Below are 144179 nucleotides of genomic sequence, written 5' to 3' on the forward strand. Positions count from 1 at the left end.
TAGCAATGAGTAATTTTTGTCACATATAGTATAATTTGGAAAAAATTATTGAGAGCAAAGAGAACTAATATTCAACTTCATCAAGAGAGTAGTACAAAGTTTTCAGAAGTAAATGGAAAATATTTAGGCAAAACCTGCTAACCCAATAATTTCCCCTAATTTAGATGGAGATCTAGAAGCATAGCTGGGCTCTGAGAGACATGGAAACAGCGACATATATAGCCCTTTTCACTGCTGCAGATTAAAACAACCTGAGATTTAGCAGCAAAAGAAGTGGAAGAGAAAGTATGTGATTATTTTTTTATTTTTCTCTGACTCATCATCTTAAAAGTGGTAAGAGCATCTCTGAGCTGGGGAAGAAATTTACTAATCTATCCAAACACGATTTGGAGGTAGAGCAGATTAAGGGAGAGACTAGGGAAATCTACATGTATTTTCATAGGGGCAGAAAATAACAGCAAAGTTGGTTGTGCAGAAGAGGAAAAAATACATATCTTTACCAACATAAAACTAGAAGCCCTCTGGGATTTATTCTAAACCAAGAGCTTTCAAATCTGTTACTTAGAGATCTAGATTTCTCTAGAGGTGATTAAGGGACCACATCAGGTGTCAATGGGAATTCATTTTCAAGAATATGTGTATATGTATGTGTATATATATTCATATTCATTACAGCCTGTCCCTGTTTGATGTGATAGATATACTCTCATCTTTCTAAGGTTATTACATTTATTTTTATAACATTCATTTATTGTTATTTATGTTTCTTCTGTTGTTACTCCTTAGTTCTGAGGCTTATGTATTTTTATTTAAGAATCATTACATGTTAAGTGCTATTCTAAGTGTTTTATACATATTGACTAATAATCACAAGATATATGTAATATATATGTATGCATATATTTATTCCTCATAGCCACCTTAACAGGTAGTTATTATTATTAATCCCATTTTATAAATGGGGAAACTGGGACAAGGATGTTGTGAAATTTACACAAGGTCACACAGCAAGTTCCAGAGCCAGGATTCGAAGCCAGGTAGTCTGGCTCCCAGAGTTCTTGTTCTTAGCTACCATAGGATGCTGCCACTCTTTCCTGTTTCACTTTCACGGTGTCAGCTTTTCTGTAGTCTTTAGAGATTCTTGATGGTGTTCTCATTCTTTTTTATTTTTATTTTTGTATTCCCCCTTTGCTGCTTTGTGAAAGCTGTTCTTTTACTTTAGTGTCCATCTGGAACAGTGAGAAATGCATTTGGCTATGTAAGTACCAGCAACTAACATTTGGTGTGTGGTTCTTCAACATTCTTTGTGAGTGTCAACAGCTACCCATGACACTTGCCCTGCTTCCTTGGGCTGTATACTCTTGCTTTGTTCCCACATGGGGGCTAAATATCTTGACAACTCCTTATTTGGAAGAAAATGAGGTTGCAGTGGCTCAACTGACTCATCAAGAATTTGTCTTGACTACATAAAAAATTCACAATTCCTTTATAAAAATATATATATTATATTAACTAACAAATACAGCTAACCCTTGAACAACACAGGGGGTTAGGGGCACTGACCCCTGCACCATCAAAAATCTGCATATAACTTTATAGTCCACCCTCCGTATCTGTAGTTCCATATTTACAGTTCCCCATCTGCAGATACAACCAACTGTGGATTGTGTAGTACTTAGTACATATTAATTGAAAAAAATCCACATATAAGTGGACCTACTCAGTTCAAACCTATGCTGTTAAAGGGTCAACTGTAGTAAATTAGGAAAATACATTTGCAACATACACTTGTAGCTAAAATTTAGTAACCTCAATACAAAAATACCATAAAAACCCATAGAAAATGGCAAACACCAAAATACAAAAATGGTAAGGTTATAAAAAGGAAATGTGAAAGAGACAATATTCCTGAAAATATTTCTTATTTCCTATGAATGAAGTGTAATATAAAATAATATCATGTTTGCAAAGATAAAACAGTTAGCAGTGTCCAGTGTTGATTTGAGATGTAGGGAAATGGACACACTCAAACAATGTTTCTGGGCAGATAAATTGGTGCAACTTTTCGTGATTACCATCTGGTAATACGTACCTGAATCAGTTAGAATTAAGTTCAGTTCTAACAGAGATCCCAGAATAAGCAACACTTAAACATATTAGTTTTTGTTCACATAAGTATTGGCTTGGCCAAAAAGTTCCTTCGGTTACTGAATACGTTGTTCAATAAAGTTCTTGGTGAAAATGAAAAATATGTCTTTTATTTTTACTTAAAACCAAACAAACTTTTTGGCCAAGCCAACATTTTAAACAAAGATTAAATATGCAATTAAAAAGAGAACTTATTAAAAGTAATGTTATATCAGAGAGTGGTGTCAGCATCATGGCAGCATAAGTCATTCCTTTTTTGTCTCCCACCCTATTTTGGAGCAACTTATTAGACTTCCATAACTGAACAAAAGTGCATCTGCACCTTACTCCAAGGGACCTGGGAGGTTTCTAGCCCACCTGTGCATTAGAAAATAAACAAAAAAAAACCTTGGTGAGGGATGTGGATACTCAGGAGCTGATGAGCCTGCCTCACCCCCACTCATCAGAACGGAGGTTGGAGGAAACCTGTAAAGTGCAAAACTGGGCAGTTACCCATGGACAAGAGAGAATTTGTAGAGGTCCAGCCTACCTGAGGGGGGATTTCATCATGTAATCAGAGCAGGATAGAGATGAGTCTGGACACAAAGGAAAGGAAGGAATTCATCAGGGCTGTCCCCCTTCTCAGAGTGATACTGCAAGGAGCTAAGCTTTTGATGGCAGCAGCAAAAACTTCTCTGGCAGATGAGGTGAAAAGCAGTGACCTCTTCCATGGAGAAGGGGGAAAGCAAAAATGGTAACTGACCACCTGGCTATCTCAGTTATGTGGGTTGCAACTAGAGAAATGCATTTCTCCCCAGCACTATCTGTATTCTGAGGAAGGACTTCCATGACTGGAAGGAGGGAGATGAAAGAGAAGGAAGCAGGTAAGAATATCAAAGGGCATTCATAGAATGCATTTCTTGCTGTCTACTTCTGGACTTCATGAGGAAGTCCACCCATAAACCTCCGGAAGTACCCCACTGGAGGATTTGCCCACCAGGTCCATAGGCATCCCCAGAACTCCAAGTGTGAAACCCACACCTCCTCCCACACTGCTGCCAGCTACTTGTGCTTTCTCTGGAGTTCATCTGGGAGAGCCAGCTTAGGTAGATTCAGAGGGTACTTGGATAATAAGCCAAGGTCAGTGGGCAAGTGAGAAACCACAAACTTGAGCTATAGTGCCACCTTCTGGAAAGGTTTCTAATAGCCAGTCTATTGAATTTAAGAACCAAATAAGACATAAAAGCTTAAATAAAGAATATCTGCTACTTCAAATGTGAAAGCAGAAGTACATACCTACAAACACTATGAAAAATCAAGGAAATATGGTATCACATAAAAAAATGATCATTCCCCAATGACCTGCAAGAAAACTCAGAAACGCAATTAAACAAGATCAGGAATAAAATTAATGAACAGAGGAAGTTCTTTACAAAGAGGTTGAAATTATAAAAAAGAACCAAACAAAAATTCTGGAGCTGAAGAATTTAATGAATGAAACAAAGAATGAAATAGACAGCATCAGTAACTGGGCAAACAAGTTGGAAGAAATAATACATAACATGGAGGATAGGAATACAGAAATAATTCAGTTAGAAGACAAGAGAGAACTAAGATTTTAAAAGTGAAGAAACCATAGGAGAGCTATTGGAATCAATCATAAAGGAAAATATTGCAATAATTGGTATTCCAGAAGGAGAAGAGAGGGAGAAGGTGGCAGAGATTGTATTTAAAGAAATAATAGCTTAGATCTTCCCAAACTTGGGGAATGACTTAGACATACAACATACAAGTCCATGAACCTAATAGAACACTCTTATTATCTCAATGCAAAAGTCCTTCTCCAAGGCACATTATAATGAAACTGTCAAAAATTAATGATAAATAAAGAATCTTAAAGGCAGCCACAGGAGAAAAGAAAGTAACCTACAAAGGAACCTCCATTAGGCTATTAGTGGATTTCTCAGCAGTAACTCTACAGTCTTGGAGAGCAGGATGATATATAAAAAGTGTGGAAAGATAACAATTGCCAGGCAAGAATACTTTATGTGGTAAAGTTATCCTTCAGACAAACAAAAGCTGAGAGAGTTCACCACCACTGGATGTGTCTTACAAGAAATGCTGAAAGGAGTTCTTCAAGCGGAAATGAAAAGATGCTTATCAGCAACATGAAAACATGAAAGTACACAACACAGGTAAAGGTGAAAAATAAAGTCAGAATTTGAAAATTGTAGCTCTGTATTAGGAGGATGTGTTAACCACTTAACTATAGTATAAAGTTTAAAGAAAATGAGTATTAAAAATAAATATAGCTACTATAATTTTTAACAAATACACAGCATAAAAAAAAGTAAATTGTGATATCAAAAATATAAAAGGGGAGGAGTAAAAGGGTGGAGCCTTTGTAGGTGAACAAAGATGCTAGTAGCTTTGCTATTAGCATAAAATGCACTGTTTTATCTATGCTAATTATCACTACAATGGCAATCATAGTACAATATATGAACGTATCAAATTAACATGTACACATTAAATTTATACAGTATTATATGTCAAATATATTTCAATAAAAAGTAATGTATTATCCTTAGAGGGATGAGAATGTACTATCCCATGAAATGGGGATAAGCTGTTATGACAGTAAGAAAAAAAGAAAAAAAAAACAGATATCTGGTTTCTCTCAAAACATCAGAAGACCCGTTAATATTGAGCCAGCATTTCTGCATGGCATTAATATGTGGAATTGAGTAGCAACTACCACCTTTAGAATGAGATTATGCCCAATAATATTGTAATGATTAAATAATTCATGTTACATCCTTTTAATGGAAAAAATGAGGTGACTATCACTGTGTTAATATTTTTAAAAAGCCACATAAATTTAAAGTCATGTTAAGCAAAACTAGGTTATAGAAGAGAGTATACATAGTGCATGTGTGTATCTATTTATAAATATATCACATATATGTGAAAAACAACCTAAGATATATATACCTTTGATTGGTTTTCCCTTGAATTTGGGGGATTGTTTATTTTCATTTTATTATTTTCATTTCTATTTTGGGGTTATATTTTATTTTTATATTTATATGTATTATTACTTAATTTGTCATTTAATAGATACTCCTGAAGAGCTAGAGCACCTGTTGTGTGATAGGCAAAACAATTTGTATTAACGTTATGTTTTCACAAATAAATAAACAAAAATATTTCTGTTAATATAAAATGAAATATAGAAACTAGAATAAATAGTCCAGGTGAAGTTCTTCTGGGGAACTCCTTATGTGAAACAAAACCCAAGGAAAAGATCCAATATTAGCAAATATTATCCAAAAAGGACTACTACAATAAAGCATTAATATTCATTCTCCCATGTCTACTTTATAGCTAAGGAATATTTTATTCATTTTGTGTTGTTTAGTATTTTGGTTTATTTTGAGACAATAAAGAAATGGTAGTATCAGTTTCTGTGAAATCATATTTCATTTTAACGAAAATGAATGTATCCTGTTAAAATTGTTTCCATTTAACAACAATTTCTAAAATATGGTTTCCAGGAATTTGAATGAGTCTTTTGATGTGTCCATAAATCTTGACAAGGTAAAGTGGATGAATACAAGCATGTGACGGCTGTAGCAAGCCTAGTGATGACAAATTGTGAAGAAGCTGTGAGGGAACAGATTTTTCTAAGGCTAAATATGGAATGTACAGACACTAAAGTGAATATTACATGTTAACTGTTGTTTTCTCCAAATCATGAATGACTTTAGTGTCAAATACACTTCCACAGGAGAGATCTATTTTTATATATTTTCTTGTGTTTTGCTAAAACTGATATTCTTAAGTTTTCAGAAACTATTAAAAAATTGAGAATCCCCAACAAAAGTATGGATGATGTTTATGAATAATTATTTTTAACATAATAAGCATATATTATGAAATATGTACATACAAAGTAAAAGTAGGAAAGGGACAGAGAGAATGATTCCAATTATAACTTAATTTTCGAGTCTCTCTTTCATTTTCTTGCAGTTACAGAAGCATCTTTTTTTTTTAAATTAATTTATTTATTATTTATGGCTGTGTTGGGTCTTCGTTTCTGTGCCAGGGCTTTCTCTAGTTGCGGCAAGTGGGGGCCACTCTTCATCGTGGTGCGCGGGCCTCTCATTATCGCGGCCTCTCTTGTTGCGGAGCACAGGCTCCAGACGCGCAGGCTCAGTAATTGTGGCTCATGGGCCTAGTTGCTCCGCGGCATATGGGATCTTCCCAGACCAGGGCTCGAACCCGTGTCCCCTGCATTGGCAGGCAGATTCTCAACCACTGTGCCACCAGGGAAGCCCAGAAGCATCTTTTTTTTTCCTACATTTGCCCTTCTTACCAAGGGAGACTTTATTTAATCCTTTGAATTGTGAAGGTAGATAATAATGATGACAGTAGTAACACAATTAATGAACAATAACAGTTAACAAGTTCAGCATGGATCATGTGGTGGGCTCTGGGTAAGTGATTTCCATAATTATCTCTTAATCCTCAGCCCAGCCCTGTAAAGTGAATTTATCATTATAAAATGAGGTTAGGTGACTTGTTTAACGTCATATATATAGCTAGTGATAGGGTTGGGAGGAGAACCTATTCTCGTCTGACCTAAAGCCCCATGTTCTTAAGCACTTCTATTTCTAGTAAATAACTGTACTGAAAGAGTTATCAATAGGTATCAGTCACTGTGCTAACTTCTAGGTATACACTTTAGTAACAAGATAGACAAGGTCATTCCCTGTCCTCATGGAACTTACTTCTTCTCATACAGAGAAGTATTCAAGATGCAAGTAAATAAGTGCAAAGACAATAAAAAACAATCTAGACATTGTGATATTTATTTTGAAGGAAATTAACAAGGTGTTATGATTAAAGAAAAAAACAAGGGAGAGAAAAACATACATGATAGCGGCCCTGAAATCCCCTCTGAAGAGGTAGCATTTAAATTAAGGCCAAAATTTAAATACAAATCAGTCACATGAATAGAAGTTGTTGGAGAGTGAGAAGGGAGAATTGCAGGAAGAGGCAAAAGTATTGCCAGATGCAGTAAAATATGGAAGAATTGGAATACTTGAGGTATAAATAGAGGAAGATCATCTGGCTGGTGCACAGTAAGTGAGGGAAAAATGTTAAGACATAAAGTGAGAAAGATAATATGAGGCCTTGAAGACCATAGTGAAGAGTTCGGATATTATTCCACATGTAATGGGAAGTCATTTGACGGTTTTAAACAGAGAGATTTTAGTTATTCATTCAATACATATTTACTGAATGCCTACTATGTACAAGGAAATATTCTAAGCGCTACAGAAACAGCATTGAATGAAAAAGACAAAAAGTCACAGCCCTCAAGGAGCTTATATTCTACCTAGTGGGAAAGGTAGAAAAGAAACAAAACAAATAATAAAATATATATAGTACATTAGAACTGAATAACTGCTAAAGAAGAAAATAAAGGGAAAAAATGGAATCTGGAATTATATTAGTAATGGAGGTAACAATGGTAGTGATGGTGAAGTTAAAATTTAGACAGGGTAGGGCAGTTATATGGCAAAAATTGGACAACTTAGAAGAAATGGACAAATTTCTAGAAATATGCAACCTGCCAGAACTGAATCATGAAGAAACAGACAATCTGAATAGACCAATCACTAGCAGTGAAATTGAATTAGTAATAAAAAAAAAAACTCCCAGCAACCAAAAGTCCAGAACCAGACGGCTTCACAAGGGAATTCTAACAAGCATATAATGAAGAACTAATACCTGTCCTTCTCAAACTGTTCCAAAAAATTGAAGATGGATGGAACAATTCCAAATTCATTCTATGAGGCAACCATTACTCTGATACCAAAACCAAAGACACTACAAAAAAGAAAATTATAGGTCAATATCTTTGATGAACATAGATGCAAAAATCCTTAAAAAATATCAGCAAATGGAATCCAACAATATATAAAAAGTGTCATACACCATGATTGAGTTGGACTTATTCCAGCGACACAAGGATGGTTCAACATTCGCAAGTCAATTAGTGTGATACACTACATTAACCAAAGGAAGGATAATAACATGATCATCTCAGTAGATGCAGAAAAAGCATTTGACAAAATTCAACGTCTATTTATGACAAAAACTCTCATCAAAGTAGGTATAGAGGTAATACATCTCAACATAATAAAGGTCATTTATGACTAACCCACAACCAACATCATACTCAATAGTGAAAAGCTGACAGCCTTTCCTCTAAATTCAGGAACAAAAAAAGGATACCCACTTTCACCACTTTTATGTAACATAGTCCTAGCCACAGATATCAGAGAAGAAAAAGAAATAGAAGGCATCTAATTTGGAAGGGAGAAGTAAAACTGTCACTATTTGCAGATGACGTGATACTTTATATAGAAAACTCTAAAGTCTCCACCCAAAAACTATTAGAACTAATAAATGAATTCTGCCAAGTTGCAGGATACAAGGTTAATATACAGAAATTTGTTGTTTTTCTGTACACTAATAATGAACTATCAGAAAGAGATAGCAAAAACAAAAATCACTTTTAAAATTTCATCAAAATGAAAAGAATACCCAGGAATAAACTTAACCAAGGAGGTGAAAGCCCTATACTCTGAAAACTAAAAAACATTGATGAAAGGAATTGAAGATGACACAAACTGATTGAAAGATAGTTGTGCTCTTGTATTGGAATAATTAATATTGTTAAAATGTCCATACTACCCACACATTCTACAAATTTAATGCAAGCTCTATCAAAATACACATGACATATTTCACAGAACTAGAGCAAAGAATCCTACAATTCACTTGGAACAGCAAAAGACCCCAAATTGCCACAGCAATCTTGAGAAAAAAGAACAAAGCTGGAGGTATCACTCTCTCAGACTTCAGGCTATACTACAAAGCTTCAGTAATCAAAACAGTATGGTACTGGCACAAAAACAGATGCATAGATCAATGGAACAGAATAGAGAACTCAGAACTAAACCCACACAACTATGGGTAATTAATCTACAACAATGGAGGCAAGAATATACAATAGAGAAGAGAGTCTCTTCAACAAGTGGTGCTGGTAAAAGTGGACAGCTACATGTAAAACAATAGATTAGAACATTTCCTTACAGCATATACGAAAATAAACACAAAACGGATTAAAGACCTAAATGTAAAATCTAAAACCATAAAGCTCCTAGAAGAGAACATAGGCATAGCACTCTTTGACACAAATTGTAGCAATATTTTTTTTGGATCTGTTTCCTAAGGCAAAAGAAATATAAGCAAAAATAAAAAATGGGATCTAATTACACTTCAGCTTTTGCACAGCAAAGGAAACCATTGACAAAACAAAATTACAACCTATTGAATGGGAGAAAATATTTGCAAATGATGTGACTGACGTGGGTTAATATGCAAAATATATGAACAGCTCATACAACTCAATATAAAAAAACAATCAAAAATGGGTGGAAGACTTGAATAGACATTTTTCCGAAGAAGACATACAGATGACTAACAGGCACATGAAAAGATGCTCAACATCACTAATTATTAGAGAAGTGCAACTCAAAACAACAATGAGATATCACCTCACATCTGTCAGAATGGCTATCATAAAAGAGTCTACAGATAACAAAATTTGGCAAGGATGTAGAGAAATAGGAAGTCTTGTGCACTGTTGGTGGGAATGTAAATTGGTGCAGCCACTATGAAAACTCTATGGAGGTTCCTGAAAAAACCTAAAAATAGAACTACCATATGATCCTGCAATTCCACTCCAGGGTATATATCCGGAAAAGAATGAAAACAGTGATTCAAAAAGATACATGCATATATACAATGGAATGTTACTCAGCCATAGAAAAGAATGAAACAATGCCATTTGCAACAACATGGATGGACCTAGAGATTATCATATTAAGTGAAGTAAGAGAAAGAAAAATATTATGTGATATCTCTTATATGTGGAATCTTAAAAAAATGATACAAATGAACTTATTTACAAATCAGAAATAGACTCACAGACATAGAAAGCAAACTTATGGTTACCAAAGTGGATAGTGGGGAGGGGGGTGGATTAAGAGTTTGGGATTAACATATACACTCTACTATATATAAAATAGATAAACAACAAGGACTTACCGTATAGCACAGGGAACTATATTCAATATTTTGTAGTAACCTATAATGGAAAATAATCTGAAAAATATATATATATGTATAACTAAATCATTTTGCTGCACACCTGAAACTAATACAACATTGTAAATTAACTATATTTCAATTTAAAAAATGGTTAAAAAAGATACATGCACTTTAATGTTTATAGCAGCACTATTTACAATAGCTGAGATATGGAAGCAACCCAAGTGTCCACCAGCAGATGAACAGATAAAGAAGATGTGGTGCATATATATACATATATATATGTATATATATGTATAATGGAATATTACTCAGCTACAAAAAAGAATGAAATTCTGCCATTTGCAGCAACATGGATGGACTTAGAGAATATTATGCTTAGTGGAATAAGTCAGACAGAGAAAGACAAATACTGTATGATACCACTTATACGTGGAATCTAAAAAATAATACCAACAAATGTATATAGCAAAATAGAAACAGACTCACAGATATAGAAAAGAAATTAGTGGTTACCAGTGGGGAGAGGTAAAGACAGAGGGGCAGCAGAGGGGTAAGAGATACAATCTATTGTGTATAAAATAGATAAGCAACAAGCATATATTGTATAACACAGGGAATTATATCCATTTACTTATATAACTTCTAATGGAGTATTATCTGTAAAAATACTGAATCACTGTGCTGTACACCTTAAACTGATATAATATTACAAATCAACTACACTTCAATAAAAATATTCAGACAGGGTAACCCTACTTCAGAAAGTGACATTTGAGTAAGGTTTTAGAGGAGATGAGGTAGCAAACTTTGTAGATATAGAAGAGAAGATCATTCCAGGTAGAAAGAATAGTTAGTTAATGCAAAACCATGACATGGGATCCTGCAAAGTACTTTGTGGTGGTCAGGAAAATATGCTGCTTATACTTGTCTTATGGCTCCAGCTACTAACCCTCTATATCCACCAGGGTGTTTGTACCAAGCCCATGCTCTCACAGGTGTCAGATCTGCACCATGGTCTGATGGCTCTCCTGACTTCTTCTGCTCCTTCCTCCAATAAATGTCTTGTACCTCTACTCTTGTCTTGCCTAATTCTCACTGGACACAAATTAATGCCTAAGATTAACTAGGCTGTAGGAGAGTGAGTGGGGGGGAAGGATACCAAGAGGAAGTGGGGTATAGATGACATAGAGTCATGGCCTATGGCATGGTAAAGAAAAAATTTTTCTGATCGAGATTGGTAACATCAGAGGGCTTTGAACATTCGATTTGTTACATCATCTGCTTTATGTTAATAGGGTCACTCTGGCTGCTACATTGAAAACAGAAGCAGAAAAAGGAAGAAGCAGAGAGACTTTGTAGGATGCTTTTGCAATAATCAAAATGAGAGGTCTTAACGGTTTATTACATTCAGATATGGGGAGAAGTGGTCAGATCCTGGATATATATTTGAAGGTAGATCATGTAAATGTCAAAAAGATGTGGTGTGTGATGAAATGAGAGGATTTGGGATCAATATTTCAATTTAAAAAATTTGAGATATTTATTGGACATCTAAGTGAAAATGATGAATAAACAAATATCTGTCTGGAGTCCATATAATTGGTCCCGCTTTAAGAACTAAATATGGGGGTCATCAGCATGTAAATGGTAATTAAAACATAAGAATGGATGACATCACAAAGGGGATGAGGATAAATAGGAAGGAAAAGAAGTCCAAAGGATTAAGAAGTAATTTCTGTAAGGTGGCCAAATAATGTATCTACCAAACTAAGACACTTGTGTGAGTGAAAGGGCATTATACTGCACAGCAGGTATAAGCCAGAACTGTTCTGAGCAAACTGACACATATGGTCATGTATGAAGGGAAGAATTATTGGGGCAATTTCTTTGAGTAAGTGTGTCTTTTGGGTGCTCCAGTAAGCAGATATTGAAACGGATATAAGAACAGAAGCAGTTGGGGGTGAGGCTGTGATGTTTGTGAAAGTTAAAAAAGGGGGAAGGAGCAGGATTGGTCAGGGACTTCCTTCAGAATATGATGAAGAACTAACACTTATAAAAGTAAAGGAAGGAGGATGTGAGACTTGGAAGGGATTAGATTGCTGTGCTGATCTGATAAAGTCTTGCCCAATCAAATGGGAAAATCCATAGCAAATACTGAGTGCTAGATGAGTCCTCTGCATTGGGCAGAATTGGCCAACTGCTCTCTTGTACTCTAGCTCAGCCATTAGCTGTGGGCTTCCCAGGAAGACCATGGACTTGGTTTAAAGCCTGAGGTGAATCCTCAAGTAGTTAACACCTGGAGGCTGTCAGCTAACTGCACTTCTCACAGTTAAACATCATGTTCTTTCTTGAAGGGAGATTCAAGCAGCACACCTCCATGTCTGCTACAGTAGGTGAGAGAGCATGGGATCTAGTACACAAGTAGAAAAATTTACCTTAGCCATGAGTTCAGGGGGTAACACAAAATAATAGGAAATACAGTACAATAGGAAAGAACAGATACAGATAGTGTTTAGCTTTAGCTGGGAGCTTGTGACAGTTCTCTTCTAATTGCTTCCATTTTCTCAGCAAAATAGGAAATGAAGTCATCCACAGAGAGTAATGATGAGAAAATAGGTATTTTAGGTCAAGGAAATATGAGAGTATAAGAAAAACTCATCTGAGAAACAGGGATAATTAATAGTTTAGGGAAATATGAGTCCTACATGGCATTTTGGACCATAGTTTAATGATCTCCAACTTAAAATGAGACCAATTCAAGAGGTACAAATTTCCAGTCATAAAATAAATGTCATGGGGATGTAATGTATAGGCATGGTGATTACAGTCGATAATATTATATTGCACATTTTGTAACTTTATATGATGATAGAGGATAACTAGACTTATTGTGGTGATTATTTTGCAGTGTATACAAATACCAAATCATTGTGTTGTACAGCTGAAACTAATATAACGTTATATGCCAATTACATCTCAATAAAAATTAAAAAATAAAATGAGACCAAGCAACATGTCTTTGTGCTTTTCTACAGCCATATTCAGTTATATGGTTGCAAGCACCAGGTAGATAGAGCTGGATGTTAGGAGTCTGGTTTAGCTACATGAGAATACAGAAACAAAGGAGGAGCAAGATAGTTAAGGAGAATACAAAGAACGTAGTAGTAAATATAGTGACTGATCTTTGGTTTAAAAAGGGTATGGAAGAAAGTGAAGATAAAAAGGGGGTGGATTAGTGAATTATAATTCCTAGAGAGATGAAGGGATTGCTGAATTTGGAATTCTTCCATAAGGGAACTGAAAAGATCGGAGGTGTTGGTCAGACATAGGGATGCTTGAAATTGAGACCGTGGGAGTGAGTGACCGAAGTAGGGTAGACTATAAAATCATTGATGAAGAGGAATTCAAGGAACTGATATGTCAGGATACTGAAAGAAGCACTGGCAAAGCTATTGCTTAAAGTTTTTAAAAGCTAACTTTTTCTAGGTATATTATTGATACATAAAGAAACTTTCACAAGTGTACAATTATGTTTAGCTAAACACTGTTTGGAAGAGGCAAAAATTGGAAATGACACATATTGATCAGTAGGGAATTGCATCATCTGAATATGATAGATTCTTAAAATATAATAATATAATAATTCACATAGCAGTAAAAATTGAATTAATTATCTCAACCTTGATTGGTACAAAAATAAATTATGGGTGAAAAAAGCAGGTTGCATAACAATTAGAAAAGTTTGATACAGTTATTTATAGTAAGTTAGTAATCATTCATTAAAAACACATTCTTTTAAATTCCTGCTATGTGCCAAGCACAAGGAGAGAAATTTAGTTTGATGTAAATGTAAGTAAAACATAACCCTTGCCTTTGAGGAGAACATAGAATACACAAGGAGACAGACATACAAATGAATGATAACAAAATAACAGGATAACTGGATAAATGCCATAATGGAAGTGTTCATAGTGAGTATTAGAACTCTGGGGTTCATCTACTCTGCCTAGGGTGGTTAGGAAAAGCTTCATGATAAAGCGTGCCCTTTCTTGGGTAGTACTCTGCTTTTTAGGCTGACTCTTCAAAGGTCACCTCATTTAACCTGTCTTTGCTTTTTGCAAATGTTATTCCTTTCTTCATTTTTTCACCAATGGAAGATGGAACTGTGAGGATATAGAAAGAGTATTTACATGATTTAAGTTTTGTAAGAGCCACTCACACCTACTAGACTGCAACACAATCTGAATTTAAGAACCAACAAAAGAAAATATTAAATGGTATCCAGATCTATGTTCTTTCACAGAAAGGAACACATGTTCAGGATATAGTATCTAGGTTAGAAGTTGGTGATAAGACAATGATGGGTAGGATTTCATGCATCATAATCACATCTACTTGGGTTGTGTTTCTGGACTGCTAACATATAATCTTAGAGTCACATTAGAGTGTATTCTTCTGAAAATTAAAAAAGTAATTGTAGGGCTTCCCTGGTGGTGCAGTGGTTGAGAGTCTGCCTGCTAATGCAGGGGACACGGGTTCGAGCCCTGGTCTGGGAAGATCCCACATGCCGCGGAGCAACTAGGCCCGTGAGCCACAACTACTGAGCCTGCGCGTCTGGAGCCTGTGCTCCGCAACAGGAGAGGCCGCGATGGTGAGAGGCCCGCGCACCGCGATGAAGAGTGGCCCCCACTCACCGCAACTAGAGAAAGCCCTCGCACAGAAACGAAGACCCAACACAGCCAAAAATAAATAAATAAATTAAAAAAAAAAAGTAATTGTATAGTATAGTGTATACTCTGGTCAACCTGAGTTACACTATAATTAGTGTGGATTATTTTATGTGTTCATTTCTGGAATGCATAAGAATCCCAGCAGTATTCATAGTTTTGTAGAGTAGTTTCTATAGGCACACAAAAAATTAAATTTGTGTATGTGTGTCTTTAAGTTCACAATTTAAACTGAATGATTCCTGCATCCATAGCAAATTAGCTCTAGGAAAGTCAATTGTGTTCTGACATTATAAGAGTTATCCAATAAACCAATGCTCCATTGTTAACCAAATGAAAACTTTCAGGTCTATTTCTCCTTGGTGTATTGCAAAAACATGACAAAGAGTGAAGTGGTCATTTGAATAAACAAAACTGGCATCCCACGTACCTGATAACTGTCATCAATGTTGAGATTCTTGTTTGCTCTCTTTTCTCTCTCTCCTCTCTTTTATTGCGTCCTTCCTGTCTCTTCCTTTCTATTCTTTCTTTCTACCTCAGATGCACACAATTAGAATCAAAATCCTTGGTTCATTACACATTCTCATCACTAGTTCATGGATTGTCTCCTTTTTTCATTTCTTCATTTGCTTTTAATAATGCAATAAGTACCAATGTACCCATCTACCAACACCAAAATCTAACACTTTGAGAAAACCCTTGTCTAAATACATGGTCCCAGAGCATCTTCCGAATTATTGTAAGGTAACCATAAGCCTGAAATCCATGTTTATCATTTCCTTGTTTTTCTTCTTATACAGTTTTATTGCATTTATATAATACCCCTTAATTTTAAATTTTATTTTATTTTAAGTTTTTAAAAACAGGTACTATTCAGTATAAAATCTTTGGGACTTATTTTTTTCACATACTCTTTTGAAGTTTTGTCCATATTGTGTGTGCTGTAAGATATCATTTATTTAAATTTTACAAAGACACACAAAACATTTATTATATTAATAAAACATATATAGGTACAGATATGTGCAGATAGTATAAATAGATATATTCAATACTGTTCATAGCTTTCCACACATACAGATATCTCTTTATCTTCAGATTTTTCACTATCAGATATTCACCATAACAACTTGTAATGTTTTCCCAAATTCACTATCTAAATTTAAAAAAATATTATATCATCTCGTGGGTACTGGTGAAAACATTTAAGTTGTACATGGGTACTGTTGAGAGTATACAATGTACGGCAGTTGTATTTCAGCTCTTCTACAGATAAGATTATGTCTGTGCTCACATGGTTTAAATGTGTTGTGTGTTATCACAGTTATCTTCCCCAAACTTTCCCTGATATTTTGGCCCTTTATGAACCCAAGTCTTCACTTTTTCCAAGATCTGTGGTCACTACAAACACAGTTTTAATTTAGAAACTATTTTTAGCCTTTCAACATGTTATATCATGTTTCTTGCAATGCAAAAGGACATATTATTGTTGATTAACTGCACACAAACATACTAAACAGTTGACTAAGCATTAAATAATTAGGTAATTTCTGTTGTGAATGCTTTATATTATGTAGATTTTTTTCCTGGATTGTTATACAGGCATTTAAATGTGTTTTAATGATGGCTGGGAAAACTGGTTAAGTTTTTAAGGAGTTGGGAAAACACTATTTTCCATTTAAAATAATAGAATATGTGTCTGCTATCACACACACACACTCACACACATGCACACCCACACTCCTATAGTAAAAGCATGAAGAATACACACAGAAATATATATACTATATAACCATGCATGCATTAGAATAATATGCACCATATTCAAGATAAATGGTTGGGGAAAGAAGGAAGTGAGAGGGATGGGCATATGGGACTCTAGATGTATTACGATGGTTTGTTTCCATGAATCTCAAAGAAATCTAAAGCAAATATGGAAAAATGCTAATATATATTTTAAAGTAATTGCAGAGGTATAGGTGTTTGTTATGTTATCTTTTGTAATTTTCCCTATGGTTGAACAATTTCATAAACAAAATTAAAGGTAAAGAATGTTGGGCATGATGTCTCTGATCAGAAATAATATAACATGATTTCTTTGCAGTTGTCACTGATTTGACAGTAGATTTGAAACTAACTTAGGCTTACTGGCTCTTGTAAAATCTAAGAAAAAAAATTCTATAAGGCAATACAGTCTTTTTTTGCAGTCTTTCTATTAATCTTTTAAAATATAATTCAATTATGAATGACTTACATCTTGATAATGCTCGTTTTGTGGCACTAATTAAAATTAACATTAGTATGTTATTTTTAAATGACTCATAATATTTATGTAATTGCTCTGGAAAAAAGAAAAGAATCAGATGATGCAGTGTTTCCTCACATATTTCAAAACTTGTACCTTGGAATCAATAAATAGTGTAAACAGTTAGTAGAATCATGACATGAATGTTTAGCTTTCATTCAGGCTAGTCATACTTTGCTAGCAATACAGATGATTCAATTATGCAGTAATGGTCTGTAAAAGTAGGGATTGCTACAGTATCACCAAGTTACAATATTGCTTTGGACCATTACTACAGAATGCAATAATAGTTTTTCATAAGTAACATTGTGGTAAAGATGAAACATCAGCAGTCAAGATAAGTTTTCAACATCATATATAAACAACAAAGGACATTCAAGACTTTTACACTTACTTTAAAAATATGACACATTATTAAGATCTTTTATATAATTCATATGGAATTTTGAGTTTTGTTTCATTGAAAATTCTGTAATCTATTTTTTCACCTATGTCCTTTATAGCTACAACTTTCCTAAAAGGACCCACATTGGAAATAAAGCTATAACCTTGTAGAACTGTCTCATTCTTCTTTTTTGTAAGAGTCATGATTATTGCTGACAATCTTATTTTTAAAAATATATCTTTAATATTGTAGGATAATCAAAAGCTAAACTTGGGTCTGGAACAACTGCATCTCAAATAAAATCTCACAGTTCCACTTTTAGCATCTCCTAAAGTCAAAAAAATAGGTCTAAACACAGCCACAGAAAGTAAGCCTGAAGAAGAACCTGGTATAGTAGAATATAATGGTTGAAAGGAAGATAAGAAAGCTCATATGTTTTGTAATGGGTCTTAAAACATCTAAGTTTTACAAATCAGGAAAAAAGGTTACAACTTTTCCTGCATGTGAACCACATGTTTATTCTTTTATTCTGTGACAGAGGGTTTGAGAACATATCCTGTATTTATAACTAGAGAGCATTCAATTCTGGAACGGTGTGTTAGGGGAAAACAACCCTCATCATATAAAATATTGGTGCAGGACCTATATATATTGTTAATGAGAAAGCAGATGAGATATTTCAAAAAGCAAAAGGTAGTTTGATTTCATGCAAGAATCTTCTAAATAGCATTGGAAGAGTGTGACTAGAGAGGATTAACATTTAGTGAGCAATTCCATCGTGGTAAGTCCTGGCTAAATACTTTGATTATTTTAAATTATTTAATTTTCAAAATAACTTTATTAGGTATTATTCTAATTTTGTCTGAGGTTCAGGCTAAATTCCTTGTCTAGTGATACAAAGCTTGATAAAAAGTAGATCTGAATTCAGAATGAATTCTGTTAATTCCCAGCTAGCCTCATTTTGGCGAGGTGATGAAATTAACTTTGCGATGGCAGCTGATTCAGTAGGAAGTTAGAAAATATGGTAACAAGAGGTCTACAAGTTTCTAGGTTATGAACTACTTCTGGTTATAGCCATAAAATAATTAAAAAACTAAATAGGGTGAAGCAAACATAATCATTTTTCTGATAGAAACACGCATGGAAAGTCAAAATATGCAAATGTTCTCCCACCTCAGTGAATAGCCATAAACTTATTTTAATAGCAAAAATTATTAGAGAAATATCGCCTTGTTAGGTTGGAGAGACCTAAAGTAATAAAGCAACAATGACAGCTCTTCATTTAAGCTGAGAGAATGACTGTGGTGCAAGGCCTAAAATTAAGGCTCAATATGTGCTCCCCCCACTCTCCTCCCACAGATAAGATCTCTTAGTCAAACAACACTCCTTATCAAAAGGACTAAGTGCAGTTCCTGTTTATCCCTGAGTAGTGGGTTTCAGGCCCTTGCCAGCCTGTGGAATTCAACAAGCCAGTCACATCTTCTAGGGGGACCAGGGGATACCTCATCATTTTGATACTATGAACCCTACCTATGACAAACCTTGATGATTTACTCTGATCCTGAGTGCAACCACCATTTGGACTGTAAATATATGTAACTAATAAACTGCTGCCAGTACATTTGTCCAGGTTCTGGTGTCATGTGTCTGGTCATCCCCATAACTCTAGGGCAGAAATCCTTTCCTCAACAATGAGGTGAATAGGAAGCAGTTAAGATAATAACAGCAAAGAAGTCTCATTTTGTGATGAAGAAATAGAGATTTTTAAATGATGAGAAATGCCAAATGAATATAATCATTTATTATGTATATATGTATTTATTAAAAATATTCATTGAGTGACCAATATTTTTCAGGCATTGCGCTACTACTGGGAGATCGTGGAAAAAAAGAAAGTTACAATCCTTGACTCTTAGGGAGTTAATAGTTGTCAATACCATAAAGTTTAGTAATTTCTTGTTCTCTAATCAAGTCACATGATTTAGTTTTTGTACTCCAGTTAGATTTTAGTTTTCATTAGAGCTTTCTTTAATCACTTACTCTATCCATTGTAAAGTTTGTACTCAATACACCTAGCTGATTGATTCATGTGTGCTATACATGCATATGGATAAAATATGGCCAGTGACCTCATAAAGGAATACCATGGACTTTGCTACTATAAGGAATTAAATTGTGGGGTTGAACTGGATTTCAATTTTCCTCACTATTAAGATATATTCAATTAACTTTAATAAATAATGAGAATAAGAGTTATGGCCTGAATAACAACATATATTTTAATATATTTTAGGTGATGACATATTTAAGATCATTAAAAAATTAAAATGAAGTAATAATGTTTCAGGCATCTAAAATGGAGCTGAGTGGTCATTGTGGATATGGTTTCAGACACATCTCTGCATCACTGAGAACTTGAACTCTCTGACCTGTATCAAACTCAAGGTCAACACCACCCATGTTTTCAAAACAATATTTGCTAGCAGCTGCTAGCTACAACCTTGTAGTTTCAAAGTCCCCCTCCCTTTACAACTATGTAATCACTTTGAACCCCAACCAATACTTGCTTAACAAGCACGCTTATTTCTTGCCAGCTCCAATCCTAATTGTTGACAATTTATGTAACCTTGCAGTTTTTGCCTTTATAAGCTTCCCCCATTTTGTAGTCCAGTGGAACACAGCTGAAGTGCTTTCTTGGATTTGTTCTTCCAGTCTGCAGTCCTAACAAACCTCAAATAAAAGCATTTTGCTTTGCCTCAACCAGGTTTCTATTCTTAGAATTCTTGATTAATATAGATAAGCTTGAGTGCTAAACCCCTTTCATTTCTTCCTCTCTATTTTCAAATCATTATATCTTAGAGGTATTGGAAATATTCCAAATAATGTAATGCAATATTAATCATATGAGAAAATTATAAGCATTCCTACTGTCAGCCTGCCAATACTAATTAATTCTACTGTGTGACTATGGATAAATATAAAAGAGATGAACAGCCCAATCCCTGACATGGAGGAGTTTATAGATGCTGAAATTATCTCAAGTCTGTGCCAACAGAGCTTGGAACAGTTAGTTTCGCAAAAGCAATGAATCAACTTGAGTACTACCTGTTTCCTTAGAATTAGGTCACATTCAACCCTCAGAACGGGAGAAAATATTTGCAAATGAAGCAACTGACAAAGGATTAACCTCCAAAATTTACAAGCAGCTCATGCAGCTCAATATCAAAAAAACAAACAACCCAATACAAAAATGGGCAGAAGACCTAAATAGACATTTCTCCAAAGAAGATAGACAGATTGCCAACAAACACATGAAAGGATGCTCAACATCACTAATCATTAGAGAAATGCAAATCAAAACTACAATGAGGTATCACCTCACACCAGTCAGAATGGCCATCATCAAAAAATCTACAAACAATAAATGCTGGAGAGGGTGTGGAGAAAAGGGAACCCTCTTGCACTGTTGGTGGGAATGTAAGCTGATACAGCCACTATGGAGAACAGTATAGAGGTTCCTTAAAAAACTAAAAATAGAACTACCATACGACCCAGCAATCCCACTACTGGGCATATACCCTGAGAAAACCATAATTCACAAAGAGTCATGTACCACAATGCTCATTGTAGTTCTATTTACAATAGCCAGGACATGGAAGCAACCTAAGTGTCCAACAAGAGATGAATGGATAAAGAAAATGTGGCACATATATACGGTGGAATATTACTCAGCCATAAAAAGAAATGAAATTGAATTATTTGTAGTGAGGCGGATGGACGTAGAGTCCGTCATACAGAGTGAAGTAAATCAGAAAGAGAAAAACAAATACCGTATGCTAACATATATATATGGAATCTAAAAAAAAAAAAAAAAAAAAAAGGTTCTAACGAACCTAGGGGCAGGACAGGAAAAAAAGACGCAGATGTAGAGAATGGACTTGAGGACACGGGGAGGGGGAAGGGGAAGCTGGGATGAAGTGAGAGAGTGGCATGGACATATATACACTACCAAATATAAAATAGATAGCTAGTGGGAAGCAGCCGCATAGCACAGGGAGATCAGCTCAGTGCTCTGTGATCACCTAGAGCAGGGGGATAGGGAGGGTGGGAGGGAGATGCAAGAGGGAGGAGATATGGGGATATATGTATATGTATAGCTGATTCACTTTGTTATTAAGCAGAAACTAACACACCATTGTAAAGAAATTATACTCCAATAGAGATGTTAAAAAAGAAAAAGAGAATTAAGTCAAATTAACATTGCAACTCAGCCTGTTTCTTCCATCAGTTTCACAGTAATTCAACTGGGACCAATTTTTCTGCATCTTAGTTCCTCAAAATATCTTTCTATGGTTTCTCGTAGCCTTGATGTGAATTTTACTGACTCACATTACTTCTCAAACTCTAAATAGAAAGAGTAAAAACACATATCACCAAGAGAATCATAAAGCATCTGCTTCTCTTAAATGATTTCCCATTTAGGATCTAGTCTAGATATCCCCTGCCAAATATCTAAAACATAATCACCTTGGCAATATTCCCTGAAATTCAGAATTTAGGAAATGTATCACTTCTCCTTTCTTTACTTAGGTTATAAACAACATAATCTTTTGAAATTGAAGTAGATGATATTACTTTACTGTAATTGCTAATTACAGAAATTACCCAAAAAGAATGAATTGCCAGTTCTATCTCAAGTTGCTCATCTTTAATTCAGGCTTTAACTTGAATTTGAATGACTATTGGCCTAGAGACATGAAACCACAGCCAGACTTATGTTTAATAGAGTTTCAGAAACTTTATTCCACACCCTCCCTGGCTCAAGGCAATATATCTGTCTTAACTGAAAGTCTAATACTAATTTATTTTCAGTATAAAATATGTTTCATATCTTTAAGTGCCTTTCCCATTAGAGTGGAATTGGTAATGAGAAAGGAGAAAAAAATCTATTTGTTTCCCATAAATGTTCAACCACTTACTATTTAATAAAGTGGAATATTGGACTTATTTTTTAATAATGGCAACTTAGTGAAGTCAATCCTCAATCTATCTATCTATTTATTTATTTATTTATTTTTGGCTACTTTGGGTCTTCACTGCTGCCTGCAGGCTTTCTCTAGTTGCGGCAAGCGGGGGCTATTCTTTGTTGCAGTGTGCAGGCTTCTCTTATTGTGGTATGCGGGCTTCAGTGGTTGTGACACGTGGGCTCAGTAGTTGTGGCACACAGGCTCAGTAGTTGTGGTTCATGGGCTCTAGAGTGCAGGCTCAGTAATTGTGGCACACGGGCTTAGTTGCTCCGCGGCATGTGGGACCTTCCCGGACCAGGGCTCAAACCCACGTCTCCTGCATTGGCAGGCGGACTCCCAACCACTGTGCCATCAGGGAAGCCCTGGACTTATTTTTATGATTCAAATTGTGTAAAGGAAATGTTGTTGAGTAATCCAAGTGTGTCATTCAGTGGCTCGTATAAATGCCAATGTAATTATTCTAGAAGTCTCGTTTACACCATTCTAGCAATTTAATTTCAAATATTCTACATTTCCACTGCGCAGCAGTTTAAGAATGAATAAAAGCCATTATGCAATCATCAGAATGTTCTTTCACAATAAATATTAGGAACATCCACAAAATTCTAAATTGTTTTTATAACATCCTTCCAGACTAGAACGTACATGGTATTTCACTTTAGTATAACAAGAATCCTATTATTTCATCAGAATATAGTTATCTCCTGTACATCTTCCACTTCACCTTGGATTTTTGAAAATATTCTTCTAAAATTTTTCTAACTCTCTCTTTTGATAGTCCTTATTGTAAAAAATTCATTCTATATTGGATGGATAGTGTATTTAATGCATAGATGTATATTATATTCAAATGAACAATATCTATTGCTAAGTGATAGTTCATGGTTAAATATTGATCATTTAAGATGTAGACTTAATGAAACCAATGTGTCAAAAATCACTGCATTTTGAAGAGGAGATCAGGGTGACAGAGCAGGAGGACGCTGAGCTCACCTCCTTCCACAAACACATCAAAAATATATCTACACTTGGAGCAATTATCACTGAAAATAAACTGGAGACTGGCAGAAAACTCTTCTACAATCAAGACTGTAAGGAAAGATCCACAAGGAGTCGGGTAGGAAAGAAAGAGAAGTGATCAGGTCAGAACCTGAGCTCCTAGGAGAGGGCACAGAAGAGGAGGGGGATATCATGGGCTTCGAAATCTTCCTTGTGGAGTGAGCAGTTCAAATAACATATTGGACACCCCAGTCCTGGGATTCCTACACCTGGAAGATGAGTCCCCTTAGCTGGCTTGAACACCAGTGGAACTTAGGCGAGGGCTGTAAGAAACCTAGACTCCGCTTGTGAAGAGTGCACACACACTTGCTTACTCCCAGAATCATGACAGAGGAAGCAGATTGAAACTGCCCAGGGCTCTTGCCAGTTTCCCTGCGGGGGCCCCAGTGTACGCCCTGGCACCAATAGCTCCAGCGCAGCTCCCCACCAGACAAAAGCTTCCATTGCTGTGGCCATGGAAAATAAGTACTTTGGGGAAATGGAGATTGCTCCAACCTGGCACCGTATCTGAATGGGGTGAGGGTGACCTTGACTGGTGCTCATGGAGGTGGTGGATTAGGAGCTGTCTAGAGCTCTGATGGGTGTGCCAGGACCATCACAGCATGCACCCCAGCCTGTACTGGGCACTCACTCCAGCTCTTCTGGCTTCAGCACTGCTCACCTCTGGGGCAAAGGTAACATTGCTGTGAGTGGGAAGAGTGCACACTCAGAAGGAATGGAACCAGCTCACACATGAACTTCAGGGTTTCTGCTCCAGCACCTTGGGAACTGCCCATGCCCCTGGCCATGATAGGATGGTGATGACCACTGAACAGAGAAGACGCTCTGGCATACCCTTGTTCTGGCTCTAGCCTCTCTATCACCAGCCCCACCTCACTCCAAGGTGATAGCTGCCAGCACACCCTGGGGGAAGGTGTGACCCTTGCACACTTCTGTTCCAGTTCTCACACCAAAGCCACGGGGCACATGCAGACTGTATAGGGACACTGCCACACAAGGAGACCACTTCAACACTGGGATAGGTAACTGTTTCACCTAGTTCATAGAAACAGAAAAGTTAAACAAAAGGAGAAGACAGAGGGATTTGATTCAAATGAAAGAACAAGGGAAAAAACCCTGAAAAAACAACTAATAAAAGAGATAAATAATTTACCAGAAAAAGAGCTCAAAGAATTAGTAATAAGAATGCTAGCTGAACTTGGCAAAAGAATAGATGAACACAGTAAGAACTTTAACAAGGAACTAGAAAATATATAATGAAACTCTAAGAGCTGAAGAATACAATAACTGAAATAAAAAACACCTTAGAAGGAAATAAAAGCAGACTAGGTGATATAGAAGAATGCATAAGTGATCTGGAAGATAGAATAATGGAAAACACAAAATCAGAAAAACAAATAAAATAATGAGAACAGTTTAAGGGACCTCTGAGACAATATCAAATGTACTAACCTTCTCATTATGGGGTTCCCAGAGGGAAGAGAGAGAGAGCAGCATAGCACAGGGAGATCAGCTCGGTGCTTTGCGATGACCTAGAGGGGTGGAATAGGGAGGATGCGAGGGAGGCTCAAGAGGGAAGGGATATGGGGACATGTGTATGCATATGGCTGATTCACTTTGTTGTGCAACAGAAACTAACACAGTATTGTGAAGCAATTATACTCCAATAAAGATTTATTTAAAAAAAATGAAAATATATTTCACAAAATTATGGCTGAAAACTTCCTGAACCTGAAAAAGGAAACAGACATCCACTTACAGGATGCACGGAGAGTCCCAAATACATGAGTCCAAGGAATCCACAGTAGACATATAATAATTAAAATATAAAACCTAAAGAGAGAATTTTAAAAGTAAAAAGAGCAAAACAAAGAATCACACACAAGGGAACCTCCATAAAGATATTAGCTATTTTTTTTTTTTTACAAAATCTTTGCAGGCCAGAAGGGAGTGGCATGATATATTGAATATTTAAAATGATGAAAGGGAAAAACCTACAAAATAGGATACTCTACTTAATAAGATTTCCATTCAGATTTGAAGGAGAGGTAAAGAACTTCCCAGACAAGCAAAAACTAAGAGTTCATGAACACTAAACTGACCATAAAAGAAGTGTTAAAGGGTCTGTCTAAACAAGAAAGAAAAGGCTACAACAAAAAGTAAGAACGTATAGGAAAATGAACAACAAACAGCAAGACATGTTTGTTGCATCTTTGGAACACCAAGAAGCAATTTTGTGTCGTAGTTGACTGCAGGGAAAAATGATAAGAACCTAAGTCCAACAGGTAGCCAGAGGATGGGTAAGCCCTGATAGGCTGTTGAAAGGGTTTTGGATTTATTTTAGTAAGCTAGTGGAGGATTGTGAGATAATTGAAGAGATTAAGTTTTTATTAAGATAAATTTGGCTATTTTGTTGTGAATAGACTATATGAGGTAAAAGTTTAGGCTGGAATCTCAATTAGGAGGCTATAATTTGAATATACAACCAAGAGTATTTGCTGATAGATTAGATGTGAGTAGTGAGAAAGAAAGAGAATTAAAGATTTACTCTAAATCTTTTGCATGAATTACTGGAGTGACAATGGTGCTGTCACTGGAAGAGAAACAGTTTGGATGTACATAGGAAATAAAAGTTTTTTTAGCCATGTTGTTTGATCATGCTTGATAGATATTCAAATAATCTGTTCTATATAAAATAGAAGTTTAATTGCAAAGTCTAAGGCTAGGAATACGAATTTGGCATTCATCAACATATAACTGTATTTCAAACCCAAGGGACACGGGTTTGAGCCCTGGTCCGGGAAGATCCCACATGCCGCAGAGCAACTAAGCCCGTGCGCCACAACTACTGAAGCCCGCATGCCTAGAGCCCGTGCTCCGCAACAAGAGAAGCCACTGCAATGAGAAGCCCTCGCACTGCAACGAAGAGTAGCCCCCGCTCGCCACAACTAGGGAAAGCCTGCACGCAGCAACAAAGATACCAACGCAGCTAAAAATAAATAAATAAAATAAATAAATTTAAAAAAAAAGAAAGATGAGGTTGAGTATCAAGTGACACACGAAGGAAAGCAGTGCATAGTACCTAGAGTCAAGAGAAGAAAGGCTTTCAAGAAGTAAGGGATATCTTAGTCTTAGTCCGTTCAAGCTGCTATGCCAAAATTCCTTAGACTGGGGGTCTTATAAAGTATGGAAATTTATTTCTCACAGTTCAGGTGGCTAGAAGTCCAAGATCAGGATGCTAGAATGGTTGAATTCTGGTGAATGCCCTCTTCTGAGACTATCAACTTCTTGCTGTGTCCTCATGTGGTGAAAGGGATTAGACATTCTGTGGAGTCTCTTATAAAGGACACGAATCTCATCCAGGATGTCTCTACCCTCATGACCTAAGAACCTCTCAAAGGCTCCACCTCCCAATACTGTCATATTGGGCATTAGATTTCAACATATGAATTTTGGGGAGACACAAATATGTAATCTACAGCAGGGAGTGATAACTGTGTCCAATGCTCTTTGAAGGTCAAATAATGGGAAGATGGAGATGTGACTATTGGATTTTGCAATGTGAAGGCCACTAGTGGTCTTGAAATCGACAGTTCTGTTTCACTGGAGTGATATGGAGAAAAGTCAAATCATAATGTGTTCAAAGGAGAGTAGGAGAACCAGAATTGCAGAAGGTGAGGATATACTACTTTCTTTGAGGGATTCTTATGAAAAGGGAACATAGATTTGAGCAGTAGTTCAGGAGACTTGGGGGAAAATTAGGGATTTTAAAAATATGGTTGTAGGCTGATGAAAGTGAACCACTGAGAAGAAAAAAAACTAATGTTGCAAGAGAGAGGAGATGACTTCAAAAGCACAGTCATTGAATAGATGGGAGTGGGGTGGGGATGGAATCCAGTGCATGTGAGAAAGGGTTGGTTTGGGGTGAACAGACAGTTCATCCATTGTAATAGAAAGATAAATAAGGTTATATGAGTTTGGTAGAAGATCTGGTAGTGCAAGAATATAGAATTTCTCTGATGGTTCTTATTTTTCTCAGTGAGCTAATAAGCATAATTATCGAGTGCATATGGGGGAGTGACAGTAATGTTGGAATTTGGAAAGAAATGAGAAACTGTAAAATACGTGACTGATAAATTAAGAGAGTGAATTAAATAAGCACAGAAATGTAACAGAATTTCTGAGCATCACTGATGGCCATTTAACATTGTGGTCTTAACTTTATAATCAGGGAGTATAATCAACATAGTTGTGTGTTTTTCCCTACCCAGCTTTGATGTAGATGTGGAGTCAGTGCAAAGTTGGATTTAATTATAGTTGGGGTATTTTCAAATAGGATGAGGGAAAGAGAGCAAGATATGTGAGTATATATTCAAGAGAGTGATTATAATCAGATACTATACTAACAAACCTGGGTAATAAAGAAAGCAAGGATGTGTGGTGATGTTAGGCAGCAAAGTTGATTGGATCAAGAAATTGATGGTCATAATGGGGTGGAAAAATTGTGGTGGTTCTTCTAGAAGACATGAGCAGGAAAGTCAGAAGCTTGTGTTCAGAGGGAAGGATGATTGAAACTGAGAATTTGGAGAGGACACATTACTGGTAATGACTAGACTAGCATATAACCATGGGAATGGATGGTTTAAGTGGTATAAAAGAAAAAAAATTAAAAAGGAAGTGAACCAAGAGACTGGAGTGTTGTATGGATCATCTGAATTGATATTAAAGTCACCGAATATTTTGGTAAACGTAATGTAAGAGACAATACTAATGAGCCATAAGCTAAAATCTCCAATGAATAAAAGTGAGAGACCTCAAATTCTAAAAATGACAGAATCATGCAAGTGCAGTGAGTAATACAGCATAATGACACATGCATAAAAGGGAGTGGAGATGGTAAGATATTTCCATGTACTGGACATAATGTAAAGTAAAAAAAAAATTGCAAAAGTCGTAGCTGAAAAACATGGTTTACAAAAAAAGATTATGGTAAAAGACTAGAGATGCTTGAATTCGTGATCCTGTAGGTAGAATGTTTTTGGTGATGACAAAATCAGAGAGTGATCATAGGAGAGGTTGGCTCATATAGGGTGAAGCAGAAGGTAATTATTGACTAGAAGTAAGAGAACAGTGAGGCAAAGATGTTGAATGGTATGTGTACATAGACATTGAATTGATCCTCAGTGATGCTAAGAAGTAAGATAGTGAGGAAGACAGCATAGTGACAAAGCTTTTAATAAAAGAAGATAAGTGAATTGTCTGTAGATGATAGCGACAAGGAAGAGAAGAGCTTGGTGTACTGAAAAGGCATGCCCCTTAAAGAAGCAGGGAGATTATATATATACACATTATATAATATAGTATATAGTATATAATATTAATAAATAACATTAATATATCATATGTATACTTTTTTCTCAGAAGAGATAGAAACTAATACACTGGAAAAGAAAGGGCAATGGAGAATAAGGAGATAATATGCACATAATTTTTCCCCCTGATTCTGAGAAATATTGATTGTAGGGAAATAAACAGTCATATCTTAAAAAAGGCTATGCAGGAGAGGGGGCACTCTCAGAAATGATGTCAAAGATATAGCAAAGTTATATTAAGGTTATTAGGCAATATCAGAGGCTCAATGGAAGACACTTTCTTGTTCATTTTTTTAAAAAAAGTTAAGTTAGACTAAATGATGGTAACAATGCCAAATATCTTGAGGTAAAAATATGACATGCCTCAATGGAGGTGATTTCTCTTTCATGACAAAATTTTATTTCATTTTAAACAGTCTCCTCAATCGTCACTGACAAATACCTTAACCAAATTTCTTATAGTTTTCAACAAATTTTAAAACTGAATAAAATCTATTCCCCACAGTTTAAATAGGAAAATAGTACTCAAAATACGAGGAAATGCACCTTCTTAAGTAAAAGGACCATGAATACAGTGAAGAGTATCAGTGATCTATTCATCCTGAAAGCTTGTCAGAAAAACTTTCCTAGCTTAAAAGAATGTCTTCTAAGAATGGTATTCCTTACCTCTTTTCATAACCATACTGGTGCAAGATTCTCCATCAAACTTTTTATATCAGGGTAAGCTTGAAATATGCTCTAATGTGAATGCATATTTTATCAATGAAAAATCTCATTCTCGCTACCCTTTGCAGGGTATAATGTGACAGTGGCATTTTAAAAATAATTTGCAGATTCATCAAGGCTGCTGTATAGTTAGTTGATCTTTTCACACCGAGTTGGCTGAAATTGCAATTGCTACTTTGGACACAGGCAGAAAACATAGCAAACAACCCCAAACTGCCTTTTATCCAGTTTGATGATTGTCTGATGATGTTGAATGCAAGCAATTAAGAAGGGACTACCTGGCACTGAAAGATAAGCTTTCAGTAAATAAAAAGCCAATCAGTTTCTGTAGAAAGGGCATTAGACAATACAAAAGTCAAAAGATTTCATGTTCTATCTCCTCAATGAACAGTTTGGAACAGTTAATCTTAAATGCTTAAGTTCCAGACTAGCATTTTCTATGGTACTTTCTCAATTACAGTCCTGCAGTAATATTTACTATTAGTTCTGACCAAAACATTCTTGAATAGTATTTTGAGACTGTCCTAACTTATATAAGAGTGTAAAATAAGACCAAAAAGTAGATTTGGAAATAAAATATCTGTTGATTGATAAGGTGTCAACCAGGGGCTCAAAAAGCCTGACTCAGTATCTCTTCATGTGTGTGAAATTCTTACTTCTCTTGTACCTCATCATTCTATGGTCATTCTCAGCTCTCATGTTGTGGTACTAAGATTACAATGTTAAAAGTCACTTTCTGACTGAGTCTTTTAATTTTGTTCCATCTTTCGACTCCCACACAGAGCACAAATCAGAGATTTGGCATGAGGCATTCTCTGTATATGCCAAAAAGCAGTGACAGATGGGGAATTTTATCTACAGATTGTCTATCTTAACAATAGTAATATTTTCACAAGGAAATATATAAAGCATAGATTAATAGAAAGAGCAGAGTCTTAGTAGTTTGTTAGATAAGTGTTCAAATCTGCTATATTAACTGTGAGGGATTTTTGTGTTTGTTCTTCTTTGTTTTTAACTTGGACAAGAGATTTATCCACTTTAAATGTCTCTATCTGTAAAATAGCAATAACAATTTTTACCTTTCAAGGTTATAATTAAGATTATATGTATGGTGATATGTATGGTGATATAAAAGAATATAGAATGAGAGTGGAAATGGGGTAAATAAAAAATAATTTTAAAATGCAAGGAGAGGCTGAATCAGAGAGACATTTAAGAATTCATTATGAATGCAATTTAGAAGCATTCACTATTTCAAGCATGAGGGTTGTTTGATGACGTGTTTCAGAAACGTAAGAACAGTAGCACTGTATCTGAATTGATATGGGGGAGAAATTAGAGACAGAGTGGGCAATGAGGCTGTTGATATAGTTTATCAGCACCCCACACTGAACATATGTGGATTGGGCCACTGGGCATGATAAAAGCTCTACCTTGGGTCAGAGAGGCAAGGCTATTTTGCAGTGATGAGTTTCATAGTCAAACTGACAAGATTCTGGAAAAGGAAGTGAAATTAGAATATGGATTAAGGAGCCTAATGAAGATGAGGGAAAAGCTAGATCTTTATGGAAATACAGTATCTAGCTCCTACTTCGAGCAGACTAACTACTGACTTTTGGGCATCAAGATTAATTTTAGATTCTTCCCACCAGAGCAGAAGAGGTTTCTGATATTTATAGGATAACCACCTTATTTCTTATCAAAATTGAGACACTTTTCAGAGTGAAGGAGTACTGTTGATAATTAAATAAAGGAAACAGGTAAAAATCAAGACTTATCCTGGGAAAACAGAACTTATGTTCACCTTGCTGTTTGACCACATTTAGCTCAAAAACTGAGCAAAATGAACTTGAGGTTTTAAAATCTGTTACGTTTATTTTGGGGGAAGTTGGGGCAGTTCCTTGGGAAAACAAATAAATCTTCATTCCATTCATTTATAAAATACATTTTTGGAGGGAGGGATAAATCAGGAGATTGGGATTGATATATACACACTACTATATATAAAATAGATTACTAATAAGTACCTACTGTATAGCACAGGAAACTCTACTCAATATTCTGTAATGACCTATATGGGAAAAGAATCTAAAAAAGAGTGGATATATGTATATGTATAACTGATTCACTTTGCTGTACAGCAGAAACTAACACAACATTATAAGTCAACTATACTCCAATAAAAATTAAGTAAAAAATAAAATAAAATACATTTTTATAAATAATTTTTTATTTATGAATACATAAAAGACTAGACTACTACACATCTAGTAAATAAAATGGAGTGAAATATATTGCTTTGGAGATGTGAGCTCTAGTTCTAACTCCAAGTTACTGTGTGTGACCCTGGAAAAATCAGATCAGGTAATACTTACCACCAAGTCTCTAAAGCTTTCTTATATCATGTGTAAGAGTAGAAATAATATAGCCTTCCTGCCTTTATAGAGCTTTTTATGGATCAAATAATAGAATCAAAAATAGTTTTGAGACTGTGGGAGTGACTTCAGCATCATGGTGGCATAAGACGTTCCTCTTTTTTGTCCCCCCTTTTCAACAAAGAATTAGACATTCATCCACTAACAAAAGCACCTTTATGGGAGCTATGGGATCCAACACCATATGCCAAGGGGCCCAGGAGTAGTCTCATCTACCTGTGAGTCCAGTAATAGGCAGGCAGACCTCATTATGGGGCCGAGCCGAGCAATGAACCTACTCCAACCTCTCTTGCCATGGCTGGAAAAAAACCTGGAGAGTGCTGAGTTGAGCAGATACCAAAGAAATGGTATGCAGAAATAAGTCTTCCTGTGGGGAGATTTTAAAGTTTGGATGCAACAGAGATGAGTATAAGAAGAACATTACCAGTACCATCCCCCACCAACCAAGGTGAAACTGCATGGATCTGAACAATCAGGTGGCATCTATCTTTCCTGCTGAGGAAAAGGAGAGCAGTGAGTGAGTGTCTGGCTACCTCAGTGATGTGGGACACAGCAGGAGGAAACCCATTTCTTTCCAGCACCACCCAGAGTACTAAGGTGAGACCTCTATGACTGGGCAGAGGCAGGAGATCAGGAAAGAGGTGAATAAGAATATCAAAGGGCATTGAAGGGACGCAGTTCCTGATAACTGCTCAGCAGGAAGTCTAATCATGACCCTCTGGTAATACTACACATAGGGATTTCCCTTTCAGGTCCCTGGGCACCCCCAGAGTCCCAAGCTCTAAACCCACTCCTCTCCCCAATCTGTGGTTGGCTCTTTGTGCACACTCCCAATTGTGGCAGCAAGAGCAAGAACAAGCAGATAGGAAGTACACAGGCCAGGGTGTGTGGGCAAGTGAGAAACCACAAACTTGACCTATAGAGCCACCTCAGGAAAACAAAAGAGAGGTTTCCAGTAGCCACTATGGTGAGCTGTAAGAACCAGAGAAGACATAAAAGCTTAAGAATTCTGCCATTGGCCTGGGAAGTTGTCCACCCAACTGCTGAGGTGCCCACAACTCTGGCCTCCTGTCCCTACTCACAGAGGTGGAGCCCACAAACCTTATAACACTGGACATGGCAGAGGCACCTGTGCAATTCCCCTTCCCCCTACAGGGGTAGAGCTTGTGACAGGGATCTCAGTTGCAGAAGAAGAGCCCACCACCCCTGTGCACCAGGTGGTGATGCCAGAGACACTGACAGAAACAAGGCACCACTGATCCCAGTGGCCTTCCCATGTAGCTATAACAAGGGCATAGGGTCACACATTTGACAGAGGAAATGGAAGGGTGGAAAGTACAAATTCTCAAATATAACTAGAGACAGACCAGGTTAAAAAGAAACCAAAAACTTGTGCTCTAGCACCACCTACTGAAAAACAAAAGAAAGGCCTATAATTTCTAGTCTGTTGAATCATTAGAATCAAACAAAAAGTTGTTTGCTACTTCAAATGCACCAGCAAAGGAACAAGTCATCAAGAACCATGAAGAAACACAGTAACACTGTACCACAAAAAGAAAATGACAATTCTCCAGAAACCAAATTTAAAGTTATGGAATATTGTTATTTAACTGATAGAGAATTCAAAATAGCTGTCATGAAGAAACTCAATGAGCTACAAGAAAACTCAAAAAGGCAGTTCAATGAGCTCAGGAATAAAATTAGTGAACAGAAGGAATAATTTACCAAAGAGATTGAAACTCCAAAAAACCACCAAACAGAAATTCTTAAGTATTAGAAGTCATACAGCAATCAGACAGGAAAAAAAGGCAACCAAATTAAAAAGGAAGAAGTAAAACTGTCAGTTTGCAGATGATATGATACTATATATCGAAAATCCTGAATACACCACCAAAAAACTGTTAAAACTCATCAATGAATTCAGTAAAGTTTCAAGATACAAAATTAATATACAGAAATCTGTTGCTTCTATACAGTAAAAATGAACTATCAGAGAGAGAAATTAAGAAAACAATCTCATTTACAATTGTATGAAAAAGAATAAAATACCTAGGAATAAATTTAACCAAAGGAGGGTAAAGACTTCTACTAAGAAAGCTATAAGACACTGATGAAAGAAATTGAAGATGACATAAACAAATTGAAAAATAAACTGTGCTCATAGATTGGAAGAATTAATATTGTTAAAATTACTATACTATCCAAGGCAATCTGCAGATTCAATGCAATTTCCTTCAAAATACCAATGGCATATCTCACAAAACTAGAACAAATATTTCTAAAGTTTATATGGAAAAACAAAAGATCTCGAATAGCCAAACAATCTTGAGAAAGAAAAACAAAGCTGAAATCATCACGTTCCCTGATTTCAAACTATACTACAAAGCTACAGTAATCAAAACAGTATGGTCTTGACACAAAAACAGATATATAGAGCAATGGGATAGCATAGAGAGCCCAGGAATGAACCCACAATTTTATGGTTAATTAACCTATGACTTAACTCAAACTGGATTAAAGACTTAACTGTAAGATTTGAAACCAAAACTCCTAGAAGAGAAAATAGGCAGTACACTCTTTGACACTGGCTTTAGCAATAGCTTTTTGGGTATGTTTTCTCAGGTGAGGGAAATAAAAGCAAAATAGACAAATGGGACTACATCAAACTAAAAAGCTTTTGTACAGCAAAGGAAACTACCAACAAAAATGAAAGGGCAACCTACTGAATGGGAGAAGATATTTGCAAACCGTATATCTAATGAGGAGTTAATAGCCAAAATATACAAAGATCTCATACAACTCAGTATCACACACACACACACAAAAAACCCAATTAAAATTGGGCAGAGTGCCTGAATAAATATTTTTCCAAAGAAGACATATAGGTAGCCAACAAGTCCATGTAAAGATGTTCAACATCACTAATCATCAAGGAAATGCAAATGAAAACCACAATAAGCTATTACCTCACACCTGTCAGAATGGCTATTATCAAAAAGACAACAAATAACAAGTGTTGGTGAGGATGTGGAGAAAAGGGAACCCTAGTTCACTGTTGTTGGGGATGTTAATTGGTAGAGCCACTAAGGAAAACTGTATGGTGTTTCCTCAAAAATTAAAAGTATAACTACCATATGATCCAGTAATTCTTTTTTTTATAATATACATGTTTTTATTTCAGTCATATTCCAAAAGCTATTACTGTTTTTTCTATTGTTGTTATTTTTCATGGTTTTATTTTTGTTAATTCTATTGCCACTTTTAATTTTATTCCATTATTTCATATTATAAATTATAATTGGCATTAATAACAGTAATACAACAACAGAAAACATTTTCTCTTTGTAGAATCCACTCAATTGTTTATTAAAATATGTAGCATTTAAACATTTTTTGAAAGATGAGATAATGTCTCTATACAAAATAGTATGTATTAGTTATTCTATAAAGGTTAGAAATTGAATTGATGAGTGATAGAAGTGATCTTTTGGTGAAAAATTCAATAAACATCATATGATCCAGTAATTCTACTTCTGAGTATTTTTCCAAAGAAAACAAAAAAACAATTTCAAAAATATATACGCAGATTTTTTGATGATGGCCATTCTGACTGGTGTGAGATGATATATCATTGTAGTTTTGATTTGCATTTCTCTAATGATTAATGATGTTGAGCATTCCTTCATGTGTTGTTGGCCATCTGTATATCTTCTTTGGAGAAATATCTATTTAGGTCTTCTGCCCATTTTTGGATTGGGTTGTTTGTTTTTTTGATATTGAGCTGCATGTGTTGCTTGTATGTTTTGGAGATTAATCCTTTCTCAGTTGCTGGAGAGGGTGTGGAGAAAAGGGAACCCTCTTGCACTGTTGGTGGGAATGTAAATCGATACAGCCACTATGGAGAACAGTACGGAGGTTCCTTAAAAAACTAAAAATAGAACTACCATATGACCCAGCAATCCCACCACTGGGCATATACCCTGAGAAAACCATAATTCAAAAAGAGTCATGTACCAAAATGTTCACTGCAGCTCTGTTTACAATAGCCAGGACATGGAAGCAACCTAAGTGTCCATCAACAGATGAATGGATAAAGAAGATGTGGCACATATATATAATGGAATATTACTCAGCCATGAAAAAGAACGAAACTGAGTTATTTGTAGTGAGGTGGATGGACCTAGAGACTGTCATACAGTGTGAAGTAAGTCAGAAAGAGAAAAACAAATACCGTATGCTAATACATATATATGGAATCTAAAAAAAAAAAAAAAGAAAAGAAAAAATAAATGGTCAGAAGAACCTAGGGGCAAGACGGGAATAAAGATGCAGACCTACTAGAGAATGGACTTGAGGATACGGGGAGGGGGAAGGGTAAGCTGGGACAAAGTGAGAGAGTGGCATGTACATATATACACTACCAAACGTAAAACAGATAGCTAGTGGGAAGCAGCTGCATAGAACAGGGAGATCAGCTCAGTGCTTTGTGACCACCTAGAGGGGTGGGATACGGAGGGTGGGAGGGAGGGAGATGCAAGAAGGAAGATATATGGGGACATACGTATATGTATAACTGATTCACTTTGTTATAAAGCAGAAACTAACACACCATTGTAAAGCAATTATACTCCAATAAAGATGTTAACAACAAACAAAAAAAAAACCAAAAATATATATGCACTCCTATGCCCATTGAAGCATTATTTACAATATATAAATGGATAAAGATGTGGTGTGTGTGTATATATATATATATGATAGAATATTATATATATGAAAGAATATTATATATATATATGATAGAATATTAGCCATAAAAATGAATGAAATCTTGCCATTTGTGACAACATGGATGGACTTTAAGAGTATTATACTAAGTGAAATAAGTCAGGCAGAGAAAAAAAATATGATATGATTTCACTTACATGTGGAATCTAAAACACAAAACAAAGGAACAAATATAACAAAACAGAACAGACTCATAGATATAGAGAACAAACAGGTGGTTACCGTAGGGGAGAGATGTTGGGGGATGAGCGAAAAAGGTGAGGGATATTAAGAAGTACAAACTTCCAGTTAAATAAATGAGTCATGGGGATGAAATGTACAGCATGAGGAATATCATCAATTATATTGTAATATATTTGCATGGTGACAGATAGTAACTAGTCATATTATAGTGATCATTTTGTAATCTATAGAAATATCAAATTACAATGCTGTGCATCTAGAACTAATATAGCGATTCAGGTCAATTACACATCAACTGAAAAAAAAAATTATGTAGACAGTGGGAGGAAATGCATCAAAATGCTACTGATGATTGGGTTGGGATTATGGGTGATTGTAAATTTCCTCTTTTTGTTTTTATGTATTTCTAGTTGTCTTCAATGAACATGTATGTTTTTTCAAGCCATGTTTAAAAATGATTGGCTAATTTTTTTTTTTTTAATGAAACTCTCTAGGAGTTAAGCCAGCATTTTATTTATTTATTTATTTTTGGCTGTGTTGGGTCTTCGTTTCTGTGCGAGGGCTTTCTCTAGTTGCGGCAAGCGGGGCCACTCTTCACCGCAGTGTGTGGGCCTTTCACCGTCGCAGCCTCTCTTGTTGCAGGGCACAGGCTCCAGACACGCAGGCTCAGTAGTTGTGGCTCACAGGCCCAGTTGCTCCGTGGCATATGGGATCCTCCCAGACCAGGGCGCAAACCCGCGTCCCCTGCATTGGCAGGCAGACTCTCAACCACTGCGCCACCAGGGAAGCCCAATTGGCCAATTTATTATGTACAAACACATGCAGTGCACTTTGGATTTAAGAAACTAATCCTTCATCTAAACTAATCCTTTAATTATTTTAGTGTCATACAAACCCTTAATAAAAAGGGATATTCATTTGAAATGGGATTGTGAAATAAGAAGTTAACAGTCTAGGAGCAAAATCTATTTTAAAAATGTTTTGTAGCACTGTTAAGTACAATGCATAATTTTATTCATATTGTAATGAAAAGAAATAAAATCAACAACCCCTTGATATTACTCCCTTTATTCTTTTTATCTTCGTTTTATTCATCCACATCAATGACATGAGCTGTGGGTTATCTTTGCCAAAGCAAATATATGCATGTAGGACTTGTCAGAATGAGATAGTAAGTACAATTCTGGCCCATTTTGAACATGACGTGACCTTTAAAAGTAAAGAAGTACTCCCAACTAACCATGAATTGTCATTTAGAAGGCAAAAGCTTGATTAAAGATTTATATCATTTGATATCAAACATATCTAGAAAATGCAATTTGAAAGGAAATATATTAAATTGAACATGTATCATCATCTCTGGATTGTTAAAGAAATAATCTGAAATTAAAGAAAGTTCCAATGAATCACCTTTATCTGTAAAGACTATATTTTTTAAATGAATGCTAATGTTGTAAGCATTCAAGATAGATAAGATTTCAGAGGCACTCTGACTTGTCTTTTGGGGAAAATGTTGAAAAGATGAAAGGAAGCTCAATGCCTTCTTTTAGGTAACAAAAGATGTTTATAAATCTTTAGTCAGGGCCACTTAATGACTGTTAAGAAGGCAACAATTAGAAAAGAAAAAGAATACTTTGTTGATGTAATAAGAAAAAATCTGAAAGTGTCTTATAAACCTTCATGTTAATATTATTCTCATTATCTTGTTTCAACTTTATTTCTCTGTTAATAGATTGCTAGTAGCTCTCTTTTCTCTTAATTTCCATTATGATTTTTTTCCCTTGAGGTGAGGGATGCTTTTTATACATTTGAGGTCTCTGAATACAGTGCTTTGTGAAAGGTGTAGATTTCTCATTTCAAACTGTGAAACTTACACAAGAGAGAACTCAGTGGGGGAGGTTTTATCTGGCCTCACAGCTACTGCTGAGTTGTCAGAACAGAATAAGAATTGTACCAGAAGATGGAAAATACCAAAAGTAAAATCTTTGCTCAATATGACATAGCTAACTAAATGTGAACTTTCTCAGAATATTAAATGTGTAGCTAAATTATTTGGATTCTAACATATGACACATATGGACAGTTTTAATTTGGACAAAAGTTTTACATAGTTTGACACAAGTAGTGGATAGACTTTCCCTGACTCTAGTGCAGGGGTTTGCAAACTACTGCCCTGGGCCAAATCCAGTCTACTGCCTTTTAAAAAAACTAACGTTTTATTAAAACGTAGCCAGAATTATTTATTTATGTATTGTCTATGGCTTCTTTGGGATTACACCAGCACAGGTGAATAGTTGCAACAGAAACTTTATGGCCTGAAAAACTGAAAATATTTACTATGTGTTCTTTTATAAGAAAGTTTGCTGATGCCTGCTCTAGTGTATTCTTCAATTGCAAAGTAATACAATTTTACAAGAAAAGACACAAGATTTGTTTATACTTCTACATATTTCACAAGGTATCTGGAACAAATTTCTAAGCAACTAAAACAGGTACAGGAACACTTCACAATGGGAGCAACATTGGCAAATATCACTGAGAATAACCTCTATTGACTAGTATGTCACTGTTGCATGCATGCACAATTTTGAGTGTGTTGTATGCTGCTAAGTTGGTACCCAAACACCCTTGAAGATTTTACAAATATTCATTCACTTATTCACCTGGGCAGTAAGTCAGTCTGTATTTGATTGCCCATTCTATAATTTTCAGACACTGAGTTCCAGTTAAGTTGTGTACCAGAATGTTAATATTAGTTGATGATAATTATACCTGGGGAAAATTATCCAATAAGTTGAAATAATAAGAAAACACTTCATTATTGTTGAAACACTGGTATGTTTTCTGATGCAATAAGTCAAAATCAAAATACCCTCAGGACCAAATTCTGACCTGGATTATTTGAAGAGGAAAGTTTGTGTAATTACCAGCAGGATATAATACTTAGTTCATAACAGACACCAACAATTTTACTTCTTTACAGGTGTCGACTAAAAATTGTCACTTGCCATCTGGTTCTACTAGAATGAAGTCATTAGCCACTGCAGTCGCTGACCTTCGACACATCCTGAAAAGAGTTCAGGGCGGAGATCAGGAATGAGGCACTCTGGGCTCTGGAAAAAACTGGCAGAACAGGGCTTCAGATAGATATTTTCAGGAGAAGATTTTTATGAGCTCAATTTCTTGCATCTTATATCTCAAAAAGCACTAAAATCATTAACAGAGACATCTGCTCCTCTTGACTAACAGCAACCTTCTTGTGACTAGCAGCAACCTTCTGCCAAAATGTGTGCTTAACTCCACGTATCCCCCCTTTGCTCAAATCACATATAATGTTGACCTCCCCCTCTACTTCTTCAGAGCAGTTCCTCAGAGCTATCTAAGGAGCTGTCTCTTGGGCTATAGTCCTCATTTCGCCCCAAATAAAACTTAACTCACAACTCTCACATTGTGCTTTTTTGTTGTTGTTGACACACAAAATGGGTTCATCATTGGTCAAATGAACACGTCATTGAATCAAAGAATATATATATATATATATATATATATATATATATATATATATATATAAATTCAACAAATTGAACTAAAGGTGATTGGACTAAGAATTAGATGGCTTTACTTCAAAATATAACTCAAAAACTTACTAATGGTATATACTTGTACAATTAATTTATCTTCCTTAAGCTTCAATGGCCTTGTCTAAGAAATATGGGTAATAACAATAGTGCTGTCAAGAAAATCAAAAGAGATAATGTGTCAAAGTGCACTTACAAATGTAAGATAGCAAATTGATAAATTATATATCCATATGTAACATTACCTATATTAACTCTACATGTTTATAATGCATCAGAAATGAAACCAGCATTAGTACTTACCTCCTGATGTTTTTCATAGTAAAAAAAGCACTAAATAAATGACTGACAATGGTATGTGCTCAAAAATACTTAGCAGTTAATAGTAACATGAATTATTATTATGGAAAGATTATTGGATTTGAATTAAGGATATCTGTATTTAAATACTTTATTTTCTTTGCAAAATCTGTAATCAATTAGTCTATTTTTTAGAGCCTTAGTTTTCTTAACTATAATAAAATATACCTCCCTCAAGTATTGTTGATAGGATTAAATGAGATAAAACATGTAATGCTAGCTTACTGGGTACTCAATAAATGTTATTTGAATCTAAATCTGAAATACATAAAGTAATTCTAAAGTAATATCCAATAATTAATATATTTAAAATTTTACCATATCCCTGATGATTCACGTTATGACTTCCATAGTCAGGAGTGAACTTCAATGCTTAAATAGATTTTTGCTGACTGATTTTACATTATATGTTGCCAGATTTTCCTCAGAATTTGGGTTCAGAGAATTATGATTTTAGGCTTCATACCATCAATTTACCCATTTTTGCATATTTAGTATAATTAGAAAAGAAGACATGCATTTCCAAATTTAATTACTCATTACATTGACTTACTATTAAAATTATTTCCATTTTTTGATAAAATATAGTCTGACAGTTTGAATGTGGGATTGGAAATCTAAAAAAATATTGAATTTTATTTAACACAAATTCTTATCCCCAAATATTCAACTTTTTGGCCTTTTTACTTTTTTGGATCTCAGTTGCAAGACAAGATCAACAATAGCTATTTTTCAGAATTATTATGTAGATTCATCTTTCAGTATTATGCAGATAACTAGCTAATATCAAAAAGTAGCTATGGAAAAGCAAAATGTAAGATAAACATATATAAATATAAATTATTATCATTTTAAAATAAACTTGCAAGTGCAATTTCTTATTCAACCACACATTTGCATTTTATGCAGTAACTTTCTCCATTTTTATTATGCAATGTTCAAAAATGTTCAATTATATTTTTGTACCTGATGTGGAGTAAGGTCAGGAACATATGTGTTTCTTCCTAGTATTAAACAAATCTAGTGGGATTTGTTGTTGTTCCTTTTCCTAATTGCATTCTGCATGATGAGTCCCTGTTTATGCAAAATCTGAAAGTGTGTTAAGAAATTACAAAGGTTCCTGCATTTATCCTAGGAAGGTAAGCAGAGATTCTGCTTTGGTGCATCTCAGGAAAAAATATCTGATTAGGAAAGAGAAACAAAAGAGGCTAAGGTTGCACTGGTAACAAGCTGTTTGCTTGTAATTTACGTTCTTAGCAAAATTTGCTATAGTCGTATAGCAAGATTTGCTTATAGTCAATGCTGATTTTGAAGGAAAGTGGAGATTGGGTAATGGTTGAGGAAGATCTATAGTCATGGTCATTATTAAAGACTATTGATCAACTTACAGAGGAAGCCATAGAGCTAAATTGAGCATGAATACATCTTACCCCTCCACAAAATGAAAGAAAAAAGAGAAGTCATTGAGAATCTTTCTGCTGTGAACACATAAACACTTTATGAGAAGTTTATGTCCTATTTTATCCATATTAACAGAAATAATGTAGATATAATTTCATACTTTATATCACTTTGAACAGTTATTTTTAAATACCTTTTAGGTCACTGACTCCTTTTAAAATGTTATGAAGGAAATAGATACCTCCCTCCAATTATTATATGTTTATATGTTATATAAACATATATGTGTATATATATATTATGTATAAAAATAATAATATGTATATATATATAATTTCTCATAAAATTTCTGGGACTCCACAGACCATCTTAAAGCCTATTTGAGACCACTGTTTATGTATTTCTGCTCTAGTATAGTTTTTAAAGGGAAGTTGCATAATATCACTTTTATTAATTTTTCACTCAAAAATAGTTTGCTTTTCAATTAAAAAAAAAACCAATAAGGACCTACTGTATAGCACAGGGAACTCTGTTCAATATTATGTAACAACCTAAATGGGAAAAAAATTTGAAAAAGAATCGATACATATGTATGTATAACTGAGTCAATTTGCTGTACACCTGAAACTATCACAACATTGTTAATCAACTATACTCCAATATACAATAAAAGGTTAAAAAAAAACTTCTTCAATCTCAGAGCTGTGTACTTTCCTACATAGAATGGACATCAGGCTCTCTACTTAGATTTTAGATACTTAAAGGTTTGCTTTGCTACATATAAAATCCTTGTCTTACCCTTTCTTTTTAAGCACTTTTTCATTTATTTTAAAATTCTTTTTCATAGACTCCAATTAAAGGTATGTATGTTAGATCGTTGCCTGTCTCTACAAGAATAAATTATCTTTGATTTTTTTCTTTTTTCCAGGCTGTTTTCATTCATTTATTTACTTTTTAAACATTTTCAGTTGAATTTCTTCTCCCTTGTGAGCCTATTATTTTAGTCTTCATTTCTGGGGTGACTTTTTGTTTCAATCATTTCATATTTCCTCAGTGTTTTTCCATTTACTTTCTAAGTTTTTGAATTTATTATTTGAATAATTTTTCATGAATTTAGATGCTTGTTTCAGGACATTTACTTCAGGTTGGGATAATATGGTAAGTTTCCTCTGCTTTATGTGTGTATGTTTTGAGAAGAGTTTTCAGCGTGTAAATTTTAATTCTCATATTCTATTTTCTTCTAATGATAGTTTTCTATGGTTTTAGGTCTACTATTTTCTGTTTATTCTGCTAATGTCTCAGTTCTTAAAGATCAGCAATAGGAGTTGGTTATGAGGTGTCTGTGTGACTTCTTGTTTCCTTAGTTCACCATACCAAGAGGTGTGGTGAAATGCAGTTTATTTTCATTAGGACATTTTCATCTTGTCAATGGGAAAGAGCTGACATGTCTTACAATTTTGTGATTCAACATTGTTTTTTAGACCTTGAATTTTCACTGCTTGTTTACTTTAATCTCTTCACTACCAATCCACCAACAAATGGGTCCTCCTTCCAAGGTATCCCATTCTTCCCTGAAAGGATAGTTTCCTGAGACTTTCCCACACCTTCTCGAGCTTTTTTTTTTTATTCCATTTCAGTTCTTTTCATGATCTTATCCACATGTATTACCTGAATTAGATATTTCCTTACTTTGGATGATCCCTTCTTTCTCTGGGGTTGATTTCTTCCAAGTTCTGTCACAAATAATACTTGAACTCTCCACTTTTATGTGCTTATTCTTCCTGAGTCAGTTCTGGCATGGATTCTGGAACTGACAGTAGTTTCAAAAAGTTTATTGCTTACTGAGTTAGCTTCCTAATGCTGTAACAAATTGCCCCAATCTGGGAGGCTGAAAACAACAGAAATTTATTATCATGAAGCTAGAAGTATGAATCAAGGTGGTGGCAGAGCCATAATCACTTCTGAAAACTCTAGGAAAGAATCTTCCCTTGCTTCTTCCTTGCTTCTGGTGGTTGTCAGCAATCCTTGGCATTCCTTGGCTTCTAGTTGCATCATTTCAATTTCTGCCTCTGTCTTCACATGGCCAACTTTCCTCTATGTATGTCTATATCTCTGTGTCTTCTTCTCCTCTTATAAGGACAGCAGTCATATTGAAATTAAGGCTCACCTTAATCCAGTATGGACTCATCTTGACTAAATATATATGCAAAGACTCTTTGTCCAAATAAAGTCACATCTTGAGTTTCAGGGTGAACATATAATTAGGGGAAGGCGTAGTAGATACTATTCAAACCAGTACACTTACATACATATAAATTGTGTTATAGGTATGGGTTATATTGGTTTTATTTTCTCTACTTTTATATCATACACTTTTTCGAAGATTGTGCAGAGAAATTCAGGTATAGGTAACTGTCATTATCCTATGGGAAATGGATCACCAAAACACTCTGAAGCTAAGAAAATAATCATCAAATTAATCAATGTTTAGTTAATGTTTATAAAATTTTCTCTTGATTCTGTTTACATTAATCAAAGGTGTTTTATCTCAGGAAAACTGATACAACATCTTATTGAGAATTAGCTTATTTGATGATACTTTTTCCCAGAGGAGAAAACTCAGAATGGTATAAGAACACATAACCCCTTAAAGAGAGGTTAAGGGCTAAAAATTAGGATGTGAATGTAAAAACAACAAAATATTTTCTGGGAAAAAAACTACTTAGTAATATTGTCCAAGGAAATTAGAAATCAGCCAAATTAATAGAACTGGGAGAGTATATTGATAAACACAATAAATTAAATTTTAACGTTTAGTTAACTTGATTTTTAAAAATTTCTTAAGCTATGTTTACATCTGATCTATAAGTTAGGTTCACCTTAAATTATTCCCCATCAACCCTTATTCTTCTGCACTCTGTGAAATTTTAAAAAATTATAAAAAGATAAGTTTTCTGATTTGAGTCCAAGATGGCAGAGTAGGAGGACACAGAGCTCTCCCTGCCCTCCGCCCCAAAACACATAATAACTACAACTACATGTGGAGCAATTTTCACTGAAAACTAACTGGAGAGTGGTAGAAAGACTCTTGTACAACTAAGGCTGTAAGAATAATTCATATGGAATCAGGTAGGAAGGGAAGATAAGCAATCAGGTCAGAACATGTACCCTTGGGAGAGGACACAGAAGAGGAGGGGATTACATGGGCAGAGATCCTCTCTGGGGTGTATGTGGTTCAAGTCACATATTGCACCCCCCACCCCCAGTCCTAGGATCTGACACCAGGAAGAGAAGTCCCCTTAGCTTGTTTGAAAACCAGTGGCACTAACAGAAAGGTTGAAAGAAATCTAGACTCTGGTGAAGAGTATGCACATACTTACTAACTCCTGAAATAAGACAGAAGAAACAGACTGAAACTGCATGGGACTCTAACCAGTTTCCCACAAACACCAAGCACGTGCGGCAGTCTGAGTCAAGCACCTGCTCTGGCCTGACTTGCTCTGCAATGCAGCTCCACACTAGGGCAATGGCTGCTGTGGTCAAGGGAAATGCTTAGTTGTGAGAGACAGAGATGCCTCAGACCCAGACCAGCATCTGAAAGGGGTGGGGGAAGCCATTACTGGCACCTAAGGAGGCAGTGGATCAGGAGCAGCCCAGAACTCTGACTGGGGTTGGGACTGCCACAGCCCATACTCTGACCCATGCCAAGTACCTGCTCCACGTCCTCTTGTTCCAGCATTGTTCCCTTCTGGCACAAGGTTACTGGTGCTGGAAAGGGGGAGAGTACACACTTAGAGGAAACAGAGCCAGCTTGGACCTGGACCTCAGGTCTTCTGCTCTAGCAACTTGGGACCCGCCACCACTCCCAATAGTGTAGGGTTGGCCACTGAGCAGAGGAGAATCTCCATATCACACCTAGCTCTGGCCCTCGCCCCTCCAACTCAAGCCTCACCTCCTACCGTGGTGATAACTGACAGCACACCCAGGGAAGATGTGAGTCATGCTCACGTCAGATCCAGCTCTCCCATCAAAGCCACTGGGCACATGCAGACTACATAGGGATGCTCCCACACAAGGATACCCCTTTAAGACTGAAATACAAAGCTATTTTACCTAATTTCACAGAGACAGAAATTTGAGCAAAATAAGAAGACAGAGGGATTTGTTTCAATTGAAAGAACAAGAGAAAATCTATGAATAAACAACTGATGAAACTCAAATAATTTACTAGATAAAGAGTTAAAAGCATTAGTCATAAGAATGCTAACTGAATTAGGGAAAGAGTAGATCAACACACTGAGAATTTTAACAAGGAACTGGAAAATATAAAAAATAACGAGTGAGAACTGAATAATAAAATAGCTGAAATGAAAAACACACTAGAAGGAATTAACAGCAGACTAGGTTATACACAAAAACACATTGGTGATATGGAAGATAGAATAATGGAAATCAACTTCAGAACAGCAGAAAGAAAAACAATTAAAAAAATGGAAACAGTTTAAGGAAATTCTGGGACAATATCAAGCTTATCCGCATTTACATTATAGGGGTCCCAGAAGGAGAAGAGAGAAAGAAAAAGATTGAAAATAGATTTGATAAAATTGTGGCTAAAAATCTCCTGAAACTGAAAAAGGAAACAGATATCCAGGGATAGGAAACACAGAGGATCCCAAACAAGGTAAACCTAGAAAGACTCACATAAAGACATATAATGATTAAAATGGCAAAAGTTAAAGACAGAGAATTCTAAAGGCAGCAAGAGAAAAATGAAGAGTCATATAAAAGAGAACCTCAATAAGACTATCATCTGATCTTTCTGCAGAAATCTGGCAGGCCGGGAAGGAGTAGAATGATATATTTAAAGTGCTAAAGGAAAAAACTTGCAACCTAGGATACTCTTCCCAGAAAGATTACCATTATGAATTGAAGGAGAGAAAAAGAACTTCTCAGATGAGCAAAAACTAAGAGTTCATCAACACTAAAATTAAATTAAAATAAATGTTAAAAGTTTTTAACTAATTGGAAAAGAAAAGGCTATAACAAGTAGTAAATATCTATAGGAAAAGAGAAAAATCTTACTAGTAAAGGCAAATATATAGTAAGAGCTGAGGATGAACCACTTTAAAATTTTAAAATCAACTACAGTTATAATAATAGTGAAGGGATAAACCCTAAGAAGTAAAATATAACATCAAAAGCACAAAATGTGGGGGAGGATAGAAAATCTGTAGTTCTTTTAGAATGTTTTTGAACTTAAATGACTACCAGTTTAAAACAAGTAGATATAGGTCAACATATATGAACCCCATGGTAACCAAAAACCTGCAGTAGATACACAAAAAGTAGAAATAAAGGAACACAAGCATACCACTAAAGAAAATCATCAAACCACAAGGGAAGGAACTAAAAGAAAAAGAAAATGTGAAAGAAGAACTACAAAAACAACCAAAAAGCAAGTAACAAAATGGCAATAAGTACATACCTATCAATAATCACTTTAAATGTCAATGGACTAAATGTTCGAAGCAAAAGACATAGGGTGGCTGATTGGTTAAAAAAAAAAGACAGGACCCATCTATATGCAGCCTATAGGAGACTCACTTCAGAGTTACAAACGCACAGACTGAAAGTGAGGGGATGGAAAAATATATTTCATACAAATGGAAATGACAAGAAATTGGAGGCAACAATACACATATCAGACACAATAGACTTCAAAACAAAGTCTGTAACAAGACAAATAAGGGCATTATATAGTGATAAATGGACCAATAAAAGAAGAGGATATAACAACTGTTAACATACATACACCCAATAGAGGAGCACCTAAATATATAAAGCAAATATTAACAGACATAAAGGGAGAAATTGACAATAATACAATAAAAGTAGGGGACTTTAACACCCGACTTACATCAATGGGCAGATCAAAAGACAGAAAATCAATAAGGAAACAGTGGTTTTAAATGACACATTTAGACAGGTGAGACTTAGTAGATAACTACAGGACATTCTATCCAAAAACAGAATAGACATTCTTTTCAAGTGAACATGGAATGTTCTCCAGGATAGATCACATGATAGGCCACAAAACAGATCTCAGCAAATTAAGAGGATAGAAATTATATTAAGCATTTTTACCAACCTCAATGGTATGAAATTAGAATTCAATAACAGATGAAAAATGAGAAAAGAGTCCCTTAGTACATTGTTGGTGGGAATGTGAATTGGTGAAGCCACTGTGGAAAACAGTATGGAGGTTCCTCAAGAAACTAAGAATAGAACTACCATATGATCCAGCAATTCCACTGCTGGGTATATATCTGAAGCAAATGAAATCACTAACTCCAAAAGATATAGGCACCACAATGTTCATAGAAGTATTATTTACAATAGCCAAGATTTAGAAGCAAGCAAAATGTCCATCAACAGATGAATGGATAAAGAAGATATGGTATATATATATAATGGAATACTACTCAGACATAAAAATGAATAAAATTTTACTATTTGCAGCAGCTTGGAAGGACTTGGATGGTATTATGCCAAGTGAAATAAGTCAGCCAGAGAAAGACAAATACTGCATGATATCACTTATAGGTGGAATCTAAGACCCAGAAACCCCACTACTGGGCACATATCCTGAGAAAACCATAATTCAAAAAGACACATGCACCCCAATGGTCATTGCTGCACTATTTACAATAGCCAGGACATGGAAGCAACCTAAATGTCCATCAACAGATGAATGGATAAAGAAGATGTGGTACATATATACAATGGAATATTACTCAGCCATAAAAAGGAATGAAATTGGGTCATTTGTAGAGACGTGCATGGACCTAGAGTCTGTCATACAGAGTGAACTGAAGTAAGTCAGAAAGAGAAAAACAAATATCGTATATTAATGAATGTATGTGGAATCTAGAAAAATGGTACAGATGAACCTATTTGCAGGGCAGAATAGAGATGCATACGTAGGGAACCGACGTGTGGACATGAGGTGGGGGGAGGGGGTGGGATGAATTGCGAGACTGGGATTGATGTACTTGCACTGCCATGTGTAAAACAGATAGCTAGTGGGAACTTGCTGCATAACTCAGGGAGCTCAGCTTGGTGCTCTGTGGTGACCTAGATGGATGGGATGGGGGGGTGGTGAGAGGGAGGTCCAAGAGGAAGGGGATATATGTATACATATAACTGATCCACTTCATTGTACAGCAGAAACTAACACAACATTGTTAAGCAACTGTACCCCAATTTAAAAAAATCAAAAACAGAAACAGACTCTTACCAGTGGGGAGAGGGAAGGGTGGAGGGACAAGATAGGGGTAGGGGATTAAGAGGTACAAATTACTTTGTATAAAGTAAATAAGCTATAAAGATGTATTGTACAGCACAGGATAATATAACCATTATTTTATAATAACTTTAAATGGAGTATAATCTATACAAATATTGAATATCTATGTTGTACATATGAAACCAATATAATATTATAAATCAACCATACTTCAGTAAAATAAAAGATAAATTTTCTGGATCATTTTTTCCATTCACTCAAAATGTTTCCTTATTTCCAAATTCCTGTGTGACGACCCTTAATTATCATAACATTCTTTCCAGCTGGCCTCAGGCAGGACTGTGAAGGTGCCAATTATCCTGGAGAACTTATATGGGATTCTCCATGAATAAGGAAATAAATTTGCTCATAACTCTTCCTGTTACTCTGTCAGGAATTTATAAAAATTATTACATGTTACTGAGTACTTAGAACTATACCAAAGAATGGTGGGAGGATAACAAGGAAGGGATGGTATGAGAGACAGTCCACAAAAAAAAAGTTTCACATTTACCAACTAACTGTATAAAAAACAAGAACGTGCAGAAAGTGATTCCAAGACTTTGATCTCTCTGACAGAGATAATAACTTTTCTGCTCTTCCCAAGCTGGTATTAAAGAGTTTCCAGTCATTTTGGGAATAACTTGAAACATCAGGCATTTTCATTCTTTCATGCATAATTTACATGTTTGAATTGTGTATGTTCTTATTTCAGGTATATTAAGAGGTAGTGAAGTTTGCACATGATTTCCTTCAATGGGTTATTTAGTTAAGAAACTTTTTTCAGCACCTGTGTGCAAAGTATGACATTGAGGATAAAATGACAGGTGATTCTTGATATGAACATGTTTTCAAAACTGGGATCAAAGACAGGGAAGATGAACCTAATATCTCTTTTTTTTGAGCTAAAATCTTGGTCTTTCAAGTAACGATTAATGTATAAATCCATCATTGAATTAATGGTGCAAGATATCCTTGTCCAACTGAAGTGGTAGTGTATACAAATAAGTGTGTGTATGTGTGTGTGTATAGTATCTATATCATACAAATATGTATGTTAAATATATCTATATCTATATTGCTCCACCTATATGCCTGTCAGACTAGAAAAACATGGAATAAAAGCTGAATTAGAATTGCTTTGTCTAGCAATCTTCTTTCTCAAAGTTTTAATACTTATTGTGTTTGTATGTGTGTGTGCATCTACGATATATATGTATATAATATAATATAATATAATATAATATAATATAATATAATATAATATATACCCATCCACCCATATGTCTGCCTGACTAGAATAACATGAACTAAAACATGAAATAAAAGCTGAATTAGAACTGCCTTGTCTAGCAATCTTTCTTAATGTTTATTCTCAGAAAGATTGCAGCCAAGCTCCCTCACTCTTTAATGTAATATGTAACTTGTATTCAATAAATCCACAACTGTCATGCATTTGTGGAGCTACTACCATGTGTCTTTGACTTCTTGGGTGCAGGAAGAGTAGCATGTCCTATATATTCCATATTCTGCCATGCTTATCTTCAACCTGCTTGTCCTTCCCCTGTTTTGTTCTATATAGAAGGAAGCTTGACCATTATAGACTGTTTCCCGGACTCCCCAGTGAGTCGGCTTCAGTCTAAGGGAAGTAAAGTTTAGAGACTGGAGGATAGAACAAACAGCAGTTTTTCCTCCATGGCTCCAGGCACTGTCAGTCCTGCCTTAGCTTAGCTTTCACTCAATGAAAGTATCACATCTCTTCAGCCCACTATTAATAGGAACTTCTTTCTACTGCTAATACTTTGGTTGCCTGACTGTCCCCTCTTTGGCTTTTCAGCTCCTCCATAATCTGTGCAAACAAACAAACAAACAAAAATCACCTGCATTAAAGCCCATCTGCTTTAAGGTCTCAGGTTTCTCTGTCCTGGTTTCATCTTGATTGATTTGATAAGACCAGAGTTTACACACAGACAATGAGGTATTCAGATGATAGGTTGGAGAATAAAGGAAGCTTGCAAAACAAACCACATATTTCAGAGTTTTTACTTTATTCTGAGTAAAGAGACTCCCCTCATGATCTTGCATTTTAAGAAAATATTAAAGAGTCATAGTCTTCTTGTATATTTTGGTAATAGCAACTAAATATTAGCATGAAAAAGTTCTCATCCTTCTTTTAGTTGTGTAGCTTCCTTTCTTCAAATGAGAGAAATCTTTCAATGTATTCATTGGGTGAGATTAACTGGTTTATTTCACAATAATGAATCAATCAATCACCACATATTTCTTGAATTTTTGCTGTGGGCAACGCATTGTTGTTGAATAAGGAGAAACAAAGACACACAAATGCATGTGCAAGGAAAAGGTTGAAGGTGAATAACTAAAATGTATCAATCACCATTGCTCTAAAATGTTTACTGATTTCCAAAGCAAAGCACTGGAATTTGAATTTAGAACATTTGCTTTGACAAATTTAGTTCTCACAGAGGGGTAAAAATGAATTAACTTATTTTTACAAGCATAGAGAACCCATTACTCACATTCTTAACTACAGCTCCTAAACCATTCCTTATCTTTTTCTTGACAGGTAGGCCGCTGACAGTTAGCTTCGAATGTCTTTCCTTCTACTCATTTTTTTTTTTGTATGAGAAAAAACTGAAGCAAAAGAATCAATTTTTAGAGAACTGTAATTTATATCCTGAATCAGAAAATATCATAGTTTCCTTGATCACAGTATTTTTTTAAATTCTGAGTTTGATTTAAATCTGTCTTAGCCAGCTTCCTGGTGCAGAGTACATGTAATTACCACACATCTAGATTATAGATTATATTTCATAAAAAGGACCACTATGATTATATACATGTAAGACTATTTTCTGACGTAAGGCTGCATTTAGCTCACTGAAACAGACAGTAAGTGTTATTTTCTGATCTGAAAGCGTTATACACTCTCAATGTAACATGAACTGACGAGACTTGTTTAATAGGATTTAATGTTTGATATTGGACTCTCACAGTTTCTAATTTTATTTCTAAAAGAACAAGCTTATGAAGTGATTTAAATGCAGTAATTACTAATCAAATGTGCTAGAGGAAAAATGTTACAGTTTACAATAGCTTGAAATTATTATTTTTCCCTCCATACACAACATTTGCATTTATAAATTTGAATAACTTTATAATCAAATTACTGTTTCTTCATTTGAAAATGCAATAATTCTGTAATAATTTTTAGATAAAAATTCATAATTTGCATACATATTTTAATGAAACCCACCTATCTCATTTTTGAAATGAAAATAGATAGATAAAATTATGTCAAGCAAAGGAAAGCCAAATGAAAAAGCAGGTGTTTTCTGGACAAAGGAATAAAAGTTTAACTTTATCCCTTGGTGGAAATGAAAAATTAATTTGGTGAAATAAAGCCCAAGAAATTTGGCAAAAGCTATTTTAATAAAGCACCCAAATCATAATTAAAGGATAATCCTTTATGAACACAAAGATATTTCTTAGATAAATTTTTTCCTCTAAATTAATCTAATAAAATGAGATGTTTCCTCAAAATGTGATTTCTATTCTACAATCCACTTCCCATGCTTTGATAACTGGGAAAGGTAGAACATTATGTTAACATTAATATAGATGAAAGTTGATTTTTATCACCACATTTGGGTTCAACTTTTTATTTTGCTATTTGTAATTAGTACAGGGGTTTGGAATAATTTTTATTTGAAATATGGGGTATAATCATAACCAACAGTGAAAAGAAAATTACAATATCAAAATAATAATTATCAAGACTGAGGTAGCATATGGTATTTGTTTTTCCCTTTCAGACTTACTTCACTCTGTATGACAGACGCTAGGTCCGTGTAAGGAATCTAAAAAAAAATGGTACTGATGAACCTAGCGGCAGGGCAGGAATAAAGATGCAGACATAGAAAACGGACTTGAGGACACGGGGCGGGGGAAGGGGAAGCTGGGGCGAAGTGAGAGTACCCTACCAAATGTAAAATAGATAGCTAGTGGGAAACAGCAGCATAGCACAGGGAGATCAGCTCCGTGCTTTGTGAACACCTAGAGGGGTGGGATAGGGAGGGTGGGAGGGAGGCTCAAGAGGGAGGGGATATGAGGATATATGTATGCATATGGCTGATTCACTTTGTTGTACAACAGAAACTAACACAGCATTGTGAAGCAATTATACTCCAATAAAGATGTATTAAAAAAAGAAAAAGACTGAGGTAGGTTCCAGTTTGTACTAAAAGGTTCTATATGAAATTTGAACTTTAATTTCACTTTTTCTCTTCTTTTTGTTCTCCAAAGTTTGGAGAATTTCTATGTTTTCTGTTGGAAATCATCTATCAGTTTAATGAACACATTCAAGGAAAGCTAACCATAGGGGAGGAGGAAAGGAAGATCTGATTCTTTTGGTGCACACATAGTAATACTACCCGTCTCTCAGTATATCTGACAGACTCCAAACATTAAATTAACTGAAATGAAAACCTCATTCTGAACAGTGATTTCTCATACATACCAAACAGCCTGTGAAACGCCTTAGCTTTTATGTCCAAATCCAATAAACACACTGCAGAGAAAAGTATAGCAAATGCATGGTTGAATATATGCTCATAGAAAGCTTCCTTACTTTGTTAACTTCATAGCTGAATTGATCCACAGGGTGCAAAGCAAGGCAGTGAGTGTACTAAATGGCCTGGCATAATCGGGAATGAAATTGCATTCTGTATGAAATCACAACATTAGGAAGAAGCTCAAAATCAGAATCATCTTCTATTCTGTGATCTTTCTACTGTTCATGTGAATTTAAGTATGTAGAAATGGAGCTTGTAAGTGATTGCTGCTCAAAGGCAATGCCAGCTGTTAGAGTGATTATGCTTTAGTAAAGACCTGTTTGATGGAAACCTTCTCAAGCATCCCTCCCTTGATTGTTTGTATATTTCTTACGGATCTTTAAGAGTTTCACTGGATCACTAACAGAAGTTATTAAACTCTTCAATTCTTTTGTTATTATCTTCGTACTTTCACAAGTTTCATTGGCATACAGAGAAGGATTTTCATTTTTTTTCTTTCTTGATAAAGGACCATATACAACTATCTGAAGCAGCAGGAAGTTAATGGCAGTGAACCAGAATAAAACTAAATGTCACCACATCTTACTTTTCTCTAAAACTTTCTAAGTAGATTAGACATGTGCAGAAAGCTGTAAAATGTGCCCTTTGCTTACAAGAAAAAGGTCACTTCTGCGCTAACAAATTGTAATAGGTTACTCATAAATGATCACATCAGTGACTGAAATACCGTGCCTTGCACACTTTAAATATTAGTACAATTACCTTGGCTCTAACCAGTGATTGTTTTTTTTTTGCCTGAAAAAAAGTACATTAAAGCTTTTGAGAGATTATAAAAGTTAATATAATTCACAAACTAAGTGAAATGAGTCTTAAAGTCAACAAAATAACATTAGTTTTGTCATCTGCACAGTTTATCTTTTGAGTCTACATTCTTAATTCTGCATGGCCATTAGAATTCTGCATGACCTTCCAATTATTATACTGAAGAGACATACAACAACATTTGGACTACAACAGACATAATGGACAGTTGAAAAGTATACATGGAAAGGTTACAAGGGCATGCTCTTTTGTAATATGTTCTTTTGCAAAAAAAATATTGTAAAGCAGTTGTCACAAAGGGCAGCTTAAAACTACATGCATATCGTCAGGTAACGTAAAATTTTCAATCTGAATGTTTTAAAACTACAATGGCAACAGTGGAGGAAGAAGCATGGCTAGGCCAATAGCATCAGTCTTACATTCTATATCATTAGTTTAGAGGGTTTTTTTTTTAACCTCATTGACTAATTATTTGAAAACTTTCAGAAACCATTTGTTAGAGACAATTCCTATTCTCATGGAAAATATCCAACTTGCTACTGTTAATAAAATGTCTCAAGATCACCTAAATGAGAAAAGGCAACTTATAATTGCCTACAGTAGCCATTAAGTTTGCAGCAAATATATTAGGCATCAGGTAATGGATATTGGATCCTTTCTTTAATGGTAGGCCAATGACAAGCATTCTTATCCAGAAGTCCCAGAACACTCATAAAGAAGTAGTATTTAAACCTAAAACATTTGTGCAATTGTGAAAGAGAAGTCTTGATTCTACTAAGTTGGTAGTGGCTAACCTGTACTACAGTTGTTAAAATGCAATGTCTGTCCATATTCCCAAAACCTCCTGTAAAAGAAAGAATCTGATACAGAATTGACACATGACAAGATTTCATGAGGTGAAAAAGTACAGCAACAAAGAGATCATCTGGTTATTAGGCAGCATATCTAAGATGCCAATTTTATGAGAAAATCACCTGTGTGAAAACAACACACTTTAGTTTGGAGAAATTTTTCTTACAATGTATGGAGATGACTTTTTAATTTTTATTTTACAATACTTTAAAAAAATTACAAAAGTTTGAGACTGACTCTTCTTTTTTTTTCCTCTCCATTATTACAAATAACTCAGGTTCTCATTCTGTTGCTTAGAAGTCATCAGTGATTTCTGATTACCTGTGGAATAAAATCCAATTTTCTTTGTTTTTCATCCATTGCTATTCATATTCTTGACCTAAAGAACTTTTCCAGAATAAACCTTTAACATGCATGACATTATTTTACAAAAATTGGCTAATTGCTTCTCCTCACACAAGTCATTCATCTTTGTCTCTGTGTCATTTTGCTCATGTTTTTCTTTCTGCCTGGAAAGTGTTTCCTCTCCCTTTTCTCCTGGAAATATACTCTCTATCTCATAAGACTCACCCAAATATCACTTCTTCTATAAAGCTTTCCTTGAATACTCCTTTAATCTTATTAATTTATTCAACAAACATTTATTGAGCACTTACCATATGACAGGCACTTGTTCACTGGGGATTCTCCATGAAAAGAAATACAAGGAGTATGTATATAAGATGAAATTAACCACTTCTTCCTTTTTATTCCCATAGGGTTTTGTTCATGTTAATAATGGATATAACCATCATTGGCGTTTTTTTTTCCTTAACTCGAGATATCTGGTTTTCTTTTTTTAAATTAATTTTTTATTGGAGTATAGTTGCTTTACAATGTTGTGTTAGATTCTGCTGTACAGCAAAGTAAATCAGTTATACATATACATATATCTACTCTTTTTTAGATTCATAACTGGTATTTGTTTCTATCTCCTCCACTAGTATGTGAGCCTCCTAGCCAAGTCAGAGAAAGGCATTATTCTTCTTCGGATTCCTACCACATTGGCTTCTGAAGTGCTACCATAATGGCATCTGTGTAAAGAACTATTAAATTAATGAATAATGATTGATGACAAATACATAAGAGAAACACATTAGCTTACTTTCTCATAAATTCAGTTAAGCTAATATAGTCTATAAAATCACATACTTCAGATGAAGTGAAAAAATTAAAACAATATCAATAAGATTATAGGGCCCCTAACTGATAAGTATTCTGTACTAATCTTCTATTCCATAATAGTGCCTGGAATGATTCTTAGCATATCTTAAGGGTTCAATAAAGATATGATTAACTGATGAGAATATTTATGTTCTTAGGAAAGAAACATATCAGGGAAGTAAACTTTTAAGTCAAAGTAAGGAACTTTCTGTAGACACCCCACTTTTTAAGACTCATCTCCTGTAATCCATTTTCCTTCAAAACATTAGGATATATTTATATCAATTTAACTTGAAAAAAATATAGCAAATGTGTGACAGGTTTCAGAAAATAGAAAAATGACTTAGACTCTTATGGTGCATTTCAAAAAATGAAAACATTAAGATTTCCAATAAAGCTACTAGTGAAGATTTAAAGAAAAAATGCTATAATTGTTGTAAAAAGAAGGGGGAAAAAAGGAGATGTGATATTTTATTCAATAACCAATCATGATTTTCTGGGTTTTAATAATGGTTTCTTGCAAGGCCTTGCTCAACTACCTTATAATTTTTATGGACACAAATATAGATTAAAAATAATAACTCCCCCTCTCCTCCAAAATAAGGCTAATGTACTGCCTATTGTCAGAATTGGAAGGGAATGTCCAGTCATAACAAGAGAAACAGAGGTGATATAAGTTCTACAATGTGCAAGACATAGAGCAATTGTGCCAGTCAGATAGATATTAAGGGTGTTATTATCCAAAAATCTGACCAGCCAGCCCTCATTGGCATGGATATTATTTTTGTGAAAGTGCCAGAGTATTACCTGCCTTTAGACTACTTTTCATTTACATTCAAGGACTATAAGCATCCCTCCTATACCTCCAAAAAGGAGTTGAAGCTTCTGTATCTGGGTGGATACAGAAGTATACTGCACAAAAAAAGTGCAGTTAAATAAATAAAACAAAAATAATTGTGTGTTGGTGTGCAGGTACTGGCCAATGGAATATCTGGAATGTATGCTGGGAATTAAGTTTTTCCAGGTAGTTTATAGGTTTAGAGTGTTATAGAATGTTTAAGTAGTTGTAGTAGATAAATAATTTTGACATAGTAAAAATTGGAATATGATCTGGATACATCAATCTTCTCTAACTGTTGTTTGGGTAAAAATGATGCAGTCCGTATCAGAGAGTAAGCTGTCTATATTTTTAACTGAACAGCCAAGTATTTAAGCATTGCATGTAGGAAAAAATGTATGTGGCATGAAAACATGTAAACAAATATTCCTTCTCAATGCAGAGGCTTATATCATATAAAAATGATGATTTTTCCATTTCTATTGAAATTATAAGACTTACTGGGGCTTATCCAAACCACATTCTGTCTCATAGCAAATATCATGTTTACATCTCTCTTACCATCTCAGCATGTTTAACCAGAATAAAAAAGTCTTACAGAAGCTATCTGAAATCTATTGTAGATCTAGGGAAATAAGACCTACTCCTGAAGGCTCAGAAAATATATCCTCCAAAAATTATTTCATACACAGAAGGAGACTGAATAAAAATAAATCTGATTGGCATTACCAGTGAGATGTTAGAAAACATGTTCTCCATGAAACAGCAACAGAAAGCCATAAAGGTAAGATTAACGTTCTTAACTGCAAAGAAATGAAAATGAAAAGAGTGAGCAATTTATATGGAGATCAGAAAGTGGATATTCAGTTTAAGAATTATAGGTATTTCTTAACAACAAATCATAACAATTGACAATAAATATTCAAAGTTAAACTGAAGAATTTTTCCCTTAAGTTGAAAACAATCATGTATGTGCAGATTGACAGTCTCCATATTAAAAAAAATGACATCTACATCTAGATATACACTGGAAATGTTTTCAGATTACAAATACAATTTCAAGTTTTTAGAAAATATAACTGATGAAAAATATATAAGCTAAACACATGGAATAGTTGAGCTGGCTTCATACTTCTGTACAGCATCAAAAAACATAAAACTAAAGAGAAACAGGCATATTTTTTCTACCTTTTTATCATTTATGTGCCTAAGGCACTCCCATTACTAACATCATTGCTTACATCAAGGGCTGTATAGTTGAAGTCACTTTTTCTCACTTTTAGAGGCGAGAATAACAAATATTGAAAGAGTGAAAACTAGAATGCAAATTTTAATTGTGTAATTTAATTTTGTAATTTTAATTGTGTAATACCAGATTGGTTTTGGACATGTCAGTATAAACTTTTACTGAGGGGACTTAGAATCTATGACTCCCCAGTAGGAATGAACAAAACCAACAATCAGATTTTCACTTATGTATACCATTCTCCACTAAAAGATTCCAGAAATCGTTGGAGGAATGGCCAATTCCAAGTCTGGATCAGGAAGAATACAAGATGATCATGGAATAGCTTTTTGTGCCAGAAAGATAGGAAATACTCAAACAGATGATGAGGACATGTCTAAGGGACACAAGAGGTAGTTTTAATGAATTCCAACTGGCCAAAATTGAGGCAACCTAAGATCAAATTAAATTATTATAATAATGGATAATAATCATTTGAATATTATAGAATCCATGAGTTTATACTGATATAAATGAATAAATAGTTAAATAAATATATGGGGAGAACGGAAAGCTCTTCTTTACATTTGAATGCTAACTAATAAATGTAGAAGGAATGACAGAGTTAGAAAATTATAAAAGAATGTTAAAAATAGTGGGTGGAAACATTCATGTGGAAAAGATATTTACATAGTCTCTAATTATCCCCCAAATATTACTTATTACTTACAAAAGGAAACATAGTATCTTTACAGTGGAGAAATCTGACAGGACCACTTAGCTAGGTGATCAAAGTTAACATCACCAGCATCCATAATACATGCATCTTGATAAAATGCACTAAAGAGAACACATCACTTCTGGGCCATTCTTGCCCTAAAACGAATAATCTGAATCCTACAATGAAAAAACATCAGACAACACCAAATTGAGGAATATTCTACAAAATGACTACACTCTGTATTTAATTTTGAGGTCAAGAAACACTAAAAAAGGCTAAATAACTATTCCAGATTGTAGAGTACAAAGCAGACATCACAATTAAACACGAGGTACGATTTTAGATTGGATCTCAGAATGAAAGAAAAACAGATGTAAAGGAGATTATTGCAAAAATTGATGACATTTGAATATGGGATGTGAATAGATAATATTATTATATAAAAATTAAATTCCTTGATATTTATAATTTTACTGTGACTATCTATATCTGTTTTCTTAAGATACTTACTGATTTACTTAAAGGTAAAGAAGCATGGTGATTACAACTTACTCTCAAATGGTTCTAAAAGAGAGAGAAGGAGGAGAGAGGAATAATAATGATAAAGAAAATGGGACAAAATATTTTAAAAGATCATGAATCTAGATAAAGTGCTCATGACAGTTTTTTGCATTATTGCAACTTTTCTGTAATTTGGAAATTATATCAATTTTTTTTTGAAAATAGGAAAATATGAACATGTGGATGATAATTGGAGCAGACTATCATTGTCAAATCTAAAAATACATATAAAAAGGAAAAGACAGTACAACAGTAGCACTAGAAATTAGGAACATTAACCAATGTTATGATAATAATTGAAATAATTTATTGTCTACCAAAGTTTAAGAAAGTCTAAAGTAGAGACTAGAATCATAGAGTGGAGTTAGTGATAGGATCACATGGGGGAAAAATAGTGCATGCCCATAAACACATTCCAACTGCATAACTATCTCAGAGACAGAGACATTTTCTTGGTAATAGGAGGGAAGACACTCTCCCATTACAAGAACCAAATTTATAAGGTGTTCAAGGCTATCATCATTCACCTTTCACTTTAGTTTACCTAGGGAAAGAGGAAAAGTAGGTTACACTTTATCCCTGGAGATGTGATTTTGACAGTAGTCAATAACTTAATCTTTAACAAGTATAGTAAAGATGCACTCTGACTGTTTTATCTGTTCATTTATGTCTTTTGATAGGATAAGAACTACAAAAGCCTTGATATTGTTTCTGAACAATTCTATTATTCATAATTACTTGAGTAGGAGAAAAGACTATGGGACTTTTTCTCACTAGAGCCCATTTATACTAAATAAAAGAGTGAAAACAAGGCAATATTTCATTTAAATATACTCTATGCCTCCAACTTAAGATTTGAAAAGTGAATTTGGCTCACTCAAGATAAATTAAACAGAAAATAGTCTATATAAGGCATGTACATAAATCGAGGAGCAAATTTTTAAAAGAGGAGAATATAGCATATTAGAGAGGGAGAGCATACTATTGAAACATTTTGATATAAATATAATTCATGACATATTTTCTGAGAGTTATAAAACATTTAGCTTGCATTCATTATGAATTTCAAGAAAGTATAGGAATATATACTGTAGGATATAATGGTAAGATAAAGCAATAGATTTTGATAAATAGTGAGCTAGCCAAGTAATAAGTGAGAGAATGATGGTAATGACATGAAGAAAGATGATCAGGAAAATAAAATTACATAGCAAAAATAAAAGCAACATTAGAAGAAGAAAAGAGCAGAAATAAACTGCCAAGAAAGGAAATATTAATGTGGAGAATAAACATGAACATTCTCTAAATTCGATTGAACACAAGAGCACAAATATCTAAAGAGAAGAAGATAGATATTCTGGAAGAGCATAAATCCAACATATGCAGAATTGGGAAGAACAGATCAGAAATAATATTGAAGTTATAATAAAATAAAATTTGTATGAGCTAAAAAAAGTCCTAGACTGTAGATTATCACAATTTATCATATCTTGGGTCTAAAAAATAAAGAGATCCATTATTAAGCATATACTGTAAGAATATTAGAATTTAAGTGAGAAAAATTTCTACTGCTGGAAAAGAGCAACTAAATAGGTCACATCAAAGATATCAAGTAATTAATATTGTAGGTAAAATGAATTAAGATAGATAGATTCAGATATATAAATTAATACCTCCCTTGTTATATATATATAATATACAATACCTCGTTAAATTTAAATGGGGAGAATAAAAAATAAATTAGTGAATGAACAAATTAGTTAAAACTACTTTTCAGCAATAACAAATTGCACATTTTAATTATAAGTGATGCAATTAATAATAACAATACAATGTGAATTGTTTCATGAGTATTTTAAGAAAGAATGTACATATCTTGTGCATAATAACAGCAATATATTTTTACTGAGGAACGTCAAAAAAGAGTTTAATAATTGGAGAGGTATACCACATTTATAGTTGCAAAGACCTGATATTGCAAAGATGACAAATTCTCCGAAAATAAATCTATAAATTTAGTATAATTCCAATAAGAACCTTGATAAGATTTTAGAACTCAAGAAAATGACTCTGAAGTCAGTCTGTAAGAATCACTCAGGACCAAAAATAAAATCGGAAAAAGAGAAGACAGAAGATATATAAGAAGGGTATCCCCATCCAACATTAAAATATAGTAACATGAAATGGATTGGAAAATACAGAAGCAGACCAACGTATGCCTGCTAATTTAAATATATGAAACCTGGCACTCAAAACTAATGGAGAAAGAATGTTTTCAACACAAAGCGTTAGGTTAGCTGGCTTAACCATTAAGAAAAATATACAATTAATTTCCTATTTCACCCTATACACCTAGGATTTACATTCAGCTGAAACAGCAGTCAGGGGCAGTTCTGATTGATCAGTTCCTATGCATTATTGTTTAATTGTTTTAATGTTTAATTATGCTTGCATTCACCAAATTAATTTCTGGAATGTTTAGTGATGTGAATTTAAAAAATAAATTGAACTCATAAAACACCTAGATGAACAATGAGGAACACAGGTCTATAATATTAGGGTAAAGGAAGGATATTTGGATCATTATACTATAGGCAAAACTATGATGGAAAAGGCAAACCATAGAGAAATTAAATGAAAAAAATAGCAAGGGGAAAATTAATAACATGTCAAAGAGATACTATTTATGATATATTTTAAAAATTAAACAGAAGTATGAATTCATCCCAAAATAAGTGGTTAAATTGTATTACTAGAAAATTAGTAAAAGAAAAAATTCAAATGACCCACAAATGTGCCTATATCATTCTGAAAATACACATTGAAAAGTGTAACTCAAAAACATGAAAATCACAGAAAATATAATATTTTTACTCTTCAAGTTGTGAAAAGTGTTTGTTTAACATTTTTTTGTTGCAAATTATATTACAGTTGTTGAGGATATAAGAAGGGTATTTCCAATACTTGTTGCAAGACTATTAATTGGAGCAGCCATTTAAAAAAAATACCTTCTTTTAGCTGGAATATGGATCTGGTACACCTTTGATATGGAGAAATATCTGTGTGTATTTTTTTTTCCAATTCTGTTGTGTGTGTGTGTGTGTGTGCGTGTGTGTGTGAGTGTGTATGTTAAAACATACATAACATAAAATTTACCATTTTAGTCATCTTATGTGTTCGGGGCAGTAGCATTAGTATATTCACATTTTTGTGCAAAAATTACCACCATCCAACTCCAGAACTTTTTCATCTTCCCAAATTGAAACTCTGTACCTTTTGGAAAATAACTCTCAATTCTCCTCTCTCCAGACTTTGACAACCACCACTCTAGTCTCTGTCTCTATGATTTGACTATTCTAGGTACCTCATATAAATGGAATCATAAAATATTGTTTTGTGTCTGCCTTATTTCACTTAGCATAGTGCCTTCAAGTTTCATCCATGTTGTAGCATATGTCAAAATTTATTTCTATTTTAAAGCTGAATAATATTCCATTGTATGCATGTACCACATTTTATTTATCTATTCATCCGTCAATGGACATTTGGGTGGTTTCAAGTTTTGTGCTATTGCAAATAATGCTGCTATGAACATGCATGTACACCTATCTCTTCAAGTCCCTGCTTTCAATTTTGGGGGGTGTATAACAGAAGTGAAAGGATTGGGTCATGTGGTAATTCTATGCTTAATTATTTGAGGAACTGCCATTAATATTTTCCACAGCATCTGTGCCATTTTATACTACAACTAACAATGCTCAAAGATTCTAATTTCTCCACATTCTCACCAATGCCTGTTATTTTCTGGGTTTTTTGTTTGTTTTTTCATATAATAGCCGTTCTAACTGGAATGAACTGGTATCTCATTGAGTTTTTGATTTCTATTTCCCTGATTTCTCTGATGATTAGTGATGTTGGGAATCTTTTCATGAGCTTATTATTTGTATATCTTCTTTGGAATGTCTATTCAAATTCTTTGTTCACTTTTTAATAAGGTTGTTTGATTTTTGTTGTTGAGGGTTTTTTTTTTTGGCCTTTTTTTTTAACATCTTTATTGGAGTATAATTGCTTTACAATGGTGTGTTAATTTCTGCTTTATAACAAAGTGAATCAGTTATACATATACATATGTCCCCATATCTCTTCCCTCTTGCATCTCCCTCCCTCCCACCTTCTCTATCCCACCCCTCTAGGTGGTCACAAAGCACCGAGCTGAGTTTTAAAAGTTCTTTTCTATATTCTGGTTATTAATCCTGTAGCAGATATATGATTTGCAAATATTTTTCTCATTCCATGGGCTTCCCTTTTATTCTGTTAATAGTGTTTCTTAAAGCACAAAAGTTTTAAATTTTGATCTATTTTTCTTTGATGCCTGTACTTTTTGTGTCATATCCAATAAATCATTGCCAAATCAATGTCAAGAAGCTTTTCCCCAATGTTTTCTTCTGAGTGTTATAGTTTTGGTCATATGTTTATGTCTTTGATCCATTTGAGTTAATCTTTTTATATGGTGTAAGGTAAGGGTCTGATGTCATTCTTTTGCTTGTGGATATCCATTTTTCCCAACACAATTTCTTAAAAACACTGCCATTTACCCATTGAGTGTTCATGGCACCATTGCCAAAAATCATTTGACCCTGTATCTGTGTTTATTTCTGGGCTTTCTATTCTACTCCATTGGTTTATAAGTGTATATTCATGCAAGTAAAACACTATGTTGATTACTGTGGCTTTGTAGTAAATTTTGATACCAGAAAGTGTGAGATGTCCAACTTTATTCCTCATTCTCAAACTTGTTTAGGCAGTTCAGAGTCCCTTGAGATTCCATATGAATTTTAGGATGAATTTTTCTATTTGTGTAAAACATATCATTGGTGTTTTGATAGGAATTGAATCTGTAGATTCCTATAGATTAATATCTGTAGGTATTAAATCTTCCATTCAGGAACATGGAATGTCTTTCTATTTGTGTCTTCTTTAATTTCTTTCAGCAATATTTTTTTTTAGTTTTCATTGTACAAGTTTCCCCTCTTTGGTTAAGTTTATTTCCAAATATATTATTCTTTTTGATGATATTAAATGGAATTGTTTTCTTCATTTCATTTTGAGTTGTTCATTGTTAGTATATAGAAATGCAACTGATCTTTTTGTGTTAAAGTTCTTGCAGTTTTACTTAGTTCCTCCATTATGTCTAACCATTTAATTTATGGAATCACTAGTGTTTTGTACATATAAATTCATGTCATCTCTGAATGGAAATACTTTTATTCCTTCCATCTCAATTTGGGGGAGTTTTATTTCTTTTTCTTGCCCAATTGTTCTTGGTACAAATTCCAACGTTATGTTGAATAGAAAAGGTAAAAACGTCATCCTTGTCTTGTTTTTAGAGGGAAAGCTTTCAGTCTTTTGCCATTGAGTACGATGTTAGCTGTGGGTTTTTAATCTTATTTTTGCTTAATTAATTAATTAATTAATTAATTTTTGGCTGTGTCGGGTCTTTGTTACTGCGTTCGGGCTTTCTCTAGTTGCAGCAAGTGGGGGCTACTCTTCATTGCACTGCACAGGCTTCTCACTGCGGTGGCTTCTCTTGTTGCGGAGCACGGGTTCTAGGTGAGCAGGCTTCAGTAGTTGTGGCTCACAGGCTCAACAGTTGTGGTGCACAGGCTTAGTTGCTCTGCGGCATGTGGGATCTTCCTGGGTCAGGGCTCGAACCCATGTCCCCTGCATTGGCAGGTGGATTCCCAACCACTGTGCCACCAGGGAAGCCTGCTGTGGGTTTTTTACATATGACTTTTTATTATGTTGATATAGTTACTTTCTATTCTTAGTTTGTTGAGTGTTTTTATCATGAAAGAGTGTTGAATTTTGTAAAAATATTTTTTCTGCTTCAATTGAGTTGATCATGTGGTTGTTTTCTTTCATTCTGTGAATGTGGTATATTACTTTGATTTTCATACGTTGAAACATTCTTGCCTTCTGGAACTAAATCCCATTTGATTATGGTATATAATCTTTTTAACATGCTTTGGAATTTGACTTGTATTTTGTTCAGGGTTTTTGCATCAATATTTATAAGGGATATTGAGCTGTTATTTTCTTTTCTTTCGTTTATTTGTCTGGATTTGGTATCAGGGTAATGCTGACTTAATAGAATGAGTTAGGAAGTGTTCTTTTTTCTCCTTTGATTTTTTGGATGACTATAAGAAATATGGTTGTTAATTCTTCTTTAAGTGTTTAGTAGAATTCAATAGTGAAGCCTTCTGTTCCTGAGTTTTTTGTTGTTGTTGAGAAATTTTTGAATACTTATTCAGAAAAAAAGACTCTCTCCTTGACCAAATTTTAGTTAGGTTCCTCTGAGCCCTTTTCTTTACTAAGCCTAAAACTTTGCCTATGAGTACTGCAAAACTCTTGGCAGAAACAGCTCCATCCAACCCTCATTCTCCCCCCCCACACACTGAAAGACTTGACCAAATTGTAAAATGGCTTCTATCAGCCCAAGCTCATGTCCCTAGCTTGACTCCAGGTCCCTTAAAAAGTCTGCCTGAGAGAGCTCAATGCTGCAAGAATAATTTACTGTTTGTCCAACTGGAACATGACTATAGGCCCCTGACTTCCCCTTTATTAAAGCACTTACTTTAGAAAACTTGCAATTGTAAATTCTTTCTCTGTCCCTTTAAGATATAAATCTACTATAATCCAGAAATGCTTTTTTTAAGGATATAGGAGCCATCCCTTTGAAATGGAATCGTTAAGAAAAATAGGGCTCCTATCTCGCAGTCTCTGTAGAGGGTAGGAGCCTCACTTCAATAAGTGCCAATTAGCAAACACAGAGGGCCTAATCACATTGACCAACATCCCCCTTTTCAACTCAAACCCCCTTCCATGTCCTTCAGTAGTTTTCCTTTGGTACATCTCAGCATTTAAAAAGCCTCATTTTTTTTTTCAGTGGAGTTGAATTCAGTTAATACTAATGTCTCTCTTCCATCCTACAGTAGCCTGAGTAAAATGTGTCTTGCCAACTTTAACAAATGCCTATCTTTCTCTTTGACAATTCAGTCTTTTCACTAAGTATAAGTATATTCAGATTTTTTTTATCTCTTTATGATTCAATCTTATGTTTTTCTAGGAAGTTGTCCATTCAAGTTATTTAATTTGTTGACTTACAATTGTTCACAACACTCTTGTATAATCCTATATATTTTTGCAAAATCAGTAGTCATATTTCCACTTTCATTTCTGATTTTTGGCTACTTGTGGCTTCTTTTTCTTAGTCAATTTAAGTAAAAGTGTGTAAATTTTGTTAATCATTTTGAAGAACCAATCTCGGTTTCATTGATTTTCTCTCTTACTTTTCTACTTGCTACTTTATTTATATCCACTCCAACCTTTATTATTTCTTTCCTTCTTTAAGCCTTGGGTTTAGTTTGTTCTTATTCCTTTTGTTAATGGAAACGTCACTTTTGTTGACAAGTTAGGGCCACAATAGACAGCTTCACAGAACAACAGAAATAAGACAGTCTCAAGAAAATGTAGTGTAAATTTGCAGCAGAAGGTTAATACTTTTCACCCTCTTCCTATTCCTCAGCACTATCCACTCCAACCTTCTCATAATCCTTCTCAAGTGCAACCATGTCCTCCTAGGCCTCAGAAAACTCTCTTTCCTCCATACCCTCACCAATATACCAGTGAACAAAGATGCACTTGGCATACATCAGGTCAAACTTGTTGTCTAGGCAAATCCAGGCCTCAGTAATGGCTATTGTGTTGCTCACAGCTCATGGTACTTTGGCCAGGTTTCCACTAGATACTGTAACGGGATGCTGGTAATTAGGGTCAACATTGAAGCCAGTGGGGCACCAATCCACAAACTGGATGGTGCACTTGGTCTTGATAGTGGCAATGGAAGCATTGACATCTTTGGAAACCACATCACCACAGTACAACAGGCAGCAAGCCATGTATATGCCACGGTGAAGGTTACATTTCACCATCTGGTTGGCTGGCTCAAGCCATGCATTGGTGGTCTCTGTTATAGTAAGATGTTTTTGGTAGGCTTTCTCAGCAGAGATGGTGGGGGCAAATGTAGCTAGAGTTAAGTACATGTGGAGATAGGGAACCAGGATGGTCTGGAATTCTGTCAGATCAACATTCAGTGCTCCATCAAATCTAAGGGAACCAGTGATGGAGGACACAATCGGGCTAATAAGGTTACGTATAGGATGGTTAAGGTTAGTATAGGTTGAGTGCTCAATATCAAGATTTCTACAACTGGTGTCATAGATGACCTCATTGTCTATCATCAAGGCACAATCATAGTGTTCCAGGGTGGTGAGAATGGAATTGTAGGGTTCAACTATAGCTGTGGAAATCTAGGGGGTGGATAAATGGAGAACTCCACCTTGGACATCATGCCATCATCAACAGAGAGACCATTCCATCAGGAGGAAGGTGAACCAAAAACCAGTTCTCCCACCAAAGCTGTGGAAAACCAAGAAGCCCTGAAGACTTAGGTACTGGTCAGCCACTTTCAAATTTGGTCCAAGACAAGGTCAGTGATCTCTTTGTCAATGGTGTAGTACCCATGTGCATAATTATTGTTAGAATCTTCTTTGCCCATGATGAGCTGCTCAGGATGGAAGAGCTGGTGGTAGATGCTAGTGTGAACTTCATAATGGCCATGAGTTCCAGGTCTAGAAACACTACCCTGAGCCCATGTTTGCCAGCATCCATCTCAATGAAGAGAGTGTTAAAAGAGTCATCTCCTCCCCTAATGATCTTGTCATGTGGCATCTGGTCATTGGGCTGGACACTATTTTTCAGGAGGTAGAGATCTCAGCAGTCATTGCCAAACTGGACTCCAGTCCAGCCAACTTGGATGGAGATGGATTCACACATGACTGGGATTTGTAGGGCTCTGCAGGGCTGGGTGATGCAAGGGGACAGCAACAAGGATCACCCACTGACAGACTACCAAGGAGTCTGGGGGAGAAGTAGTGAGAGGCTGTTTGGCTCCGAAGGAACCAATATACCCCTTCCTGGGCCACGTGTCTGGAGGGTGGGCATCAGATCCACGCTGCACCTCTTTTTGTTGTTGTTTTGCCTTTTTTAGAAAAAAGTCCCAGTTTGTTATTACTTTAAAAAAACAAATTTAATTTACATAATTGTTCAAGTAGACCTATATAGAGGTATTTTATTTTAAAATATATATGTATGCAATTTTTCTCCTACAATAATTCATTTCAAGAGAAATTTCACTATGTATCTTTTACAGAGCCCTAAAATGAGAGTCAACCATATTCAAATAAACTCCAAGGTATGGGACTGCTTCAGGCCCGTTCCTCATTAGAAACCTAAGCATGGGGGCTCCAGAGACCAAGGCAGAAGGTCTTCAAATAGAGCTGAATTGTTCAGTTAAGTGAATTATGGAAAGAAGACGCAGTAGGCTGGCTCTGGCAGGCTCACCCCTAGAGTAGAACAAAGAGAACAGACGGGGGAGTTCTGAGACTCACTGGAGCTATCTAAATGCAGAGAGATAGAACTGAGTGAGCTGCAGGGATAATACAATTTCAGTTACCAGCAAGGTGGTGAAATAAAGTAGTAACTTCATCTGCCTGACATGGAGGAAGTTTAGAGGTGTCCTTAGCATACTCATAGTGAAATATGTCACCCTTTCACTGTGTTGGCTGTTGGCAACTGGACCGTACTTCCTAGTGACAGCCAGTTCAAGTCCTGTTAGTCAGTGCCAGTGCACTACAGGTAATGAAGCATTTCCTGCAAGCCTGTCTCCCAGGGCTCTCTGAATCCTTTAAAAGATGGTCTCCTTTGTCTGAGTTCTTAAGATGTAAAGTTAGAGTGTTGATTTGATATCTTCTTTATTTTTAATAGTTGAAATTTATAGCTATAAAATTTCCTCTTAGCACTACTTTTTGCTGGAGCTCTGATCTTTCATGTATATACAGTCATCCCTCCTATCCATGTGGGATTGGTTCCAGGATCCCCTATGGATACCAAAATCTGTGGATGCTCAAGTCTCTCATACAAAATGGTGTAGTATTTGCACATAACTTACACACATTCTCCCATATACTTTAAATCATCTCTAGATTACTTATAATATCTAATAAAATGTAAATGCTATGTAAATAGTCTGGCATGCTGCCAATTCAAGTTTTATTTTTTACAACTTTCTGAAATTTTTATTTTTAAAATATTTTCTGTATATGGTTAGTTGAATCCACAGATGCAAAACCTGCAGATACGAAGGGCTGACTATATGTTTATAATTGCTATATATTGTTGGAAAGTTGACTCTTGTATCAATATATAAAGTTCTTCTTTGCCCCTTGTATCAATTTTCGACAAAGTCTAATTTGTCTGATATTAGTATAATCACTCCAGTTCTCTTTTGGTTAATATTTGCACAGAATCTCCTTTTTCCATACTTTTACTTTTAACCTATATGTGTTCTTAGATCTAAATTGGGTTCTGGTAGCCCATAGTTGGATCCTGTTTTATATCCATTCTACTAATTTTTACATTTTGATATGGGAATTTAATCCATTTACATTTAAAATAAGTACTGAAAGGGAAGGACTTACTTTTGCCATTTTGTTATTTTCTGTAGCTCTTACAGCATTTCCCCCTCATTTACTCCATCACTGCCTTCTTAATTTTTCAGCCATTTTTTGTAGTGACACCTTTTAATTCCCTTCTCATTTCCTTTTGAGTATACGCTATAGATATTCTCTTTGTGATTACCATGTGAATTTCATATAATATCCTAAAATTATAATAATCTGTTTTAAATTGATACCAACTTAACTTCAATAGCATATAAAGTTCTACTCCTTTATAGCTCATCACCCCCACTTTATAACATATTTATGTATTTTGTACACAGTAGCTAGATTTATAATTATTTTTCTGTACATGTCTTTTAAATCCTGTAGATAATTTTTAAAATGTAGTTGGCTAACCAATAATCATGCTTTTCATACTTGTCTATACATTTACCTTTACTGGGGATATTTATATTTTCAATGGCTATGAGTTACTGTCTTGTGTCCTTTCATTTCAGCTTGAACTATTCTGATTAACATTTCTAGTAGAATAAGTCTAGTGGTAATGTATACCTTCAGCTTGTGTTTTTCTGAGAATGATTTAATTTCTCCCTCATTTTTGAAGTATATTTTTGCCAGATATAGAATTTTTGATTGACAGTTTTCTTTTTTTCTTTCAGCATTTTAATATATGATCCCAATGCTTCTGGCTTACAAGGTTTCTGCTGAAGAATACTTTAATAATCTTACTAGAGATCCCTTGTACATGATAAGTCTCTTGCTATTTTCAGAATTCTGTCTGGTGTTAGAGTTTGACAGTTTGATAATAATGTTTCTGGTTGTGGGTCTCTTTGGGTGCTTCTTATGTGGAGTTTTTGTAGCAACTTGGATTTGTATGTCTTTTACTCAGATTTTTTAAATTTTTGGCCAATTATTTCTGCAAATAATCTCTCTGCACCTTTCCTTTCCTTTTTATTCTCAGGACATCCATAGTGTATATATCAATCCACTTGATGGTGGCCTATAAGCACTTAGGCTCTGCTTACTTTTCTTCATTTTTTTCTTTCTTTTCCTCAGACTTGAAAATTTCAAATGTCACATCTTTAAGTTAACTTAATCTGATTCTGCCTGCTCAAGTCAGAAAACACTGACTTTCTGAACCCTTCTAATGATTTTTTTAAATTCAGTTATTTAATTTTTATCTCCACAATTTATGTTTGATTCTTTTTATCATTCCTATCTCTTTGTAAACATTCTAATTTTGTTCATGTATAATTTCTCTATTTATTTTACTTTGGTTCTTTGTCTATGTTTTTCTTCAGCTCTTTGAATGTTTCTAAGATAGATGTTTTTAAGTCTTTGTGTAGTATGTCTGATGCCTTTGTTTCCTCGTGGATGCTTTCTGCCATTTTATTTTCTTCCTTTTAATTTACCATATTTTCCTTTGTCTTTGAATGTCTTGTGATGTTTTGTTGAAAATTGGGCATTTGAAAAAACAGCCACCTCGTCCTGTCTTTGCAGACTGGCTCCTTGCCATGAAATGCCTTAATTAAATATCAAGAAATATTATGAGACTTGGGATCAGCCCATGGTGAAGGCTTAAGGTATTCTCAGGTCTTTTATGGTCACATATCTTGTCTGTCTTTTCTGTGTGTATGTTCTCTTTTTCTTATACATGCCTGCTTTTGAATGTCTTAATTAACTGAAGAATATGACCTTAGCTATTTCTCAATGACTTAAACGTTCTATCGTATTCCTCTACATGTAATTTCTTGTCACAGGCGTCTGAAGCTCTGTATCCCCCCTCAACTTTTATGAGCAATCCCTTACTATTTCCAGCAGCTTTTTATAACTTAAGAACTGAGCTGTGTCACTTTTCCTATCTGAGCCCTGAATCAGGCAGAAACGAAAACAAAACAGTTCCTCAGGTAATCCCCAGACAGTTAAACATTACAAATAAGATTTGCTCATTACCCAGAGGTTCAAGGGAGGCCATTGGGAATTGGGCCATTGCTTCCTCCTGACCATGATGTATCATGGAAAGGAGGAGTTGGGGCAAGGGTAAATAAATACCCCATGAAATTTCCTACTGCTCTGAATGTGGCTTTTTGTTAATTGGGCATTCACTTGGTTTCTCTAGACCTTTGACTATTTTCCAGAGTGGCTATAAACTTATTTATAAGTTTATATGAGTGTGAAGTTTTGACCCAACATACACAGAGATGCTTGGCAAAGATCAGGAGATTTATTGTTCCTAGGAAGCTAAGAAAATTTCTGTCCAAATATTTGTTGACAATTAAGCTAAGAAAAGATTGCAGTGGTCACATATGAGAAAGAATACAGACATTACAGAATTAGTTCAGAAAAAAAATCACTAAACAGAGAATAACAACTACAACACAATAACAAATACTCAGAGGGGAGAAAATATGATTCCTGTGAAATACTCTACTTACCAAAAGCAGAATACACATTTTTCTCAAGTTCACATTGAATATTTTCAAGGTTAAATCATACAATACATCTCTAAAAAAAGATAGACAAATGGGCCATAAGCAAGTGAAAAGATGCTCAGTATCATTAGTCTTTAGGGGGATGCAAATAAAAACCACAATGATATAACACTTTATACCCACTAGGATGGCTATAATAGAAAAGAATGAAAGAAAAAACATCACATGACTGAAGTCAGTCCCAAAAGGCCACATATTTTATGATTTAATTTATATGCAATGCCAACAATAGGCAAATCAATACAGATTGAAGGTAAATTTGTGGCATCTAGGGCTTAAGCCTGACAGTATTGAAGAATTTGAGTATGGGGTTTCTAAAGCTCACAGAATTATATACTTGAAAGGGTTAAATTTATCATATGTCAATTATATATTGATAAAAGTGTGCAAATGCTTTTCATTCTTCTAATAAATCAAAAAAAATCAATAAACCATCTTAATAAAAGCAGAAAAGATATTTAATGTAACACTGTTAATGATAACACTGTCAGAAAAGAAAGTATAGAAAACACTTCTTATCATAACAGATTATTTAACAGAATTTAGTAAACAGTATTCTTAGTAATGAAATGGTGAAATATCCTTTTTAAAATCAGTAAAAAGACATGATATCTACTATACTACAGTTATTCAACATAGCCCTAAAAGTCCTAGTCAGTGTGGTAAGACTAGGAAAATATACTAAATGTAAAAGGATTTGAAAATAAAATAAATAATTAAAAAATGTATCAGTATGAAAGACTAGAAGATGAATATTAATATACAAGATTTTGTTGCACAAACTAGCAAGAGCTAGAAAATCTAATTTTAAATTATGAATCATTTAAAAAATGTAACAAAAATTTTGCTATGACTGATTCATACACACACACAGACACACACACACACACACATATCTATATATGTAATTAATAATTTTTTGGAAGGCACTAATACTACCTAAATAAATAAAGGCAGATGCCATTTTCATTGATAGGAAGATTCAATACTATAGATACTGAATCTCCCCAACTTGATTTGAAGTGTCAATGCAATTTCAATTAAAATGACTGTCCAAAAGGAGTGATATCAGAAAGATGGCACAGTACAGGGTCCCCAGTCCTGTTTCCCTCCCAGAACCACTGAATTAGCAACTATCCACAGATGAGAATGTCTTTGAGAGAGTAGACCACACACACACACAAAAAAGAAAACAAGAAAAAGTGCATTGGAAAGAATAAGAGGAATGGTTTCAGTTTATTCACATGCCAGTCTCCCAGGTTGTCTCAGTACCCTGCTGAGTGCAGTCCCCTTCACCTGTGATTTCTCCAGTGGATGAAAGAGAGACTCAGGTGAATATTCAAATTCTCCACTGTTCCAGGGTGCTGCCTGAGAGGCCTCTTTCTGTCTTCCCTCACAAAGAATATGGGGGGAATTGGTATGATTAGACCACCTGGAGATAAGGAACAAAGTAAAAGGGAGATCTCAGTCACTGATGCACAGATCTTGACATTAGGCCTATCACTCCATGCCCTCAGGAGCTGCCACTCCTGATCGAGACCTTAGCAATGACCTTACCCAACTAAGGAGTCCCCCCAAACATCCCACCTGGCTGCAGAACTCCTCCAATTAGTCCCACAAAACTGGGGAGTCCAATCAGCATCCCTTCCTCACCAAGGAGCCCAACTAATGGACCCATCTGACCAGAGAGCTTACTCAGGAGCCCCACCTGACCAGGGATCTCAGTCAGTAGGCTTACCTAACCAAGGAACATATCCAGGAGTCCTGTCCAACTCCAGAGATCAGCCAAAAGCATGACTTAACACAAGGCAAGAGACAGACCCTTCCCAAGCAGGGAACCTCATCAGTGGCCCCACTGACTGGTGAGTCTGGCCAGTAGCCCTGTCTGACCAGAAAGCTTAGTCAACAGTCCTGATCAACCAGTTAACCTTGCTAGCAGTCCCAACCAGCAGCAGAGCCTATGACCCTACTGGATCTTGAAGCCCAGCCAGTTGGCCCTACCCAGCTGTGGAGACCCCCAGCTGCCCCAACTGACTGCAGATATCATCCATCCAGCCCTACCAGAACGCAGAGCACAGCCAGCCAGAACTGACTGACAGAAGACCACTGGCATTGGGTTTTACCAACATGCAGATGCTACCAGCTGGCTTGCGCAGAACCCCAGATTGGGCTGACTGGTGAAGTTATTTCTTTACTGAAGACAATCTCTAGAGAATGGAAGAGGTGATATCTTCCTCAAATGTAGAGGCAAATGATACAAGGTTATGAAAATAATGAAGAATTGGGGAAACATGACAACATGAAAAGAAACTAATAAAGTTCCAGAAGTTGACTTTAAAGAAATAGAGATCTAAGAACTGGGTGACAAAAATTCATAATAATTGTATTAATGAAGCTCAATGAGCTACAAGAGAACATAGATTGACAGCTAAACAAAATCAGTAAACAATACATTAACAAAATAAGAAGTTCAACAAAGAAATAGAAAGCATTACAAGAAAAAAACAAAAACACAAAAACAGAAATACTTGAGCTTAAGAATGCAAGTAGACGAGGAGCTTCAAGATGGCAGAAGAGTAAGACGTGGAGATCACCTTCCTCCCTACAAATACATCAGAAATACATCTACATGAGGAACAACTCCTACAGAACACCTACTGAACGCTGGCAGAAGACCTCAGACTTCCCAAAAGGCAAGAAACTCCACACGTACCTGGGTAAGGCAAAAGAAAAAAGAAAAAACAGAGACGAAAGAATAGGGATGGGACCAGCACCAGTGGGAGGGAGCTGTGAAGGAGGAAAGGTTTCTACACACTAGGAAGCCCCTTCGCGGGCAAAGACTGCGGGTGGTGGAGGGGGAAACTTCGGAGCCATGAAGGAGAGCGCAGCAACAGGGTTGCAGAGGACAAAGCAGAGAGATTCCCACACAGAGGGTAGGCACCGACCAGCACTCACCAGCCTGAGAGGCTTGTCTGCTCACCTGCTGGGATGGGTGGGTGCTGGGAGCTGAGGCTCGGGTTTCGGAGGTCAGATCCCGGGAGAAGACTGGGGTTGGCTGCGTGAACACAGCCTGAAAGGGGTTAGTGTGCCACAGCTAGCCAGGAGGGAGTCCGGGAAAAAGTCAGGAGCTGCCGAAGAGGCAAGACACTTTTTCTTGCCTCTTTGTTTCCTGGTGTGAGAGGAGACGAGATTAAGAGCGCTGCTTAAAGGAGCTCCAGAGATGGGCACAAACCACGGCTATCAGCACAGACACCAGAGACGGGCATGAGACGCTACGGCTGCTGCTACAGCCATGAAGAAGCCTGTATGCAAGCACAGGTCACTATCCACACCTCCCGTCCTGGGAGCCTGTACAGCCCACCACTGCCAGGGTCCCATGATCCAGAGACAACTTCCCCAGGAGAACACACAGTGCACCTCAGGCTGGTGCAACGTCACGCCAGCCTCTGCCGCCACAGGCTCGCCCAGAACTCCATAACCTACCCTCCCCCCCGGCCTGTGTGAGCCAGAGCCCACAAATCAGCTGCTCCTTTAACCTCATCCTCTCTGAGCGAAGAACAGACGTCCTCAGGTGACATACACACAGAGGCGGGACCAAATCCAAAGCTTAACCCCAGGAGCTCTGTGACCAAAGAAGAGAAAGGGAAATCTCTCCCAGCAGCCACAGGAGCAGCGGATTAAATTACCACAATCAACTTGATGTACCCTGCATCTGTGGAATACCTGAATAGACAACATGTCATCCCAAAATGTTGAGGTGGATTTTGGGAGCAACGATATAAATATTTTTTTTTCCCTTTTTCTCTATTTGTGAGTGTGTATGTATATACTTCTGTGTGTGATTTTGTCTGTAGAGCTTTGCTTTTACCATTTGTCCTAGGGTTCTGTTTGTCCGTTTTTCTTTTTTGTTTTCTTTTTCTTTTTTCTTTTTAGTATAGTTTTTAGCACTTGTTATCATTGGTAGATTTGTTTTCTGGTTTGGTAGCTCTTTTCTTTCTTTCTTTCTTTTTTTTATTACTTTAATTTTTTTTAAAAAATAATTACTGCTTACTTTTTATTTTAATAATATTTTATTTTATTTTATCTTCTTTGTTTCTTTCTTTCATTTTCTCCCTTTTATTCTAAGCTGTGCGGATGACAAGCTCTTGGTGCTCCAGCCAGGCGTCAGGGCTGTGCCTCTGAGGTGGGAGAGCCAAGTTCAGAACATTGGTCCACCAGAGACCTCCCAGTTCCACGTAATATCAAACGGGGAAAATCTCCCAGAGATCTCCATCTCAACGCCAAGACCCAACCCCACTCAGACCAACAAGCTCCAGTGCTGGACACCCTATGGCAAACAACTAGCAAGACAGGAACACAACACCACCAATTGGCAGAGAGGCTGCCTAAAATCATAATAAGGCTACAAACACCCCAAAACACACCACCAGACGTGGACCTGCCTACCAGAAAGACAAGATCCACCCTCATCCACCAGAACACAGGCACTAGTCCCCTCCAGCAGGAAGCCTACACAACCCACTGAACCAACTTAGCCACTGGGGGCAGACACCAAAAACAATGGGAACTATGAAACTGCAGCCTGGGAAAAATAGACCCCAAACACACTAAGTTAGGTAAAATGAGAAGACAGAGAAACACACAGCAGATGAAGGAGCAAGGTAAAAACACACCAGACCTAACAAATGAAGAGGAAATAAGCAGTCTACCTGAAAAAGAATTCAGAATAATGATAGTAAAGATGATCCAAAATCTTGGAAATAGAATGGAGAAAATACAAGAAACATTTAACAGGGGCCTAGAAGAACTAAACAGCAAACAAACAGTAATGAACAACACAATAAATGAAATTAAAAATTCTCTAGCAGGGGTCAATAGCAGAATAACTGAGGCAGAAGAACGGGTAAGTGACCAGGAAGATAAAAGAGTGGAAATAACTACTGCAGAGCAGAATAAAGAAAAAAAAAAAAAAAGAAAAGATTCAGGGCAGTCTCAGAGACCTCTGGGACAACATTAAATGCACCAACATTCGAATTATAGGGGTCCCAGAAGAAGAAGAGAAAAAGAAAGGGACTGAGAAAATATTTGAAGAGACTATAGATGAAAATTTTCCTAATATGGGAAAGGACATAGTTAATCAAGTCAAGGAAACACAGAGAGTCCCATACAGGATAAATCCAAGGAGAAACACACCAAGACACATATTAATCAAACTATCAAAAATTAAACACAAAGAAAAAATATTAAAAGCAGCAAGGGAAAAAAAACAAATAACATACAACAGAATCCCCATAAGGTTAACAGCTGATCTTTCAGCAGAAACTCTGCAAGCCAGAAAGGAGCAGAGGACATATTTAAAGTGATGAAAGGGAAAAACCTACAACCAAGATTACTCTACCCAGCAAGGATCTCATTCAGATTTGATGGAGAAATTAAAAACTTTACACACAAACAAAAGCTAAGGGAATTCAGAACAACCAAACCAGCTTTACAACAAATGCTAAAGGAACTTTTCTAGGCAGGAAACACAAGAGAAGGAAAAGACCTACAATAACAAACCCAAAACAATTAAGAAAATGGTAATAGGAACATACATATCGATAATTACCTTAAATGTAAATGGCTTAAATGTTCCAACGAAAAGACATAGATTAGCTGAATGGATACAAAAACAAGACCTGTATATATGCTATCTACAAGAGACACACTTCAGACCTAGGGAAACACACAGACTGAAAGTGAGGGGATGGAAAAAGATATTCCATGAAAATGGAAATCAAAAGAAAGCTGGAGTAGCAATTCTCATATCAGACAAAATAGACTTTAAAATAAAGACTATTACAAAAGACAAAGTAGGACACTACATAACGATCAAGGGATCAATCCAAGAAGAAGATATAACAATTGTAAATATTTATGCACCCAACATAGCAGCACCTCAATACATAAGGCAAATACTAACAGCCATAAAAGGGGAAATCGACAGTAACACAATCATAGTAGGGGACTTTAACACCCCACTTTCACCAATGGACAGATCATCCAAAATGAAAATGAATAATGAAATACAAGCTTTAAATGATACATTAAACAAGATGGACTTAATTGATATTTATAGGACATTCTATCCAACACAACAGAATACACGTTCTTCTCAAGTGCTCCCGGAATATTCTCCAGAATAGATCATATCTTGGGTCACAAATCAAGCCTTGGTAAATTTAAGAAAATTGATCTTGCCAAGTATCTTTTCCGACCGCAGTGCTATGAGACTAGATATCAATTATAGGAAAAAATCTGTAAAAAATACCAACACATGGAGGCTAAGCAATACACTACTTAATACCCAAGAGATCACTGAAGAAATCAAAGAGGAAATTTAAAAAAACCTAGAAAAAAGTGACAATGAAAACACGATGACACAAAACCGATGGGATGCAGCAAAAGCAGTTCTACGAGGGAATTTAATGGTAGTACAATCCTATCTCAAGAAACAAGAAACATCTGAAATAAACAACCTAACCTTACACCTAAAGCAATTAGAGAAAGAAGAACAAAAAAACCCCAAAGTTATGGGGCTTCCCTGGTGGCGCAGTGGTTGAGAATCTGCCTGCCAATGCAGGGGACACAGGCTCGAGCCCTGGTCTGGGAAGATCCCACATGCCACGGAGCAACTAGGCCCGTGAGCCAAAATTACTGAGCCTGCACGTCTGGAGCCTGTGCTCCGCAACAAGAGAGGCCGCGATAGCGAGAGGCCTGTGCAGTGCGATGAAGAGTGGCCCCCAATTGCCGCAACTAGAGAAAGTCCTTGCACAGAAGCGAAGACCCAACACAACCATAAATAAATTAATTAATTTAAAAAAACCCCCCAAAGTTAGCAGAAGGAAAGAAATCATAAAATGAGATCAGAAAAAAATGAAAACGAAATGAAGGATACTATAGCAAAGATCAATAAAACTAAAAGCTGGTTCCTTGAGAAGATAAACAAAATTGACAAACCATTAGCCAGACTCATCAAGAAAAAAACGGAGAAGACTCAAATCAATAGAATTAGAAATGAAAAAGGAGAAGTAACAACTGACACTGCAGAAATACAAAGAATCATGAGAGATTACTACAAGCAACTATATGCCAATAAAATGCACATCTTGGAAGAAATAGACAAATTCTTAGAAATGCACAACCTTCTGAGACTGAACCAGGAAGAAATAGAAAATATAAACAGACCAATCACAAGCACTGAAATTGAAACTGTGATTAAAAATCTTCCAAAAAACAAAAGCCCAGGACCAGACAGCTTCACAGGTAAACTCTATCAAACATTTAGAGAAGAGCTAACACCTATCCTTCTCAGACACTTCCAAAATATAGCAGAGGGAGGAACACTCCCAAACTCATTCTACAAGGCCACCATCACCCTGATACCAAAACCAGACAAAGATGTCACAAAGAAAGAAAACTACAGGCCAATATCATTCATGAACATAAATGCAAAAATCCTAAACAAAATACTAGCAAACAGAATCCAACAGCACATTAAAAGCATCATACACTATGATCAAGTGGGCTTTATCCCAGGAATGCAAGGATTCTTCAATATACGCAAATCAATCAACGTGATACACCATAATAACAAATTGAAGGAAAAAAACCATATGATCATCTCAATAGATGCAGAGAAAGCTTTCGACAAAATTCAACACCCATTTATGATAAAAACCCTAAAGAAAGTAGGCGTAGCGGGAACTTTCCTCAACATAATAAAGGAAATATATGACAAACCCACAGCCAACATCGTCCTCAATGGTGAAAAACTGAAACCATTTCCACTAGGATCAGGAACAAGACAAGGTTGCCCACTCTCACCACTATTATTCAACATAGTTTTGGAAGTTTTAGCCACAGCAATCAGAGAAGAAAAAGAAATAAAAGGAATCCAAAACGGAAAAGTAGAAGTAAAGCTGTCACTGTTTGCAGATTACATGATACTATACCTAGAGAATCCTAAAGATGCTACCAGAAAACTACTAGAGTTATCAATGAGATTGGTAAAGTAGCAGGATACAAAATTAATGCACAGAAGTCTCTTGCATTCCTATACACTAATGATGAAAAATCTGAAAGTGAAATTATGAAAACACTCCCATTTACCATTGCAACAAAAAGAATAAAATATCTAGGAATAAACCTACCTAAGGAGACAAAAAACTGTATGCTGAAAATTATAAGACACTGATGAAAGGAATTAAAGATGATACAAATAGATGGAGAGATATACCATATTCTTGGATTGGAAGAATCAACATTGTGAAAATGACTCTACTAACCAAAACAATCAACAGATTCAATGCAATCCCTATCAAACTACCACTGGCATTTTTCACAGAACTAGAACAAAAAATTTCACAATTTGTATGGAAACACAAAAGACCCTGAATAGCCAAAGCAATCTCGAGAACGAAAAAAGGATCTGGAGGAATCAGGCTCCCTGACTTCAGACTATACTACAAAGCTACAGTAATCAAGAAAGTATGGTACTGGCAGAAAAACAGAAATATAGGTCAATGGAACAGGATAGAAAGCCCAGAGATAAACCCATGCACATATGGTCACCTTATCTTTGATAAAGGAGGCAAGAATATACAGTGGAGAAAAAACAGCCTCTTCAATAAGTGGTGTTGGGAAAACTGAACAGGTACATGTAAAAGTATGAAATTAGAACTCTACCTAACACCATACACAAAAATAAACTCAAAATGGATTAATGACCTAAATGTAAGGCCAGACACTATCAAACTCTTAGAGGAAAACATAGGCAGAACACTCAATGACATAAATCACAGCAAGATCCTTTTTGACCCACCTCTTAGAGAAATGGAAATAAAAACAAAAATAAACAAATGAGACCTAATGAAACTTAAAAGTTTTTGCACAGCAAAAGAAACCATAAACAAGACGAAAAGACAACCCTCAGAATGGGAGAAAATATTTGCAAATGAAGCCACTGACAAAGGATTAATCTCCAAAATTTACAAGCAGCTCATGCAGCTCAATAACAAAAAAACAAACAACCCAATCCAAAAATGGGCAGAAGACATAAATAGACATTTCTCCAAAGAAGATATACAGATTGCCAACAGACACATGAAAGAATGCTCAACATCATTAATCATTAGAGAAATGCAAATCAAAACTACAATGAGATATCATCCCACACAGGTCAGAACGGCCGTCATCAAAAAATCTAGAAACAATAAATGCTGGAGAGGGTGTGGAGAAAAGGGAACACTCTTGCACTGTTGGTGGGAATGTAAATTGATACAGCCACTATGGAGGACAGTATGGAGGTTCCTTAAAAAACTAAAAATAGAACTACCATACGACCCAGCAATCCCACTACTGGGCATATACCCTGAGAAAACCATAATTCAAAAAGAGCCATGTACCACAATGTTCATTGCAGCTCTATTTACAATAGCCAGGACATGGAAGCAACCTAAGTGTCCATCAACAGATGAATCGATAAAGAAGATGTGGCACATATATACAATGGAATATTACTCAGCCATAAAAAGAAACAAAATGGAGTTATTTGTAGTGAGGTGGATGGACATAGAGTCTGTCATACAGAGTGAAATAAGTCAGAAAGAGGTAAACAAATACCATATGCTAACACATATATATGGAATCCAAAAAAAATGGTCATGAAGAACCTACAGGCAAGACAGGAATAAAGACACAGGTCTACTAGAGAATGGACTTGAGGATACGGGGAAGGGGAAGGGTAAGCTGGGACAGTGAGAGAGTGGCATGGACATATATACACTACCAAACCTAAAATAGGTAGCTAGTGGGAAGCAGCCACGTAGCACAGAGCGATCAGCTCGGTGCTTTGTGACCACCTAGAGGGGTGGGATAGGGAGGGTGGGAGGGAGGGAGATGCAAGAGGGAAGAGATGTGGCGATATATGTATATGTATAACTAATTCACTTTGTTATAAAGCAGAAACTAACACACCATTGTAAAGCAATTATACTCCAATAAAGATGTCTAAAAAAAAAAAGGGACATAGTAAATGAAGAGGATTTTTTCCCCCTTAGGCAATTAGACTTGAGAATTTTTGTGTACAATGGAGGAAAAGTCACCAGAAGGAGAAGACAGAGATAAAATAAATAGGGAAATAATTAAAGAATTCCTTTGAGATGAAAATTATTTGGACCCAGAACATAAAAGGATTAATTTTCAACAAGAGGATGGAGTCTGATTCATATATATGGGAGGCAAGAATTTAGTGCATGAAGGTAGTTTGTTTGTGTCTGTAATAGGAATATGAGGTGATTCATTTCTATTTGTAAAATAGAAGGTGAGGTCATCTTCATGAGTAGTCAAAGTTTGCTCTCTTCTTTCCCTCATGATTATTTTCTTTTGTCTAACTCCTTCCAGAAACCAAGTAGTAAAGTAAATAACATGTATTTATATAAAAAAAAAGAATGCAATTAAATTAATAGTTTTTCAATAAAGAGCTTCAGCATCAGAATCAACCAAGCAGAAGAAAGAATTAATGAGCTCAAAGAAAGGTCATTTGAAATTTCCAGTCAGAGGAACACAGAGAAAAAGAATGAAGATGAATAAAGTAAGCCTATGGGACTTACGGGACAACATCAAAAGGAGCAATATATACATTATGGGAGTCCTAGAAGGAGAAAAGAGAGAGAGAGGCAGAAAACATATTTAAAGAAATGATAGTTGAGAAATCCCAAATTTGGGGAGGGAAATGTGCATCCAGATTCATGAAGCCCAACGGACCACAAATAGGTTGAAACAGAAGAGAGCTAAACTAAGATATATTACAATTAAATTGTCAAAATCAAAGGAAAAGAGAGAAGTTTGAATGAAGTAAGAGAAAAATAATTTGTTGCATACAAGGTAACTACAATAAGATTATGAGCAGATTTCTCAGCTAAAACCATGTAGGCTAGGAGAGAGTGAAGTGATGTATTCACAATACTGAAAACCAAAACCTGCCAACTGAGAACACTATTTCAGAAAAAAATTGTCCTTCCTAGGTAAAGGAGACCTGAAGACTCTCCAAAATAAACAAAAATTCTGGGAGTTTGTCATCACTTGATCTTCTTTAAAAGAAGTGCTAAAGGGAGTTCTTCAAGTTGAAATGAATAATATTAAGCAGCAACATGAAAACATATGAAAAACAAGTCTCACTAAGAAAAGTACAGTCATACCTCAGAGATATTACAGGTTTGGTTTCAGACCACTGCAATAAAGCAAGTATCACAAGAAAGCAAGTCACAAGAACTTTTGGTTCCCCAATGCATATAAAATTTCTGCTTACACAATACTGTAGTCTATTAAGTATGCAATAGCATTATGTCTATAAAACAATGCATACATATTGATTTTTTAAAGTTTATTGCTAGAAAATGCTAACCATCATTTGACAACACAAGGTTGCCAAAAGCCTTTATTTGTTAAAAATGCAGTATCTGCAAATCTCAATAAAGTGAGACACAATAAAACAAAGTATGCCTGTAAATATACAAACACAGAATATTATAATACTCTAATGGTGGCACATAAATCATTTTAACCCTAATATAAAAGTTAAAAGTGAAAAGTATTAAGAATAACTATTATCACAAAATACTTGATAATAGACAATGTAAAAATAAACTCAGAAATTAATAATATAAAGTGTGTGAAGGGGAGTAAATTACAGAGCTTTCACATGTGATTGAAGTTAAGTTCTTACCAGATTAAAATAGACTATTATAACAATAAGCATTTCAAAGGAAACATCATGGTAACTACAATGAAAAATCCTGCAATAGATACAAATAATTAATATAAGAACAGAAAGAAATGAAATAAAGAATAGAAATGAAACAAAGAATTTGAAAATGGGCAGAAGAACTGAATAGACATTTTTCCAAAAGGATATTCAGATGGTCAATAGGCACATAAAAAGATGCTCTACATCACTAATCATCAGGGAAATGTAAATCAAAACTACAATGAGATATCACCTCACACCGGTCAGAATGGCTATCATCAAAAAGAGCAAAAATAACAAATGTTGACACAGATGTGGAGAACAAGGAGCACTTGTACAATGTTGGTGGGAATGTAAATTGGTGCAAGCACTGTGGAAAACAGTATGGAGGTTTCTCAAAAAACTAAAAATAGAACTACAGTATGACCCAGCAATTCCACTCCTGGGTATATATCCAAAAAACCAAAGACACTAATTCGAAAATATACATGCCCCCCAATGTTCATATCAGCATTATTTACAGTTGTCAAGATATGGAAGCAACCTAAGTGTCTATCAACAGATGAATGGATATATATAATGGAATACTACCCAGCCATAAAAAAAGAAGGAAATTTTGCCATTTGCAGCAACATGAATTGATCTATTAAGTGAAATAAGTCAGAGAGAGAAAGACAAATACTGTCTGATATCACTTGTATGTGGACTCTAAAAAATACAACAAACTAGTGAATATAACAAAAAAGAAGCAGACTCTCAGATATAGAGAACAAACTATTGGTTACCAGTGGGAAGAGGGAAGGAGGGAGGGGCAATATAGGGGTGTGGGAGTGGGATGTACAAACAATTGGGTGTAAGATAGGCTATATGTATGTATTGTACAATATGGGGAATATAACCAGTATTTCGTAATAACTATAAATGGAGTATAATCTTTAAAATTGTGTAAAAAATTAAAAATGAATATAAAGTGATAGAAAAATACTGACAGAACTAAAGTTTTTTAAAAAAGATAGACAAAATTGACAAACCTTTAGCTAGACAAACCAAGAAAGAGAAAAGAGAATAAATAAATAAATAAATAAATAAATAAATAAATAAATAAATAAATAAAATCAGTAATGAAAGAGAAGACATTACAACCGCTGCCACAGAAATTAAAAAGACCATAAGAAACTATTATGAACAATTATACAGCAACAAATTCAAAACTTAGGAGAAATTAATAATTTTCTAGAAATATAAACCTACCAAGACTGAATCAAGAAGAAATGGAAAGTCTGAACAGATGAATAACAAGGATATTTAATCATTAATCAAAAACCTCCCAACTACAGCCAAGGAACAGAAGGCTTTACAAGTGAATTGTACAAAACATTTAAAGTATACTAATTTTTAATTCTTCCGAAAAACAGAAGAAAAAGGAATACATCCAAACTCATTCATTGAGACCATCATCACCCTGATTCTAAATACAAAGACACCACAAGAAAATAAAACTACAAAATAATATCTCTATAAATATGGATGCAAAATTTCTTAATAAAATATAAGCAAGCAGAATTCAACAACCAATTAAGAGGATCAAACACCATGACCAAGTGAAATTTATCCCTAAGATGCAAGGCTGGTTCAATATACATAAATCAATCAATGTGATACACTGCATTAATGGAATGAAGGAAGAATATCGCATGATCATGTCAATAGATGCAGAGAAAGCATTTGACAAAATTTAAAACACGTCCATGATAAAAACTTTCAACAGATTAATCATACAAGGAGCTTACCACAACACAATAAAGGCCATATAGGAAAAGTGCACAGTGAGAACTTTGGTTTCTGGTTCCACACAAGAGGAGCTTGAAAGTCACCACTTCATTCTAACAATAAATAAAAAGCTGAACAGACCAAAAAATCCGCAACTCTTCTTGAATGCCAGTTTTATTCATAATTGTCAAAACTTGGAGGCAACCAAGATGTATTTCAATAGGTGAATGGATAAACTGTGGTATAACCAGACAATGGCATATTATTCAGCACTAAAAATAAATGAACTATCAAGCTATGAAAAATGAGGAGGGATTTTAAATGTGTATTACTAAATGAAAAAAGTCAATCTGAAAAGGCTACATATTGTATATTTCTAACCATGTGACATTCTGGAAAAGGTAAACTATGGAGAAAATAAAAAGATCAAAGGTTGCCAGGGGTATATGTGAGGGGAGAGATGAATGGGGAGAGAAGAGAGGATTTTTAGGGCAGTGAAAATACTCTGTATGATGTTATGATGGATAAATGTCACTATACATTTGTCAAACTTATAGAATGTATAACACAAGAGTGAACTTTAAGGGAAACTATGGATTTTGAGTGATTATGATGTGTCAATAGTTTCTCCTTGTAAATAATGTACCATTTTGGTGGGTGATGTGAAATACGGCAGACTTTGCACATGTGGAAGCAGGGTAGTATATGGGAAATCTCTGTACCTGCCTCTCAATTTTGTTGTAAACCAAAACTGCTCTAAAAAATAAAATCTAAAATAAACCCTCAGCTAATATATTACTCAATATTTAAAAACTTAAAGATTTTTCTCTATAATCTGGAGCAAGGCAAGGATGCCTACTCCACCACTTCTATTCAACACGGTATTGAAATTCCTAGCTAAAGTAATGGGGTAAGAAAAAGAAATGAAAGGCAGCCAAATAAGAAAGGAATAATTAAAATAATCTCTGTTTGCAGATGACATGATCTTACATCTAGAAAACCCTAAAGACTCCAGAAAAAAACATGTTAGAATAAACAAATCCAGTAGAGTTGCAGGATACAAAATCAACATGCCCAAATCAGTTGCATTTCTATACACCAACAACAAACTATCCAAAAAGAAATTTAAGAAAACACTCTCATTTACAATAGCATCAAAAAGAATAAAATTCTGAAGAATAAGCCTGATCCAAGAGGTAAAAAACTTATACATTGAAAACTATAAAACACTGATGAAAGAAATTAAAAGACACAAATAAATGGAAAGATATACTGTGCTCATGGATTGGAAGACTTAATATTATGAAAATGTTCATACGACTCAAAGTGATCTACAGATTCAGTACAATCCCTATCAATATTCCAAAGACATTTTTATAGAAATATAATAAATAATTCTAAAATTAATATGGACCTCAAAAGACACCAAATAACCAAAGCAATTTTAAGCAAGAAGAACAAAGCTGGAGGCATCACACTTTCTGGTTTCAAAATGTATTACAGAGCTACAGTTACCAAAACAACATATTACTGGCATGAAAATAAACCCATGAACACTTGGTCTTCTGCAAAGGTGCCAAGAATACACAATGGAGAAAGAATAGTCTCATCAACAAATAGTGTTTGAAAAAGTGGATATTTACATGCAAAAGAATGAAATTGAATTGTTATCTTCTATTATATACAAAATAATTTTAAATATATTAAAGATTTGAACACAGTATCTGAAACTGTAAACTCGTATAAGAAAATATAGGGGAAAAACTTTTTGACATTGACCTTGGCAGTGATTTCTTGAGTACAACATCATAAGAACAAGCAACAAAAGCAAAAGTATATAAGTGGGGTTACATCAAACTAAAAAGCTTCCTCACAGCAAAGGAAATGATCAACAAAGTGAAACGGCAACCTACAGAATGGGAAAAAATATTTGCAAGCAGTATACCTGATAAGGGGTTAATTTCCAAAATATATAAGGAACTTCTTATACTTAACAGAAAAATAAAAAATAACCCAATTAACAAATGAGCAACGGACCTGAATAAACATTTCTCCAAAGAAGACATACAAGTGGCCTACAGTTATATGAATAAGTTGCTCAACATCACTAATTATTGGAGAAATGCAAATCAAAACCACAATAAGATGTCACGTCCCACTTGCTAGGATGATTTTTATAAAAAAAACCCAAAAAACACTAAAGATGGCAAGTGTTGGCAATATTGTGGAGAAATTGGAACCCTTCTACTTTTGAGGGTGAAGGATATGTTTATTATCCTTATTACCGATGATGGTAATATGAATGTTTACAAATGTCCAAACTCATCAAATTCTATTCATTAATTATATACATTTTTTGTATACCAATTATACCTCAACAAATCACTGCAGGAATTTTCTAGAATTTCATAAGTTGATCATACAAAGTACATGGAAGTGCAAAGGGCCAAAAGTTGCTGTGAAACTACTGAAATAGAATAATTATATAGGGATATGTATCCTACCAAATGTCAAGGCTTATTATAAACCTATAGCGATTAAATCAGAATATTACTTGTGTAAGGATAGACACACTTAAAAATCAAAAAGGATATGGAGAACAAAAAGAAACAACAAATTTATGGATTCTTATATATTACAGAAGTTACATTAAATAATAGTGGGTAAGGAAGGAACTAGTCGAAAGATTATGCTAAGATTATTGGCTATCTGTATGGAAAAGGTATGCATCTCTAATTCACAATATCAATTCCAGAAACATTAAAGATCTAAGTTTAAAAAGAAACAAAATTTTAAACCCCTTAAAATAAAATATAAAGGAATATTTTTAAGCTATCAGGATAGGGAAGAATTTCTTAAGCAAATACAAAGTACTAACTATAAAAAAAATGAGAAAAAGCAAAAAAAAAAAATGAGAAATAAATTTGGGTGCTACATAATTAAGGTATTTTGACCATCAAAAGACAACCTAAAAATATGAAAGGATGACCAGCATATAAAAAGAAGATATTTATAACTGTGTGAAAAAGTAGTATTAGTATCCAGAATACAGAGAAAACAAATTAAAAATCCTGCTGAAAAATCAATCAAAAGGCACTTGATTTAATATAAAAAGGGCATAAATAAGCATTTTATAGAAGAAAAATATGAATTGCCAATGAACATAAGAAACTCAATCTCAGAAAAGGAAGCAAAATAAGACTATAATGATATAATGTTTTATATGATTTAATTTCACAATAATAAAGAAATTTTACAATACAAAGCTTTGGAAAGAATGTGAATAAAAGGGAATTCTCGAACGCTGCTAGTGGGAGTGTAAATTGGTCAACTATTTTATATGGTATTTTGGCATTAGTAAAGCTGAACACACACACACCCTATGGTTCAGCAATACTACTCCTAGGTTACAGGTTTAAGCAAGTAAGAAAATATTAGAGGAAGAATACACTTAGTCATAAAAAATAAAATCTTTGTGTTTTTGCACATTCAGTAATTAACTTCATGATTATTTTATTAGTGGAATATGTGTATCCAGTATATTCAGTATGTATACTTATAATAAAATTTATTAAACTGACATCTACATGGTAAAATTTGAGGCAGAGAGATATTTAGTTTCCTTGAATTATTCACTCTTTCTCTAATAAGTTGCATATATTATAGAAAGTCCCTAAAATAATCATAATGAGTAAGTGCTAAAGTAGTAAAATCCAATATTATGGAGTACATAGTGTGATTCACCTCTATGATTTTACACACACCCACAAACAAACACAAACATACACACAAATATATTACTATAGAATTTTGTGTGCATAATGTTTTAAGAAGTTTTCTATTGGTCTCTAATAACTATTTAATTTGAAATCTCAACACTGTATACTATAAACTACAGGAATCTTTCTAAAACATTTGTTTATCTTTCCAGGTTTATTTTCTAAATACAAAATGGAAGTAGTCATGTTCTTAGTGTAACTATCATTCAGAAAAAACTACATGCCTTTTAAGAGTTATAGTCTTTCTAGATATTAGAATATGAAGATAATTATGTCATCTATTCAAGAACAGCTTCAGAGTTTAGGGAAGAATTGACTAGTACATTCACATCTGAGTGGTGTTTTCCCAAATACGTAGCCAGATGTACATTAAAAAAAATATTCTGTTATCTCCTAAGGAGCAGAAATTTCCATGTAATCTATTTATTGATCTTATATTGTTTAGTCCTGATTTAAAATATAAAATTTGCAATTTTCAAAAGATTAAGTGTCTTGTTTTTACTTGAAACTTAAGGCTGCCTAATATTATTTTTTTGGAGGATAAGCATTAAAATTAAGTGGAAAAAAATTGGGTTTTGTTCATTTTTAGAAAAGCAACAACTTTGAAAAGTCTCTGATGAGGAGTAATGTGATCAATGTTTCACTTGCATGATTCTGCCTTGCCCTATGATATTCTATTCATCTGTATTCATTCCTCTCTTTCCTTTGTTCTTCTCCTTTTCCCCAATGTTTTATTTTTGGACCCATTGACATAAATCAGGCTGCTAATAGTACATTCTTAATAAAAGCCTCAATCTCTCCTTTTGATCATCATGAAGTGTATATCCATGAAATCATGTAATTTCACTAGAAAGGCAGCACGGGTCTCTTGGAAATACACGAGTTCTATTATTTTCTTACCCACAAGAAAGAACTTCAGTGAAAAAAATTAAAAGCATTACTTTACTATTTGTTTATATTTTTCTTTTGATTTCCATAAATGACTTCATCATTATATGTATTGGTGAAAATATGTGTAGAATGTTTTTTTAATATTTAGGAATAAAAATAGTATTATAGGAGGCTGAACCAAGATGGCGGAGTAGAAGGACGTGCTCTCACTCCCTCTTGCGAGAACACCAGAATCACAACTGGCTGCTGGACAATCATCGACAGGAAGACACTGGACTTCACCAAGGAGGATACCCCACGTCCAAGGACAGAGGAGAAGCCACAGTGAGATGGTAGGAGGGGCGCAATCAGAGTAAAATCAAATCCCATAACTGCTGGGTGGGTGACTCACAGACTGGCGAGCACTTATACCACAGAAGTCCACCCACTGGAGTGAACGTTCTGAGCCCCACGTCAGGCTTCCCAACCTGGGGGTCCGGCAACGGGAGGAGGAATTCATAGAGAATCAGACTTTGAAGCCTAGTGGGAATTGATTGCAGGACTTCGACAGGACTGGGGGAAACAGAGAACCCACTCTTGGAGGGCGTACACAAAATAGTGTGTGCATCGGGACCTAGGGGAAGGAGCAGTGACCCTGGGGGAGACTGAACCAGACATAACTGCTGGTGTTGGGGGGTCTCCTGCAGAGGCGGGGGCTGGCTCTGTTTCACCGTGGGGACAAGGACACTGGCAGCGGAGGTTCTGGGAAGTACTCCTTGGCGTGAGCCCTCCCAGAGTCTGCCATTAGCCCCACCAAAGAGCCCGGGTAGGCTCCAGTGTTGGGTTGCCTCAGGCAAAACAACCAACAGGGAGGGAACCCAGCCCCACCCAGCAACAGTCAAGTGGATTAAAGTTTTACAGAGCTCTGACCGCCACAGCAACAGTCAGCTCTACCCACCTCCAGAGCCTCCCATCAAGCCTCTTAGATAGCCTCAACCACCAGAGGCAGACAGCAGAAGCAAGAAAAACTACAGTCCTGCAGCCTGTGGAACAGAAACCACATTTACAGAAAGATAGACAAGATGAAAAGGCAGAGGGCTATATACCAGATGAAGGAACAAGAAAAAACCCCAGAAAAACAACTAAATGAAGTGGAGATAGGCAACCTTCCAGAAAAAGAATTCAGAATAATGATAGTGAAGATGATCCAGGACCTTGGAATAAGAATGGAGGCAAAGATTGAGAAGATGCAAGAAATGATTAACAAAGACCTAGAAGAATTAAAGAACAAACAAACAGAGATGACCAATACAATAACTGAAATGAAAACTACACTAGAAGGAATCAATAGTAGAATAACTGAGGCAGAAGAACGGATAAGTGACCTGGAAGACAGAATGGTGGAATTCACTGCTGCGGAACAAACTAAAGAAAAAAGAATGAAAAGAAATGAAGACAGCCTAAGAGACCTCTGGGACAACATTAAACGCAACAACATTCGCATTATAGGGGTCCCAGAAGGAGAAGAGAGAGAGAAAGGACCAGAGAAAATATTTGAAGAGATTATAGTCGAAAACTTCCCTAACATGGGAAAGGAAATAGCCACCCAAGTCCAGGAAGCACAGAGAGTCCCATACAGGATAAACCCAAGGAGAAGCACGCCGAGACACATAGTAATCAAAGTGGCAAAAATTAAAGACAAAGAAAAATTATTGAAAGCAGCAAGGGAAAAACGACAAATAACATACAAGGGAACTCCCATAAGGTTAACAGCTGATTTCTCAGCAGAAACTCTACAAGCCAGAAGGGAGTGGCATGATATACTTAAAGTGATGAAAGGGAAGAACCTACAACCAAGATTACTCTACCCGGCAAGGATCTCATTTAGATTTGATGGAGAAATCAAAAGCTTTACAGACAAGCAAAAGCTAAGAGAATTCAGCACCACCAAACCAGCTCTACAACAAATGTTAAAGGAACTTCTCTAAGTGGGAAACACAAGAGAAGAAAAGGACCTACAAAAACAAACCCAAAACAATTAAGAAAATGGTCATAGGAACATACATATCGATAATTACCTTAAACGTGAATGGATTAAATGCTCCAGCCAAAAGACACAGGCTTGCTGAATGGATACAAAAACAAGACCCATATATATGCTGTCTACAAGAGACCCACTTTAGACCTAGGGACACATACAGACTGAAAGTGAGGGGATGGAAAAAGATATTCCATGCAAATGGAAATCAAAAGAAAGCTGGAGTAGCTATACTCATATCAGATAAAATAGACTTTAAAATAAAGAATGTTGCAAGAGACAAGGAAGGACACTACATAATGATCAAGGGATCAATCCAAGAAGAAGATATAACAATTATAAATATATATGCACCCAACATAGGAGCACCTCATTACACAAGGCAATTGCTAACAGCTATAAAAGAAGAAATCGACAGTAACACAATAATAGTGGGGGGACTTTAACACCTCACTTACACCAATGGACAGATCATCCAAAATGAAAATAAATAAGGAAACAGAAGCTTTAAATGACACAATAGACCAGATAGATTTAATTGATATTTATAGGACATTCCATCCAAAAACAGCAGATTACACGTTCTTCTCAAGTGCGCACGGAACATTCTCCAGGATAGATCACATCTTGGGTCACAAATCAAGCCTCAGTAAATTTAAGAAAATTGAAATCATATCAAGCATCTTTTCTGACCACAACGCTATGAGATTAGAAATGAATTACAGGGGAAAAAGCGTAAAAAACACAAACACATGGAGGCTAAACAATACGTTACTAAATAACCAAGAGATTACTGAAGAAATCAAAGAGGAAATCAAAAAATACCTAGAGAAGGGAGGGGCAAGATGGCGGAAGAGTAAGACGCGGAGATCACCTTCCTCCCCACAGATACATGAGAAATACATCTACACGTGGAACTGCTCCTACAGAACACCCACTGAACGCTGGCAGAAGACGTCAGACCTCCCAAAAGGCAAGAAAATCCCCACGTACTTGGGTAGGGCAAAAGAAAAAAGAAATAACAGAGACAAAAGAATAGGGACGGGACCTGCACCAGTGGGAGGGAGCTGTGAAGGAGGAAAGGTTTCCACACACTAGGAAGCCCCTTCGTGGGCAGAGACTGCGGGTAGCAGCGGGGGGAAGCTTCGGAGCCACGGAGGAGAGCGCAGCCACATTGGTGCGGAGGGCAAAGCGGAGATTCCCGCACAGAGGAGCGGTGCCGACCAGCACTCACCAGCCCGAGAGGCTTGTCTACTCAGCCGCCGGGGCGGGCGGGGCCTGGGAGCTGGGGCTCGGGCTTCGGTGCTAGCCGGGAGGGAGTCCGGGAAAAAGACTGCAGCTGCCAAAGAGGCAAGGGAATTTTTCTTGCCTCTTTGTTTCGCGGCGCGCAAGGAGAGGGGATTCAGAGCACCGCCTAAACGAGCTCCAGAGACGGGCGCGAGCCGCGGCTATCAGCGCGGATCCCACAGCAACAGGGACGCAGAGGGAAAAACGGAGAGATTCCCGCACAGAGGCTCGGCGCCGAGCAGCACTCACCAGCCCGAGAGGCTTGTCTGCTCACCCGCTGGGGCAGGCGGGGGCTGGGAGCTGAGGCGCGGGCTTCGGTCGGATCCCAGGGAGAGGACTGGGGTTGGCTGCGTGAACACAGCCTGAAGGGTCTAGCGCACCACAACTAGCCGGGAGGGTGCACGAGAAAAAGTCTGCAGCTGCCGAAGAGGCAGGAGACTTTTTCTTGCCTCTTTGTTTCACAGCGTGCAAGGAGAGGGGATTCAGAGCGCCACTTAAACGAACTCCAGAGACGGGCGCGAGCCGCGGCTATCAGCGCGGACCCCAGAGACGGGCATGAGACGCTAAGGCTGCTGCTGCCGCCACCAAACAGCCTGTGGGCGAGCACAGGTCATCCTCCACACCGCCCCTCCCGGGAGCCTGTGCAGCCCGCCACGGCCAGGCTCCCGTAATCCGGGGACAACTTCCCCGGGAGAGCGCACGGCGCGCCTCAGGCTGCTGCAACGTCACGCCGGCTTCTGCCGCCGCAGGCTCGCCCCGCCTCCTCCGTACCGCTCCCTCCCCCCGGCCTGACTGAGCCAGAGCCCCCGAATCAGCTGCTCCTTTAACCCCGTTCTGTCTGGGCGGGGAACAGACGCCCTCAGGGGACCTACATGCAGAGGCGGGTCCAAATCCAAAGCTGAACCCCGGGAGCTGTACGAACAAAGAAGAGAAAGGGAAATCTCTCCCAGCAGCCTCAGAAGCAGCGGATTAAAGCTCCACAAACAACTTGATGTGCCTGCATCTGTTGAATACCTGAATAGACAACGAATCATCCCAAATTTAGGAGATGGACTTTGGGAGCAGGATATATTAACTTTTCCCCTTTTCCTTTTTTTTGTGAGTGTAGATGTGTATGCTTCTGGGTGAGATTTTGTCTGTATAGCTTTGCTCTCAGCGTTAGTCCTAGGGTTAGGTCCATCCGTTTTTTTTTTTTTTTTTTTTTTTTTTTTTGGCTTAAAAATTTTTTTTTCCCTAATAAATGTTTTCTTAATAATTTTTTCCTTATTTTCTATTTTTAAAAAAAATTTTTAATAAGTTTTTTCATATTTTTTATTTTAAAAAATTAAAAAATTTTTTTTCTAAATAATTTTTTTCTTATTTTTAGAATAAAAAATTAATAAATCTATTTTTAAAAATTAAAAAAAATTTTTTTTTCTTAATAAATTTACTCTTAATAATTTTTTTTCTTATTTTTTATTATAATTGCTTTATTTTATTTTATTTTATCCTCTTTTTTTCTTTCTTTCCATTTTTTCTCCCTTTTATTCTGAGCCGTGTGGATGAAAGGCTCTTGGTGCTCCAGCCAGGCATCAGGGCTGTGCCTCTGAGGTGGGAGAGCCAACTTCAGGACACTGGTCCACAAGAGACCTCCCAGCTCCACGTAATACCAAACGGCGAAAATCTCTCACAGATCTCCATCTCAACATCAAGACCCAGCTTCACTCAACGACCAGCAAGCTACAGTGCTGGACACCCTATGCCAAACAACTAGCAAGAGAGGAACACAGCCCCATCCATTAACAGAGAGGCTGCCTAAAATCATAATAAGGCCACAGACACCCCAAAACACACCACCAGACGTGGACGAACCCACCAGAAAGACAACATCCAGCCTCATCCACCAGAACACAGGCACTAGTTCCCTCCACCAGGAAACCTACACAACCCACTGAACCAACCTTAGCCACTGGGGACAGATACCAAAAACAACGGGAACTACGAACCTGCAGCCTGTGAAAAGGAGACCCCAAACACAGTAAGATAAGCAAAATGAGAAGACAGAAAAACACACAGCAGATGAAGGAGCAGGGTCAAAACACACCAGACCTAACCAATGAAGAGGAAATAGGTAGTCTACCTGAAAAAGAATTCAGAATAATGATAGTAAGGATGATCCAAAGTCTTGGAAATAGAATAGACAAAATGCAAGAAACATTTAACAAGGACGTAGAAGAACTAAAGAGGAACCAAGAAACGATGACAAGCACAATAAATGAAATTAAAAATACTCTAGATGGGATCAATAGCAGAATAACTGAGGCAGAAGAACGGATAAGTGACCTGGAAGATAAAATGGTGGAAATAACTACTGCAGACCAGAATAAAGAAAAAAGAATGAAAAGAACTGAGGACAGTCTCAGAGACCTCTGGGACAACATTAAACGCACCAACATTCGAATCATAGGGGTCCCAGAAGAAGAAGAGAAAAAGAAAGGGACTGAGAAAATATTTGAAGAGATTATAGTTGAAAACTTCCCTAATATGGGAAAGGAAATAGTTAATCAAGTCCTGGAAGCACAGAGAGTCCCATACAGGATAAATCCAAGGAGAAACACACCAAGACACATATTAATCAAACTATCAAAAATTAAATATAAAGAAAACATATTAAAAGCAGCAAGGGAAAAACAACAGATAACACACAAGGGCATCCCCATAAGGTTAACAGCTGATCTTTCAGCAGAAACGCTGCAAGCCAGAAGGGAGTGGCAGGATATACTTAAAGTGATGAAGGAGAAAAACCTACAACCAAGATTACTCTACCCAGCAAGGATCTCATTCAGATTTGATGGAGAAATTAAAACCTTTACAGACAAGCAAAAGCTGAGAGAGTTCAGCACCACCAAACCAGCTTTACAACAAATGCTAAAGGAACTTCTCTAGGCAAGAAACACAAGAGAAGGAAAACACCTACAATAACAAACCCAAAACATTTAAGAAAATGGGAATAGGAACATACATATCGATAATTACCTTAAATGTAAATGGATTAAATGCTCCCACCAAAAGACACAGACTGGCTGAATGGATACAAAAACAAGACCCATATATATGCTGTCTACAAGAGACCCACTTCAGACCTAGAGACACATACAGACTGAAAGTGAGGGGATGGAAAAAGATATTCCATGCAAATGGAAATCAAAAGAAAGCTGGAGTAGCAATTCTCATATCAGACAAAATAGACTTTAAAATAAAGACAATTACAAGAGACAAAGACGGACACTATATAATGATCAAGGGATCGATCCAAGAGGAAGGTATAACAATTGTAAATATTTATGCACCCAACATAGGAGCACCTCAATACATAAGGCAAATACTAACAGCCATAAAAGGGGAAATCGACAGTAACACAATCATAGTAGGGGACTTTAACACCCCACTTTCACCAATGGACAGATCATCCAAAATGAAAATTAATAAGGAAACACAAGCTTTAAATGATACATTAAACAAGATGGACTTAATTGATATTTATAGGACATTCCACCCAAAAACAACAGAATACACATTTTTCTCAAGTGCTCATGGAACATTCTCCAGGATAGATCATATCTTGGGTCACAAATCAAGCCTTGGTAAATTTAAGAAAATTGAAATCGTATCAAGTATCTTTTCCGACCACAACGCTATGAGACTAGATATCAATTACAGGAAAAGATCTGTAAAAAATACAAACACATGGAGGCTACACAATACACTACTTAATAACGAAGTGATCACTGAAGAAATCAAAGGGGAAATCAAAAAATACCTAGAAACAAATGACAATGGAGACACGACGATCCAAAACCTATGGGATGCAGCAAAAGCAGTTCTAAGAGGGAAGTTTATAGCAATACAAGCCTACCTCAAGAAACAGGAAACATCTCGAATAAACAACCTAACCTTGCACCTAAAGCAATTAGAGAAAGAAGAACAAAAAAACCCCAAAGCTAGCAGAAGGAAAGAAATCATAAAGATCAGATCAGAAATAAATGAAAAAGAAATGAAGGAAACAATAGCAAAAATCAATGAAACTAAAAGCTGGTTCTTTGAGAAGATAAACAAAATTGATAAACCATTAGCCAGACTCATCAAGAGAAAAAAGGAGAAGACTCAAATTAATAGAATTAGAAATGAAAAAGAAGTAACCACTGACACTGCAGAAATACAAACGATCATAAGAGATTACTACAAGCAACTCTATGCTAATAAAATGGACAACCTGGAAGAAATGGACAGATTCTTAGAAATGCACAACCTGCCGAGACTGAACCAGGAAGAAATAGAAAATATGAACAGACCAATCACAAGCACTGAAATTGAAACTGTGATTAAAAATCTTCCAACACACAAAAGCCCAGGACCAGATGGCTTCACAGGCGAATTCTATCAAACATTTAGAGAAGAGCTAACACCTATCCTTCTCAAACTCTTCCAAAATATTGCAGAGGGAGGAACACTCCCCAACTCATTCTACGAGGCCACCATCACCCTGATACCAAAACCAGGCAAAGATGTCACAAAGAAAGAAAACTACAGGCCAATATCACTGATGAACATAGATGCAAAAATCCTCACCAAAATACTAGCAAACAGAATCCAACAGCACATTAAAAGGATCATACACCATGATCAAGTGGGGTTTATTCCAGGAATGCAAGGATTCTTCAATATACGCAAATCAATCAACGTGATACATCATATTAACAAATTGAAGGAGAAAAACCATATGATCATCTCAATAGATGCAGAGAAAGCTTTCGACAAAATTCAACACCCATTTATGATAAAAGTCCTGCAGAAAGTAGGCATAGAGGGAACTTTCCTCAACATAATAAAGGCCGTATATGACAAACCCACAGCCAACATTGTCCTCAATGGTGAAAAACTGAAACCATTTCCACTAAGATCAGGAACAAGACAAGGTTGCCCACTCTCACCACTATTATTCAACATAGTTTTGGAAGTGTTAGCCACAGCAATCAGAGACGAAAAAGAAATAAAAGGAATCCAAATCGGAAAAGAAGAAGTAAAGCTGTCACTGTTTGCAGATGACATGATACTATACATAGAGAATCCAAAAGATGCTACCAGAAAACTACTAGAGCTAATCAATGAATTTGGTAAAGTAGCAGGATACAAAATTAATGCACAGAAATCTCTTGCATTCCTGTATACTAATGATGAAAAATCTGAAAGTGAAATTAAGAAAACACTCCCGTTTACCATTGCAACAAAAAGAATAAAATACCTAGGAATAAACCTACCTAAGGAGACAAAAGACCTGTATGCAGAAAATTATAGGACACTGATGAAAGAAATTAAAGATGATACAAATAGATGGAGAGATATACCATGTTCTTGGATTGGAAGAATAAACATTGTGAAAATGACTCTGCTACCCAAAGCAATCTACAGATTCAATGCAATCCCTATCAAACTACCACTGGCATTTTTCACAGAACTAGAACAAAAAATTTCACAATTTGTATGGAAACACAAAAGACCCCGAATAGCCAAAGCAATCTTGAGAACGAAAAATGGAGCTGGAGGAATCAGGCTCCCTGACTTCAGACTATATTACAAAGCTACAGTAATCAAGACAGTTTGGTACTGGCACAAAAACAGAAATATAGATCAATGGAACAGGATAGAAAGCCCAGAGATAAGCCCACGCACATATGGTCACCTTATCTTTGATAAAGGAGGCAAGCATATACAGTGGAGAAAAGACAGCCTCTTCAATAAGTGGTGCTGGGAAAATTGGACAGGTACATGTAAAAGTATGAAATTAGAACACTCCCTAACACCATACACAAAAATAAACTCAAAATGGATTAAAGACCTAAGTGTAAGGCCAGACACTATCAAACTCTTAGAGGAAAACATAGGCAGAACACTGTATGACATAAGTCACAGCAAGATCCTTTTTGACCCAGGTCCTAGAGAAATGGAAATAAAAACACAAATAAACAAATGGGACCTAATGAAACTTAAAAGCTTTTGCACAGCAAAGGAAACCATAAACAAGACCAAAAGACAACCCTCAGAATGGGAGAAAATATTTGCAAATGAAGCAACGGACAAAGGATTAATCTCCAAGATTTACAAGCAGCTCATGCAGCTCAATAACAAAAAAACAAACAACCCAATCCAAAAATGGGCAGAAGACCTAAATAGACATTTCTCCAAAGAAGAGATACAGATTGCCAACAGACACATGAAAGAATGCTCAACATCATTAATCATTAGAGAAATGCAAATCAAAACTACAATGAGGTATCATCTCACACCGGTCAGAATGGCCATCATCAAAAAATCTAGAAACAATAAATGCTGGAGAGGGTGTGGAGAAAAGGGAACACTCTTGCACTGTTGGTGGGAATGTAAATTGATACAGCCACTATGGAGAACAGTATGGAGGTTCCTTAAAAAACTAAACATAGAACTACCATATGACCCAGCAATCCCACTACTGGGCATATACCCTGAGAAAACCATAATTCAGAAAGAGTCATGTACCAAAATATTCATTGCAGCTCTGTTTACAATAGCCAGGACATGGAAGCAACCTAGGTGTCCATCATCGGATGAATGGATAAAGAAGATGTGGCACATATATACAATGGAATATTACTCAGCCATAAAAAGAAATGAAATGGAGGTGTTTGTAATGAGGTGGATGGAGTTAGAGTCTGTCATACAGAGTGAAGTAAGTCAGAAAGAGAAAAACAAATACAGTATGCTAACACATATATATGGAATCTAAGGGGAAAAAAAAAAAAAAAAGAGGTCATGAAGAACCTAGTGGCAAGATGGGAATAAAGACACAGACCTACTAGAGAATGGACTTGAGGATATGGGGAGGGGGAGGGGTGAGATGTGACAGGGTGAGAGAGTGTCATGGACATATATACACTACCAAATGTAAAATAGATAACTAGTGGGAAGCAGCCACATAGCACAGGGAGATCAGCTCGGTGCTTTGTGACCACCTAGAGGGGTGGGATAGGGAGGGTGGGAGGGAGGGAGATGCAAGAGGGAAGAGATATGGCAACATATGTATATGTGTAACTGATTCACTTTGTTGTAAAGCAGAAGCTAGCACACCATTGTAAAGCAATTATACTTCAATAAAGATGTTTAAAAAAAAAAAAAAAAAAAAAAAAAATACCTAGAGACAAATGACAATGAAAACACGACAACCCAAAACCTATGGGCTGCTGCAAAAGCAGTTCTAAGAGGGAAGTTTATAGCTATACAAGCCTACCTAAAGAAACAAGAAAAATCTCAAGTAAACAATCTAACCTTACACCTAAAGGAACTAGAGAAAGAAGAACAAACAAAACCCAAAGTTAGCAGAAGGAAAGAAATCATAAAGATCAGAGCAGAAATAAATGAAATAGAAACAAAGAAAACAATAGCAAAGATCAATAAAACTAAAAGCTGGTTCTTTGAGAAGATAAACAAAATTGATAAGCCATTAGCCAGACTCATCAAGAAAAAGAGGGAGAGGACTCAAATCAATAAAATCAGAAATGAAAAAGGAGAAGTTACAACAGACACCGCAGAAATACAAAGCATCCTAAGAGACTACTACAAGCAACTCTATGCCAATAAAATGGACAACCTGGAAGAAATGGACAAATTCTTAGAAAGGTATAACCTTCCAAGACTGAACCAGGAAGAAGCAGAAAATATGAACAGACCAATCACAAGTAATGAAATTGAAACTGTGATTAAAAATCTTCCAACAAACAAAAGTCCAGGACCAGATGGCTTCACAGGTGAATTCTATCAAACATTTAGAGAAGAGCTAACACCTATCCTTCTCAAACTCTTCCAAAAAATTGCAGAGGAAGGAACACTCCCAAACTCATTCTATGAGGCCACCATCACCCTGATACCAAAACCAGACAAAGACACTACAAAAAAAGAAAATTACAGACCAATATCACTGATGAATATAGATGCAAAAATCCTCAACAAAATACTAGCAAACAGAATCCAACAACACATTAAAAGGATCATACACCACGATCAAGTGGGATTTATCCCAGGGATGCAAGGATTCTTCAATATACGCAAATCAATCAATGTGATACACCATATTAACAAATTGAAGAATAAAAACCATATGATCATCTCAATAGATGCAGAAAAAGCTTTTGACAAAATTCAACACCCATTTATGATAAAAACTCTCCAGAAAGTGGGCATAGAGGGAACCTACCTCAACATAATAAAGGCCATATACGACAAACCCACAGCAAACATCATTCTCAATGGTGAAAAACTGAAAGCATTTCCTCTAAGATCAGGAACGAGACAAGGATGTCCACTCTCACCACTATTATTCAACATAGTTCTGGAAGTCCTAGCCACGGCAATCAGAGAAGAAAAAGAAATAAAAGGAATACAAATTGGAAAAGAAGAAGTAAAACTGTCACTGTTTGCAGATGACATGATACTATACATAGAGAATCCTAAAACTGCCACCAGAAAACTGCTAGAGCTAATTAATGAATATGGTAAAGTTGCAGGATACAAAATTAATGCACAGAAATCTCTTGCATTCCTATACACTAATGGTGAAAAATCTGAAGGAGAAATTATGGAAACACTCCCATTTACCATTGCAACAAAAAGAATAAAATACCTAGGAATAAACCTACCTAGGGAGACAAAAGACCTGTATGCAGAAAACTATAAGACACTGATGAAAGAAATTAAAGATGATACCAACAGATGGAGAGATATACCATGTTCTTGGATTGGAAGAATCAACATTGTGAAAATGACTATACTACCCAAAGCAATCTACAGATTCAATGCAATCCCTATCAAATTACCAATGGCATTTTTTACGGAGCTAGAAAAAATCATCTTAAAATTTGTATGGAGACACAAAAGACCCCGAATAGCCAAAGCAGTCTTGAGGGAAAAAAACGGAGCTGGAGGAATCAGACTCCCTGACTTCAGACTATACTACAAAGCTACAGTAATCAAGACAATATGGTACTGGCACAAAAACAGAAACATAGATCAATGGAACAAGATAGAAAGCCCAGAGATAAACCCACGCACCTATGGTCAACTAATCTATGACAAAGGAGGCAAAGATATACGATGGAGAAAAGACAGTCTCTTCAATAAGTGGTGCTGGGAAAACTGGACAGCTACATGTAAAAGAATGAAATTAGAATACTCCCTAACACAATACACAAAAATAAGCTCAAAATGGATTACAGACCTAAATGTACGACTGGACACTATAAAACTCTTAGAGGAAAACATAGGAAGAACACTCTTTGACATAAATCACAGCAAGATCTTTTTTGATCCACCTCCTAGAGTAATGGAAATAAAAACAAAAATAAACAAATGGGACCTAATGAAACTTCAAAGCTTTTGCACAGCAAAGGAAACCATAAACAAGACGAAAAGACAACCCTCAGAATGGGAGAAAATATTTGCAAACGAATCAACGGACAAAGGATTAATCTCCAAAATATATAAACAGCTCATTCAGCTCAATATTAAAGAAACAAACACCCCAATCCAAAAATGGGCAGAAGACCTAAATAGACATTTCTCCAAAGAAGACATACAGACGGCCACGAAGCAAATGAAAAGATGCTCAACATCACTAATTATTAGAGAAATGCAAATCAAAACTACAATGAGGTATCACCTCACACCAGTTAGAATGGGCATCATCAGAAAATCTACAAACAACAAATGCTGGAGAGGGTGTGGAGAAAAGGGAACCCTCTTGCACTGTTGGTGGGAATGTAAATTGATACAGCCACTATGGAGAACAATATGGAGGTTCCTTAAAAAACTAAAAATAGAATTACCATATGACCCAGCAATCCCACTACTGGGCATATACCCAGAGAAAACCGTAATTCAAAAAGACACATGCACCCGAATGTTCATTGCAGCACTATTTACAATAGCCAGGTCATGGAAGCAACCTCAATGCCCATCAACAGACGAATGGATAAAGAAGTTGTGGTACATATATACAATGGAATATTACTCAGCCATAAAAAGGAACGAAATTGAGTCATTTGTTGAGACGTGGATGGATCTAGAGACTGTCATACAGAGTGAAGTAAGTCAGAAAGAGAAAAACAAATATCGTATATTAACGCATGTATGTGGAACCTAGAAAAATGGTACAGATGAGCCGGTTTGCAGGGCAGAAGTTGAGACACAGATGTAGAGAACAGACATATGGACACCAAGGGGGGAAAACTGTGGTGGGGCGGGGATAGTGGTGTGCTGAATTGGGCGATTGGGATTGACATGTATACACTGATGTGTATAAAATGGATGACTAATAAGAACCTGCAGTATAAACAAACAAACAAAACAACTAATACTAAACTTTCATTGGGTTATTTGTATGGAAATATGTTAATATAAATGTTTCAGACATTACATGAAATTTCTAAAAGTCTTTTATGTTCTGGTATAATGTTATAAGTCATAATCCTAGTTATTACTTTAAAATGTATATCTCAGAAATAACGAATTTTCTTGTCAACTGCATTATTATGAACTTTCATCAAATCTTTAACCGTGGTCATTTTTAAGTCTTTTGTCATTTACAGACAGTTCTGGGTGTACTCTGATGCTTTTGTAAATATGTTCCTATAAAAGGGTTTCATCTTCAGGAAATTCATGGAAAAGACTCTGACAAGTACAGGTTTCTGGTACCTGACTGTACTGCTGAACTGAATGAATAAGCATTTTCAGAACTCTAATGAAAACCTGATGAGCTCATAAAAGTGCTAACAAAAGATCAAGATGAAAAAAAAAATTAATTACATGGGACTGAGTGAACTGATGAGGATGAGTATAATTTTTGTGACTTTCTGGTTGAATTTAAAAAAAGAAAAAATCCCACAAGAACTCAGAGGCAAAGAATATACAAATCAATTTTCACTGCAAAGTAAAGGAGCGGTTACAGTGGAGGATTACTGGACTGAATGTCAATATTATGACATAGTATGAGTGTGTTTCATGTTTGGTAATTGCAATCATTGTTGCTTTTGTTGTGGTCATCCATGTACAATGCTTGGTGTCAGTCTACTTATCTCTTGCAAAAATAAAATACAGTGTGTGTGAAAAAAAAAATCCTAAAAAAAAAAAAATAGTATTATACATAAGGTGCTGCATTAAGATTGTTGTTGGTTTATAATCAATGCCACTTGTAAAATTCATTATGCATGTATTCTTGAAATCTAATGAAACATTTTAAACATCAGAAGATTAAGCTTAAGCTTCATATTTACTCTAGAAATGGATAGAATTAGATTTTGGAAGGGTTTAGATGTCTTTCAAAGTACATTTTTAAAAACTATGAATACTTAAATAGGCAACTGTCATAATATAATGCATAATGTGATGAAATCAATGGAATTATATATTCTTCATTTTTCATCAGTAAAAAAATAATTTAGAAAAAAAATTCTTGCTATTATGATTGTAATTAGGTTAACTGTCCTGCTGCCTTAGCCATGGCTTTCCTTTTACAGAGTTATACTCTTCAAATGCAATCATAATATGCTTCATCTACCTTGTTACATTCTAACATTTTTTCCTATATTTCATAGCAAATTTACTTTTTTACTTGTTTCCTGTTGTTTATGAATAGAAAGTGATTGGCAGTGAAAAGAACTATGCCAACAAAAATAAAACATATTGCAGGTTATGGATGATGTGGTAATGAAATGGAAAGAAAAATGCCTGCTGTCAAATATAGAAATTACTGTATATTTTCACAGGCAAAAACCTCTGTAAAAGTGCAGCTCATACTTATGAAGGATGTTAAAATCAGGACTAGAACAAACCAACCCTCGTAAAACAAGTGAGTATCCTGATTTTGAAAACTGCTACTAATACTCTAAATGTTATTCTTCACATTATCTAGAAAGTATGCTTAGAATATTCAATAATTAAACACAGACAAATCTGTAAGCCAAGAAGAACTCCAGTAAAAAAAAAAAATTGTCTTCCGTGTTTGATATTCCCTTCATTACTTCTTTTGAGTCTAATTTCTTTAGTTGTCCAAAGCTTTCCTTGCTCTGCATCAATCCATTTGTGCACTAAAACTTCCTGACAGTTTTCTCCTTCTCATCTTTCTGGTCTTGTGTTCAGTTTCCTCTGGGACCTGTATCTATAGCTATTTCTAGCCTCAACCCTTTTGTATTAGTCTCTCCCTCTTTTTGGAAGTGATTTAAAATTGCAATCACTTGGATAAAAATATATTTAGATTGCTTAACTGGTAATGCATATTTGTGCCTTACCTCTTTTGATTGGTAATTATTTGCTATTGAGATAAAATACCATCAATAATATCTAATATGCTTGACAAAATTAAAGTAAAATTAAGCTCCAAACTTTAGAAAAGTTGTCTGTACCAAAGATAAAAGTGAAGTGCTACTTCTTATTCTGATTTCTCCACAAGAGATCATGTTTGAGTATTGGAAAAATAGGAATCTCCCAACTCTTAATACAGACACACAGATATAGACACACACACATACACATATACAACTTAAAATTCATTATATATTCTAATGTTGTTACCAGTGTAGTAAAATTCATCGTGTTTTTTTGAAAAGAAAAATTTTCAAACTCACTAAGAAAACACTGTGTTACTGTCCTATGGGATCTATGGTGAGAGAGAAGGAATCTATTTTTATGTAGCCAGTAATGTTAACCATATTAAATGCATTTAAGATATGCAAATCCTGAGCAGCTGCTTAAATATCTGCTGCTCACTTCAGAAGGTTTTCAAGTAATATATCCATAGATGATACTCCAGGCCAATGATCCATGAGCTTCAGACCCAATTGCATGCTGTCCACTATCCCAGTGAGCTAAACTTGATGCCCAAGGACTCAACTTATTTTGTTGGCAGAAACCCTATCAGAGGATCATGTAAAGCCTTTAGATATTGGAGGTGGCTCTCTTTGGCTCTGTTTTCATCACTTGTTTTATTCCCTGGTATTAAATTGGGAAAAGATCTACTAGAGTGAAATTGAAAAGAGAGATGAGGTAACTCATAATGCAAAATTATGACTCTTGCTCCTCATGAAAAACCCTCTGCACAGTATTACAGTATATAATTTTGTGTTTCATTTTGCCTTTGATGTATGTCAAAACCTTTCTCATTTGAGATGGCTTGACAGGGGATGGGTACAATGAGCTTTCCTAAAAGTTGGGGTAATTTATCTATATGTAGTACTAATAAATATGGCAAAAAATATGTATGAATAGTACTAATAAATTTGGTAAAAAGTTAATCCCCCAAAAGAAAGAAAAATATACATTGTTTTATTGAATGAAAGTCATCAATTTCTTCATGACCACTAGTGTATATGAATAATATCCAAAATTTCAAACATATATATATGTTTTCATCATATATATATGCAGATATATCTGATGAAATTCTTAAGAGAAGTTTTTGAACTTCCCATTATCTTCCTAAATTTAAGTAAGTAGACTAATGCACCTGCAAAACATACTGTAAAATTATTATATTAGGCTAAAATTCTCAAATATTTTTCCTGAATTAAGATATATATTTCATACCGTAACATTACTTATTTTATTGTGGTAAGAATTTTTAACATGAGATCTACTTCCTTAACACATTTTAAATGTATAATACAGTATGTTAACTATAGGCATGATGTTGTGTAGCAGACCTCTAGAACTTATTCATCTTGCATAACTGAGATTTTATAACTGTTCTATATCAACTCTTCATTTTCCCCTCCCCTCAGCCCCGTCAACCACCATTATACTCTCTGCTTCTAACAGTTTGACTGTTTTAGATACTTCATACTAGTGTAATCATTGTAATTGTTCTTCCGTGACTAGTTGGTTTCATTTATAATCCTTTTAAAGTGTACAGTTGAGTGGTTTATAGTATGTTCACAATATTGTGCAACCATCACTACTATCTAATAGCAGAATATTTTCATCACACTCAAGAAACTAGATGCTGTCCCATCAACAGTTATACTCTATTATCTCTTCCTCCAATTCCCTTTTAAGAATTCAGTAATGCATGGGGAAAAAATGTATACAAGGGAAAAGAAGTTCACTATAAGTCAAGGTGTCACCTAACATAAGAACTTTCTTTCTAAATAAGCAGAAGCAACTCTGAACAGCTCTACATGTCATTTTTTAAGATGATGGTTACTGTAACTAAGACCACACTGAGAGTGATAGAAAAATTTATGCCAGTTTGAGAGGCAACACAGAGGTGTCAGGCAGCACTTATCCTAAAACTGTTGGATATTTAAAATCTCATTCACAAGAGCTTATCAATGGAGATCTTATGGAAAAGGAAGACTAAAGGATCTTTAATAAAATAGAGTGGCCCTGCATCTTGTTCCTCCTCCAACACTGCCATTCAAAGAATTTCAGTGTTATTTACTGATCTCTAAAATGGATTATTTTTATATCAAATGCAGTTGAAAGTCCTTGTGCAGCCAAGAATGTCTGTGCTTGCTTCAGGGCAAAGAAGAAAACTTCCAAACATTAGACTCTTATTTTCAAGAGCCTCAATCAATCAAAAAAGAGTTTAGGAATAGAACTGTAAAAAAAAAAAAAAATACTGCTTTTTAGATTGTTTTTCGCCCTTTCAGAGTTGGTTGTCCGTCGTTCCTAAAATTAAAATAAATAATTAAAAAGAAAAATAACAATTTCATAATTTTATTTATTCATAATTTACCTTGAATTTAGATGCCCTCTTAAGAAGTAGTATGTGACATGATAACATGACATTAGTTGAATTATTCAGTTTCACTTCATTTTATATGGTGTCTGGTATTGTTGTTTTTAATAAAAATAGATAAAATAATTTTGGAAAAAATTAGCTTCATAATAATGACAATTTAAAACTATTTCTATTTAGGTGTCTAAGTGTTTTTAAACTGCATATATGCATAAAAAGATTCCTGGATAATTTCTAAGTGATGAAAGTGCTTTCTATATTTAATTATTATTATAAATGTATATCAGTTTGCAGTTTAAACTATTGCATTTATAGTTTAAATGATTAGGGTTTTCTTCAATAAAAGTTATACGTGCACATAGTTTTTTTTGTTTTTGTTTTTTTAAATTTTTTAACATCTTTATTGGAGCATAATTGCTTTACAATGGTGTGTTAGTTTCTGCTTTATAACAAAGTGAATCAGTTATACATATACATATGTCCCCATATCTCTTCCCTCTTGTGTCTCCCTCCCTCGCACCCTCCCTATCCCACCCCTCTAGGTGGTCACAAAGCACCGAGCTGATCTCCCTGTGCTATGCGGCTGCTTCCCACTAGCTATATATTTTAGGTTTGGTAGTGTATTTATGGCCATGCCACTCTCTCACTTTGTCACAGCTTACCCTTCCCCCTCCCCGTGTCCTCAAGTCCATTCTCTAGCAGGTCTGCGTCTTTATTCCAGTCTTGACCCTAGGTTCTTCATGACCATTTTTTTTTTCTTTCTTTTAGATTCACTATATATGTGTTAGCATACGGTGTTTGTTTTTCTCTTCCTGACTTACTTCACTCTATATGACAGACTCTAGGTCCATCCACCTCACTACAAATAACTCAATTTCATTTCTTTTTATGGCTGAGTAATATTCCATTGAATATATGTGCCACATCTTCTTTATCCATTCATCTGTTGATGGGCACTTAAGTTGCTTCCATGTCCTGGCTATTGTAAATAGAGCTGCAATGAACATTGTGGTACATGACTCTTTTTGAATTATGGTTTTCTCAGGGTATATGCCCAGTAGTGGGATTGCTGGCTCGTATGGTAGTTCTATTTTTAGTTTTTTAAGGAACCTCCATACTGTTCTCCATAACTGTTGTGGCTGTATCAGTTTACATTCCCACCAACAGTGCAAGAGGGTTCCCTTTTCTCCACACCCTCTCCAGCATTTATTGTTTGTACAAGCAGCTCATGCAGCTCAATATAAAAAAAAAAACAACCCAATCCAAAAATGGGCAGAAGACCTAAATAGACATTTATCCAAAGAAGATATAGAGATTGCCAACAAATACATGAAAGAATGCTCAACATCATTAATCATTAGAGAAATGCAAATCAAAACTACAATGAGATATCATCTCACCGGTCAGAATGGCCATCATCAAAAAATCTACAAGCACATAGTTTTAAAATTCAAGAGATTAACCAAGCATATTAAGAAAAACAACAGTTTCCTCATTCACAACTCCATTTCCTACTACTCAGAGCACCTATTTTTCATACTTTGACTATTTCATATAATTTATTTAAATAACACATTTTTATTGCTACCACTTTATGTTTCAGATGTAAGACTTAGCTATTAATTTCTAATTATAAAATCTGAGGATTTAGCTATTTTTCACACTTACCCTCTCCTCCCACTCTGCCAAACTGGACAATTTGTATCACATCAGTCTTTTGGATCTCTGCCTGTGGAGTCCAATAGAGCAAAGGTAGTAAGAGTGTTTTTCTTTCCAAATTCAGTTTACCAGATGAAAAACATTTTTAAAAATAAGTTCTTTGGACTGTGACTCTGGTTAAAATTTGTTTTGGGGACATGCTTATTTGGTTATTGTCTCTTCCAGGGACAGCTATTGCTTTCCTGTTTATTTCTTGTTTTGTGTTTTGAAGACTTAGGTTTCCACCTGTCAATGTGCACAGTTTATCAGTGATTGTGTGTGCAGGTGGCCAATTGTTATACTGGTGGCCCCCAAAATGTAGCTAGACTGAAATATGAATGGTGTCCCATTTCAATTAATATCCTACCAATCACTGCCAGCTTTCAAGTAGAATGGCCTAATTCTCTTTCTTTTAGCTATCTTTGGGGGTGTTTCTGGAACTTGGGAGGGCTGCACATTTTGTGTCCTCTTCGGGGATGCTTCTTGCATCCATGGTTAAGTTTTGTTTTTGGTTTTGACTCATTTGATAGGTATAACTTTCATTTAAATACTTGAAATGGTTTTTTAAGAGAGCTTTATGATCAGAAGTTGGACAAATTGTAAGCTGATATTCAGAGCCTGATAGGAATGTTTTTTGATACCTTCTCTCCTAAGCTAAAATGAAGCTAGGTAATAAGAGGGAAAGAAAACATACTGACACATTTGTGGAAAGATTTATTAAGATATTCCAAAGATACACAGCTCTAAATCTAGAACATAGGAATCTTTTGATTTCCATCTTAGTTGGAAATCTTCTCTCTGATATAAACAAGTAAACTGAAAATAATGTGTGTGAATGCAGAGATCAACCCCTGGATATCATTCAGGCTGAAATCTAATTCTTTCAGAAATTAAAAACAACTTTTGTTGTCTTATTCAATTTGAGTCTTTACCAAACCAGAAACATTGCTGTAGAAGCAACTCAAAGTCCACATATTCTTATCAATCCCCAACCGTTCCCTATATTCATCTCAAAACACTTGTAATATTGTAAAAGATCGGGACATTGCAAAGAGAATCATCCTACACTTAAGAAATAAAGGAAACTTGTAAATAGTAATTACTATCGACCTCTGATAATAGACTCTGATAATTTATCAACTAAGAGACCATTCATTGATGACTGGAAAAGTCAGATTCAGTGGAGCTATTGAAGCAGAAAAGCAATTGATGTGGATATAAGAGTGAATAGATGGAAAGGAAGAAAAAGTAACGAGTAGTGAGCACCACACAAATAGTGAATGATGGAGTTGAGCTGTCTTATTAGTCTTCCTTTGTACACTCATTAAACTATTTCCCAGTGGAGTATCTGAGGCAGTATGTCAAATAAAAATAAAAACACCGGAGTTCATATGACACCTACTCTATATGACAGAGAGTTTGGAGATCAACAGGTCCTGCTTAAAGGCAAGTCTCTCAAAGCATGTTGGGACATTTGTGTCCCTGAGAAAAAAGGGAACTCAGGAAATCTTCAAATGAAACTCAATTTCAATTTAAAATACCAATGGCCCAAAGCTTCCTCAGGTTTTATCCCTGTTTTCTTGGTATTTAGATTTTGACACTGGAGATCTTCCTATAGAGGGATTTATTTTTTGAAGCAGCACTTACATATTTGTTATCAAAACTCAGTATCAACTGCCACCATAGTTTGGAAATTACATCAACACAAATTTGTTCAAAGAAGAATATTTTATCACTGACATTGTTTGGAATTGCTGGGTGCATGGTGATAACAAAAAGCAAACACACTTTCAGTGAACTTTATTATTGTGTGCACCCAGTATAGACCACTTCCACCACCTTAACACAGCTTACCCTACTCCTGGTACAAGCCTGCACGTTTCCAAAGTTCAATCCTCAAAGAAAAGAATGAGATAATATATTCACTGGAGGAGAGCTCCAGCGTCCAAGGAAGTGTCAATGAGGTAAATAAAAAAAGGTGTGTAGCAGAAGCAAGATGAAAAACCTAGAAAAAAGATGAATTTGCTATCATATGTTTGAATATTAGAATTTAATATTTTAAAAGCAGAATGATTTTGAGTGTTAAGAGGTCTGAAGTGGGGCCATGAGTACGAAAGGCTGAAGTGGAATAGAATTTAAGATATTAAGCAATTGTGAAGCAAGGTTCTTGTGAGAGCTATCCAAATGGTCACTAAGACCATCTATGAAGTTGTCAGGACCTGTATACCAAGATATTAGGACCTGTATACAAATATCATATCAATACCATCAAGAAATGATAACTATTTTACATTATAATTATGTATTTAGATATATGCCTTACCCACTAAACTGATAGTTCCTACTATGTGCCATGTTATCTCATTGGAGTTCCTACAAAATGTGTTTGATTAAGTATTATTTTTCCCGAATTAATGGATGAGGAAACCAAGAATTAGAAAGACAAAATTACTTAGCTCAGTACACACAGCTAATGAGAGGTAGAGTTGGGCTGTTCTGATATGGACTCACGAAATAATTGCTGAATGAATCAATGATCTAAACTTCTAAATGTATATAGCTTTCATAGTGTTTTTTGTTCTTATTCTGAAAAGTGTGTGTGTGTGTATGTGTGCGTGTGTGTGCATCATTACCTATTAATTTAATCAGATTAAACAGACTTAAAACTTTTGTTAAAGAAGAGAATTAATTAGCACATAAAAGCATAAACAAGAATATCTCAGTCCTCAAATCATTTTCATAACTTCCCTATATATATTTAGAGTTCCGTTTCAAAACTGTAGGTTTTCCATGATGAAAGAAATTGTCCTGGGCAAGTAACTTTTGTCTGTAAGAATTAGATCCCACTCTGCCTTAGATTTTATTACCATATAACCTCCAAATCCATGCAAAAAAATAACATGGAAGGAAATATTTATTAAAAGGAAACAGATTTTCTGAACATGTTTGTTTCACATTGAAACAGACTTATAGTCCTTTATATTGTTGTCCTGATTGGATCAAATTGTACCCAATACCCTCCTTGCAATTGCAATCACAAGCAGAGAGCATAATCAAACCACAGTTTTGTGTGTTTTTGAAGAAAAGGAAAAACACCAAAAGCAGGTGATATGCACCTGGCTTGAGGTTTAATGTGAAACAAGTCTGGCTCAGTTTTTTGATCCTTCCAAACAAACAAGAGTGGGGTGCCTAGAACTTCCTCCTGTAGTACATAATTAGGCAAGGTAGAAAGAATTTTAAATGTTTCAGGCTCTGATAAATCCAACAAAATCATCATCTGAATCTTAAATTCAACTGGCATCAAATATTACCTTTATTAACTTATCTAATTTTAATCTTAAAGCATAGCTGTAAGCCCAGGGAAGGTGAATATATAACTGAACTATATGCAAGTTGGAGGAAAATAACTCTGGGATAAACTCCACTTGATCATAGTGTATGATCCTTTTAATGTGCTGTTGGATTCTGTTTGCTAGTATTTTGTTGAGGATTTTTGCATCTATGTTCATCAGTGATATTGGCCTGTAGTTTTCTTTCTTTGTGATATCATTGTCTGGTTTTGGTATCAGGGTGATGGTGGTCTTGTAGAATGAGTTTGGGAGTGTTCATTCCTCTGCTATATTTTGGAAGAGTTTGAGGATAGGTGCTTGCTTGTCTCTAAATGTTTGATAGAATTCACCTGTGAAGCAATCTGGTCCTGGGCTTTTGTTTGTTGGAAGATTTTTAATCACAGTCTCAATTTCAGTGCTTGTGATTGGTCTGTTTATATTTTCTATTTCTTCCTGGTTCAGTCTTGAAAGGTTGTGCTTTTCTAAGAATTTGTCCATTTCTTCCATGTTGTCCATTTTATTGGCATAGAGTTGCTTGCAGTAATCTCTCATGATCCTTTGTATTTCTGCATTGTCAGTTGCTACGTCTCCTTTTTCATTTCTAATTCTATTGATTTGAGTCTTCTCCCTATTTTTTTTTGATGAGTCTGGCTAATGGTTTATCAATTTTGTTTATCTTCTCAAAGAACAAGCTTTTAGTTTTATTGATCTTTGATATCATTTCTTTCATTTCTCTTTAATTTATTTCTGATCTGATCTTTATGATTTCTTTCCTTCTGCTAACTTTGAGGATTTTTGTTCTTCTTTACCTGATTGCTTTAGGTGTAAGGTTAGGTTGTTTATTTGAGATGTTTCTTGTTCCTTGAAGGTAGGATTGCATTGTTATAAACTTCCCTCTTAGAACTGCTTTTGCTGAATCCCATAGGTTTTGTGTTGTCGTATTTTCATTGTCATTTGTTTCTAGGTATTCTTTTTATGTCCTCTTTGATTTCTTCAGTGATGTCTTGGTTATTTAGGAGTGTATGTTTAGCCTCCATGTGTTTGCATTTTTTACAGTTTCTTTCCTGTAATTGATATCTAGTCTTATAGAGTTGTGGTCAGAAAAGATACTTGATATGATTTCAATTTTCTTAAATTTACCAAGGCTTGATTTGTGACTCAAGATATGATCTATTCTGGAGAATATTTCACGAGCACTTGAGAAGAAAGTGTATTCCGTAGTTTTTGGATGGAATGTCCTATAAATATCAATTAAGTCCATCTTGTTTAATGTGTCATTTAAAGCTTGTGTTTCCTTATTTATTTTCATTTTGTTTGATCTATCCATTGGAGAAAGTGGGGTTTTAAAGTCCCCTACTATTTTTGTGTTACTGTCGTTTTCCCCTTTTATGTCTGTTAGCATTTGCCTTATGTATTGAGATGCTCCTACGTTGGGTGCATAAATATTCACAATTGTTATATCTTCTTCTTGGATTGATCCCTTGATCATTATGTAGTGTCCTTCTTTGTCTCTTGTAATAGTCTTTATTTTAAAGTCTATTTTGTCTGATATGAGAATTGCTACTCCAGCTTTCTGTTGATTTCCATTTGCATGGAATATCTTTTTCCATCCTCTCACTTTCAGTCTGTATGTGTACCTAGGTTTGAAGTGGGTCTCTTGTAGACAGCATATATATGGGTCTTGTTTTTGTATCCATTCAGCCAGTCTATGTCTTTTGGTTGGAGCATTTAAACCATTTACATTTAAGGTAATTATCAATATGTATGTTCCTATTACCATTTTCTTAATTATTTTGGGTTTGTTATTGTAGGTCTTTTCCTTCTCTTGTGTTTCCTGCCTAGAGAAGCTCCTTTAGCATTTGTTGAAAATCTTGTTTGGTGGTGGTGAATTCTCTTAGCTTTTGCTTGTCTGTCAAGGTTTTAATTTCTCCATCAAATCTGAATGAGATCCTTGCTGGGTAGAGTAGACTTGGTAATAGGTTCCACCCTTTCATCACTTTAAATATGTCCTGCCACTCCCTTCTGGCTTGCAGACTTTCTGATGAAAGATTACCTGTTAACTTTATGGGGATTCCCTTGTATGTTATTATTTTTCCCTTGCTGCTTTTAATATTTTTTTCTTTATATTTATTTTTTGATAGTTTGATTAATATGTGTCTTGGCATGTTTCTCCTTGGATTTATCCTGTATGGGACTCTCTGCACGTCCTGGACTTGATTGACTATTTCCTTACCTATATCAGGGAAGTTTTCAACTGTAATCTATTCAAATATTTTATCAGTCTATTTTTTTTTCTCTTCTTCTTCTGGGACCCCTATAATTTGAATGTTGGTGCATTTAATGCTGTCCCAGCGGTCTCTGAGATTGCCCTCAATTCTTTTCATTCTTTTTTTTATTCTGCTCTGCAGTAGTTATTTCCACTATTTTATCTTCCAGGTCACTTATCCGTTCTTCTGCCTCAGTTATTCTGCTATTGATCCCTTCTAGAGAATTTTTAATTTCATTTATTGTGTTGTTCAACACTGTTTGTTTGCTGTTTAGTTCTTCTAGGTCCCTGTTATACGTTTCTTGCATTTTCTCCATTCTATTTCCAAGATTTTGGATCATCTTTACTATCATTACTCTGAATTCTTTTTCAGGCAGACTGCCTATTTCCTCTTCATTTGTTTTGTATGGTGGGTTTTTACCTTGCTCCTTCATCTGCTGTGTGTTTCTCTGTCTACTCATTTTGCTTAACTTACTGTGTTTGAGGTCTCCTTTTTGCAGGCTGCAGATACATAGTTCCCATTGTTTTTGGTGTCTGCCTCCAGTGGGTAAGGTTGGTTCAGTGGGTTGTGTAGGCTTCCTGGTGGAGGGGACTGGCACTTGTGTTCTGGTGGATGAGGCTGGATCTTGTCTTTCTGGTGGGCAGGGCCCCATCTGGTGGTGTGTTTTGTGGTGTCTGTGACCTTATTATGATTTTAGGCAGCCTCTCTGCTAATGGGTGAGGTTGTGTTCCTGTCTTGCTAGTTGTTTGGCATAGGGTGTCCAGCACTGTAGCTTGCTGGTAGTTTAGTGGAGCTGGGTCTTAGCATTGAGATGGAGAGCTCTGGGAGAGCTTTCACCATTTGATGTTACATGGGGCCAGGAGGTCTCTGGTGGACCAATGTTCTGAACTCTTCTCTCCCACCTCAGAGGCTCAGGCCTGACACCCGGCCAGAGCACCAAGACCGTGTCAGCCACATGGCTCAGAAGAAAAGGGAGAAAAAAAGAAAGAAAGAAAGAAAATAAATAAATAAATAAATAAATAAATAAATAAATAAATTATTAATTAAATAAAGTTATTAAAATAGAAAAGAATTAGTAAAAATAAAAGAGTGACAAAGTAATTTAAAAAAAGAAAGAGAGAAAGAAAGAGAGCAACCAAACCAAAAACCAAATCCACCAATGATAACAAGCACTAAAAACTATACTAAAAAAAACAAAAACAAAAACAAAAAAAAGGACAGTCAGCATTGTAAAGCAATTATACTTCAATAAAGATGTTTAAAAAAAAAAAAAAAAAAGGACAGTCAGAACCCTAGGACAAATGGCAAAAGCAAAGCTATACAGACAAGGTTACAGAAAGAAGCATACACATACACACTCACACAAAGAGAAAAAGGAAAAAAAAATACTTATATATATGTATAAAAAATAAAAAAGGAAGAGAGCCACCAAGTCAATAAACAAATCTACCAATGATAATAAGCTCTAAATACTGAACTATGATAAACATAAACCCAGAAACTGATTAGATGCAGAAAGCCAACCCCAAGTCTACAGTTGCTCCCAAAGTCCACTGCCTCAATTTTGGGTTGATTCGCTGTCTGTTCTGGTATTCCACAGATGCAGGGTACATCAAGTTGATTGTGGAGATTTAATCTGCTGCTCCTGAGGCTGCTGGGAGAGATTTCCCTTTCTCTTCTTTGTTTGCACAGCTCTTGGGGTTCAGCTTTGGATTTGGCCCAGCCTCTGCGTGTAGGTTGCATGAGGAAGTTGATTGTGGAGATTTAATCACGTTGATTGTGGAGATTTAATGTGCTGCTCCTGAGGCTGCTGGGAGAGATTTCCCTTTCTCTTCCTTGTTCGCACAGCTCCTGGGGCTCAGCTTTGTATTTGGTCCCACCTCTGCATGTAGGTTGCCTGAGGGCGTCTGTTCTTTGCTCAGATCGGACAGGACGGAGTTAAAGTAGCAGCTGATTAGGGGGCTCTGGCTAACTCAGGCTGGGGGGAGGGAGTGGTACAGAATGAGGGTTGAGCCTGTGGCGGCAGAGGCTGATGTGACATTGCAACAGCCTGAAGCGTGCTATGTGTTCTCCCTGGTGTGGGGGACCCTGGCAGTGGCGGGCTGCACAGGCTCCCAGGAGGGGAGGTGTGGGTAGTGACCCGTGCTTGCACACAGGCTTCTTGGTGGCTGTAGCAGCAGCCTTAGTGTTTCATGCCCGTCTCTGGTGTCCACGCTGATAGCCACGGCTCGCGCCCTTATCTACAGCTCATTTAGGTGGTGCTCTGAATTCCCTCTCTTCGTGCACCCTGAAACAATGGTCTCTTGCCTCTTAGGCAGGTCCAGAGTTTTTCCTGGACTCCCTCCTGGCTAGCTGTGGTGCACTAGCCCCCTCCAGCTGTCTTCATGCAGCCAACCCCAGTCCTCTCCCTGGGATCTGACCTCCGAAGTAGGAGCTTCAGCTCCCAGCCCCGACCCGTCCCAGCAGGTGAGCAGACAAGCCTCTCAGGCTGATGAGTGCTGGTCGGCAATGACCCTCTGTGTGGGAATCTCTCTGCTTTGCCCTCTGCACCCCTGTTGCTGTGCTCTCCTCTTTGGCTCTGAAGCTTCCCCCCTGCCCACCACCTGTCCCCACCAGTGAAGTGGCTTCCTAGTGTGTGGAAACTTTTCCTCCTTCACAGCTCCCTCCCCGAGGGGTCGGTTCCATCCCTATTCTTTTGTCTCTGTTTTTCCTGTTTTCTTTTGCCCTACCCAAGTACATGGGGAGTTTCTTGCCTTTTGGGAAGTCTGAGGTCTTCAGCCAGCGTTCAGTAGGTGTTCTGTAGGAGTTGTTCCTCATGTAGACGTATTCCTGATGTATTTGTGGGGAGGAAGGTGATCTCCACGTCTTACTCCTCTGCCATCTTGAAGGTGCCCCCAGAGGAAAATATTCTTATATACAGCTGTGAATCAGAATAAGAAGTTCTGTGTTGCTCTGCTAATTCCCACAGTTGTCATGTGTACCACTGTAATTTATTCTACTGATAACTTTCATAACACTTCAGTATTTGTCATGTTAATGACCTTGACCATCCTTCCCATTGATTTGGGATTTCTTGGCATGCAAGTAATTAATAGTATACTTAGTAATACTGGAAATGTAATTGTTTTAGGTATACTTTTAGCATTGATATTAATACCATCAATGACTTCACCCTCAGTATTAGTGTAATGATACTTTCATGTAAATCAAGACTTACTGACTTGTAAAACGTCAGAGCAAGAATACTGTCTGATAACTCAGGAGCTTCTTCCTGCTGTCAGTCACAGGATTGCTGGCAGCACTAACCTTATATTACATTCTGATGTCTAAATATTTCTGTCCAGTAATGCATATATCGTAGGAAGTGAAACATTTATCTATTCTTCTAGATCAGGGTTCAGTAAACTTTTTCTGAAAAATGCCAGATTGTAAATATTTTATGCTTTGCAGACTATCAACTCTCTATCACAACCTCTTAACTCTGGTGTCATAGCACAAAAGCAGTCAAGGCAATAAACAAACACATGGATTTGATTATGTTCCAATTAAACTTTATTAACAAAAATAAGCAGTGGGTTGGATTTGGCCCTCAGGCTACAGCTTACTGACCCTTGTTTTATATCATTTAAATTGTTCTCTTCTTCTTCTGATTAATGACTCATTAATTTATCTTATGAGAGTTGGTATTTTCAACATTGTTAAACCAGTTTCAGAGTTAACCTGCATACATGTGTGTATAAATTTAACTATTTTAGCAGAAGTAGTAGCACCTAAATATTGATTTTGAGAATGAAGCTTCTGAGTTCTGTTTTCACATTGGTCCATGGCTATCATGTATTTATAAGAAGTTATAATCATTGACAAGTGTAAAAGAAAATATTTAAAAATTCACCAAATGAATGTGGAATGTTGAGATATAAATTAAATCATTTCATCACAAAATACAAGGTCGTTAAGAGGTATCATAGTTCAAAAAAGTGCCTTTTCATGTATAAAGCAAGAAATTAAGAATAGTTTGTTTGATCTATGTTTATGGTACCTGCTGTCATGCCTGTGCTATAGTAGATATTATAAGGGATTCATACAAGGATACAGAATCTACCAAATATACAGGGATACAAAATCTATCCATCTTATGCACCAAGGAATTGTGCAATGTACAGTTCTCTGGCAAAGATATCTCCATAGAACCCACAAAAGGAACTCAAGAAAAAGAGAGTAAACATTTGGTCACCTAATATAATAGAGGGCACTTAATAGGCAAAGAAGAATTACAAACAGCACCAGCTAAATCAAAAGGTAATTGCTACTTTACCACTCACCACTCTCAGTGCTGAAGCAGCAGAAGTGGGGAAGAGTGGGAAAAAAATGAAGAAAATAACAGAACATGCCCTTCTATCCTACAAATTCGACACTGAGCATCAAGTGAGAGGGATTGGTGTGAGTAAACTATAAATTATATATAAGATAAAAATTTTGATCTTATACTATACTCCACTTTCTTTAAACTTTGAAAAACAGGCTATTAATATCTGAATGTAAGCTGAAATATTGTGTGACTTTACAATTTGCCATCAAAAAGCAAGTAAGAGATATTGGATTAAGTGTGTTTGAAAGGACTAGTGCAAGAAAGATGAACTTGTTTTTTAATCTTACTCCATGAAGGTTCACTTATTCAATAAACCAGTTAAAATGCATATTCCTTCAAGCAACTTAAAACAATCTTATTTATATATAGACTGCTATATCAAAACCTCATGGGAACAACAAACCCAAAAACTACAATAGATACACACATAAAAAAGAAAAAGCAACATAAACAAAACACTAAAGATGGTCATCAAACCACAAGAGAAAAGAACAAAAGAGAAAGGAAAGAAAAAAGACTTATAAAACAATTAAGATAATGGCAATAGGAACATATATATCAATAATTACCTTAAATATAAATGGATTAAATACTCTAGCCAAAAGACATAGACTGGCTGAATGGATACAAAAACAACACCCATATACATACTGTCTACAAGAGACCCACATCAGATGTAGAGACACACAGAGACTGAAAGTGAGGGGATAGAAAAAGATATCCCATGCAAATGGGAATCAAAATAAAGCTGGAGTAGCAATACTCATATCAGACAAAATAGACTTTAAAATAAAGACTGTTATAAGACACAAGGAAGGACACTACATAATGATCAAGGGAGCAATCTAAGAAGAAGATATAGCGGTTGTAAATATATATGCACCCAACATAGGAGCACCTCAACGTATAAGGCAAATGCTAACAGCCATAAAAGGGAAATAGACAATAACACAATAATAGTTGGGGAGTTTAACAGCCCACTTAAACCAATGGAGAGATCATCCAGACAGAAATTAATAAGGAAACACAAGCTTAATGACAGATTAGACAAGATAGACTTAATTGATATCTATAGGACATTCCACCTGAAAGCAGCAGAATACACTTTCTTCTCAAGTACACATGGAACATTCTCTATGATAGACCACATATTGGGCTACAAATCAAGCCTCAGTAAATTTAAGAAAATTGAAATCATATTAAGCATCTTATCCAACCAGAACTCTGAGATTAGAAATCAATTACAGGAAAAACAAAAGTGTAAAAAGCACAAGAAAGTGGAGGTTAAACAGTATGTTACTAAACAACCAATGGATCACTGGAGAAATCAAAGAGGAAATCAGAAAATACTTAGAGGCAAATGACAACGAATACCTGATGATCCAAAACCTATGGGACACAGCAAAAGCAGTTCTAAGACAGAAGTTTATAGCAATAAAATCGCATCTCAAGAAATAAGAAAAATGTCAAAGGAACAACCTAATCTTACACCTAAATCAACCAGAGAAAGAAGAACAAACAAAATCCAAACTTAGTAGAAGGAAAGAAATCATGAAGATCAGAGCAGAAATAAATGAAATAGAAACGAAAAATACAATAGCAAAGATCAATGAAACTAAAAGCTGGTTCTTTGAGAACATAAACCAAATTGATAAACCTTTAGCCAGACTCATCAAAAAAAAAAAAAAAAGGAAAAGGACTCAAATCAATAACATTAAAAATGAAAAAGGAGGGGAGCTGAGGCTCGGGCTTCGGTTGGATCGCAGGGAGAGGACTGGGGTTGGCGGTGTGAACACAGCCTGAAGTGGCTAGTGCACCACGGTTAGCCGGGAGGGAGTCCAGGAAAAATTCTGGACTTGCCGAAGAGGCAAGAGACTTTTTCTTGCCTCTTTGTTTCCTGGTGTGCGAGGAGAGGGGATTAAGAGAGCTGCTTAAAGGAGCTCCAGAGACGGGCGCGAGCCGCGGCTATCAGCACGGACCACAGAGACGGGCATGAGACGTTAAGGCTGCTGCTGCCACCACCAAGAAGCCTGTGAGCAAGCACAGGTCACTATCCACACCGCCCCTCCCGGGAGCCTGTGCAGCCCGCCACTGCCAGGGTCCCGTGATCCAGGGACAACGTCCCCGGGAGAACGCACAGCATGCCTCAGGCTAGTGCAACGTCACGCTGGCCTCTGCCACTGCAGGCTTGCCCCACATCCATACTCCTCCCTCCCCCCGGTCTGAGTGAGCCAGAGCCCCCGAATCAGCTGCTCCTTTAACCCCGTCCTGTCTGAGGGAAGAACAGACGCCCTAAGGTGACCTACACACAGAGGCGGGGCCAAATCCAAAGCTGAACCCCGGGAGCTGTGCGAACAAAGAAGAGAAAGGGAAATTTCTGCAAGCAGCCTCAGAAGCAGTAGATTAAAACTCCACAATCAAATTGATGTACCCTGCATCTGTGGAATACCTGAATAGACAATGAATCATCCCAAATTGAGGAGGTGGACTTTGGGAGCAAGATATATTATTTTTTCCCCTTTTCCTCTTTTTGTGAGTGTGTATGTGTATGCTTCTGTGTGAGATTTTGTCTGTACAGCTTTGTTTTCACCATTGGTCCTAGGGTTCTGTCCGTCCGTTTTTTTTTTCTTTCTTTTTTACTTTTTAAAATTTTTTTCTTAATAATTATTTTTTATTTTAATAACTTTATTTTAATTTACTTTATTTTATTTTATTTTATCCTCCTTCTTTCTTTCTTTCTTTCTTTCTTTCTATTTTTTCTCCCTTTAATTCTGAGCCATGTGGATGAAAGGCTCTTGGTGCTCCAGCCAGGAGTCAGTGCTGTGCCTCTGAGGTGGGAGAGCCAAGTTCAGGACACTGGTCCACAAGAGACCACACAGCTCCACGTAATATCAAATGGTGAAAATCTCCCAGATATCTCCATCTCAACGCCAAGACCCAGCTTCACTCAATGACCAGCAAGCTACAGTGCTGGACACCCTATGCCAAGCAACTAACAAGACAAGAACACAGCACATCCATTAGCAGAGAGGCTGCCTAAAATCATACTAAGGCCACAGACACCCCAAAACACACCACCAGACGTGGACCTGCCCACCAGAAAGATAAGATCCAGCCTCAATCACCAGAACACAGACACTAGTCCCCTCCACCAGGAAGCCTACAAAACCCACTGAACCAACATTAGCCACTGGGAACAGACACCAAAAACAAAGGGAACTATGAACCTGCAGCCTGCGAAAAGGAGACCCCAAACACAGTAAGTTAAGCAAAATGAGAAGACAGAAAAACACACAGCAGATGAAGGAGCAAGGTAAAAACCCACCAGACCTAACAAATGAAGACGGAATAGGCAGTCTACCCGAAAAAGAATTCAGAATAATGATAGTAAAGATGATCCAAAATCTTGGAAATAGAATGGAGAAAATACAAGAAACGTTTAACAAGGACCTAGAGGAACAAAAGAGCAAACAAACAATGATGAACAGCACAATAAATAAAATTGAAAATTCTCTTGAAGGGATCAAGAGCAGAATAACTGAGGCAGAAAAACGGATAAGTGACCTGGAAGATAAAATAGTGGAAATATCTACTGCAGAGCAGAATAAAGAAAAAAGAATGAAAAGAACTGAGGACTGTCTCAGAGACTTCTGGGACAACATTAAATGCACCAACATTCAAATTATAGGGGTCCCAGAAGAAGAAGAGAAAAAGAAAGGGACTGAGAAAATATTTGAAGAGATTATAGTTGAAAACTCCCTTAATATGGGAAAGGAAATAGTTAATCAAGTCCGGTAAGCACAGAGAGGCCCTACAGGACAAATCCAAGGAGAAACACACCAAGACACATATTAATCAAACTATCAAAAATTAAATACAAAGAAAAAATATTAAAAGCAGCAAGGGAAAAACAACAAATAACAAACAAGGGAATCCCCATAAGGTTCACAGCTGATCTATCAGCAGAAACTCTGCAAGCCAAAAGGGAGTGGTAGGACATATTTAAAGTGATGAAGGAGAAAAACCTACAACCAAGATTACTTTACCCAGCAAGAATCTCATTCAGATTTGATGGAGAAATTAAAACCTTGAAAGACAAGCAAAAGATGAGAGAGTTCAGCACCCTCAAACCAGCTTTACAACAAATGCTAAAGAAACTTCTCTAGGCAGGAAACACAAGAGAAGGAAAGGACCTACAATAACAAACCCAAAACAATTAAGAAAATGGAAATAGGAACATACATATCGATAATTACCTTAAATGTAAATGGATTAAACGCTCCCACCAAAAGACACAGACTGGCTGAATGGATACAAAAACAAGACCCATATATATGCTGTCTACAAGAGACCCACTTCAGACCTAGGAACACATACAGACTGAAAGTGAGGGGGTGGAAAAAGATACTCCATGCAAATGGAAATCAGAAGAAGGCTGGAGTAGCAATTCTCATATCAGACAAAATAGACTTTAAAATAAAGACTATTACAAGAGACAAAGAAGGACACTACATAATGATCAGGGGATCGATCCAAGAAGAAGATATGACAATTTTAAATATTTATGCACCTGACATAGGAGCATCTCAATACATAAGGCAAATACTAACAGCCATAAAAGGGGAAATCGACAGTAACACAATCACAGTAGGGGACTTTAACACCCCACTTTCACCAATGGACAGATCATCCAAAATGAAAATAAATAAGGAAACACAAGCTTTAAATGATACATTAAACAAGATGGACTTAATGGATATTTATAGGACATTCCATTCAAAAACAACAGAATACACATTCTTCTCAAGTGCTCATGTAACATTCTCCAGGAAAGATCAAATCTTGGGTCACAAATCAAGCCTTGGTAAATTTAAGAAAATTGAAATCGTATCAAGTATCTTTTCTGACCACAACGCTATGAGACTAGATATCAATTACAGAAAAAGATATGTAAAAACTACAAACACATGGAGGCTACACAATACAGTACTTAATAACCAAGTGATCACTGAAGAAATCAAAGAAGAAATCAAAAAATACCTAGAAACAAATGACAATGGAGACACAACGACCCAAAACCTATAGGATGCAGCAAAAGCAGTTATATGAGGGAAGTTTATAGCAATACAATCCTACCATAAGAAACAGGAAACATCTCAAATAAACAACCTAACCTTACACCTAAAGCAATTAGAGAAAGAAGAACAAAAAACCCCAAAGTTAGCAGAAGGAAAGAAATCATAAAGATCAGATCAGAAACAAATGAAAAAGAAATGAAGGAAACAATAGAAAAGATCAATGAAACTAAAAGCTGGTTCTTTGAGAAGATAAACAAAATTGATAAACCATTAGCCAGACTCATCAAAAAAAAAAGGGAGAAGACTGAAATTAATAGAATTAGAAATGAAAAAGGAGAAGTAACAACTGACACTGCAGAAATACAATGGATCATGAGAGATTACTACAAGCAATTCTATGCCAATAAAATGGAAAACATGGAAGAAATGGATAAATTCTTAGAAATGCACAACCTGCCGAGACTGAACCAGGAAGAAATAGAAAATATGAACAGACCAATCACAAGCACCAAAATTGAAACTGTGATTAAAAACCTTCCAACAAACAAAAGCCCAGGATCAGATGGCTTCACAGGTGAATTCTATCAAACATTTAGAGAAGAGCTAACACCTATCCTTCTCAAACTCTTCCAAAATATAGCAGAGGGAGGAAAACTCCCCAACTCATTCTACGAGGCCACCATCACCCTGATACCAAAACCAGACAAAGATGTCACAAAGAAAGAAAACTACAGGCCAATATCACTGATGAGCATAGATGCAAAAATCCTAAACAAAATACTAGCAAACAGAATCCAACAGCACATTAAAAGGATCATACACCATGATCAAGTGGGGTTTATTACAGGAATGCAAGGATTCTTCAATATATGCAAATCAATCAATGTGGTACACCATATTAACAAACTGAAGAAGAAAAACCATATGATCATCTCAATAGATGCAGAGAAAACTTTCGACAAAATTCAACACCCATTTATGATAAAAGCCCTGCAGAAAGTAGGCATAGAGGGAACTTTCCTCAACATAATAAAGGTCATATATGACAAACCCACAGCCAACATCATCCTCAATGGTGAAAAACTGAAACCATTTCCACTAAGATCAGGAACAAGACAAGGTTGCCCACTCTCACCACTATTATTCAACATAGTTTTGGAAGTTGTAGCCACAGCAATCAGAGAAGAAAAAGAAATAAAAGGAATCCAAATCAGAAAAGAAGAAGTAAAGCTGTCACTGTTTGCAGATGACATGATACTATACAAAGAGAATCCTAAAGATGCTACCAGAAAACTACTAGAGCTAATCAATGAATTTGGTAAAGTAGCAGGATACAAAATTAATGCACAGAAATCTCTGGCATTCCTATACACTAATGGAGAAAAATCTGAAAATGAAATTAAGAAAAGACTCCCATTTATCATTGCAACAAAAAGAATAAAATATCTAGGAATAAACCTACCTAAGGAGGCGAAAGACCTGTATGCAGAAAATTATAAGACACTGATGAAAGAAATTAAAGATGATACAAATAGAAAGAGAGATATACCATGTTCTTGGATTGGAAGAATCAACATTGTGAAAATGACTCTACTACCCAAAGCAATCTACAGATTCAATGCAATCCCTATCAAACTACCACTGGCATTTTTCACAGAACTAGAACAAAAAATTTCACAATTTGTATGGAAACACAAAAGACCCCGAATAGCCAAAGCAATCTTGAGAACGAAAAATGGAGCTGTAGAAATCAGGCTCCCTGACTTCAGACTATACTGCAAAGCTACAGTAATCAAGACAGTATGGTACTGGCACAAAAACAGAAATATAGATCAATGGAACAGGATAGAAAGCCCAGAGATAAACCCACACACATATGGTCACCTTATCTTTGATAAAGGAGGCAAGCATATACAGTGGAGAAAAGACAGCCTCTTCAATAAGTGGTGCTGGGAAAACTGGACAGGTACATGTAAAAGTATGAAATTAGAACACTCCCAAACACCATACACAAAAATAAACTCAAAATGGATTAAAGACCTAAATGTAAGGCCAGACACTATCAAACTCTTAGAGGAAAACATAGGCAGAACACTCTATGACATAAATCACAACAAGATCCTTTTTGACCCAGCTCCTAGAGAAATGGAAATAAAAACAAAAATAAACAAATGGGACCTAATGAAACTTAAAAGCTTTTGCACAACAAAGGAAACCATAAACAAGACCAAAAGACAACCCTCAGAATGGGAGAAAAAATTTGCAAATGAAGCAACTGACAAAGGATTAATCTCCAAGATTTACAAGCAGCTCATGCAGCTCAATAACAAAAAAACGAACAACCCAATCCAAAAATGGGCAGAAGACCTAAATAGACATTTCTCCAAAGAAGATATACAGATTGCCAACAAACACATGAAAGAATGCTCAACATCACTAATCATTAGAGAAATGCAAATCAAAACTACAATGAGATATCATCTCACACCGTTCGGAATGGCCATCATCAAAAAATTTGGAAACAATAAATGGTGGAGAGGGTGGGGAGAAAAGGGAACACTCTTGCACTGTTGGTGGGGATGTAAATTGATACAGCCACTATTGAGAACAGTATGGAGGTTCCTTAAAAAATGAAAAATAGAACTACCATATGACCCAGCAATCCCACTACTGGGCATATACCCTGAGAAAACCATAATTCAAAAAGATTCATGTACCAAAATGTTCATTGCAGCTCTATTTGTAATAGCCAGGACATGGAAGCAACTTAAGTGCCCATCAACAGATGAATGGATAAAGAAGATGTGGCACATATATACAATGGAATATTACTCAGCCATAAAAAGAAACGAATTGAGTTATTTGTAGTGTGGTGGATGGACCTAGAGTCTGTCATACAGAGTGAAGTAAGCCAGAAAGAGAAAAAGAAATACCATATGCTAACACATATATATGGAATCTAAGAAAAAAACAAAAACAAAAAGGTCATGAAGAACCTAGGGTTAAGACGGGAATAAAGACCCAGGCCTACTAGAGAATGGACTTGAGGATATGGGGAGGGGGATGGGTAAGCTGTGACAAAGTGAGAGAGTGGCATGGCCATATATACACTACCAAACGTAAAATAGATAGCTAGTGGGAAGCAGCTGCATAGCACAGGGAGATCAGCTCGGTGGTTTGTGACCACCTCGAGGGTTGGGATAGGGAGGGTGGGAGGGAGGGAGATGCAAGAGGTAAGAGATATGGGAACATATGGATTTGTATAACTGATTCACTTTGTTATAAAGCAGAAACTAACACAACATTGTAAAGCAATTATACTCCAATAAAGATGTTAAAAATAAAGAAATATAGAATAAGAAAACAAAATCTAGAAATAATAAATGCTGGAGAGGGTGTGGAGAAAAGGGAACAGTCTTGCACTGTTGGTGGGAATGTAAATTGATACAGCCACTATGGAGAACAGTATGGAGGTTCCTTAAAAAACTAAAAATAGAACTACCATATGACCCAGCAATCCCACTACTGGATATATACCCTGTGAAAACCATAATTCAGAAAGAGTCATGTACCAAAATGTTCATTGCAGCTCTACGTACAATAGCCAGGACATGGAAGCAACCTGCGTGTCCATCAACAGATGAATGGCTAAAGAAGATGTGGCACATATATACAATGGAATATTACTCAGCCATAAAAAGAAATGAAATAGAGTTATTTGTAGTGAGGTGGATGGACCTAGGGTCTGTCGTACAGAGTGAAGTAAGTCAGAAAGAGAAAAACAAATACCATATGCTAACACATATATATGGAATCTAAGAAAAAAAAAAAAAAGGTCATGAAGAACCTGGGGCAAGATGGGAATAAAGACGCAGACCTACTAGAGAATGGACTTGAGGATATGGGGAGGGCAAGGGTAAGCTGTGACAAAGTGAGAAAGTGGCATGGACATATATACACTACCAAATGTAAAATAGATAGCTACTGGGAAGCAGCTGCATAGCACAGGGAGATCAGCTCGGTGGTTTGTGACCACCTAGGGGTGTGGGATAGGGAGGGTGGGAGGGAGGGAGACGAAGAGGGAAGAGATATGGGAACATATGTATATGTATAACTGATTCACTTTGTTATAAAGCAGAAACTAACACACGATTGTAAAGCAATTATACTCCAATAAAGATGTAAAAAAAGAAAAAGAAAATGGAATTCTCCACTCCTTAAGGATCTAAACCCCAGCAGTGAATAAAATGAAAAAGGAGAAATTACAACTGACACCACAGAAATACAAAGGATAATAAGAGACTACTACAAGCAATTATATGCCAATAAAATGGACAACTTGGAAGAAATGGACAAATTCATAGAAAAGTACAATGTTCCAAGACTGAACCAGGAAGAAATAGAAAATATGAACAGACCTATCACAGGGAATGAAATCAAAAGTGTGATTAAAAATCGTCCAACAAGCAAAAGTCCAGGATCAGATGGCTTCACAGGTGAATTCTACCAAACATTTAGAGAAGAATTAACACCTATCTTTCTCAAATGCTTCCAAAAAATTTCAGAGGGAGGAACACTCCCAAGCTCATTCTATGAGGCCACCATCACCCTGATACCAAAACTAGACAAAGATATCACAAAAAAAGAAAATTACAGGCCAATATCACTGATGAACATAGATGTCAAAATCCCCAACAAAATACTAGCAAACCAAATCCAGCAACACATTAAAAGGATCATACACCATGATCAAGTGGGATTTATCACAGAGATGCAAGGTTTCTTCAATAGACTGAAATCAATCCATGTGATACACCACATTAACAAACTGAAGAATAAAAACTATATGATCATCTCAATAGATGCAGAAAAAGCTTTTGACAAAATTCAACACCTATTTATGATAAAAACTCTCCAGAAAGTGGGCATAGAGGGAACAGACCTCAACATAATAAAGGTCATATATGACAAACCCACAGCAAACATCATTCTCAATGGTGAAAAACTGAAAGCATTTCCTCTAAGATCAGGAAGAAGACAAGGATGCCCACTCTCGCCACTATTATTCAACATAGTTTTGGAAGTCCTAGCCATGACAATCAGAGAAGAAAAAGAAATAAAATGAATCCAATTTGGAAAAGAAGTAATAAAACTATCACTGTTTGCAGAGGACATGATTCTATACATAGGAAATCCTAAAGATGCTACCAGAAAACTATTGGAGCTCATCAATGAATTTGGTAAAATTGCAGGACACAAAATTAATACACAGAAATCTCTTGCATTCCTATACACTAAAAATGAAAGATCAGAAAGAGAAATTAAGGAAACAATTTCATTTACCATCGCATGAAAAACAATAAAATACCTAGGAGTAAACCTACCTAAGGAGGCGAAAGCACTGTATTCATATAACTATACGATACTGATGAAAGAAATCATAGAAGACACAAACAGATGGAGAGGTATACCATGTTCTTGGATTGGAAGAATTAATATTGTCAAAATGACTATATTATCCAAAGCAATCTACAGATTCAGTGCAATCCCCATCAAATTACCAATCGCATTTTTCACAGAATTAGAACAAAAAAGTTTACAATCTGTATGGAAACAGAAAAGACCCCGAATAGCAAAAGCAATCTTGAGAAAGAAAAACAGAGGTGCAGGAATCAGGGTCCCTGACTTCAGACTATACCAGAAAGCTACAGTCATAAAAACTCTATGGTACCGGCACAAAAACAGAAGTATAGATCAGTGAAACAGGATAGAATATCCAGAGATAAACCCACGCACCTATGGTCATCTAATCTATGACAAAGGAGGCAAGAATTTACAATGAAGAAAAGACAGCCTTTTCAATAAGTGGTGCTGGGAAATCATGTAAAAAAGATGAAATTAGAACATTCTCTAACACCATACACAAAAATAAACTCAAAAAGGATTAAAGACCTAAATGGAAGTCCAGATACTATAAAATGTTTAGAGGAAAACATAGGCAGAACACTCTCTGACATATATCACAGCCAGGTCTTTTTAGATTCACCTCCTAGAGTAATGAAAACAAAAACAAAAATAAACAAATGGGACTGAATTAAACTTAAAAGCTTTTGCACAGCAAAGGAAACCATAAACAAAATGAAAAGAAAACCCACAGAATGGGAGGGAATATTTGCAAACAAAGCAATCAACAAATGATTAATCTCCAAAATATACCAACAGCTCATGCAGCTGATTATCAAAAAAGCAAACAACCCAATTAAAAAATGGGTGAAATTTCTAAATAGACATTTCTCCAAAGAAGACATACAGATGGCCAACAAACATATGAAAGGATGCTCATCACTAATTACTAGAGAAATGCAAGTCAAAACTACAGTGAGGTATTACCTCACACCAGTCAGAATGGCCATCATCAAAAAATCTACAAACAATAAATGCTGGAGAGGGTGTGGAGAAAAGGGAACCCTCCTACTCTGTTGGTGGGAATGTAAATTGGTACAGCCAGTTTGAAGAACCGTATGGAGTTTCCTTAAAAAGACTAAAAATAAAACTACCATATGACCCTGCAATCCCACTTCTGGGCATATATCCAGAGAAAACCATAATTCAAAAAAATACATGCACCACAGTATTCATTGCAGCACTATTTACAATAGCCATGTCATGAAGGCAACCTAAATGTCCATCAACAGATAAATGGTTAAAGAATATGTAGTATATATATAGAATGGAATATTACTCAGCCATAAAAAAGAACTAAATAATGCCATTTGTAGTGACATGGATGGACCTAGAGACTGTCATACTGAGTGAAGTAAGTCAGACAGAGAAAGATAAATATCATATGATATCACTTACATGTTGAATCTAAAACACTGGTACAAATGAATTTATTTACAAAACAGAAATAGAGTTACAGATGTAGAAACAAACTTTTGGTTATCAAGGGGGAACGGAGGGTGAGAGATAAACTGGGAGATGGGTATTGACATATACACACTATTAATATATAAAATAGATAACTAATAAGAACCTACTGTATAGCAGCACAGGGAACTCTACTCAGTACACTGCAATGTCCTATATGGGAACAGAATCTATAAAAGGTGGATATATGTATATGTATAACTGATTCACTTTGCTGTACAGCAGAAACTAGCACAACATTGTAAATCAACTGTACTCTAATAAAATTTAATTTTAAAAAAACATATTCCCTTTTTTCCAGCAATCCAAGTTTTGAATAGTTTTCCACTCAGTGCCCTTCACTTTCTCCTCCATAAACAATATGCATAATTAGACATATCACTGTAAAATGACAGAAGAGGTAGGGAGAAAAAGAGAAGAGAGAAAAACTCACCTCCAAAGAGGCTTATTTTTCTACTTTGCATAAGCAACACTGGATGTTAGAAGAATGTGAAGGAGTTCCTTCAAAGGTCTGAGGAAATCTTATTTTTTATCTTACATTGCTATAACTCAAAATATCAATGAAAATAGCAGAATAAAGCCATGTCAGAACTAGAAGACTTACCACTTGCAAACTTCTTGACAAGAGACTTGAGGATGTTTCTGAAATATCAAGAAAATAAACCAAGGGAGTAAACCAAGAAAGGAGAATATAAGAATTCAGAAATTAGTAGATTTAATCCAGGAAAGTGCTGCAGGTTTATTTATCAACTGATTCAGTACAGAGGAAGAAGATACAGGGTCCCAAAATGAAATTATCTATGAAAAAAGGAGATCCCTTAGAAAAGATAATATGTTTGAGACATTAGAATAATTCACTGATAAGGTAAAATCCAAAAATACATGAAAATTAGAAATACCGGTAGATATTCCTGAAAAAATAGTACAAGAAAGTAAATAAAACAAGACAGAATATATGCCCATGAAACAGTTTGTTATGATTATATGAACTATTAATTTCAGTTATTTGGAGTTGACCCATAGACAAAGTACAGAAGACATGTGATTACAGATTATAATATGAATGTAACCAGGGTTTTGAGGGGCCTCAATGTGCTTGATGTTTTGAAGCTTAAACACAAAGTGGAGTTTGTTTTATTTTTCCAGTGACTACTCCTAAATAGTTTCCAATTGTACCATATTGAAACTCACTATCCTAATGGGTACCAGGTATCTTGATAAAATCTTGGGTAGATTCCATAATTTTGCATTCACTTTAAACTGCTTATTCTGTTGTGGCCATTAACATTTCAGTTCTTCTCATTTTCAAGCTTTAATCTCAAAATTGCTTCAATGCATTTATCCTACTACCCAATCTAAGACAAACTAGTCTGGTTTAAGCTTCAAAATGACTTGTAATGGCAGGGCAGTGATCTGTGCTTTATACACGTACTTTTTCTCTCTCAGAATATTCTCACCCTCCTAACTTCAGACTGCCAAATGCCTCTTAATTGACAATCAAATGGTAAGGTCAGCAGGGAGGCCACACAACATCTTCGGCTTAAGACAGAAACAACTTCCTCTCTGTATGGTACCCTAAAGATGTAGGAGGTGAAGGTGAAGCAAAACATTTCTCTGGATAATGATTATCACTAACTGTGCAGACACTACTGTAACAGCAGAGGCCCCAGCATCAGATAGAATCAGCTCAAACTAGAGAAAGGCCAAAGATACATTTTTATCACTGGCATGACATGGGAACCTCTGGATTCTCTCTTGCAAACTGTAGGGGTCTCAAGGGACTGGTACAAAGTGAGGGTTGGCCTATCTTTTCACAAACAAACTATACTACCCTTTCTTTAAGTTTTGCTGAAATACTATATTCACGAAGGCCTTCTACTAAGGGATCTTTCAAATAAGAATGCAGGCACCTTATTTTATATTTAAGTAAATCTATAAATTTCAAAAGAGCTATGTCAAGCAGCCTTCTTTTCTTTAAAGCAGAGGAGGGGAACTAAAAAGAGCAGAAGTATCATAATCCTAGGCTCACAGAATATTCTTCCCCAAACTGGCACCATATATTCTTCTGTTGGTGACACCAAGTCAGGCCTGGGGAGTTCTGAAGTTCAACAAATTCCAAACATGTAGCAAGATGGTAATGGACATTTCCTCCAGGCATGTACAAGCTTTATAAATGTTTCACTTTCATTGTCATTCTCCTTTGGTTTCAAAAAAAGGAATGTACTCTTTCCTTTCCCGCAGGAAGGCTGGGAGTGAGGTGTGGTAGCCTGGTAACTGGAGAATGTAAGCTAGTTATGGAAATCTCAGTGAGCCCTATGGGGAGTTACTGATCCTAAACTCTATTTGCAGCTGCTTCCTTTCTAGCAGGACTTTGAACTTAGAATGAGAGATACTTAATGCATTTTAGGCTCAATTTCACCCATAGTCACAATTTCAGCACATAGTAAAAAATATAGCTAAATATCTTTTTTTACCATTAGTAATGATTTGTAAAAGTAAATATACAAAAGACAGAAACTGGTAAGTGGGAGGGAAAAGGAAAGTAGTAAGACTGATAACAAATTTATCCTACAAAATACAGAGTTTAGAACTAGAGATATAGGTATAGTATACAGAGCTCTAAAGACTATCAGTAAATGAAATAATATTAATGGTTTAATTTTCTTGGGCAGGGAGGTTTTGAAGAAATATACAGATATGTATGTGAACTAAATCCAAATCTAAAATAACAGGAATCAAATGGATCATGTCTAAAGTGATGAATTAGGTAATACTGATCTTAACATATTTTTTAGAGTTATGGAATAACACACTAGGAAAGCTAAAACCAGAAACAACTAAAGGTGGCTCTGTTTTGCTCAGAAATGGGACTGGTGGTGAGGAAGAGTGAGACAGGATTACTGCTTTTTAGTATGATCCTTTTTGCATTAATTGTTTCTATAAGCAACAGTATGAACATTTTTAAATTACAAGATAATGTTCATCTTGTCAACGAGATGGTAAATCAGATACTATCATGCACTGATGTGGAACTATGCATTGGTATAACTCTTTAGGAGAATATTTTTGTAATTTATACAGAACTTGGGACATTCTTCTCTTGGAACAATTTATTATGTAAAAAAAATTCCTAAATGGTGATGGTGGGCAATGACATTTGTAATAGCAAAACTTGAATAAATCCTAATCAAAATTAACCAATGCAGGAATTGTATTGTTAATTGGGATGTCCTAGTTTCATTCCTGTGTGTTGGATTCATCAAGTGCTCTTCTCTTTTGAACTTCTTTATAAACACTCTAGACAAATAAATTAGTGTCTCTTTGTATTTGTTTGATAATCTTTGTGTTTGAGGACCTTCAGATTAGACTGGTTCTGTCTGAGAATTTCTTCCAAATTAGACTTTAATAGAAGACAAATGTATTCACAATGAGTCCCTTAGATATGGCCTGGTGAATATGCAGACAGACGGGAAGGCTGGACTATTAGTATTCTAGTTCAGGCTTACTTGATTTGATGGAAATAGCCAAGGATAAGCATTCAGGTGGCACTTTACAAAAATAAGTTTTAAAATAAGTTTGTAGGATATGTTAGGCTTATATTCTAGTGATTGCACAGAAGTAAACTATATTATTTACAAGGTCAGAGGGTAATTGTTAGAGTAGTGATTGAAGTGATTAATAAAAATGATTTTGTTTATAAATTTGCCCATATTTTAATGTTTTTATAAATGCACATCATGATATTCAGAAGCTAAAGAAGTGCAATTTAGGTAAAATATTCTACAGATATTCACAAAAAATTAATAACAGAGTATATATTTTTTAAATTTAGCACAGTTTCTATTAAATTTTTCTAAAGTATTACTTTAATAATTTAGTTTGAAATAAATATGAATATTGGTACTCAATATTATGGCATAACATTTAGGGGAGTTATTTTCATTGACAGTCATGACAATGTTTTACAAAATCAAATTAATAGGTCATATCCAGAGAGTTTTATTTAATGAAATTGAATAGAATAGGATAAAATATTAGCTTTCACTTGCAAGCTTCATGAAACTTTTCAGTTAGCTATATAAAGAAACACACACACCTATGTATTTTATGGTTCATAGTATAAACTCTATTTTGTACTGTGGGTCCCAATCAAAAAGAGTTGAAATCTCCTTATTTAGAGGACAATAATCTTTTCAAATTTTATGGAGTATCAGGGTTTCTTTGTGTGTGCGTGAGTGCATGCACATTGACTATTTGTGTCTCCATCAAAATTCATATGTTGAAATCCTAACCCCCAGTGTGATGGTATTAGGAGGTGCTAGGTCATGAGGGTGGAGCTCTCATGAATGGGATCAATGTCTTTATAAAAAGCACCCCAGAGAAATCTCCAGCTGTCTTTCTGGCATGTGAGGATACAAGGATCAATAAGCAATCTGAAACCTAGAAGAGGGCCCTCACCAGAATTTGATCATGTTGGCACCCTGATCCAGAGTTTCAGACTCCAGAACTGTGAGAAATAAATGTTTGTTGTTTATGGTAAATTGTTAGAGCTGGCCAAACTAAGGCAGACAATGTGTGTGTGTATGTTTACCAACATTTTCCAAAGAGTTCATGCAACCCAAATAATAGGAATATATATGTATATGTATATTCCTATTATTTTGTTATAATATTCTCTATATATCTTTGTTCTAAGAAAAATGTCCCCTAAAAGGTGCAAATAGTCAAATCATCTGTAGTCTATATTAAATGTACAAAATTTTTCTGGAGAATTACATTTGATATTTGTTTTTGAATGCATAGCGGACGCCTTATTGCTGGTTGCTCTGTTTCTGCTACTGTACCATGTGGTGATTATTATAGTACATGCTGAGCAACCAGTCAGCTGGAGAGCACTGGCAGAGAAGTGGGTGCCTCATGAGTAAACATTTGCTTAAAGATCACATTATGTGTGACCACTTTTTGCAGCTGTTGTGGTTAGTCTTTTGTCGTAAATTGAAACGAAACCAGTGTGAAAAGTGCAAGATCATTTTAGTGTTCACAGATGCTGAAATGTATGTAGCTATGGGATATATTTGTGTGATAGTATTATCAGAATACCCTAGGATGGGAATGATATTGCATTTCTTTTAGTTTTTTAGCTACCTATCATCTTTTCTAGGTCAAATCTTCAGGTGGCTAATGCCAGAGAATTAATTACTAAAGGGGTGAAGGAAAAGAAAAAGTCATTGGTAAAGCTATGACTTTCCTGAAATACTTCTACTCTTGAAGAGGTTTCTAAAGGTTAAATTTTACTGGCAAGGGAACTGCTTTGGATTACATTTATTTTTGAGTGACTTTCAACAAGGTAAAACCTACAGATGCTTGCTGGTAGGAGAAAGTACAGTTTAGGACAACACGAAAAATGAGCACATTTATATTCATGAATAAATTCATTCTTGTCCTTTACATAATGATGAGAATTTTGAAAATCTTTTCAATAACAAATTGAACTGGCATGAGAAACTATTACAAAAACGGCTTATAATTTTGCATGCAGTTTCTCAATGTAATTTTTAGATCTATTGAATTTCAGCCGTTACTGGTGATTATTATATTTTTAAGTTCTCCTTTAACCTGATGTTCACAGTCTTAATCTTCCTCTTTTTTTCTTTTTCTTCATTTTATTGAGAAAAAAAATGCAATTGTGAAGAAAATATTGTCATCTTGGTTCATTTTTTCCCTCTGAATTATAAATGTTCTCACATAGCATCATCTTATACTCCAGTAATAATAAATATGGATTTTCTGAGACTATTTTATATCCAATTAGTATACCTGGAGGATGAGAGGCTAAAAAGAAAGTATAGAAGAGTAATGAGCATTTTTTTCTTAAAGAAAGTACTAATTGTTATATTACTATGAACATGGTTAATCAGTTCTATAGATTAAATGATAACTAAATTTTCTTTTATACACAAAGTTATAAACAAAGTCAATTTGCTGTTTAAATTAAGAAAAAAACCACAATATGAGGAAGTATAACATTAAAAAAACCCATTTAACATACACTAGATATATGTTTGGGAGATGAAACCAAAGAAAAAATCACCAAGAAATGTCTATTATTTCCTAAGTTAATTGATAAATGACCCAGGCAAAATAAAGCATATTTTATATACATGTATTTAAAATATATATATATATCTAACCATAGGAAAGGATAAATTTATGTTTTCTTATTTTAAGTATATAAGTATAAATATATATATATCTATGCATATATGTACATATATAGTCAAATATTTCATTTTCTGTACAGTTAAATTGAAATTAAAATAATACAGTCAAGCTAGTATAAAGGTGTTACTAAAAATAATCCAATTAAAATATCCCTATAAAATTTATTAGTGTCTAAATAAATGTTCAAATAGATTAAATAAACAAACGTTCAACACTAGATTAAATTATATTAAATGAAAACCATATCATAGGCATCACACTTGTCGGATTTCTCTACCCTAACTGTTGTATGGATGAAAGTTTAGAGACAAAATATTGTGATGGCAAGATATCTGTATATAGGCCCGAATTCTCAAGATGTGTGGAGGACTTCACCTAATGATTTTTACCCTGTATGAGCCCAAATTATAATCACTCTTTTGAGTTACTCATCTCTGGGTCCTCTCATTTGTACAAGAGTTATATGCATGTTAATATCCTTCTTTTGTTAGTCCACTTACAGGACACAGCTAGAGAACCTAACAGGGTAGTAGGATAATTTTTTTTCACCCCTACAAATACATGGTTGTTTGTTGTACTGTTATTCCTTGGAGATTGCATAAACCTTGCTGAATCAATTCTTACATTGGTGACTATAAAATATGGATTTTCAAACCCCCTCATTTCTTCTGTATTTATTAGCTGGCTTTCTTCTGAAAGAGTTCTATTCTTCCATCCTCCCCCTTTTATTAGTGTCAATAATGGACTTATGGATTCTTTTATTATCCCATGTCTATTCACTCCATTACCACTATTCTTTTCTTAAACTTTAAAATAATTTTTAAACTCTTTATTTGGGAATAATTTAGACTTACAAAAGAGTTGCAAAGTAGTACAAAGAATATCAATATACCCTTTACCAAGGTTCTCAAAAAACTGTATAGCCAACATCAGCAATAAGTGGAATAGGAGGTCCCTTGCATATATATCCCCTTCAGCAACAATACTTTGGTAGCCATGCACAGAAAAAATTGCTTTTGTGGGAGCTTTAGGATCCAAGTAGAAGATTATGAAACTTCAGTAGAGTTCAAGACTTGGCTCCAGCCCTTCCCATCCACAATCCATGAGCACTCCTGACAACACAGAGTGCCACTGGGAGGCATACTCATCAGTGCCCCCAGAGGCAGGCCAGCTGAACTTGGTCTGACAAAAGATCCTGTGACTTAGCTCTAGCACCCCTCTCCCCAGCTACAGTCTATGAATAGTCTTGCCAGCCCAAGGACCTATACGGAGAAAGGACTATCAGTGCCCCCAGATGTAAGCCCACCATACTAAGTCTGAGTGCATACCTTGAAATCACCCTGTAACTAGGCTTCAGCCACTACTAGCTGTGATGAGGAAGCATTCCTGCCCAGTAAGGAACCTGGTCAGTGACACCCACCAGTGTCTCCAGAGTCAGGTCTGAATATTTCAATCTCAGCTGTGGACCCTGAAGCAGCACAAGGACTCTAGTCCCTCTCAGCCATGCTCTGGGGCCAGTCCTGCCTGCCCATGGACCCACCTGGTGACTGGGCAGGAGTCCACCCAGGGATCTGATGGGAGCCACACCTGTCCATGCAACTAGTAACAGGCAAGTTCTCTACAGTTCAAACTGTAGACTCTGAAGCAGATGCTTGTACTCATACCACCCTACTGAACAGGGTCCTGAAGGCAGTCCCATCCACCCAGAGACCAGATAGTATCCACACCATCTCAAGTCCTTGGTAACAAGCTCACCAACTGCAGACCCCAATGTGGACCCAGCAACAACTTCATGACCTGGCTCCTACCCAGCATGACTGATTTTGGAGGTAATCCCATTAGCCCAGGGAAAGTACAGGAGAAACATGTTACCTACCAAAGCCAGTCTAGAAAGACTAGAAGAGGTGTTTTGCTACTTCAAATGCACAGACGCCAGTGCAATGTTACACAAATCAAGATGAATGAGGCAAATATGATACCACCAAAGGAAACAAATAAAGCTCCAGTGACTGACCCCAAAGAAATAGAGATCTATGAAATGCCTGGCAAAGAATTCAAAATAGTCATCTTAAAGTAACTCAATAAAATGCAAAATAGCACGAATAGACAACTAAACAAAATCAGGAAAGCAAAAATGAACAAAATGAGAAGTTTAGTAAAGAAATAGAAACCACAGAAAAGAATCAAACAGAAATCCTGGAGCTAAAGCATACAATGACAGAACTAAAAAATTAAATAGAGAGCTTCAACAGCAGAATCTATCATTCAGAAGAAAAAAAAAATCAGTGAACTTAAAGAGAGGTAATACGAAATTAGCCAGTCAGAGGAACAAAAATTAAAAAGAATAAAAATGAGTAAAGAAAGTCTGTGTGAATTGTGGGACACAATCATGCAAGCAAACATTTGCATATTGGGAGTTCCAAAAGAAGAGTAGAGAGGGAAGGGGGCAGAAAGCTTAGTTAAAGACATAATAGCTGAAAACTGCCCAAATCTTGGAAGAGATATGGACATCCAGGTCCAGGGAACTCAGAGATCCCCAAGCAAGATCAACCCAAAGAAGATTACCCTGAAACACATTAAAATCACGTTAAACATCAAAGTCAAAGAGAGAAATTTTAAAGGAGTGGAATTTTCTGCAGAAAATTTGGAAGCTGGAGGGAGAGAGATGATATATTCAAAGTTCTAAAAGAAGAAAAATGACTACCAATGAAGAATACTATATCTGGCAAAACTGAAATGAAGGAGATATAAAGACATTCCCAGACAAACAAAGAGAGTTCATCACCAGTAGACTTATCTTACAAGAAATACTAATGATAGTGTTTCAAGTTGAAATGATGGGCTACTAATAACAATTTGAAAACATTGTTTTCAAAATAAATGTATAAAACTCACTGGTAAAGGTACAGTCATCCCTCCATATCTGCTGGTTCTGCATCCACAGATTCAACCAAATGAAGATCAAAAATATTTTTTAAAAATTCCAGAAAATTCCAAAAAGCAAAACTTGAATTTCTCATGCACTGGCAATTATTTGCATACTACTTACATTGCATTTACAACTATTTATATAGAATTTGCATTGTATTAGATATTATAAAATGCCTAGAGATGATTTAAAGTATACAGGAAAATGTATGTAGGTTATATGCATACACTATGCTATTTATACCATTTTATATAAAGGACTTGAACATCCACAGATTTTGGTATCTGCAGGGAGCCGTGGAAACTATCCCCCACAGATACTGAGGGACAACTATAAATATATTTTCAAATTCAGACTATGCTAATACTGTAATAATGGTGCATAAATCACCCTTACCTCCAATGTAAAAGGTAAAAAATAGTATTCAACATAACAATAGGCAAAATGATTTTTTATGGATGCACAATATAAAAAGATGTAAAGTGTGATATCAGTAGCATAAAATGTGGGGAGAGAAGTAAAAGTTCAGAGTTTTTATATGTGATTGAAGATAAGTTGTTTTCAGCTTAATATAGATTGTTATAACAATAAGATTTTTTAATGTAAGTCTTGTAGTAACCACAAAGAGAAAACCTCTAGTTGATACACAATAGATAAATAAAAAAGAATTAAAGAATACCCACTACAAAAAGATAAAATACAAAGGAAACATCAAAAGAGGAATAAAGGAATGAAGGAAATACAAATCATGTAGAAAACTACTAACAAAATAGCAATAATAACTCCTTATCTACCAATAATTACTTTAACCTTAAATAGAATAAATTATCCAATCAAAACACACAGAATGACTGAATGAATTTTTAAAAATCCAATAATATGCCAACTCAAGGAAAGTCACTTTTTCTGTAAGGACACATATAGGATGAAACTAAGGGAAGGAAAAAGATACTCCATACAAATTGTAATCAAAAAAGAGTAAGAGGGCTCTATATCAGATAAAAATGACATCAAACAAAATCAGTTACAAGAGAGAAAGAATGTCAATATATAAAAATAAGAGGACATAACAACTGTAAAAATATATACACCCAGTATTGGAGGATCTAAATAATTGAAGTAAATATTAGC

General features: G+C 35.7%; 1 pseudogene; it reads right to left on the reverse strand.

Moving 5' to 3' along the window:
• Positions 1 to 68378: 68378 nt before the first annotated feature.
• LOC133082003 (tubulin alpha-1C chain-like) lies at positions 68379 to 69720 on the reverse strand (annotated as a pseudogene).
• Between the last annotated feature and the right edge of the window lie 74459 nt (positions 69721 to 144179).

The sequence above is a fragment of the Eubalaena glacialis genome, chromosome X, assembly GCF_028564815.1.
Source record: "Eubalaena glacialis isolate mEubGla1 chromosome X, mEubGla1.1.hap2.+ XY, whole genome shotgun sequence".
NCBI lineage: Eukaryota > Metazoa > Chordata > Mammalia > Artiodactyla > Balaenidae > Eubalaena > Eubalaena glacialis.